The sequence below is a fragment of the Capricornis sumatraensis genome, chromosome 5, assembly GCF_032405125.1.
Source record: "Capricornis sumatraensis isolate serow.1 chromosome 5, serow.2, whole genome shotgun sequence".
Taxonomy (NCBI): domain Eukaryota; kingdom Metazoa; phylum Chordata; class Mammalia; order Artiodactyla; family Bovidae; genus Capricornis; species Capricornis sumatraensis.
In genome coordinates, this window is record NC_091073.1 from 69,657,556 (window position 1) to 69,801,734 (window position 144,179).

At 39.8% G+C, this 144,179-nt stretch overlaps 1 protein-coding gene across 1 annotated transcript; it reads right to left on the reverse strand.

Moving 5' to 3' along the window:
- Positions 1-11,480: 11,480 nt before the first annotated feature.
- On the reverse strand, positions 11,481-101,631 carry ITPRID1 (ITPR interacting domain containing 1). The gene is made up of 13 exons (XM_068972404.1): positions 101,490-101,631; positions 100,167-100,215; positions 99,801-99,844; positions 85,148-85,199; positions 82,541-82,627; positions 80,341-80,543; positions 75,984-76,558; positions 68,900-68,957; positions 20,392-20,474; positions 18,515-19,807; positions 13,339-13,466; positions 12,241-12,352; positions 11,481-11,783 (listed from the first exon to the last, which is right to left on the reverse strand). Exons 1-13 carry the CDS (start codon positions 101,629-101,631, stop codon positions 11,481-11,483), a joined length of 3,129 nt encoding a protein of 1,042 aa, XP_068828505.1.
- Between the last annotated feature and the right edge of the window lie 42,548 nt (positions 101,632-144,179).

The window sequence follows — 144,179 nt, forward strand, 5'->3', positions numbered from 1 at the left end:
AGGGTCATGCCAGGTTTTCCAGTTGAGTGACACTGAGGGATTCACTTAACTGCTGTTAAGTCTCTCCTCATCTTCAAAATGGGGATAGTGATGTTTATCATAAATATTTGTTGATTTTCCATATGTAAATCATGTACGTAAAAGGCTTAGCACAGTATTTTGCACATGGTAAGCAACTGTTAGCATTTTTTACTATAATAAGATAACATCAAAAACAATTACATTGAAAATTTTCAGTTCTGGATAACGTGGGGTAAATGCATGTACCCTCTCCCACTGATTACAACTAGAAGTCCAGGACAGAATACACAAATCAACTATCTGAGGACTCTGAAAAGTATATAATGGCAAGTTAACTAAGGAGGAGAACAAAAGCCTTAAAGAGCAACACTTATGAAGATGACTACCTGCTTCTTCTCTCTTCCCATATTTCCAGGCATAGATTCTAGGACCCCCTGAATCTTGAGACTCTACGAGTGTTAACAGATAAAGCTGCACGAAAAGTCCTCTCTCGTGGGACAGAGGGCTGGGAATGGGGACCCTGGGGAAGAAAGATCTTTTGCTTCTCCTGGCCCCACTTCAGTAATAAAGTGGCATTCCTATGACAGTGCCAATTGCAGCAACGGTGGAAGTGGCATCGTGGGCAGCAGCTGCAGCAGCAGGGGTTCTGTAAGCTCCTTTCTCTTGTTACTTTGCCCTGAGGTAGATTCAGTTTCAGGCTTTCCAGGTGACTCAGTGGTAATGTAGGAGATGCTCGTTCCAGCCCTGTGTTGGGAAGATTCCCTGGAGGAGGAAATGGCAGCCCACTCAGTATGCTTGCCTGGGAAATCCCATGGACAGAGGAGACTGGCAGGATATAGTCCATGGGGGTCACAAAGAGTGGGATATGACTTAGCAACTGAGCACACACACAAATCCAGTTTCAGTAAGTTCATTACAGTACATGAATGCTAAAACCATGGTTTTCTAGGCAAAGCCATGCAAAGGAGTCAATAGGAGTTGGAGAATGTGGGGGGATTTACAAAGAGAAGTTAGCTGGAGAAAGGAATCCTTTAAATCGGAGTATAAAGTATTGGGCTCATCATGAGTCATGCATGTGTAGAACTTGATCATAAGCAACATGGAAAAGCCTTTGAGATTGAACTACAGTGTAGACCACCATCCAGTCCTGGATGGAGTCCTGAATGATGCATGAACAGGTAGGCCAGATAGTAAAGAACAACTATGAAAACTAAATTGACAATAGAGCCACAATCTGAGGCTAGGTCAGGACTGTGGTCTGAGCCTAACTAGGTTAACCAGCTGCTAAAGAAAACACAAAACAAAAGAAATTAACACTCCTCAGAAAATTTTAACAGATCCCACAGTCAGTTTCAAAACATAATAAATTGTCCAGGATACAACCCAAAGTTACTCAACATCCAAAGAACCAGGAAGATGTAAATAACTTGCAAGGGAAAAAGTAATCAACAAATGCAAACTCTAAAATGACCTAGATGTAGGAATTGTCCAATATTTAAAAGCATATCTTATAATGATTATTCATGCATTAAGGGTGAACATTCTCAAAATGAATAAAGATAGACATTTTCAGCAGAGAAATAGAAGGAATGCCAAAGAACCAAGTGGAAACTTTTGAATTGATAGATACAATAACAGAACTAGAATGTCTACTAGAGGACCTCAAAAACCGAATGGAGGTGAGAAAAAAAAAAAAGGGCCAATGAACTTGAAGGTCAATCAATAAAAATTATCCAATCTGGAGAGCACAGAAGAAAAAAAAAGTTTGATAAAAAATGAACAGACTCTCAAAGACCTGTGGGACAATATCATAAGTTCTTATACACTATGATTATAGTCCTGGAAGAAGAGAAGAAAGAAATTTGTGCACAAACATATTTAAAGAAATCATGTCTGAAAATTTTCCAAATTTGGTAAAGGACATGTATTTGCAGATGCACGAAATTCAGCAAACTTCAAATAGAATACACTCAAAGAAAACATGCTCTTACTCATCATAATCAAAGAGTAAAAACCAAAACAAAGCAAGAAATCTTGAAAAGGCCATAGAAAACCAATACATTAAAGAAAGAATCTGTGACTCAAATGACGGCAGATATTCTCATCAGAAACCATGCAGGCGAAAAACAAAAGCAACAGGACACCAGTGGAATAACATTTTTTAAATGTTGGAAGAAAAGTACTGTCAAAGCATATTTTCACGACCAGTGGAAATAGCACTCAGGAATTTAGTTTTGAGACTAGTCTTGTATTTCAATTTTTTTTTTTCACCAAACTTCCTACTATGTTTAAGATACGGTGCTCAGTACAAGTGATATCAGGAAGATCAAGACTCAGCTCTCCCATCAAGAAACTTACTCTGAAGTTGTCACATTGGAATTAAGGATGAAGTCCATAGAAGGGACTCTGGTGACACAAAGGAGGAGGCAGTCATCTCTATTCAAGTAAAAAGAAAGAACCAGGCATACTGTTGAGAGGAGGTTATGTTTGATTTGAATATTCAAAGGTATATACCAAAGGGTTCAGAAATCTGTGCAGTCGACTACAACAGGGAGAAACATGAATACAGTGTGCAATGGTTTATTGGTATATATGGGTAATGTTTAATTTTTTAGTTATATAGTGTATATACCTCTCAACACTTATTTTTCACTCTGATAAAATTTCCAACTTCCAGTTCATAGAGAATATTGATCGATGGATCTAATTCTTCCTCTGCTGCTGCTAAGCTGCTAAGTCGCTTCAGTTGTGTCCGACTCTGTGCGACCCCATAGATGGCAGCCCACCAGGCTCCCCCATCCCTGGGATTCTCCAGGCAAGAACACTGGAGTTGGTTGCCATTTCCCTCTCCAATGCATGAAAGTGAAAAGTGAAAGTGAAGTCGCTCAGTCGTGTCCGACTCTTAGCGACCCCATGGACTGCAGCCCACCAGGCTCCTTCGCCCATGGGATTTTCCAGGCAAGAGTACTGGAGTGGGGTGCCATTGCCTTCTCCAATTCTTCCTCTATACAGAGCTATCTGATAATACTGGGGAATTAATGCTCGAGGGGCATTTTTCAACCAATGACTGATGAAAGTTGAGGGATAAATACCCCAGCGCCCATATCCCTTGAACAGGATAAGTCTGAAGCACTGAGGTCTCAGATTTCACCGGTGGAATTAAGTTCTGTTTGCCCACTCTTAGCGAACTTGCTTGACAATGCATACATTATTGATTTTCACTCACTGCCTCTCCTACTTCCCCACTTGCCTTAGTAATGTTTTTAGGGATGACTTCTCAAACAAACGATTTGAATTTGTATCCTTGTTTCAGGACCTAATTCTAAGAAAACTCAAACTAAAATGGCATCACAGATTAGGTTTCCAAGGAAGCAGGCTTTGAAATGGAGATTTAGAATTTATTAAGAGTGCTCTTGTAATTGGGTTTCCTGGTAGCACTAGTGGTAAACAACCCACCTGCCAATGCAGGAGATGTAAGAGACGCAGGTTTGATCCCTGGGTTGGGAAGATCTCCTGGAGGAGGGCATGGCAACCCACTCCAGTATTCTTTCCTGGAGAGTCCCATGGACAGAGAAGCCAGCCGGCTATGGTCCATAGAGTTGCAAAGAGTCGGACACAACTGAAGGGACTTACCACACTGTTGTAATTAACATCTGTGAGATAAGAAAGCAGGATTGGACAAAGGAAAGATTTGGGCTGTAGTTCCAACAAAAGTCTCAAGCAACTCCAAGGTGAGTTTGGAAGCCAGAGTGATTCTTGAGAGTTGTCCTAAGTTGAGGTGAGGGGTCTTGGCTTCCATTCCTTCATATCAACCAGTCATTAGATGCAGGTTGCCCTGAGAAAGGGAGCATGACTTTGAGCAGCATAGTTCTTTTTAGGAGCATGGTATAAAAAGCTTATATTTCCTTGAAGGGACCGTTGGTAGAAACATGTTAAAGGCAATTCTGGTGAGGGCTTGGGAAGAAAAGAGGAGAGCTGGAGAGAAAGCTTCTATTGTCTTAGAGAATATGCATATATATATATATATATATATATATATATGTTTCATACATATATATCTGGAGAAGGCAATGGCACCCCACTAGAGTGCTCTTGCCTGGAAAACCCCATGGACAGGGGAGCCTGGTGGGCTACAGTCCATGGGGTCGCAGAGTCAGACACGACTGAGTGACTTCACTTCACTCACTTCATACTTTATCACTGGAGAAGGAAATGGCAACCCACCTCAGTATTCTTGCCTGAAGAATCCCATGGACAGAAGAGCCTGGCGGGCCATGGTCCATGGGGTCATAGAGAGTTGGACACGACTGAAGTGACTGACCATGCATTTACATATATATACATATATATATCTCATCATCATTAGCAGACTGCTGGTAGAAGTATGAACATTAAAACAATTCTGGTGGGGTCTCAGGCCTCAGACAGAAATGAGGAGTATGCTATTAGAAACTAGAGAAAATTTAACCCTCATTATAAAATGGCAAAGAACTTGACTAAATTGAGTTCTTGTGTTTTGTGCAAAGTAGAACATCTGAGCAATGAAACTGGATATTTAGCTGAGGATTCTAAGCCAAGTATTGAAGGTACATCCTGCTTTCTCCTTACTGCTTGTAATAAAACACAAGAGGAAGGAGATAAATCAACAGGACTGTTAAGCAAAAAGGAATCAGACATAAAGATTTGGGAAAGTCTCAGTCCATCCTTATTGCAAAAACGAGAAAGCTTGCTTTGAAGAGAACGTGTACCTCAAAACTCTTCCAGCCTCTACTCACCACCCAGTTCCAATGTCACTCCCATATTTTATTTGTTACAGCAGCACCCCACTTCCTGGCACAAAAATCTGTACTAGTCTGCTTGGGCAGCCATAACAAAATACTGGGTGGCTTAAACAACAGACATTTTATTTATTTTTTTCTGAGTTCTGAAGACTAGAAGTCCAAGCTCCCAGTGTTGTCAGGGTTGGTTTCTGGTGAGGATTCTCTTCCTGACTTGTAAATGGCTTCCTTTTTCTCTGTGTTTTCACATGGCCTTGTCCATGAGCACATGGATTGGGTCTCACCCTTATGGGACCACTACATTTAACCTTAATTACCTCCTTAACAACCCCATCTCCAAATACAGTCACTTGGGGGTTAGGGCTCTAAGATGATGAATTCTGGGGGACACAATTCAGTCTACAATGTGTGTCCTTATAAAGAGAGTGTCACATGTTGTAGTGGTCTATGACTTTACATAGATACATGTATAAGTAAGTCTCACCTTGAGCATAAATGAAGAGAGATCCCTAAACCTTGTTTTACATAAAGCAAAGCAGTTCTTCTTAATTTATTTCAATAAGAATCTGTAAAGAAGTGACTATGAGCAAGACACTGTTATCAGATGTGAAAGATACAAGAGTGAGTAAGATTGGGTTAGAAGTTCTTGCTGTAATTTTAAATGACTTGAATGTTTTACAAAAGAAAGCATGAAATATTCTTGAAAGCTACAGTTTTTCAGAAAGCAGACCACTCAAACACAAGAAAGGAAAACCATTACCTTTCTAAATTTCAAAGACCATGCTTATTTTAATTAAGAGTTTTCAGAAGGCAAATGTATGATCCATCGCTCGACAGTCATTCAGATTAAACAGACAGTAGAGGGTTAAGAAAATATAAGAGCTTACACATAAAGTGACCAAGTGTCAGACAAATATCCTACGCTACCACTTGGAACTTCCAGTATGGATGGAAGAAGCGGTAAAGGGATAGCCGGAGGTTGAGACTGTAAAGAACAGATAAATGAAAAACTGGGCAAGAATGAGAGTTGAACAGGGCAGGGAACTTTCCTCTGTAATGCATCAGGGTTATGTACTCGTTAAAGCAATGGGAAGTTCATGAGATTTAACAGTTTTCAATGGCTCAAGAAAACTGTGTCAATAGATAATAAAAAAGTAAATTTTATTTTATTTATAAAAAATGCAACAGAGAAATATATTTGACAAATGCCCACCCGTCTCCATAGAAGAATATAGACAGTCCAAAAGAAACATTTACCTTTTTTTTTCTGTGGGTAAAGACTTACTATACTTATTATATTTAAAGTGTTAGAAATTATATACTTTTAAATACCCTGAAATATTTGCTTTAAAAAAGAAAAATAGAGATGTCTTGTGGCTCTGGTACATTGTCGTTAGCAAATAAGCAATTATTGAATGATAATGGGAAGGATAGTGAAGAAATTGTGGGTGTATTTAGGAAGTAAATACATTTCTTTTACTTTCATTCTCCTGTTGAATGAATAGAGAAGGACTGGCCTGAGGGCTAGAGGGTTACCAGCATAGGATAGCACTGAGCTCTTAAAGCACTCAAAAGGGAAAATACTTCAAATTGAATCTAATGATAAGAAATCATTCTTGATGTGCAAGTTTCTGTCTTTACAAAATTCGGTTGACTTAGAAAGGGAGCATCTCATACTAAACTACTGGTCTATTAACGTTGGAAAATTAGACTAGTAGAGCCTGAGTTTGGGTTAAAGAAAAATGCCACCAATATTTTGGGTTCTGTTCACCTTCTCTCATTTGCAAGACAATTTGACATCATTTCAAATAACCTATAATCTTTACAAATTGTGAGTGTTCTTTGCTGTTTGCATTAAAATCTGAAATTAGAAATGCAACACATCAATTTACAACAAAATATTTCAAAACCTCTGTCCTCCCACACAGAAAACTTTTATCCTTTAATCTCTGTACAAATATCCTATTTTATGACCTGTATTATACATCAGAATGGACTGGTTGGATCTCCTTGCAGTCCAAGAGTCTTCTCCAACACCGCAGCTCGAAAGCATTAATTCTTTGGTGCTCAGCTTTCTTCACAGTCCAACTCTCACACCCATACATGACCACTGGAAAAACCATAGCCTTGACTAGATGGACCTTATTTGGCAAAGTAATGTCTCTGCTTTTGAATATGCTATCTAGGTTGGTCATAACTTTTCTTCCAAGGAGTAAGCGTCTTTTAATTTCATGGCTGCAGTCACCATCGGCAGTGATTTGGGAGCCCAAAAAAATAAAGTCTGTCACTGTTTCCACTGTTTCCCCATCTATTTCCCATGAAGTGATGGGACCAGATGCCACGATCTTCGTTTTCTGAATGTCAAGCTTTAAGCCAACTTTTTCACTCTCCACTTTCACTTTCATCAAGAGGCTTTTTAGTTCCTCTTCACTTTCTGCCATAAGGGTGATGTCATCTGCATATGTGAGGTTATTGATATTTCTCCCAGCAACCTTGATTCCAGTTTGTGCATCTTCTTTGGAGGGAATGATGCTGAAGCTGAAACTCCAGTACTTTGGATACCTCATGCGAAGAGCTGACTCATTGGAAAAAACTCTGATGCTGGGAGGGATTGGGGGCAGGAGGAGAAGGGGATGACAGAGGATGAGATGGCTGGATGGCATCACTGACTCGACGTGAGTCTGGGTGAACTCCAGGAGTTGGTGATGGACAGGGAGGCCTGGCATGCTGCGATTCATGCGGTCACAAAGAGTTGGACACGACTGAGTGACTGAACTGAACTGACTTGACTATACATCAGAAATCATTTCTCAACAAAGAAATAGGTAGACTAGGTTTTCAAGTCATTAGAAAGCCTTCTGATTTTATTTTTTCCATTTTAGCAAAATTATTTTTGAAGATAAGGTAACTCTTGGCCTTGCAGACAAAAATGCACATATAAAAGTATATCTGTTAAGCATAATCTAATGGAATTTTGTGAGCATGCTTTTCTGTGGACTGAAAGGAAAATTTCCTTATACAAATCTCCATAGCATATGCATGTGCTGAGGTTCAGAGCAACCTTCAATGTTTTATCTTTTGTCTTCATTGTGCAACTTGGGTCTTCACTCATGCATAACAAAACAAAGGGAAATATGTGACCTGGTTTTCCAATTATTGTTTCTAACTCAGTTTTCTCTATTCAAATCTTTGGCTTCGAATATTGAAATGGAGTCTAGATGGAAGAAAATTAATACAGGAAAGGACCCCTGTCCTGCCATATAAAAGAAGTTAAATTGTTCCCTTGCCAACTTCTAAATTTGAAAATGATCAGGCAGTGTGGTTTTTATTTTTTTCTTCTTTTTCATTGAAATGGAATCATTCCAACCCTGAGCTGTGTTTCATAATTAAAAGATTTTCTGTGTTTTAACTTTGTACAAATATTTACTGCAATGATTTCTGATTTCAAATATGTGGCCTGGATTTCCCTGAATAAAGTCAACTTGGATAGATTTAACTTCATAAAAAAGAGAATGAAGGATCTTGGAACTTGAAGACAGAACAATGAGATTTCCCAGAAAATCATTCAGGGACTACCAGGAACTCTTGCCATTATTCTTGGCAATGGGACAAGTCAGAGTAAGCTAAGAGTTGCTAGGATGGTAGGTTCCCAACGAGTCTTTGTGGAGGAAGTCATCACTTTTTAAGAAAGCAACTCAGAACCTGTGTTTCGCTACAAGAGTCATATGCCATTAACATAGTGCTGTGTTTTCAAACTTTTATATAGAATGAAATTTTGTTTTTAAAGGAAAATCTCTGCTAAAGCTAAATAAATATCACAGACAGAAGCAGGGCTACTTGGTTGATGTGGATGCACCTGTAGGCTCCACACAAGCCCTATGGCTTGGTAGAGCCATTATGGTGAACCACTGGCAAAACAGGGAATCAGAGAGTCAGCTCAACACCTTACTAGTCGTCAGAACTGAGACAATTCATAGTTTTTTTGAGTATGTGTGTGCACATGTGTGTGTGTGTGTATGTGTGTATTAATTCTTGCCTCTAGGTGATAATGCATATAAAGTGCTTAGCCCAGTACTGTGCACGTAAGAAGATATTCAAAAACTGCCTCTACTCTTATTCTCATCAGCAGCAGCATAGTAATCATACTGAGCTGTACTCTGTATGGAATCATATGGGAACAATGTTGCAGGCTTGTTCTAAAGGACTAAACGTGCATTAACTCTAATAATGTACAGATGAAGGCACTAGGGGTAAGCAATTTATCCAGCATCGATAGTGGAGCTGGATTTGAGCTTCTCGATTTAAATTTACAGCTTGAACCCTTAATCCCAGTGTGCAGGTGCTTCTCATTAGTAATACAGTGCAGGACTCGGTGTGTACCTGTATAGATCATTCTCTCCATATCTTAGCCTCCTCCTCATTCACATGGGGCATGTTTCCCTTAGCACTGAGAGGCTTCAAAGAGGGGAAGTCTGTCTCATCACAGGTAAGAGACTTCTATTTCTATATGGCAACTTACAGGGTTGGTCCCTTTTATGCAATTTGATTGTATAAACTCACAACCATTAAATATCATTTCCACCTGTTTCATGTGGAAGCAACTCAGTTCAAAAACACGTCTGAGCTTTGTCAATATTCCAAACTTCCAAACAGAACTTTTTTAGCTTTGATATAGATTCTCAGAAAAAGTATTTTTCTATGTCTAATGAGCAGTTTTGCTGTGGGCTGCTTTTGAGAATAAGAGATTGTCATATAAGCTCTTGGCATGGGGTGCTGTGTTTCACACAGAAACAAAAAGATTGATACTGAGTGAGACAAGGAGACAGTTCTTCCAGATGAAACCATCTTGTAGAGAGTAGACAAAGCTGGAGAGGAATTCTGGAGGGAGCTGGGGACTGGGTCTCTAGAGTGAGTGTGTATATTGAGAAAGACGAAGTATGGAGAAAGACAAAGAAGACAATTGAGGATGGAAGGGGATGTCCACACTCTGAGGAAGTACAGTCAACAGAGGAAACTGCAGGGTGGCCAGAAGGGTAGAAGGGCTTCACTGAAGCCAAAGGGTTTTCAAAACACAAGGGGGATGAAGAATGGAAACGGGCTATGAGTTAGGGTCTGCTGCTGCTGCTGCTAAGTTGCTTCAGTCGTGTCCGACTCTGTGCGACCCCATAGACTGCAGCCTACCAGGCTCCTCCATCCATGGGATTTTCCAGGCAAGAGCACTGGAGTGGGGTGCCATTGCCTTCTCTGGAGTTAGGGTCTAGTAATAGATATTTTCCAATGAAATAACTTCTTGGAGTCCTTGCACTTGCCCATTTTACATTAATTATGAACTTCCCTCAAGGGGCTCTTTTCCGTGACGCTTTTGCTGGCGGCTCCATTCTTCGTGCATTTCCCCTCCTTGGATGGTCCGGCCGCATTAGAGACTGCCAGGGCACGCAGTCCCTCTGCTCAGCTCCCGGCCTTTCCCTGGGGTGGCGGTGGGTGGGGGCCCACCAGCCTCCCCAGCTGGACGGAAGCGACGTGACAGCTTTGCTTCTCCCCTTTGGGGGCGACACCAGCTGCCTTCTAACTGGGAGCTCTATTCTAACTGGGAACCCTGCCCAGTGGTGAGTCTCCAATGGTGCCTTCTCCACAAGGCTGTTAGCGTGAACGGGAAATGCAAGGCAGATCATATGACAATCCTTGTTAAAACCCACCGTGGCCTTCCATCACACTTGGAAAAAACTCGGGCTCTCAGACGCCAGCCTACAGTCATCCTGAAGGCCACCTCTCAGACTTCCCCTCCCTCCACGCCCCGTCACTCCTTCACTCAACAGTGAAGGCGGTTTGTGTCTCGGAGCCTTTAAACTTTCCACTCCTTCTGCTTTAAACGTTCTTTCCCCAGGATTTCACACGGCTTCCTCATCCTCACCATTCAGGCCTCGCCCATATAGCTTCCCCTTAGCCAGGCCGACCGCTCTGGTGTACAAGGCACGTTATTCATTTCACATCATCTTCTCCAATATCCTCACAGAGTCTTCGTCACGGCGCAGACCTGACACTATCTTATTTACTTGTTTGTTGCTGTGGTTGCTGCTTCTCACTCCTCCTCCAATTCTTTGTGAGTAGAAACTGTTTCTTGCTCACAGCTCTGTCTGCAGCACAAGAGGAGGCCCTGGCCCCTGGTGGGAGCCTCCTCTGTAAGTCTGGCTCGCTGACTGACTCAAGGCTTTAGGACAGTCTGGTACCTCTGAGACCTGGATCTTCAAGCAGACCCTCCTGATACGCTGAGGTTAACTCAGACTCCCTGGTACACTCTTTCACGAAACCCTGTTAATATAGTTCCTTCAAAGCACGTTCACAATTTTCAGATTCCTACCTATGTATATGTTTACATTCTGTCTCCCCCAGCATACTCTAAGTTTCAGCAGGGCAAAGACTGGACACCACATGCACCTTGAGGTATATCTAGTTTTCTTGGCTACTGCACTCTATGCCAGGCACATAGTAGGTGCTCACTTATCCTATATCAAATGAATATTAACATATTCCTCCCAGGTTTAACCGTAGAGTAGAATATTCAAAAAACAGCAGCTGATGAAGGGTTGATAGGTATTTCTCCTTAGGGAAAATTTAGATATGCTTGCTCTGGCTAGCATGTGCTTTTACATTTTGTAGGAAGGTCATCAAACCTGCTCTGACCTAGAGGAAGACATCTGTATTCTCTTCTCCAACAGGACAATTTGATGGAGGGCCTGGATCTAATTCTGCCCACGATGGAGGAGACATCCTGGTACTGCTGCCCAAGAAGGGTTGAGTAAAGGCAGCTAAATGGGTCCCTGAGCAGGGAGGCTGCTGGCCATCACCAGGAGCAAAGGCAGCGCCAGGATGCATGGCAGAGTGGATCTTAGCAGCTGGAGTCCGGCCACTCTTTTCTCCTGTCCAGTTATATTGATGTAGATTTGTGTCGTTTTCAGGTGGTTCCCCTGTGAGAAGCTCAAGCTGCTAAAAAGAAAACAAGAACAAAATGTGTGGACCACTTCCCATATTTACATGAAGTAGCTAACTCAGACTGGTGGGAAAGGCATTGACGTTTGGTGAATTCTCTAGGGTGGGTTCGGTGTGATTTCGGCAATGACTTAGCCCACATGAGGTCAAAAGCGGTTTCCTATTCTCATCTGGGAAATGGGCCACTAATACTTATATATTGCTTACAGGGCAGAAGAAAAGATTGGCATGGAGGTTAGCTGACCTGAGCTCTGGTCCTGAATCACCACCAGCCAGCTGTGTGGCCCTGAGCAAGGCAACGTGCTTCTCTGGGCTTCCATTTCTTTGTACTTAAAATCAAGGTGTTGCCATCTAATCTTAGAGTCTGGAATGGCTGCACAATCAGGTTTATCATTTGATTTACCCCTGCTACAGTGGGTGGGATCTAGTAAACCCCACACCCCTTGGCCTGTACCAATAGCATCCCTTCTCGGATTTGCTGAGCCCGGTCTCCCAGTTGAAACTCTAGCTCCTCCACCTCCTGCCGTAGGGCTTCCCGTAACGTCTGCAATTGCTCAGCCTCCTCCCTGTGGGTAAACAAGAGAAAATAACCAGATTTCACAGTCACCTCCAAGTACAGTTTTCCATCCCTCTCAAAATGTAGGTCACACCTTTGACACATCTTAAAAGAGAGAGTCACCATCTTTATTTGTCTTAGTCGCAGGCATGGGTTTATATTAGGGCAAATTTTCTTTCTTTTTTAAACAACTCTTTGCAGAATAATTAACGTACCATATATGTGTATGCTAAGTTGCTTCAGTCGTGTCTGACTCTTTGTGACCCTATGGACTGTAGCCCTCCAGGCTCCTTTGTCCATGGGATTTTCCAGGCAAAAATACTGGAGCGGGTTGCCATGCCCTCCCCCAGGGGATTTTCCAGACCAGGGACCAATTCTGCATCTCCTACGTCTCTTACATCGGCAGGTGGGTTCTTTACCGCTAGTGATGCCTGGTCTATGTACCATAAAGTTTACCTATTTTAAGAAAATAATTCAATGATTTCTAGTAAATCTGCCAAGTGTGTAACTATCACCATCATTCAATTTTAGAACACTTCCATTTCACCAGTAAGAAGCCTCATGCCCTGCTATAAATTAATCCCTATTCCTATCCCCAGCCCCCGGCAATGCCTAATCTACTTTTGGGACATATACTTTTCATCTATGTGAAAATAGTGCAGATTTTCAAAATTCTAACAACTGCCAATATTGCATTTGTGAGAGCTCCATTCATGATGATTAAAGATACCCTGCTGGCTATCGGCCTCTTCCTAGCGGCTGCCTGTTTTCTGACCTCAAGGAGCCCTGGCCTTGAAAAGTAAGTGTTGCTATCCAGTAAATGGCTCTCACAGACTCCCACTGAGAAAGTAAGACCTGGAACAGGAAAGCAAGGAAAAATTGGCCAATTTTTCATTAGCCTTGCTCCCTGCTGCACATCTGTCCTGCCCTGATTACCTTTCCTTGCTCCAGGTATGTGGGCTGGTACTTACTTTTATAGCTCTCTTAGATAATTACCTTTCCTCCTCTGTCATGTCCCTGGAAAGGAGTGCCTGTTGTCCTCTGAGGTGCTGCTCAGTTTCTTCTAAATGCTCCCGGAAACTCTGGCACACTGTCTTCATTGTTTCCATCTCATGGACTGTGCACTGCGAACAATTAGAGAGAGCTGGGAAGCGAGGGCTTTCTGAGTCACTGTAAGGTTCACCGCATGGCATCTGCCTTCCCACCTGGGCTTTCTGTTGTGCAATGCCGCCCTGCTGCTAATGTGCTGAAGAGAGAAAAGCCTATACTTCGGCTTTTTCAGGCAAATAGAGACATACGTGGCTGGGATAAGAGAGTGGTGACTATTGGGTGACCCTTGGAGACATTATGTTCCAGGGACAAAAAGTCAGTCTGGAAACCTAGGTAATATAGGGTGAAAGGATGTAGACAGGATCAGAGAGGTAGGGCCAGCATAATGCAGGCTTGCACTTAGAAAAGTTGAGTCTTGTATAATCTTGTTTTACTTTGGTGCTGAGTCCTGCCTCACTCTGAATCTCAGTGATATTGAACACATCTATTGAATGATACATGCTTCATTAGAGAGTCTGCTTAGAATAGTTTTTACTAGTCTTAGCTCTGCTTAGCCACGGGCTTTCCTAGTGGCTCATGGGTAAAGAATCTTCTTGTCAATGCAGGATATGAAGGTTTGATTCCTGGGTTGGGAACATCTCCTGGAGAAGGAAATGGCAACCCACTCTAGTATTCGCGCCTGGGAAATCCCACAGACAGAGGAGCCTGGAGGGCTACAGTCCGTGAGGTTGCAAAAAATCTGGACACAACTTAGCGACTAGATGACAGCTGCTGAACCACAGTGTCTGGTGGTTGAAATCTGCAGAATCAGCACCACCAGTTCACAAGCTCATTCACAGTGAGGCAGGCATAGACTAGGCATCCCATCCTCCATGGGCTGGAGTCTAGAATTGAACTGTCTGCCCTTCCAATTCTGTCCCTCATCGTTCCTGATGTAAATTACTGTTTAAACCTTACGCTCTATATGACAAGGCTGTTGCCTTGGTTTCCCTATTTGAATGTTCTCTTGCAGCCACCAAGCCCAGTCGATTTGTCAGCTACAGTGTAGCTGGTCACATGAAGTTATTTGTCCCTTAGGAGTGAGCCGATCAGGCAGTGAATTCTTACAAGGTGACTGAGTTCTAGAAACAGTGAGGCCAGGGCAATGGAACTATGGTGCTCAAGTAGGCTGACCATTATAAAAGAATTTTATGCTTCACCTAGATATCCAATCACCTTTGTGATTGGAAGGCATGGGAGCTGGGATTTAGGAATAATTGATGGTGTGAGTGCGCCCTGTGAAGGGAGTGATGTGGAAGATTCTGAAATGCTGCCATCTCCTGGTCATTTGGGAACACTGAAACTACATTTCCACTCTACAACAGACAAAAAATGCTAAGCTAAGTCACGTCAGTAGTGTCCGACTCTGTGCGACCCCATAGACGGCAGCCCACCAGGCTCCCCTGTCCCTGGGATTCTCCAGGCAAGAACACTGGAGTGGGTTGCCATTTCCTTCTCCAATGCAGGAAAGTGAAAATTGAAAGTGAAGTCGCTCAGTCGTGTCCAACTCCTCACGACCCCATGGACTGTAGCCTACCAGGCTCCTCCATCCATGGGATTTTCCAGGCAAGAGTACTGGAGTGGGGTGCCATTGCTTTCTCCCACAGACAAAAAATAGTTTCAGACAAAAAGGAACCCTTAGGTGGCTCAGATGGTAAAGAATTTGCCAGTCATATGGGAGTCCTGGGTTTGATCCCTGGGAAGGGAAGATCCCCTGGAGAAGAGAATGGCTATCTACTCCAATATTCTTGCCTGGGGAATTCACAGGACAGAGAGTCAGACAGAACAGAACAACCAACACTTCAACTTTTCTTTAGGCAAAAAGGGGGGGAAAAAAGGAGACTGTTTTGAACTTTTTTTATCCAACACAAAGACTAGGTTTTCCTTCAAATACAATGCAGTATCTACTCTCTGATTCCCCAAAAAGTGAAAGTGTTAGTTACGTCTGACTGCAACCCCGTGGCCATGGAATTCTTTAGGCAAGAATATTAGGGTGGCAAGAATACCAGAGTGGGTTGCCATTCCCTTCTCCAGGAAATCTTCCTGACCCAGGGATCAAACCTGAGTTTCCTGAATTATAGGCAGATTCTTTACCATCTGAGCCACCAGGGAAGCCCCAGTCTCTGACTCAAGCTGGGCCTTAAAACAAACTTTAACTTCAACAGTAAGAGCAACAATATTGACCCTTCATGTTTGATTGGCTCATTGTTTTTCAGTTGCTCAGTCATGTCCAACTCTTTTCAACCCCATGGACTGCAGCACGCCAGGCGTCCCTGTCCTTCACCATCTCCTGGAATTTGCTCAAACTCACATCCAGTGAGTCGGTGATACCATCCAACTATCTCATCCTATGTTGCTCCCTTCGCCTATTGCTCTTAATTTTTCCCAGCAACAGGGTCTTTGCCAGTGAGTCAGCTCTTTGCATTAGGTGGCCAAAGTATTGGAGCTTCTGCTTCAGCATCAGTTCTTCCAATGGCTCATATTACTTTTAAAAATTGGCTCATATGACTTTTAAAAATTCATATGACTTTTTTCTTTAAATCTAAATCATAAACATTATAGATGAATCTTCTAATATCCAAAATTATTATTCTGTATATGTCTAATTTTCTTGTCTGAAAAAAATTTATTGAATAAACAGATTATTGTGAATAATTCGCATCTTTATAAGATTTAATCATATCAACAAACCATTATCTTAGGTAACCCACAAGAGCACGTGCTATCTGTGCCTTTGTTCCAAAGTCTTAAACACAAATTTGATTTTCATGCTTTATTATTGGAAACAAAATATAAAGCCAAATATGACTTAATTTATATATTCCTGTAAAACATCTTAAAAATGTAAGTTAGAAAAAATATTTTTTCAATATAATATATGTTAGACCAACAATCTGGTTTTTACCATGGAAACTGGAGTATCTAACTGTAGGATTTAATATTTTTCCCTTATAGCATCTTAAAATATCACCTTCTCCAGCCATCTTTCATCTCTAACATTTTCCTGCATGAACTATATGGTCCAGTTCATTCCTTTAGAGCTAAGTTTTAAATTTTGACATTGTTGACATTTTAGGTCAGATGGTTCTCTGTTTTAAGGCACCAACTTATGTACTGTAGGATGCTTAGCACCATCCCTGACCTCCACCCACGAAATTCAAGTAGCACCTACCCCAGTTATGACAACCAAATATGCCTCCCATTATTGCCAATGACACCAGGGCTGGAGGCAAATTATTCCCAATTGAAAATCACTGCTATACAGCATTTACAGTCTCTCATTAACATTGATGATGACAGTGACAATGAATCCTACTATCCTTCAGAACTTGAACCTTGGTCTTTTCATTCCAAAGGACCCCAGCTACACACTAGCCTTAGTTCTTTGCTCCCACTTAGCTTCAGAATAACATTAAACCTAGAACTGATTTTGACACCTTCTTTTACTAGTTCAGCCCTCACTAATGACTCATTTTAAAATATTACAAATACCTGAGAGTTTTACAATCTGAAAAAAAATGTAGCAAATTATTTTATCTTTTATATAATCACTTTCTATGTTTATATTACATTTATACAGATTTTTCTATGTTGAAGGACCATGTAATAATTTGCTGTATCTTTCAAACAATCACTTTCTTATGTTACTATTTCACTTACATAGATGGACATATCTTGAAGTTGGACTTTGGAATGTATTGTCCAAGAATTTGGTGTCAGCTAAGTCTGAATTTGAATCTGGACTTAGTACTCAGTAGTTGGGGGAAGTTGAAAAATTACTTAAACTCTCTCAATTCTTACTTTCTCATCTGTAATAGAGAGAAGACTTGACACATACTAGGGAATCAATAAAAATTTATGGTATGGATGAAAATGAGGGTTATTTGACATGGCATAAATAAAATGCTTAGCATAGCACTCAGTAAGTATTTGTGGAATTAAAAGAATGGGAAGGTAACACAGAAGGCACCAAATAGCAGGAACTCAGTTAACTGTAGTTGCCTTCCACTCTCCTCTGAACGGCTGTAGTCCTACATTATATGTGCTATCTTTTTTCCCACCTGTGGGAAAACACTTTCATGTGTCATACTCATAATTTTTTAAATTTGTGGCTAACCTTGACAGCCAGATTATTTCTGACCTTGAGAACTGCTAAAGTCATTGGAAGGACTTGCTAAATGCTTGTTGATTTATCAGGGACTGAACGGGGCGGAGGGTCCTTCAGTTCTCAGTAATCTTAATGTCAACTTTTAAACAAACTTAGCAAAAGTAGACCAAAATTCCTATATTTGACATGAGAAGGTCTATAATTCAACACCTGAACAATAAAAAAAATAAGGGCTTTCTATGCGCCCTGCACTGAGTGTCTGACTGTGCTGAGTGCCGTACAAGTTTGCTCTCATGTAATCCTAAAACAATCCTGTGTCAGTGACATAAATAATCTCCCTCAGAGAGTTGGCATGTCTTCCTCACAATTATACAGGTAAGTGAATGTAAGAGAAGTTTCAGTTAAACTGAACTGAAGAGGAGATAGAGATGCATGACTGCCTAGAACCTTACCTATGAACATACTGTTTTATATCCCAGTGTAAAATGGGGGTTAATAATAAAATTTGCTTTCCTTCCTTCATAAGGTGATTGGAAATATCAAATAAGAAGAAATCTGTGGGAATTTCCTGGTTGTCCCATGGTTAGAGCTCCATGCTTCCACTGCAAGGGACTTGGGTTCTATCCTTGGTCGAGAACTAAAATCCCACAAGCCACATGGCCAAAAATAAATAAATAAAAATAAGTAAATAAATAAAAACTATTGACAGTGCCTGCTGCTTAAGACAATATCAAATAAATTTCTATAGGTGTTAAATCAGAGCATTTAAGAACTAAGTCAATGGCTACATTAAAAAAGAAAGACATTTGCGAGAGAATATTATAAATGATAAAGCACTCTACAGCTATCACTCATGATTTGCAATGGAAAGGTATATCCTGAGGGCTCACATTCAGAAAGGGAGGCTGAGCATCCTCTCTGAGGTATGTATTATTGCTGCGTCTGCTTCCCCACTTTGTGGAGGCAAATACTTACAGAATACAGCTCTCTCACTGTGGTGTCCTGAAGGACTTTCAAAGTCTTCATGAACTGGGCTTCCAGATGGTTTTGTAAGCATAAGCAGTGCCAACAAGTTGGAGACATGGAGGGGCTTCGCCTCTCTGTGGGGCAGTGGAGGTGGTGATGGCAGTAGATACAGCAGTGGGCGGGCGCAGCTTGGCAGATGGCCCCTGGGTAGTTCCTGGGGAAGCCTGTGTCTAAAGAGACAGATTTGGTGAGGGGCGGGGCCTTTTTACCTGGAGCTGAACAGCAGTGCCAGGGCGGAGGCTCCCATGCGTCAGTCTGAACAGAAACATCATTGAACTGTCTTGCTTCCGACCTTGGTCCTGGTTCTGCTGCAGTAACAGGGTCACACACAGTGCATTCTAAAATCGCTCCTCTAGAATCTGTTCCCAAGACCACAGCATTCTGAGCAGGTGATGCCAGTTTGGAGGACAGCTGGATTGTCACCGACATGGGGCTAGCAGCATGTAAGTTAGTATCTGGAGGAAGGTCTCCCATCTCAGATTCTTCCCTAGGTGGTATTTGACCCAAAGCTCTACACACTGGTCTCCCTCGGGGACTATCTCCAGCCACCTTATCTAGATGGAGAATGGACATTCCAGAAGTTTGAACAAGATCCCTTGTATAGGACGTGGCTGCCCTGGGCTTGGGGACATGCTGCGAGACACTGTTTTGCATCAGTAAGGCATTGTTGATGGAAGGACAGAGTTTAGTGCCTTCTGTTCCTCTTGGGGCCTCTGAGTCATCATGAGGGGACTTGTCTGGAGCACGATCAGTTCCGGGTGGTCTCACAGGCTCACAGGGGTGGTTGTGCACATATACTTCCCCAGCTCGCTCAGGCCACAGAAGCCCGTCCTTTGCACCTGCTATGTGTGTCATCCTAACACCTACAGAGCTACCATCTTGGAAGGTAACTGTGCCTGCAGTGGCCTCGTATTCAGTTTGGGGCATGGGTGGGAGTTGCCGCAGCTGGCCACCTCTCCTTGGGAGTTCTCCCCCAGGGATGCTCTTATCAAGGGCCAGATCTTGGGTCCACAGCTCTGGGGTTGACCCCATGCCCTCTGACTTCGACTCTTTCTCCACCATAGAGGCTGAGGCTTTCTCTTCCAAGACACTCCAGTCTTGACTTGAAAAAGATGTGCTCACTATACTCTTGGAATCAGACTCATCTGACTCTTGCTGACAGGACTCTAAGCTGTGGCTCTGAGCCCTTGGCGTTTCATATCCGTTCTCAGCAGGACTCGGGCTGCTTGCCAAGGGGGGCATCTGTGGGAGAAACGGGAATAAAGGCAAATGGGTCAGAAATGAGGGAGGGGTACTAGGTTTAAGAAATGCTTCATTTTACATTTTTTCCCCATTATCATTGACTTAGGAATCATGAGACAAAGATTACAAAATCAGGTTTATGTGAGTTTACTACTTTGTTGCTGTTTAATTGCTCAGTCGTGTCTGACTCTTTGCGATCCCAAGGACTGTAGCCCACCAGGCCCCTCTGTCCATGGGATTCTCCAGGCAAGAATACTGAAGTGGGTTGCCATTCCCTTCTCCAGGGGATCTTCCCGACCCAGGGATCAAATGTAATGGCAGGCTGACCGCTGGGCCACCTGGGAAGCACTTTACCTGGGACCTTTCAATGGGGCTCAGTTACTTGCTTCAGAAAAATCAAAAGAAAATAAAAAGGAAAGGAGCACTGAGCTTTCTGCACTTGCCCACGGTGACTCCACTCTCCCCTGTCCCTTGGGTGCCTGTCGCATGTCTTCTAAGCATTGGTTGCTCTTTCCAACTGTGGTAACACACTTTAATCTTATCAGTCCTTCTATCACTACTTCAACCCTCCAGGGGCCCTCTACCTGCAGGGCTGGTGGCTCCGGCGGCTCCTCCAGGAACCCGCTGCTGTCAGACTGGCAGCTGTTTGCTCTGTTCACCATGGCTCCTGCAGAAAGGGATAAAGAGACCTCCGGTGAGTGAAGGGAAAACAGACAGGCACCCAGACTGAGGTCAAATCCTCCCTGTGCCTGACACAACATACAGCCTCGAAAGATGTCCACTGTGTGAAGTATAAAGGCATGAGGGAATTTCAGGAATTTTTCCCTCAATGATCAGAGGGTCCATGTAAAACTGTGTCACTGGTTTCCTGTTACAGACTAAAGCATGAAACAAAGAAAGAGGAACTAACATCTCTTAAAACTAAATAGCAATCTGATTGTGAGATGCAAATTTACTAAGAGGAAGAAAACCCAGAAGGAAATGCAGCCTTAAATGCCATATTGACGAGACAAGAACACCCCAATTTATATATTTGTGTATATATATTGCAAAGGACTGAATGTTACATCTCCCTTCCACCATGCTATATAAACATTAGGAGACCCAAAGATATTCAACAGGATAGTTGAAACTCACTGAAGAATGGCCAAAACAGACTCTGCAACTTTTCACTTTTGCTATATTTGTTTTGGCTCAAGATTTGTGCTGCAATCTGTGAAGGACTCCTGGTACATCATTATTCTTTAAACTTTCCAGATAATGCCTAAGCAATTGCTATTCTAGAATATAAGCTCCATATAAAATGGTTGCCATTCTTCCCCTTTCTCATAACTCTTGGATGAAATGATATATTAGAGCACTAGAACAGAATTAAAGGTTAGAGCCCATCCATCTACATGCTGGTAGGTTCAAGACAATCTGGTCCAAAAGCCTGCAAACATGAAGGGTCCCTAAAGAGTAGAGACTAATTTCCTTTAAAAGGGATATATTTATATAACTATTAGGTTTAGTTAACTGTACTTGTGTAAAGCACAAACACCCATAATAAGCAAAAATAACCTCTGAAACTGATTTAAGTGAATTAGAACTTCTCTTTGATGGTGGAATTAGGCATAATTCTCGCCGATGTGTGTATTTGTTGCTCAGTCACATCCAACTCTTTTCAACCCCTTGGATCATAGCCCACCAGGCTGCTCTGTCCATGGAATTCTCCAGTTAAGAATACTGGAGTGGGCTGACATTCCCTTCTCCAGGGGATCTTCCCAGCCCAGGGATCAAACCTGCGTCTCTTGTATTGCAGGCAAATTGTTTACTCTCTGAGCCACCAGGAAAGCCCCCTCTATCTAGAGTAGAGCTTTATTTATCTTGTATTTTAGAAGTCAAATACGTGAATCTGAATCATTTTGAGCAAGTCAACAAGAAAATGTGATTCAATTTACGAACAGTTTAGTTTCTTCAGGAGACTAAAACTCTACCTGCCTATATAACCCACCCTTTTTTGACAACTTGATGATAAACATCTCAAAACTGGGTTTGTGATTTCTGAATATTCTTAGAGTGGTAGGAATTACTTGATACAGAGAATGAGAAATTGCCTAGTCCAGGATGGCTATAATGGATAATTAAGCAAACAGACAAAGACAAATGTGTATCATTTAGCACTCCCCCCCTTACACCCAGTATGTAATATGAGGGAGGGCATGACTTAGAAGACTATATATTCCATTACTCTCTGGCAAGAGTAATGGAATTAACACGTCAGCTCAACCCAGTTCCTGAAACTACTGAGGCCAAGAAAGGTGGAACTTTAGAAGCCTCATCATCTTCAGTAGGATTTTCCCTATGCACTTAATAAGCCCAGGGAGTCATAGCTCTTCCTTACTCCACTAGACTGGGGCCTTGACTTACTTATTGCTTATCCCTTACCCCTACCAGTCCTTTCCCCGTTATTATTCAAATCCTCTCCTACTGGGTGGATCCTATTTCAAACCACCACCAACCCCATAGTGGGCTTGTTGTGCCCTTAGACTGCTGATTCTCCCACTCTGCCAGTCCCATAGTGCTGGGGGTGAGGGTGGGAAGGGGCTTGAATTCTTTACAATGTACAAAGATCTAATTTGCCCCCATAACTGAGTCCTCTAGAAAACCTGGATTCAGATCGACTGTGTTAAGATTCTGAGTCTCTTACTTACTAGCAGTGTGGTCTTGGGTATGCCACTTACTCTCTCTGTTTCCTCATGGGGAAAAAAATTTGTTGATAATGTTGCTTCTGGGGTTGCAAAGAGGATACTCTCCAGTAATATATACATGAAGAATTTATGGACATGGAAAAGATGATGTAATTATATGCACAGTTTTACTGCAGGACATATCTTGATATTATATTCTCTATCACAACTCAATCATTGCTGTTGTTCAGTCACTAAGTTGCGTCTGACACTTCGACCCCATGGAGTGCAGCACACCAGCCTTCCCTGTCCTCTACTATCTCCTGGAGTTTGCTCAAATTCCTGTCCACTGAGTCGGTGATGCTATCTAATGATTTCATCCTCTGTTGCCCCCTTCTCCTTTTGCCTTCAATCTTTCCCAGCATCAGGGTCTTTTCCAATGAGTTGGCTAAATCATTACTAATGTCATTATTAAATATCATTAATGAGCTCCATTATTAATATTTATTAGAAATTATCTTTTCCAGCACAGAGCTGTCCTCACAGAAATAAGATTTTACCCTTCCAATTAGGTAGAATCTGCCCGGGCAAGATTGCTTCACCAACTCAGGAGTGTGAAACATTTCTGCCCGAGAGACTGATGCCTCAGGCACTTTGTCCAAATAATCACCAGGTGGCAGCATTACATCAACCACAGCACAGAAGAGTCAGGGTTTGACAAGAGTGTCTGAATGGCTTAAGCAGATAAGTCAACATGAGTGCTTGCTAAGTCGTACCCAACTCTTTGCAACACTATGGACTGTAGCCCTCTGGGCTTCTCTGTCCATGGGATTCTCCAGGCAAGAATACTGGAGTGGGTTGCCATGCCTTCTTCCAGGAGATCGTCCCGATCCAAGGATGGAACCTGTGTCTCTTATATCTCCTGCTCTGCTAGAGGAGTTCTTTACCACTAGTGCCACGTGGGAAGTTCAAGTCAACAAGAAGAGGCTGCTTTTCTGAGCTGAGTTAGTGATAAAAACTCTGAATCCTAGAGGCTCAGGAAGAAAGAAGCCTATGGAATTGAAACATAAATAAGGGATGGGAGAGAAAGAAGTCTTTAAGGTGGCTCAGCTAGTAAAGAATCTGCCCGCAGTACGGGGAGACCTGGGTTTGATTCCTGGGTTGGTATGATCCCCTGGAGAAGGGAAAGGCTACCCACTTCAGTATTCTGGCCTGGAGAATTCAGTCCATGGGGTCGCAAAGAGTTGGACACAACTGAGTGACTTTCACTTTCACGTTCACTTTCAAGGTATGATGTACACTTTGTTGTGCAGGGCAAAAGAAATGGTTCAACCTTAGGCTGCTTGGGGTTCCCATCTTCACGGATCTATTCTACTTTACCTATCTCTTTGTCAAGTTCTTTTCTCTTCCATTGCAAAATGGTAGAAAATCCCGTGACAGCTCCATGGTGAAGTTGCATCTCAGAGGCAAATTATCTTCAAACTGGACTGTGCCTTTCAGATGATGCAAACTCAAATGCCCGTGGAAGCTGAGCAGTTCACGAAAGTATGTGAAACAGCAAGATTCATGACAATAGCGAGCAGTGTGGATGGTTTGGACTCCAGAGTGTTTGTCTCCCAAAGGCATTTATAAAAATTCACTTGTAGAAGAAGCAAAACCTCTCTATGGGCCAGTCAGTCCCCCAGGTTGGAAGTCTTCATGGTGCCACCTACCATTCAGTGCAAGAGTCCCTTCCAGAATATTCCTTATAGATGGTCATCTAGCTGGTGCTTGCCCACTTGTGGTGACAGAGACCTACTCCTGTATAGTCAGAGTGTCTCATGCCTTATAGAAAATACCTCTTTATATTGAGCCAACTTTACTTTAGCACTTTCCATTTGTTAGTCATAGTTCACTCTGTGGAGTTATACTGAAAGTGTTTGACCCGTTTTCCTCAAGGCAGCTCTCTGGTACAGACTTTTATCCTCACCTTTAATCTCTTCAGACCCCCTTAAATCAGCCCTCAGAGGGCAGGGTCTCCAGGCCATTTGTGTTTTGTACTTCTTAACAAGCACTTACTTAAAAATATGTGCTATAAAACTGGGCACCCAGAACTAGACTCAGTGATTGAGACATGGTCTGACCAGTACAGAGCGGAGCAGGACTGCCTTTCCCTCCGCTCGATATTTCATTTCTACACACAGAGCCTAAGGTTAGTCTAGTCAGAGGCTGTGTTTGCAATGTTGAGTTGTACTGAGATTAGTCCCTATTTTGTATTCTTACAAAATTTGACCTAGCTAATCTGGGACCACGGTTCCATCCTGTCAAGGATGATTTTGACCTTCATTCTGAAAGCTCTGTGATATCTACAGGTTTGAAACACACTCTTGCTGTGGGCCAAGTCCGTGTTAACATTCTGATGAGAACAGGCCATGAGACAGGGCCTGAGGGGTGCTCAATTGCAGGCTCCATTCTTCTATTTAATGAATGTTCACTGGATCTTGCAGGATCCTACACTGCTCTAGAAACTCCAAAGACACATCAACAAAAGTACAGCTCAGATGGTAAAGAATCTTCCAGCAATACAAGAGACCCAGGTTCGATCTCTGAATTGGGAAGATCCCTTGGAGAAGGAAATGGCAACCCACTCCAGTATTCTTGACAGGAAAATCCCACTGATAGAGGAGTCTGGTGGGCTACAGTACATGGGGTCACAAAGAATTGGACATGACTGAGTGACTAACACTTTCACAGAGCTTATATTTATATTGACTGGAGTATAGAATGAACAAAGGTTGAGAATATTTGTGATTGTGGCAAATATACTTGAAGTGATTTAATTCTTCCTTCTATGCCAGAAGGCTGGAGGCAGAGGAGTTTTATCATATGAAGATTTATATTGGGTTGGCCAAAACATTTGTTAGGGATTTTGCATAAAGTATTAGGGAAAAACCCACACTTTGGCCAACCCAATACCCAAGGATTTGGTAATTTCCATTAGCACCCTGCTGATGTTTTTGTTTTAATCTCTTTCTTGCCACCTGGGAATCCTTTGTTTTCCTTTTGCCTTTTCCCCCTTCTCCGCTCCCTCTCCCTCTCTGCCCCCCCTTTTTTTTTTCTGATTTTTGTTGTTATTGTTGTTTGCTGCTCCACGTTGAGCAATTTCTCCTTTGTTCTTTACTCAGACTAACCTTCCTTTATCATTAAAAGAGCTGTCAATAAAAAGAGCTGTTTCTCTATAATCTTTTCGGATTAATACCATTATAGAAACATTATAAAAGTAACACATAATGGTAAAAAAATTTGGAAAGTGAAAAAGCATACAAAAGAAAATAAAAATTATATCTAATCTAACCATTCAGGAAAGTAATGTATATCTATTTCAATCCATTACATTTTGTTTGTGCACATGTATCAGTTCAGTTCAGTTACTCAGTCATGTCTGACTCTTTGCGATCCCATGGACTGTAGCACGACAGGCTTCCCTGTCCATCACCAACTCCTGGAACTTGCTCCAACTCATGTCCATTGATTTGGTGATGCCATCCAACCATCTCATCCTCTGTCATCCCTCTCTCCTCCAGCCTTTGATCTTTCACAGCATCAGGATCTTTTCCAATGAGTCAGTTCTTTGCATCAGGTTGCCAAAGTATTGGAGTTTCAGCTTCAGCGTCAGTCCTTCCAATGAAAATTCAGGACTGATTTCCTTTAGGATGGACTAGTTGGATCTCCTTGCAGTTGAAGGGACTCTCACGAGTCTCCTCTAACACCATAGTTCAAACGTATATATGTTTTATAAAGTAATAATCGTAACATATACAGTATATATTTTGCTTCTTTTCACATAATGTACTGTGAATTTTTCTTTATCAAAAATTCTTTATAATTTGTGTGTGTGAATGTGTTTGTTCATGTGTGTGTTCATAAGCACATGAATTTCTTTTTCAGATTTTGGTATTATAATTGTGCCACTCGTATAAAGAATAACCAGATAGGTTTCTCTTTTTTCTTTTAAAAGTGCTCAGCCATAAAACCACTAATCATGGAGCATCTTAAAAGATGAAATTCTTTGACACCTTTTAATGTCTACAATAGCTACCGACATTTTAAAATTCCTACTTCTTGAATTAATGGAAATACTTTCTTTTTCTTACTTATTTTCTAGTGTCATCAATCAAATAAATCATTTATTTTCATTCTGAAGTCTCTAAAGAAAGATTAAGTTTCTGCTTCTCGTCATAGCTTTGGCCTTATTTCATTAGTTTTAGAATACACTTTTTTCTACTTGAATTCTACTCTAATAATAATAATGTTGGAATTTTCATTTTCTTTTGGTTTGTATTAGTGTACTTTTTGGCCTATTTTTGCCCATTCATTTTTCTTTAAACTTTTCTGTGATTCTTTATTTTCAGTGTGGTTAATTTTTTAATGATCTTTCAATCTTTTCCTTCTTGGATTCATTTATTATATCTATAGCTATTTCATAAAATATGCACTTGGTCTTATTGTTTATAATTTTATGTTATCTAATTTTATAATTGTGATTGATGTAATACACACATGGTGTACTTGATACAAATCTTCTTTCTCTCTTTTATTTAAAAAGCAAGCATCACTAATATTCCATGCTGTTCTTTTCTGATGAGCTGGGATTCAGCCTCAGAGTATTTATCAGTTCAACATTATTAAAGTCTAATACTAATCAATGAGAATTGTAACATAAGTTACAATCTGTTTGCTATTCTATTGTTGTATTAATAAAGAACATAATTTCACATTTAAGCTGACCTGCTTTTGACCTGCATCATATATAGCTTTCTCAGAGACATAATTGGGGATTTAAGGAGATAATGTAAAATACTTAGCCTAGTGCCTGGCACTCAATATTTGTTAGTATCATTAATATGATTAATTTTCAATGACTATTCTTTTGCTAGTTGGACTATAATTTCTTAGACTGCTTTTTGCCTTCATGTAATTCATAAAGGTTTCCCTGGTGGTTCAGATAGTAAAGAATCTGCCTGCAATGAGTGGGGGCGGGGGCGGGGAGGGACCTGGGTTTGATTCCTGGGTAGGGAAGATCCCCTGGAGAAGGAAATGGCAACCCATTCCCATAATTCAAAGGCATATAGTGTGTTTTGGGCTTCCCTAGCTCAGATGGTAAATGCAGGAGACCCAGGTTTGATCCCTGGGCTGGAGAAGAGAATGGCTACCCACTCCAGTATTCTTGCCTGGAGAATTCCATGGCCAGAGGAGCCTGGTGGGCTATGGTCCATGGGGTCTCAAAGAGTTGGACACAATTTAGCAACTGAACAACAATCCAAATTAGGTCTAATTTTCTTACACTTATAAGGAAAAACTCTTTGTTAAAAATATAATTTTTGAAAAAGTAATAATCCAGGATGAGAAAGGAAAAAAAAAGTTTGGGTTTACCAAGCTGGAGAACTAAAATTTTCATCAAGAATCAGGGTTTCAATTTTTGTCTAACTGCATTCTAGGGGACAGATGGAAAACTTGCGGCTGTGCTGGGGACAAAGGGGAAACTCTTAGGGAATCCAGTTGTTCTGTTGGCTACCCTCCGTTTGCCCTCCCTGGCTTGTATTGTCACTACTCCAGTTTTTTGCCCTTTCTAAACTCCAGGTTGGGGCTTCCAGGGTGATTCAGTGGTTAAAGTATCTTACTGCAATGCAGGAGTTGCAGGTTTGATTCCTGGGTTGGGAAGATCCCCTGGAGCAGGGCATAGTAACCCACTCCAGTATTCTTGCCTGGAGAATCCCATGGACAGAGCAGCCTGGTGGGCTACAGTCCATGGGGTTGCAGAGAGTTGGACACAACTGAAGTTACTGAGCGCCCATGCACGCACTCCAGATTTTCACTTGTGCTAAGTGGGAGGCACCAGTAGAGACTGAAGGGCGGGAGAGAGAATACTGAGCACCTGTCTACCACCACCTCCTGCAGGGACCCATTTGAAAATAGCTGCACTGCTTTATGATGAAATCTCCAGGGAAGATGTTTTCCTTCCAAGGCTTCCACTTTTACCAGGCTCCAGCAACATGATTCTTTCCCACTGTATTTTCAGACCTAGGAGTGGTCATGGCTTTCTGCTCTTGCTAGCCTAGGGGTGCTTCCCCATATCTTACAGGTGCCCTGAATTCAGCTCACCTCAGCAAATAGTTTTTTTTTTTTTCAAAGATCTCTTCAGTTAAACTCTTTTGAATATGCTATTGCCTTTTTGTCTGAGTGTAACATCCTGTACAATCAACCAGACAACTAAAAATATCTTGCAAATCTAGTATAAAATACGTAACATTGTATCTTTTTATTTTAATCCTAATTAGTTTCCTTTTAATAGAAAGGGGATTTGTGGTTTTAGGTACCTGAACCCACCCAAGTTTGGAGAAAAGATCGACAGAGGACTGGACACTAACCTCCATATCTGTCATATTTAATCTCTCACCTCTCTGTCCTGTTCATTTTGATGTTTGTCTAAAGAATGTATTTCATATCACTTTCTTATTTTTGCACTATCAATAGTATTTTTTATTACTTCTAAGTCATTTTAAAGTCTGATAAAATTATTTTATATATTCCCATTCATTTATTTAACAACTATGTTACTAATTTGCTACCCTGTGCCAGGCACTGGTGGAATGAAGAGAGTTGAAAGACACAGTCCAGCCTGTGAGGAACTTGTTTAGTGGACAAGGCAGAGATTATGGGTAAAATAGGTGGTAAGAAAAATTACTAAAGTGTCTTTTAATTTAATAACAATAAAAATACACTAGAACATCTTTTTCAACATATGTTTTAGGAACACATAATTCACAAGGCATGCCTCCTAACCAATGAAATAAAGTAATCTTAAAGCTGATGACTAGCCACTGTCTAGGAAAAAAATAAATAGCTTGCTGTATTTATTCATTCATTCCAGAAGTATCTATTGAGTGCTTACTGTGAGGTAGGCAATGTTCTAGATTTAGGGGATACCATGTAAATAACGTTGTGTTTCTCCTCTGCAGAAGTTCCCAGTCTAATGTTCTGAGAATGAACTCTGATGATGTCAGTAGCCCTTCAGTTCAGTTCAGTTCAGTTCAGTCGCTCAGTAGTGTCCAGCTCTTTGCGACCCCATGAATTGCAGCACGCCAGGCCTCCCTGTCCATCACCAACTCCCGGAGTTCACTCAGACTCATGTCCATCAGGTCGGTGATGCCATCCAGCCATCTCATCCTCTGTCGTCCCCTTCTGCTCCTGCCCCCAATCCCTCGCAGCATCAGAGTCTTTTCCAATGAGTCAACTCTTCGCATGAGGTGGCCAAAATACTGGAGTTTCAGCTTTAGCATCATTCCTTCCAAAGAACACCCAGGACTGATCTCCTTTAGGATGGACTGGTTGGATCTCCTTGTAGTCCAAGGGACTCTCAAGAGTCTTCTCCAACACCACAGTTCAAAATCATCAGTTCTTTGGTGCTCAGCATTCTTCACAGTCCAACTCTCACATCCATACATGACTACTGGAAAAACCATAACCTTGACTAGATGGACCTTTAAGAGTAAAAATGTCCTTCTCACAAGAGTCTTTGGACACTTTTGAAACTAAGTCTCTTTATCTGGGGTTTCAGCAACACTGTCTTCTCCCTTAAAGCATAATTTCACTGACCCGAGTAAACTATTTGGATTCAAATCTAAAAACTATTCAGAAGAGAAATTGTGAATACCTATTACAAGGGGAAAAAATCAAATGAAGCTGTTGTAGGTATCTTTGTGATATTCATGATAGCAAAGGAAGGCATAATAACAAAGAAGAAAGATAATCACAGATCTGTAAATAGTAAAATGCAAACACAAGTATATTAGAAAATCTTATTTCTACCTAGTAGCACCAGCTAATTGGAATGTCATTAATCATATTGCTCAGAATAAGGTTACAGGCTTTCCTTACCCTACTACTCTCCACCCGCGTGCCCTTTCCCAATAAAATCTCTTGCTTTGTCAGCAGATGTGTCTCCTCGGACAATTCATTTCCGAGTGTTAGACAAGAGCTCAGTTTCAGGCCCTGGAAGGGGTCCGCCTTCCTACAACAAATAATGACTCTGGTGGGGACTCTTCTTTGCTGAGACTGACATCCTGACCACTCGGGGTACTCAGGGGCCAGCTTGCCTTCCAATGGACCAGATCCAGCGGCCGCAACTGGGACCCTTTGGTCCCTGGTCTCCTCCTGATGCGGACGACTGGCCAGAGTGCCCCGACCGGTAAGGAACAAGAGACTTTTTTGACCTCTCTCCCCTTCCCTCTCTCTTTCCTCTCCTTAACCCTTCCTATCCTTTCCTGTTTTTCTAGTCCCCCAGTCCTGGATGAGAAATCTGGTTGAAGGGCCCTCAGCCTAAGCTGAGGCTTGGAGACTGGTCACCTCCTCTTGGCAGAGAACTCGAATTCTGGTTCTGATTTCTGGTAGGGCCGAGTTCCAGTCCTCCCTTCTCTGGAGGCCCAGGGAAAAGTCCCATAATGCCTGGGTACCTGTAGGTGGCAGGAGACGTCTGTAAGGCCACCCCTTTCACCCCCCTCTCCCGCCTCCTCCCTCTTCTTCTTTCCACCTGGCTTCCTTTCCTCCCTTGAAATCTTTGATGTTAGTACTTGGATCTGAAGTTCTGTGTCTCTATGGGAGGTTTTGCTTCCCTTCTGCAATGTGGGAGACCTGGGTTCGATCCCTGGGTCAGGAAAATCCCCTGGAGAAGGAAATGGCAACCCACTCCAGTATTCTTGCTTGGAGAATCCCATGGACAGAGGAGCTTGGTGGGTTACAGTCCACGGGTAGCAAAGAGTCAGACACGACTGAGCGACTTCACTTTCACTTTCACCCAAACCTAAAGCATGATTGTGGTCATAAGCTGTGTGTGTGCACGCTCAGTGTCCAGCTCTTTGCAACTCCATGCAACACCATGCCAGGCTCCCCTGTCACTGCATTTTCTAGGCAAGAATACTAGAGTGGGTTACCATTTCCTCCTCCTTGGGATCTTCCCCAGCTAGGGATCGAACCCTGTATTGGCTGGCAGATTCTTTACCACTGCACCATCTGGGAAGCCTGGTCACAAGATGGCCTATTTCGAATTGACTTTTCAAAAGGAATTATACAACTGGCTTAATTTCAAGCAAGCAATTTTAATGTCTTTTGTTACACAAAGTGACTTCCATTGCTTTGTGTGATGTTATGAGTCTTTTTTTCCTGGCCTTTGTTTTCACAAAAGAAAAACCAGAAGATACATACAGCAGTAACAGATTTTGAGGCTGAATTCTATTTTTCTTGGTAGTACATGTTTTTGCCAAGTTTGCAACCCACTTGAACTTCTGTTTGTTCTTTGATTTTAGAATAAACTTGGGTTCCTTTTAACATTGGAAAAATTACAGATTTTGCTATAAAGAAGTCTTAACAAAGTTTACTCAAGATTTTTTATCGTCACCAAGTATATGTAATTAAAAACCTTCTTAATACATCCAGTGTAACTTAATCTGAAATATATGTCATGTTTGAATTTAAGGTGAAACCATTTTATTTTCAATTAAACATTTATAAAAATAACTTTATAAAGAAAATATTTAAAAAAATTCTAAGGAAAGCTTACTCAAATTTTTAACTGTTTGAAGAAGAGGTTGCTTTGTTTAAAAAACTACTTGATCATTGGTTTTCCCAGAAACATGAATGTTTGCTCTGTACTGGCACATAAGGTAAATTTTGGGGATTGAAAAGAATCAGACATTTTTCCTGCCATCAAATTCTGTTACCTGCTTAAATTTACCTTTACAGATATCATTTAAAAAAAGAATAATTGGGGAACATGCTGCACATGGTTAAACATAAAATACTCAGAATTGATTTAGAAGAGTCTTGGGTCTGGATTTGTCACTAATCATCACTGACTTCGAAATGAGTCACTAACCTTGTGGGCCTTTCTCTCCTCATATGTAAAGTATGAGGGGTGGCCTAGAAATATAGTCAGTAAGCGACAACAATTTGGTTGCCTGAAATCACTATAAACTTATACCCACCCCTAAATATCTGAGTATGCATATTGGCTCAATATGTTCCACTAAAGCCTACCAAGACATGAAGAAGATAACCTGCATGTATTTATAGACAAAGAAGAGGAGGCAGGTCTAAATCTATTTTTAAAGATATTTATGGTTAATAATATATCCATATTAAAGATAATGAGGGTATATATTTTAGAAATTATAAGAAGATGAAAGTGAACAGGGAGAAGAGTAGAGAGGATTTCCTCTCTCAGACATACTACAAGATAGTGAGTAATCAGGTCTAACAGCATGAATATTGAAATGCTTTGCATCAAACACTCCATCATGACACATGTGATAAAATATTTTATCTGCTTTGGCTTCTAATAAAATTCAATCTGCATCAGAAAAACTCATTTTGCAATAAAGTTACATCCAGTAAGTTATTTGCCACACAGAATTTGGGCAGGGCACTCCATTTGGAGTCACAGAGATCTGGGTTAGGGTTAGCCAACACTTGCCACCTGGGTGAACTTGACCAAGTTACTTGACTTTTATGAGTCTTGGTTTCCTCATTCACAGATTAGAAATAATTGTTGGCAAGTCTTTATACTCAACTTTAATTATGGAGTTCTACATTGTAACCAAATTAAGGAAGGGAAGTTCCTGAAATCTGCCTTGGCCTTTTTGACTGCATTTTACTTTCTTGGCTCAAAGCCTTTTCTGACATCATCTCTATCTTCTCCAAGGAAAAGGAAGGACTCTGCAGAGGCATTTTGTCTTGGAATTAGGCTACGGATCAACAAAGAAACTAATATTTGTGAAACCTGGGTACCAAGAGTTAGAAAAACCCACATCCCTTTAGCAGTGTTGTTTATTAAAAGCAAAGGACATGAGCAGGATCTCCCAAAGAATAATGTAAACTTGCCCTCTTTCCATTTTCCTATAGACAACCCTAATTATTTGTTATGGGATATTGTTTATGTTGGGAAGAGGGGCAAACTGGGTGGTGACTGGAGAGATACACACAAAGTTGAAAAGTTCTTAGGTTTGAGACATGGTTATACCTTTGATCTGGATTCAGACATCAAAGTCTTTGCTCTCATAACACTAATGGGTACCAAAAAGGCACGTGAATCCTAAGTATTTGTGAACCAGTTGGCTTCTGTCTTCTCTAGCCTTCCTTAGTATCCCAGGGAATGTCTGAAGAGCCTGCACAATTTCTCTAATATCAATGAATAATGACACTACTGATATTGTTTTCCCCGCCATTCCCCTGGCACATGTATGTGCTCAGTTGCTAAGCTGTATCTAACTCTTTGTGACCCCATGGGCTGCTAGGCTCCTCTGTCCATGGGGTTTTCCAGGCAAGAATACTGGAGTGGGTTGCCATTTCCTCCTCCAGGGGATCTTCCTGATCCAGAGATTGAACCCAAGTTTCTAGTGTCTCCTGCATTAGCAGGTGGATTCTTTACCACTGAGATACCTGGGAAGCCCTTCTCTTGTTATCATACAAATAAAAGAGGGAATTTATTTTCTTTTCCTACAGTGACTTGTGTTAGAAGTATGTTTAAGTGCCTTTCTTCTGAAGTCAAATATTCTCATCTGAAATTCAAATACTTAATGTTCACTTTGTCAGTCAAATTTACTGAATTTATTTTAGGTAAAGCACTGTCTCTAAAGTATTGTGAGAGCAGGAATGGGGCAAAAACATAAACCAGAAAATTACAAGAGAATATAGCGATATTTTTTCTTTAGAAACGGCACATTGAATGATGTGAAAGGTAAGGGGCTTGTCTAAAGAGTGACTTAATGGAGGAGACCAATCAGAATATGTTTCCTCTGAAATAATTTGTCTGAACTCTGTTCTTTCCATTTACAGGGCAGTGTTATTCACAAAAGTCAAGATAGTTTTGATTTTATGTTAATATAGATTTTAAGTAAATTACTAAAGATATTTGGCTATATCTCAACACTCCTCTTGTGTAACTTAGAAATGCTTAATGTTGCATTGAGGTATGATACCTTGACATCTAAAACTTAAGGCTAATTTTATTATAGGTTATCAAAAAAATACTTGATATTGAAAAACTCCATATTAATCATCCCCTCTGCACAGGCCTATCACTTTTTAATTGCTGGTGTTGTCTCCATTTTAATTAGAGCAGTGCTTCAAATCTACTGAGGTTATAGGAGTAACAATAAGACTTTCCCTTCTCTAGGCTTTTCTCCCTGAAGCAGGCCAAGGAATTTAAAAATTGAACAAGTTGATAGATAAATTATACTGGGATGAGCACAACTGCCACTGATGTGCAGCTATCTCTGGGGTAGCTCCCTCCAGCTGTTTACCATCTCAGGGTGATGCCTGGAAGCCCTTCGTTAAAAAGGAAAGAAGAATGCCACTTGGAATATAAGCAACAGGGGGTTTGAGGAAGAGAAGATATAATTATCTAGATTGGAATGTGACCAGGACAGACACACTATATATGCAAACTACCAAGATTAAAATCATTCTTTTTTATTAATGAAGTACTCAGATTTGGAAAGGCAAAAAGTAGGCAGGAAAGGTTTGAGAGTCTGACAGTTGTTTAAAAGACAAGCTAATGTTTTTACACTGCCAACATATGCATTTGAGAAACCTTTTTGGACTTGTGGTTTTTGTCTCATTCACATGTACTGATTCTCATGCTGTTTCTTGCTTTGGGCACAGAGGAAATCAGAAGAAAAAACATGAAAACTACTCTCCCAGCTATCTAGGGAATCTACTTTGTGATTTAAGGTCATAGCTCTTTTCAAAGCTAAAATAACAGATAGTGCCTGTGGAATCAGAGATGATGAAAAAATTAGATCTTTATCAGTGTGTGGAAGAGTGTGTTAAAAAGTGAATTACCTTCTCCTGTTCCCAGTCCTACTTCACATCCCTCTACTGTTTTTTCAGGGAATAAGTGAAGTGAAGTTGCTCAGTTGTGTCTGATTCTTTGTGACCCCGTGGACTGTGGCCCACCAGGCTCCTCTGTCCATGGGATTCTCTAGGCAAGAATACTGGAGTGGGTTGCCATTTCCTTCTCCAAAGAATACTTCCTAATAAATCAGTCTAACACAAACCTTTTACAAAGACTGTTCCTGGGGAACCTAATCTAAGATAAATGGTAGGAATGATTCATGAACAAATGCTAGCGCCTAATGTTAAAAATCTAATTATTGAAGGCAATAGGCCAAATTTATAAATATTCATCACTAGGATGTTAAGTTGGAGAAGGCAATGGCAACCCACTCCAGTACTCTTGCCTGGAAAATCCCATGGATGGAGGCACCTGGTAGGCTGCAGTCGATGGGGTCGTGAGGAGTCAGACACACTGAGCAACTTCACTTTCACTTTTCATTTTCATACATTGGAGAAGGAAATGGCAATTCACTCCAGTGTTCTTGCCTGGAGAATCCCAGGGACGGGGGAGCCTTGTGGGCTGCCGTCTATGGGGTCGCACAGAGTTGGACACGACTGAAGCGACTTAGCAGCAGCAGCAGCAGGATATTAAGGGCAATCATAAATAGTATAAATGAAAAAAGTAAATTGACAATAATTTACATTACAAAAATCAAGCAAGAGTCACAACTGTAAATCCTGATCAGTTCAAGATACTGTTACTATTAAAATTATATTGATAGTGTTAGTCACTCAGTTGTGTCCTACTCTTTGCAACCCCATGGACTAGCCCACCAGGCTCTTCTATCCTTGAATTCTCCAGGCAATAATGCTGAAGTAGGTTGCTATGCCCTTCTCCAGGGGATCTTTCTGACCCAGGGACTGAAACTGGGTCTATTGCTTTGCAAGCAGATTCTTTACCATCTCAACTAACATACACTGATAACAAACCATAATTTTTGAAAATTGTAAGAATTATAATAATTTCCATGTTTGTATATACAGTAGGTATCTTATAATATTGTCAAAGCACTGTGTAGCAGCTAGGCCTCTTTATAGAAAACTGAATTAGAATTCTCAGTAAACTGTAATGCACTGCTTGTATTATTCCTTAATTAGTAACTTAGCATATTACTAGTAATAATCTGGATCATATCTGAAAATGAAAGTCTATGTAATTACACATACTTTGCTTATAAAAATCAAAGGGAAGACTTCCATTTGTTTTAATCAGTTAATGTCTCACTTTGCTTAAGAGAGTGCTAAGGACTGTCTCTTGATAGTCACTTAGGATGTCTACATATCTTTGTCCATAGAAATGACAGAAGAGTATTTACAAATGACTTTCAAGCTGAATCCATAGTAATAACAGTACTAATAGCCACTATTTATTGTGTGCCACTACTGTTCATGACGGAGAAGGCAATGGCACCCCACTCCGGTACTCTTGCCTCAAAAATCCCATGGACGGAGGAGGCTGGTGGGCTGAAGTCCATGGGGTCGCTAAGAGTCGGACACAACTGAGCAACTTCACTTCCACTTTTCACTTTCCTGCACTGGAGAAGGAAATGGCAACCCACTCCAGTGTTCTTGCCTGGAGAATCCCAGGGACGGGGGAGCCTGGTGGGCTGCCGTCTGTGGGGTCGCACAGAGTCGGACACGACTGAAGCGACTCAGCAGCAACTGTTCGTGATGTTCTGCACATATTGTTTCCGACCCTTACAACTGCCCAACTTGGTTCGATCTCATCAGCCCACCAAAAAATGGAAACACTGGGGTGTGCGGACCTCAAATAACTTTCCATAGATCACGCAAACAATGTGATCTGACCTTATGTTCATGCTTTTCCTATGAAAGCACACATATTAAATCTTTGGTATTCCACCAATCAGTCTTGTACCCATGTCCAAAGAAGAAAGGAGAACATATTGGCAACATATGAATCTGTATCACTTTATTTTCTAAGAGCTAAAGTCTGGATTATGGTAATTTCTAGAGTTTTGCTAAACAATATATACTTTCTGGAAGTCACTCTAATGCTTCTTAAGGAAATTAATAAAAATTAACCTAAACTAAGGAGCACTCTCAAGCCCACAGCTTATATTTAAAAAGAAATATCTGTTTAGTGCCTTGGCTGATGGTGATACAAAACATTAGCAGTGGACCTGAAGTGAGGTCCTGGCATTCTACTTTGGGGAATAAGAAATGACATTCCAGGGTTCCTTGTGATCTGAAGGGGGCTTCCCTGGTAGTTCATCAATAAAGAATCCACCTGCAATGCAGGAGAAAGGATAAATGGAATTTCTGAGTCAAGAGTTTTCTCAGTGTTTGTTTCTGAAATAGGTTTTTTTTTTTTTTTAAAAATGAGCAATGATTGTTCTAAAATCAGATAACAAACATGTCCAATCCCCTGTCTTCAAAGAATCTTTCCTAACCACCTAATGTAATGTGCCAGAACACTCTATACTCTATTACTCCATTTTATTTTTTAATAACCTTTAAAAAATGTTTATTGAACACTCATTATGTATCAGGATCTGGGTATGTCCTAAGGATCTGGGCATACAGTATTTGACAAAACAGAAAATTGTTCTATTTATAAGATGAGATGTATACACCTATTAATTGTATGTCATCTCTTCCTTTTGTGGAGACTTTGTATTATTTATAGCTCTGGACACATAATAGGTGTTGAATAAATATTTGTTAAATTACTAGAAAAAGTATAAATCTGCAAACCTGCATGCAGGTTTTTTTTAAAAAAATAAGCTAATGAGCTAAATTTGAATCTCTTTTCTTCCACACCCTGCTCTCCATGAAAAACAAAGATTGCTAGCTCTAATCTTCCTTTATAAAGCATAATTTTATTGGAAATATTGATGAAATGACTTATCCATCTTCCTTATTTTAGGTGCTTAAGAAAATATTGGAGATTACATAGGTATTTTAAGCACTGGATGGTTTGGACTAAATAACAATCTGAAAGGCCATGATACCTGGAGTCGAGGACATTGGATGGTATAGTGAAGAGGTCTCTAAATTACAACATCAATTCACTTCAGTTCAGTCGCTCAGTCATGTCCAACTCTTTGCGACCCCGTGACTCGCAGCACGCCAGGCCTCCCTGTCCATCACCAACTCCCGGAGTTCACTCAGACTCACGCCCATCGAGTCAGTGATGCCATCCAGCCATCTCATCCTCTGTCGTCCCCTTCTCCTCCTGCCCCCAAATCCTTCCCAGCATCACAGTTTTTTCCAGTGAGTCAACTCTTCGCATGAGGTGGCCAAAGTGCTGGAGTTTCAGGTTTAGCATCACTCCTTCCAAAGAACACCCAGGGCTGATCTCCTTCAGAATGGCCTGGTTGGATCTCTTTGCAGTCCAAGGGACTCTAGATGACCTGAATTCAACTTCTAACCTTGGTGTCTACTAGTTGGTTGGTTTATAGCAAGTCACTTAAATCCTCTGAGCCAAAATAATTTAGCATCTGAAAAAATGTGTATAAGCCTGACTGCTTAAGCTATTGTACTGGTAACAGTAAGGAAAAACTTATGAACTAGACAAATCTGAAGCTCTTATCAATGGCAAGAATAACCCAAATGTAGCTTAATGTCATTATACTGCACTAAAAGCAATGAAGAGTTCAAAATGGTATCTGCATTGCTGAGAAGCTATCTCAAATTCAGGAAGGTCCAGAATGCTGTTGCAGACACAACATAAATGTAAACAGAACCATTGAATCTGGCTTTAGACTGAAACAAAACAGACTGCTGATCATATGGGGACTTAAAGGAAGGATGGCCTTAACCAAGAATATCTTTCCTTCTGGTGTGTCTTGCTACCTGATATTCAACTGGTAGAAATGTTTCGATCCACTGTCACAGAATAACTCACAAACGCAGACTCTGGACTAAAATGGTAGAAAGGGTCCATACAATTCGTTTCTTTACAAATATCTTGCGAAAACTATAGTAAAGAGACTTGTTTTATTACAAAGACATAAAGAGAAGTACTTCTGGGGTGATGGAAAAATAGCCTCTCAAACCCCATTTCTATGTAAAAGCACAAGAACACTGGCAAAATTTTTCAAAATTAACTTTTTCAGAACTCTAGAAAATATGTAACAGCTTAAGGAGCATTTATTCAAGGGGAAAAAAAACCTGGATATAACTAAGAATAATGAATTTTGTGGCATTTTCACTTACCCTAATCTCATCATTTTCCCCAGGTCTGTATTAGCCTTGAAAACCAGCAACAAAACGAGCTGTGAAAACCAGAAGCCTTAGTAGTTACTGGAGGAAGCATAAAAAGGGTGAAATTCCCAAAAAAGCCCCCTTCCTAGAGAATTGTCACTAGTTGACCTGGCTGGCAGCTCTCTGGTAGAGCCCCATTCAGTAAAGTTGTTTTTATTTGATCTTACTCACAGATCCTTAAGTGAGGAAAAGTCACATTAACAGGGTATCTGTCAAAAACAACCAACAATAATTGTTTAACATTGCAGTTACCTGAGATGGTGATGCCACTTGGGGCAAACATGAAGCTGACTAATATCCACAGAAGATGTTGAAAACCTCCAATATATTCCTATGGATCTGGAAGGTCGTACATATGGCTTAAAACTCAATATTAAAAAAACTAAGATCACAGTATCTGATCCCATCACTTCATGGCAAATAGTAGAGGAAAAAGTAGAAGCAGTGACAGATTTTATTTTTCTTGGGCTCCAAAATCACTGTGGACCATGACTGTGACAATGAAATTAAAAGACGGTTGCTCCATGGAAGGAAAGCTATGACAAACCTAAACAGCATATTAAAAAGCAGAGACATTGCTTTGCCAACAAAAGTCTGCATAGTCAAAGCTATAGTTTTTCCAGTAGTCATGTATGGATTTGAGAGCTGGACCATAAAGAAGGCTGCATGCTGAAGAACTGATATTTTTGAACTGTTGTGCTAGAGAAGACTCCTGAGAGTCCCTTAGACAGCAAGAAGATCAAATCAGTCAACCCTAAAGGAAATCAACCCTGAATATTCACTGATGCTAAAGCTGAAACCAATAATTTGGCCCCTTGATACGAAGAGTTGACTCATTGGAAAAGACCCTGATGCTGGGAAAGACTGAAGGCAGGAAGTGAAGGGGACAACAGAGGATGAGATGGTTGGATGGCATCACTGACTCAATGGACATGAGTTTGAGCAAACTCGGGAGATGATGAAGGACAGGGAAGCCTGGTGTGCTGCAGTCCACAGAGTTGCAAACAGTCAGACAGAACTGAGTGACTGAACAACAGCGTCACTAGCATACCTGCCCTATGAGAAAAACTAGTGGAGGTCCTTCAAGAGGAAGTGAAAAAAGCATAAAGAGGTGGTAACACTAAGACATCCTAAAGTGACCACTGGGCATCAGGCATTAAGGGGCGCCATCTAGTTGATTAGAAAGACACACTGAGAACAGAGCTTTGTTTTCTGATTAAACATTTTTTTATCTAATGAAGTCACTAGAGGAGGTTCTCTGAGATAAGGGGGTACCCAAAGAAAGAAATGAGCTCCAGGAAAAGGATAATCTAACCCAAAAGAGATGTAGGGGGGAAAAAAAAGTTAAAGGAAAATCCCTGAGGATGACAGTTTCATAGCAAGCTTAGAAATCATTCTATCCAGAGGAAACCAAGGACAGAAATTACCATCAGGGTAGCTGCCAAGAGTAAACTGAACTTATTAGATTTGTTAGTTTATCTGATGTAAAATTTTATTTTGTGAAAAAATATATTAAGGTATTGGAAAGTGTAGGAAGAGTTGTAATATGTACGAAGGAAAATAAACAGAAAAAGATATACTTTGTCAAAAATATTTTGGTTCATTCTTTCATTTGATATCTCCATGTAAATTTATAATGTTTCAGATGAAATCCCCAGCTGATACATTATTTGATATTAATATTTGAAAATAATAGTCTGATGGGCATAACATTTTTTTATTCTTCTAAATTCAAAGCTTATCAAGTCAAGTCAACAGAAATCCTTGGTACTGCACTGCCTTATGTTTGCAAAATTTTATTTAAGTGGCCTTGGTTTTATTTAAGCCTTTAGAGCTTGGCCATCATGAGTTTCTCTGTCTCTCATTTGCCATGTCATTGCCCTATGAAGACATTTACAAAGGGGATTGATTTTGTCTTTTCATCATAGGCAGACATACAGCCCTCTTGAGAAATCTTTGTTGTCTCACTCACCAATTAAATAAATACTTTTTGAGTTTCAAATAAGTGTCAGGTCCCCCACTAGATTACCAGGGTATGCATGTCAGGGCTTTTGGACAGCTAGGAAATCATAATTTGTTCACTTCACAGTTAGCAAAGAGCAAACGTTGGTTTTTGAAATAGTCATATTGTTCAGGAGGCAAGAATTTACACTAATAATATTATCTATTAATACAATAGGAACAGTAGTTATTGAAACAGAGTTTTGAATTTGTAGACTCTACATTTTTAAAAGAAAGTCATTTAACGAAAGTAGAATATTTATAAATTCGTAGCATGCTGTCTTTTTAAAAATAAACTTTAACTAAATCTTATCGGTTAATGCATCAGACCATAACCAAGGTTAAACTTGTGTGATTGCCATGCAGGTGGGCAAATTGCACATGCTGAAGGAAATAGACCATGTCAGATATCATCGTTGAAGTCTGTGTGGGCATCAGAGCAGACCAGAGTTGGCAGCAGAAGAAACCAATCAAATTCTCAGCTGCTCTGGCTTGGAGCCACGCTCTAACCTCTCTTCCTAGGGAGAAGAACCAGTCTCACCTCTGGCTTCAACTTTCCCAGGGAAGACTAAGAGGGGAAAATGCCAACTCTCTTTCCAAAGTGGGGTGAACACTCAAAATAAATAGTTAGCCAACGGGAATTTGCTGTATGGCTCAGGAAACTCAAACAGGGGCTCTGTATCAACCTAGAGTGGGATGGAGAGGGAGATGGGAGGGAGTTTCAAAAGGGAGGGGATATATGTATACCTATGGCTGATTCATGTTGAGGTTTGACAGAAAACAACACAATTCTGTAAAGCAATCATCCTTCAATTAAAAAAAAGATCAGATATGAGAGGAAAAACCCTAATAGTCAAAGCCTCTTCTAGCACCGGTTTCCTTCTCATTTCCTCAAACTTTTCTGGAGCTTTGTGCTTATCATACAGGCAAATGTTTGCTACACAAGACAGGAACTGGGATCTTCCTCCCAACAGATTCCTGAAAAGAAGGTGGGAAGCTATGCTCTTCCCCATGCACTCCCCCAACCCATTGATCTTCACATTGATTTCATACCACCTTGGGCTTCTGGCAAAACACAAACTCCCTTATTAATGGCCTAGTTTCCTAATGCAATATTCACCTTGTATGGTTTTATACTAGCACTTGGTCAGTGATTAAAGGGACCTTGGAAGGAGTGGGGGAAGGTGGTGAGGTTGAGCTGGGGCAAATAGGGCATGAATATGCGTGTGCCCAGTTGCTTCAGTCGCATCCATCTCTTTGCTACCCTATAGACTATAGCCTGCCAGGCTCCTGTGTCCATGGGATCCTCCAGGAAAGAATACTGGAGTGGGTTGCCATTTCCTCCTCCAGGAGATCTTCCTGACCCAGGGAATCAAACCCACATCTCTTATGTCTCCTGCATTGTAGGTGGATTCTTTACCCACTGAGTCAACTGGGAAGCCCAAGAATAGGGCATAAATCATGTGATTAAAAAAAAAACAAACTGAAATGTATCCTCTTTCTCTTCCCTTATTTTCTCTTAGCTACACCCTCCATTCCTTCCATAATCACCTTTCCAGGCTCAGAAAAAAGGCCTGTGAAAGATTGATTTTCTAATTCTCTTTCAAAACAACCTCATGCAATGGCACCCCACTCTAGTACTCTTGCCTGGGAAGTCCCATGGATGCAGGAGCCTGGTGGGCTGCAGTCCACGGTGTTGCTAAGAGTCGGACACGACTGAGCGACTTCACTTTCACTTTTCACTTTCATGCATTGGAGAAGGAAATGGCAACCCACTCCAGTGTTCTTGCCTGGAGAATCCCAGGGATGGCGGAGCCTGGTGGGCTGCCATCTATGGGGTTGCACAGAGTCGGACATGACTGAAGCGACTTAGTAGCAGCAGCAGCAGTCTAAAATAAATGATTGCTGGTTTCATATATGACACAACCTATCCTCTGAAAACACCCCAAAATGTATCATTTGTTTTGATAAACAAAAAATTAAGTTTTAAAAGGGGTATCAAAGAGCATACTCTTGTTTGTTTTCATCTAGCATAGTTCTGTGATGTTTTATATAATGATACTACTACTAATTATTATTATTATTAAGCCTGGATTTAAATAAACTCAACCCCTGGTTAATTCATAAACTTTGGTTTGCCCCCCCTTTTTTGGTGTGGATCATGTCAATCATATTAATATACTTTGATTTTAATATTTCCTTAGAAGGAGAGTGGTGCTTTCATGAATTATAAATCTAATTCTATCTACATTTTAATATTAGGGTTGTATCTTTATTCTAACATAATGTTAAAGATTTTGCTAGGGAAATAGAGGAATGTTTTGGCAGGAATAAAAGTTTTTGAATCAGATAGATCTGTGAATCCTAGTTCAGCCATTCAATAGTTAGGTTATCTTGATCCAATTACTTATCTTCTCTGAGACTCAGTTCCCTCATCTGTAAAATGGGAGTAAAATCCACTTATTCCAATAGTAGTTTTAAGGGTGAGTTAGGAATGTGAAGTGCTGTGTGTGATGTTCAGCACATAGAATACTCAATATAGGTTTATCCCCATTCCTTAAACTTATTTCCAATGCTAACCACTCCACAGATGTGATATCAAGCCCTAGTCAAGACATGGCTACAGAGATGTAGGCAAAGAATGCTTAAAATAAATAGAAGTTTAGTTAGGGACATATGTTTTGCACCAACTAATTACAATTCAAGGCAAACTATGCTCAGGCCTATGGTAAAGGCATATCAAAGTTTATGGGAGCACTACAGAAGAAGTACTCCAGGGAATATGGTTCTTGGAAGAGATGATAGAAGAGGCAATAACAGAACTAAGACCTTGAAGTGTAGATGACTTTTGCAGGTGGAAAAGAAAATTGGAAGTGGGGAATGCTAGGGGATGCAGAGAAACCCCAATATATGCAATCTGGGCTGTGGGAAAGGAGTTGAGACTGAGGCCAGAACGGGAAAGACCTTGAATTCAATCCTAAGGACATATGAATGTATGGGTAATTAGGAGAAATGAATTTTTTTTTTTAACGAACACTAGAGCATCCTTACGGAAGCATGAATGAACACTAGAGCATCCTTATGGAAGTAAAAGCTCCCAAACAAATGCAGGGTTATAGCTACAGAACTTAGCATCAAGCAACTGCCCCTTTCATATGATAGTGGATAATAACAGCTTCCATGCTATTGGAACATACTCAGTCAATTAAGAAAACTACTGATTGCCGGCTGCAAAATATCCCCATGGTGCCAAAATGTCTGTGGAGTAGGTGGGGAGGGGGAGGGAAGGTGTGATAATTAAAAGAATTGTTACTTGCGATATCACAGAAGCCAATGTGTTAACTCTGCATGCTGGGAAGCTAGAGTGCTCCCAGCTGCCACGGGGAGGGAGGATGTGGTTTGATCCCTGGCACCACTCGTTGGGACAAGATGAATCACAAATGTGTTAATAGTGAGGTTCCATGTCATAATGTGCCAGATGGAGGTGGTTACATCTCTGATTGATTGCCTCCTGGCCAAGACAGGGGTTTTCCAGAAGGCGAATGTCTCCAAATTGGCATTGGAGCTCTAGGGATCAGCAGGTCTTTATTTTGGTCAACGTGGACCTGACATTCTCGACTTTATGAAGTGTGGCTACCCCAAGACACAGGCAGCCAGAAACAGTACGTGGATGAGGAAGGATGTGATGAGGGTGTGATACATGGAAGGAAGAGTTTTGTGCTGGACTAAGCGTGGCTGCTAATGAATCTGTGTATGCACTGGGAAGAAGGCGGGTGGAGTAGGGGGTGGGAAGATGCACTAGACACCCTGCTTGTGAACGAATTAAACAGCTAGAGAGACGAAAAGAAAGAAAAAGAAGAGAAAGAGCAGGGAGGGACTGCTTCCCAGGCTCAGACCCCAAATCCCCACAACAGATGAGCCTGTATGCCAGGCCGAGGCCACCAGGCAGAACTACGGAGCAGAGTAATGCAGGGTGACCTTCCCGCCTGTTCCGTTCCTTTCCATTCACCCCGAACGTTACCACCCAGCCCTTTGTTGTTGTTGATTTTTCTCCCCATTGCAAGCTTCCGACTATAAACAGCCAACTACAAGGGCAATAACTGTGGTGTCCTACTGGGAGCTAACGCAGCCTCTCGTGCAGGCGCTGGGTCCTAATACAGGACAGTGAATAAAGCTTCATTACAGAACAATGGAGTTAGCTGCCAGAGCCTACAGATTTGAATAAACAACAAATAAGCAACATCTGCTCCAGCATATGTGTATGGTAAAAAAAAAAGTCACAAAATAAAAGAATTTGTAAATGCCAAAAGCAACACGAAGCTGGCAGTGCTACTGTAGAGTGAATTTTTAATTGCACATGCAAAGAGGCAGGCTGTGGGTATTAGTCTCACATATGTCTTGTTGCTGCCAACCTGGGAGTATAGATGAATTTAATTAAATAAGGATTATCCCTTCTCCCCAGTACAATTACTTATTTATAACAATGATAAAATTGCCTAATAAAAAAATTGTAATATTTCAAAAACAAGCCTAGAAAACACCCTGCTTTCTGTGTAAGTCATTCAGGCTGTTTGAGTTTGAGTGTGCCTCTTAAAATTAAGTCTTTGCCTACTGCCAACGAAGAAAAAAACAAACAGTAACCCTTATCATAAAGCCTGCCGCAGTTAAACAGCCAGAGACAGCATTATGGAGAAATATAAAGAAGACACAGAGCAGCATGGGAATTGGCTTTCATGGGGTGTGCAGAAAATTAAGCAATTGGACTCAAATTGAGGCCAGGCGACTGAGCCAAGGGACAGAGCCACTGAGACTTGTGCTGCACCAGTGTCCTGATCCTAATCTGTCTGGTGAACAGGCAGTCGCCAGCAATCCGTTCCCTCCATTCTGGCTATCCTCTTCCCTGTGCACTGATTCCCCCCAGCCCCACCAAAAAGATAAGACCACCTAGCCAAGCAAACAACAAAAGAGATGGGCACTCCAGCCCCTCTTCTCAGGGCCAACAGGGTTCATTTTTACCTTCAAGTTAGCAAATCACAGCACTGGGGAAGCCAATGATAATACTCCAGGTATGAAAGTATGGATGCCAAAGTTGGTTCTCATATAGCAGGTTATCATAGAAATCAATATCTTCCAAGTGTCATGATCTAAGTTTTATCTTGAGCAACGCTGTTTCAGTAGACTTTCTGAGCTAGGATTTAAGGCAAGAACTAAGAGCTTATCATCACAGGGGTTCTGTCAAAGGCAATTTAGAAGGCAACCAGAAATAAGAGACAGTCAGGGGCTCTGAGATGTGTGGCCGTGGGCAGCCACACAGTCTCTCTGTATCAGTTAACCCATCTGTGTAATGGGAATGATAATGATAGAATCCACCTCCAAGGGAGGAGTCCATGAATTAATTGATGGAAAGTCTCTGGAAGTGTGCCTAACACAGAGTCAGCCCTGAAACGTTGCCAAGAAGTTAAAATGACGCTTTATCAATGCACTCAGATCTGTGCTTGGCTGTTGCTGGGACATGAGTAGCTTTCAATTCATTTTTTGTTTTTTTGATTTTGACACTTAGCACAATTGTATTTTAATAATTAATTGGCTTCCTAAATCTTGAAAGCTCTATGAGACTAAGTTCTGTTTGGGTTCCATTTGTATCCCCAGTACCAAGAGCAGGTTCTTGTATGTATAAGTACTCACTGAATATTTGTTGAATGAATTTAGTATGGAAGGAGGAGTAGATCTGAATTTAAAAGATCCTGCCTTGACTTTTGGTCCTTCCCAAAAGCTTAGTCTAGGTACTTAATTTCTTGACATCTTATTTCTAAAGAGGAAAGAATAGGGGCTTCCCTGGTGGCTCATTGGTAAAGAATCCACCTGCCAATGCAGGAGACGCGGGTTTGATCTCTGGGCCAGGAAGATCCACATGCCTTGGGGCAACTAGTTCATGTGACACAACTATTGAGCATGTGCTCTAGACTCGGGAGCCGCAAGTACTGAAGCCCATGTGCCCTGGAGCCTGTACTCTGCACCAAGAGAAGCCGCTGCAGTGAGAAGCCCATGCAGCGCAACCAGAGAAAAGCCCGCACAGCGATAACGACCCAGGACAGCCAAATATAATAAGCAAATAAACGCTTTTTTAAAAGAGGAAAGAATAGTGTGATAATTGCAATCAGTTCAGTTCAGTTCAGTCGCTCAGTAGTGTCAGACTCTGCGACCCCATGAATCGCAGCACGCTAGGCCTCCCTGTCCATCACCAACTCCCGGAGTCCATTCAGACCCACGTCCACCGAGTCCGTGACACCATCCAGCCATCTCATCCTCTGTCATCCCCTTCCCCTCCTGCCCCCGATCCCTCCCAGCCCCAGAGTCTTTTCCAATGAGTCAACTCTTCGCATGAGGTGGCCAAAGTACTGGAGTTTCAGCTTCAGCATCATTCCTTCCAAAGAAATCCCAGGGCTGATCTCCTTCAGAATGGACTGGTTGGATCTCCTTGCAGTCCAAGGGACTCTCAAGAGTCTTCTCCAACACCATAGTTCAAAAGCGTCAATTCTTTGGTGCTCAGCCTTCTTCACAGTCCAACTCTCTCATCCATACATGACCACAGGAAAAACCATAGCCTTGACTAGACGGACTTGGTCAGCAAAGTAATGGCTCTGCTTTTGAATATACTATCTAGGTTGGTCATAACTTTTCTTCCAAGGAGTAAGCGTCTTTTAATTTCATGGCTGCAATCACCATCTGCAGTAATGTGGGAGCCCAGAAAAATAAAGTCTGACACTGTTTCCACTGTTTCCCCATCTATTTCCCATGAAGTGTTGGGACTGGATGCCATGATCTTTGTTTTCTGAATGTTGAGCTTTAGGCCAACTTTTTCACTCTCCACTTTCACTTTCATCAAGAGGCTTTTGAGTTCCTCTTCACTTTCTGCCATAAGGGTGGTGTCATCTGCATATCTGAGGTTATTGATATTTCTCCCAGCAATCTTGATTCCAGCTTGTGTTTCTTCCAGCCCAGCATTTCTCATGATGTACTCTATACATAAGTCAAATAAGCAGGGTGACAATATACAGCCTTGACGTATACCTTTTCCTATTTGGAACCAGTCTGTTGTTCCATGTCCAGTTTTAACTGCTGCTTCCTGACCTGCATACAGATTTCTCAAGAGGTAGGTCAGGTGGTCTGGTATTCCCATCTCTTTCAGAATTTTCCACAGTTGATTGTGATCCACACAGTCAAAGGCTTTGGCATAGTCAATAAGCAGAAATAGATGTTTTTCTGGAACTCTCTTGCTTTTTCCATGATCCAGCAGATGTTGGCAATTTGATCTCTGGTTCCTCTGCCTTTTCTAAAACCAGCTTGAACATCAGGAAGTTCATGGTTCACGTGTTGCTGAAGCCTGGCTTGGAGAATTTTGAGCATTACTTTACTAGCATGTGAGATGAGTGCAATTGTGCGGTAGTTTGAGCATTCTTTGGCATTGCCTTTCTTTGGAATTGGAATGTAATTAAAACTGCTTGCTAAGTCGCTTCAGTCGTATCCGACTTTGTGCGACCCCATAGACAGCATCCCACCAGGCTCCCCCGTCCCTGGGATTCTCCAGGCAAGGACACTGGAGTGGGTTGCCATTTCCTTCTCCAATGCATGAAAGTGAAAATTGAAAGTGAAGTCGTGTCTGACTCTTAGTGAACCCATGGACTGTAGCCCACCAGACTCCTCCATCCATAGGACTTTCCAGGCAAGAGTACTGGAGTGGGGTTGGGACACTGAAAATCTGTGTGTTGATGTAATTGTTAATTAACAAGGAACTGCTTCTTAATAGTAATTGCAATTAACTGGAATATAAAGTTCAGCAACTGATTCCACATATATTCAGGTAAACCAGCTCTCTGAAACATGTTGCTGCAATGTGTACAAAAGCAAATTAAATTGTCTACATTACTTAGTACTAAATGCAACTTGAAAAGATTGAAATAACAATTTATACATTTAAAAAGAATGTACAAATTGGATATATTCATATAAAATACTGAAACTCATACAAGTGAAATCATTAAAAGTACCATGTATTTCATTTTAAGATGTATTAAATTATAAGTCATTATACTCTGCCCATAATGCACTGCTGCAATATTAAGTCTCCATGAATTAGAACTGGAAACTCTTTTGGCTCAAGCAAGAGAAGCCTGGATGGTAAAGACCACTGTGGGGAGGCAACATGTATGTGTGGGATTCCACAATAGGTCAGGCACTGTGCTAGGCTTGGGAATACTGGGTAAATAGGACAAAATTCCTGTTCCTAAGAAGAACACAGTTTAGCACAAGAGAGCAAGTGGTTGCCTTTTCGTCCACATTCTTCAGTGTGGAGGTGTCATTCATCAAGGGCAATAACAACAAGGGGAAGTTGTTATTGGTAGAGGAAAAAAAAAAGAGAAAGATAGCAGGGACTGTGGAATTTGTCTGCCTAATGAAGAAAATGAGCCATTTTTTCTTATTTCTAAATTAGAATTCTAGCCTCTTAGAAATAACACAGGAAGAGGCAGAGAGAGAAAAAGGGGAAGGGAAGAGGGAGAGAAAGAGAAAAGGAAAGGAGGTGACCAGAGGGAAGGGAAAACCTGAGAGAGAATAGACAGATTCTAGTTTGGTGGTAACTGATGAGAAAGAAGACCAATCAGGATATAGGATATGAAAGTTACCTTTTCCAAATCTGCTTTGGAGCAAAAATTCTACTAGCAAAACATTAATAATTTAGTTTTCTCTAAGTCCCCCAATATATTTAAGCTGTAAACATTAACATTTAGGATTATCTTTGTTGAATAATCATTCTGCATAGTCAAATTAGAAAATATGGATGAGTAAAAGAAGAAAAAGCCACATGTAATTCTATCATCTAGAGACTGCCACTGTTGATACTGTGATCTCTCCCTCTCTGTCTCTTGATGGATCAATAGATTGATTTTTTATTGTTGTTGTTGTCAGAGGGCTAAGGGTTAGAAACTTGCTTAAAGCATTTAAATTTGTATGATATAAAAGGTAAAAAAGGTACAGAAAACAAATATCTGAAACTCATCACCATGTGATAGTCACCAAACTATCACTTGTAGTTTATCTCATATGTAATTTTTATGTGCATTTTATGGTTTAAACACATAATTTTATATAAGCAAATTGAGATACTTTACTGTTCAGTTCAGTTCAATTCAGCCACTCAGTCATGTCCAACTCTTGTGACCCCATGGACTGCAGCACATCAGGCTTCCCTGTCCATCACCAACTCCCGGAGCCTAGTCAAACTCATGTCCATTGAGTCGGTGATGCCATCTAACCATCTCATCCTCCGTTGTCCCCTTCTCCTCCCGCCTTCAATCTTTCCCAGTATCAGGGTCTTTTCCAATCAGTCGGTTCTTCGCATCAGGTGGCCAAACTATTGGCGTTTCAGCTCCAGCATCAGTCCATCCAATGAATATTCAGGACTGATCTCCTTTAGGATGGACTGGTTGGATCTCCTTGCAGTCCAAGGGACTCTCTCAAGAGTCTTCTCTAACAACACCACAGTTCAAAAGCACTGATTCTTTGGCTCTCAGCTTTCTTTATGGTCCAAATCTCACATCCGTATATGACTACTGGAAAAACCTTAGCTTTGACTAAACAGATCTTTGTCAGCAAAGTAATGTCTCTGCTTTTTAATATGCTATCTAGGTTGGTCATAGCTTTTCTTCCAAGGAGCAAGCGTCTTTTAATTTCATGGCTGCAGTCATCATCTGCAGCGATTTTGGAGATCCAAAAAATAAAGTCTGTCACCGTTTCTATTGTTTTCCCATCTATTTAGCATGAAGTGATGGGACTGGATACCATCATCTTTGTTTGCTGAATGTTGAGTTTTAAGCCAGCTTTTTCATTCTTCTCTTTCACTTTCCTGTAGGAACATGCAATCTGCCTATAATATGGGAGACCTGGGTGGGAAGATCCCCTGGTGAAGGGAATGGCTAGCCACTCCATATTCTCGTCTGGTGAATGCCATTGACAGATGGGCCTGGCGGGCTACAGTTCATGGGGTCACAAAGAATGGTACACAACTGAGTGACTACCACATTTGTTTTTGTCTCCTAACTCTAAGTCTGTAACCACTGTGGTATAAAATACCAGTTGTATTCTAATTTATCACTGCATGACACCCGGAATTATTTATTTAAACTATTTTCTATGTTGGATATCTAGACTAGTTCTATTTCTTCACATTTCTTGTTTTAGGATGACATTCTAGACGGTACACACAGCTTAGAAGGTAAACCATTTGCATTATTTCTGATATGTATTGTTTTACTGCCTTCAGAAAACAATGAGTATTCTTGCCAATATTAGATCATTATGATTTCTTATACCTCCATCAGTTTAGTAACTCATTTGTCTATTTTCAATTCAGTTCAGTCACTCAGTCATGTCCTACTCTTTGTGACCCCATGAACTGCAACACGCCAGGCCTCCCTGTCCATCACCACCTCCTGCAATTTACCCAGACTAATGTCCATTGAGTTGGTGATTCCATCCAACCATCTCATCCTCTGTCATCCCCTTCTCCTCCTGCCCTCAATTTTTCCCAGCATCAGAGTCTTTTCCAATGAGTCAGCTCTTTGCATTAGGTGGCCAAAGTATTAGAGTTTCAGCTTCAACATCAGTCCTTCCAATGAACACCCAGGACTGCTCTCCTTTAGGATGGACTGCTTGGATCTCCTTGCAGTCCAAGGGACTCTCAAGAGTCTTCTCCAACACCGCAGTTCAAAAGCATTAATTTTTCTGTGCTCAGCTTTCTCTATAGTCCAACTCTAGTGTCCATACATGTCTATTTTAGTGTAATTTAAATTTCTATTTCTTAAATCACTACTGAGGTTGAAAATGGCTTCATTTACATTATTTTGTCTAACAAAATTCCTACGGAAACCTTTAGGTTTTTTTTTTTAATTAACTAATTAATTTTTTTTTGGCTGTGCTGAGTCTTTGCTGCTTTGCTCGGGCTTTTTGTAGCTGCGGCAAGTGGGGCTACTCTTCGTGGCGATGTGTGGGCTTCTCATGGTGGTGGCTCCTCTTGCTGCAGAGCACAGGCTCTAGGCTCTTGGCCTTCAGTAGTTGCAGCACTGAGGCTCAGTACTTGTAGTGCGTGGGCTTAGTTGCTCTGTGGTATGTGGAATCTTCCCAGCCCAGGGCCTGAACCTGTGTCTCCTGATTGGCAGGCGGATTCTTGTCCACTGTGCCACCAACGAAATCCCACCTTTGGTTTTTGTTAAATTTTCTCACATTGGGAAATATTTCAAACACGAGGGTTTAAAAAAATAACAGCAAATGTCTATTCCTTGTAACCATCCTTCAGGTCTATTAAAGTGAAACATTTTGCCATAGTTATTCATAATCCAGATTTTTCTTTTAAAGGAAACACCACTGATAAAGTGGAAGCCCTGGGTTTATCTTATCCTGATTCCATCTCCTCAGCCCTTCCTTGCTTGTCAGTTAACCAAGATCCTGAATTTGGTGTTAAATTTTTCCTTGCATATTTTTATGCTTTTACTTTAAATGCACTAGTACATAATGAATGTTACTAAGGCCACTATATTTTTTATGTATTTATACACCCAATTGTGATTTGTTTGCCTCCACCTTATGTTTGTGATATTTTCGCATGTGGATAACTTATTATCGCTGCTGTGTATTATTGTACTATATGACTATATTGCTTTTAACATTCTTGTTATTGATTTGATTGCCTTCACATTGTTTTCAGTTTCTTATTATTTGTGTTGCAAAAAAAATATTCTTATACTTTCATTCTTCTGCATATATGTGAAGATCACTCTAGGGCATCTACTAAAAATGAAATGGATGAATCAGAGACTCTGTATCTTAAACTTTACTAGATTTTGCTAAACTGCTTTGAAAACTGCTTTGCAAAATGTTTGTACCAATTCATAATCTCACTAGCAGTATGTCCTCCCCTTTCTCTACAGGCTTACCAACATTTGGTAGTATCAAAATCTAAAAATTTTGCCAGTATTTTGGATCTAAAAACATATCTTATTTAAATTTATCTACTCCTGATTATAATGGGATGAAGCATTTTTTCTTTATTGGCCAACTTTTCTGTGAATATATATTTATATGCTTTGTCCATTTTTGTTTAGTCATTTGCCTTTTTCTTATTGACTTTTAGACATTATTAAATCTGGGAATGAATATTTTGTTGTATATAAGTTGCAAATATCTTCTACTTCATGACTGGTCCTTGAACTTTGGTTATGCTATCTTTGGTGGACCAATAGTAATTATAAGGAAGCAGTTATCAATATTTCTATTTATAGGGTGATATAGTATATACTTTTTGAGTGTCCTGCTGAGGAAATTGTTTCTTATTGTGAGGTCATAAATGTAACCCTCTGTATTTTCTTCTGTAAGTTCTTCTGTAAGTACCAGTTTTGTCTTTCACATTTAGACCTTTGTTCCACTTGGGATTTATCTTTGTGTATGAGGCAAGCCTGGAGTAGGCAATGGCACCCCAGTCCAGTACTTCTGCCTGGAAAATCCCATGGACGGAGGAGCCTGGTGGGCTGCAGTCCATGGGGTCGCTGAGAGTCGGACACGACTGAGCGACTTCACTTTCACTTTTCACTTTCATGCATTGGAGAAGGAAATGGTAACCCACTCCAGTGTTCTTGCCTGGAGAATCCCAGGGACGGCAGAGCCTGGTGGGCTGCCATCTATGGGGTCGCACAGAGTTGGACATGACTGAAGTGACTTAGCAGCAGCAGCAGCAGGAGGCAAGCCAAGGCAAGCCAAGGGTTTAATTTTCTATATTTTCCATATGAATGGCCAATTCAGTTCATCCTTTCTCCACTGATTTTGAAATGCTCTGTCTGACTTATTATTTCCATGTATATAGGGGTCGGATCTGTTTCTGATCTGTTTTGTTGGTCATTCATTTTATTTTAGCAATGGCACAGAGACAATTACAATTGTGAAAGTGAAAATCGTTCAGTCGTATAGGACCCTTTGTGGCCCCACGGACTATACAGTCCATGGAATTCTCCAGGCCAAAATATTGGAGTGGGTAGCCTTTCCCTTCTCCAAGGGATCTTCCCAACCCAGGGATCAAACCCAGGTCTCCAGCATTGTGGATGGATTCTTCACCAGCTGAGCCACAAGGAAAGCCCAAGAATACTGGAGTGGGTAGCCTATCCCTTCTCCAGAAGATTTCCCGACCCAGGAATCGAACCGGGGTCTCCTGCATTGCAGGCAGATTCTTTACCAACTGAGCCAGCAGGGAAGCCCTGTGTAATAAATCTATTGATTTCTAGTAGGGCAAATTCATCCTCCATGATCCCCATAATCATCTTAGCTTTTCTTCCCCCTTTACTGGTACATATGAACTTCAGGACAATTTTGCAAGTCCTACCTACAAAAACCCTATCAGAAATTTTATTGAAGCTGTGTTGCATTTCTAGATTAATTGGTAAAGAGTTAATTTATGACATTGAATTTTCCCATTCATGAACATAACTCTGTTTTTGTTTATGTCTTCATTATGAAATATGGTAATAAAGTATAATTTTTAATAAATATTCTGAGTCTTCATTTAGATATATTCCAAGGCACTTTTATAGGTTTATTGTTTTTGTCAAAATTATGAAAGAAATTCTTTTTTTTTTCCTTTAATGTTCTCCTTTGGTTATTGCTGGTGCATGGGAATAATACTGATTTTTGCATTTTTCTCTGGAATTCAATAAGCTTGATAAATCTTATTATTCTAATAATACATCTAACTATTCCCTTGAGATTTCTATATAGACAGTCATCTCGCCTGCAAATGTGAAGAGTTTTTAAGTTTATACACTACTTACTTCATAGTGTTGTCATTCTGCTTTGACTTTTAGTTCAATGTTGAATAAAAGCGATGTTAACAGATTTTGTTCCTGGTTAGTGAAATTTCTTCTAAGCTTTCTTTGTTAGGATTGATATTTGTTATCGAGATTTCACAGATAACCTTAGGTTAAGAAACTTTCCTTCCCTTGCAAAGAGTTTTTATTTCTTTGACATTTAATAATTACTTTTATATTTTGTTATTTTCTTCCCTGCATATTTTGAGATTATTATTTGCTTTTGGAACTTTTAATGGAATATGCTCTAAGTGACATTACTGATACTGATGATGGTCCATTTTTAAATTTATGGAAAGATATTACTATTATTGTTGGATGTTTGATATGTAATAATATTTATATAGTAAAAAATCACAATCTTTTTTCTTTATGATGAAAATATACTCCAAGCTTGTCATTTACCTTTTTATTCTTTATGGTTGTTTTTCACATATAGGTTTTCATTTTGGGTAGAAAAAATTATTCATTTAATTGTCCTTGTATTTTAAGTAAAACTTAAAAAATGTCTAATTAATTAATTTAAAATTTTTATTGGTATATAGTTGCTTTACATTGTTATGTTAGTTTCTGCTGTACAGAAAAATGAATTAGCTATATGTATACATATATCCACCCTTTTTTAGATTTCCTTTCCATTTAGGTCTTCACACATCAAGCAGAGTTCCCTGTGTTAAGCAATAGGTTCTCATTAGTTATCTGTTTTATACAGAGTGGTGTATATATGGGCTTCCCCTGTGACTCAGTGGTAAAGAACCCTTCTGCAACTCAGGAGATGCAAGTTCAATTATTGGGTCGGGAAAATCCGCTGAAGGAGGGCAGGGCAACCTACTCCAATATTCTTGCCTGGAAAATCCCATGGACAGAGGAGCCTGACAAGCTGCAGTCCCTGGGGTCACAAAGAGCTGGACATGACTGAAGCAACTGAACACAGTGTACATATGTTAATCCCAATACCCCATTAAGTAAAGCTTTTAAAATCATTCTCTATTTCAAATGATGTAAATATTCATCTACATTTATTTGTAACCCTTTTATTTTTTTCAAATGGATTTATATATTTATTGGCAGTGTTATGAGGCATATGGGATCTTAGTTCTCCAACCAGAGGTCAGAGTTGTGTCTCTTGCAATGGAAGCTCAGAGCCCTAACCACTGGACCACCACAGAAGTCCCTCTAGCCCTTTCATAATTTGCTTTTCTTTTTTGCATTTGATTGTCTATCTTAAATTTCATCAATCTGAAATTTATGTTGATAGAATAAACTATTTTGTAAACATACACATTTTTTTATCAAGTTGTAACATTTATTTTCATAATTTATTATAGTAGTCAATGATAAGCTATATTAGTTTTTCAATTGCTATGAAACACTACAGAAATTTCAGAATAAAAGAGAGTTGTTCAAGGATTGGTATTCTTTTATATTTTATTGAACTTAAGTCATCACTATGTTATTAAAATATTTTGCATATGTATTCACAGGTGAAATTTATCAATTTTGTGAATTATTTTAGTCATATTTTGATATCAGGTTTTTAAAACATCTGTAAGGAACTGGAAAGATTTATAAATGTTTACATTATCTGAATTGCAGAAAATCACATTTTTTTTTTATAGCATTGCAGTTCATGGCCATTCTAAGAGATACTTTTTGATAAACTTAATTTTTTTGTTTCTCTCTATGTATTGTTTATGTAGCTAGGTTATTTTGTTGATTTTATATACAAAAAGTGTAAGTGTTAATTGCTCTGTCATGTCCATCTCTTTGCGTCCGCATGGACTATAGCCCACCAGGCTCCTCTGTCCATGGAATTTTCCAGGCAAGAATACTAGAGTGGGTAGCCATTCCCTTCTCCAGGGGATCTTCCTGACCCAGAGATTGAACCTAGGTCTCCTGCATTGCAGGCAGATTCTTTACTGTCTGAACCACCAGGGAAGCCCAATTTTATATATATATATATATATATATATATATATATATATATATATATATATATATATATATATATACACACATGTATATTTGGAGAAGGCAATGGCACCCTCCAGTACTCTTGCCTGGAAAATCCCATGGACAGAGGAGCCTGGAAGGCTGAAGTCCATGGGGTCGCTAGGAGTCAGACACGACTGAGCGACTTCACTTTCACTTTTCACTTTCACTCATTGGAGACGGAAATGGCAACCCACTCCAGTGTTCTTGCCTGGAGAATCCCAGGGACGGGGGAGCCTGGTGGGCTGCCATCTTTGGGGTCACACAGAGTCGGACACGACTGAAGTGACTTAGCAGCAGCAGGAGCAGCAACACATGTATATATATATATGTATATATATGTATGCACATGTATATATATGTATGTATTCATATGTATTGGTAAATAATACTAGTATAAAATTTAATGATATAAATATATTTTTTCCTAAAATATCATCCTTGTTAATTATCTGTGGTTTTAGTCTCACTAATAGTACTTGTGTATCTTCATAATTTAGAAAAGGGTTTGCATATTACACAGTTTATTTTTTATATGAGTGATCATGTGTCTTTCCTCTAATTTTACTTTGATTATTTAATTTTGTTTGTATGCATTATTCTCCTTTATTTTTTGACAGTGTTGCTTATTTCTTTTTCCCCCCCAAAATTAAAACTAGTGCTTGGATTTCACTTATCAAATCATTTGTTCTTTGCTTCTCACATTACTCATTTCTACCTGTCCATTAATCTCTAATTATGTTTACCTTATTGCTTGTATGATTATATCTTGAGACAAATGCTTACTTTTAGTTTTTTTCTTGTTTGATTGTGAAAACAATTAGTACTATGAATTAGCCTCAGATCAGTGCTTTTGTTCCAATTCTCCAATTTTATATGAAATGTTCTCCATTATTATTAATTATGTGAATTTATAGTTTTAACGTTTCATTTTCTGTACTTTTCTTTAAGATGGAAGAGGTAGTCTCCAAGTCTTAGATCTGGAGTTTTGTTTGTTTGGAGGAGAAGAGTGTCACTTATACTTTTATTATTGAATCAGACATTATTGCATTTATGTCTATGGCAGTGGTCTATACATTATTTGTGAGTATGTGTGTATATATGATATCAATGAAATACTCTTGCCATGTGATTTATAAATGCTGGTGGTGGTTTAGTCGCTAGGTCGTGTCTGACTCCTGCGACTCCATGGACTGTAGTCTGCCAGGCTCCTCTGTTCATGGGATTCTCCAGGCAAGAATGCTGGAGTGGGTTGCCATTTCTTTCTCCAGGGGACCTTCTCGACCCAGGAATCAAACCCAGGTCTCCTGTGTTTCAGGCAGATTCTTTACCGACTGAGCTACAAGAGAAGCCCCTGTAGATATCTAACAAATACATAACTATTTCTTAGATAGCTTAATAAATATTTCAAGAACATTGCCAAAGAATATTTAATTAAATATTTTGCTATTAAGTACTTATTATAAATTATAATGTTAATATCTTTTTCATATTTTATTTCATGCTTGACCTTAAAAGATGAGAATATTAAAATCTCTCAATTAGAGTGGAAATGTTGGTCAAAATGTACAAAACTGCAGTTATGCTGGAGGAGTAAGTCTAGAGATCTAAGGTACAGTCTGATGAGTATCATCAATAATACTATATTGAATATTAGAAATTTGCTAAGAGAGATTTCAGGTTCATTTAGTACACACACACACAAAGTTAATTATGTGAAGAGATGATATGTTAATTAGCTTGACTATGGGAATTATTTCACATGTACATGTGCATCAAATTATCATGCTGTACACCTTAATATATATAATTTTTGATAAAACAAAATCTCCCATTTTTATTGTGTCAATTTCCTATAGTGTTGCAGAGTTCTTTTGCTAAGCAGTGTTATGAAAATAACATATGCACATGGTAACATAATAAAAGATGCCAATTAATTTAAAACATGTTAGTTTTCCTTCTGGTAAGGTACTGCCATTGGCAGTCCCTCACGCATTCTTCCAGAAGCATCCCGCACATGCTCTGCTCCCTCAATAGAAATAGACATGGTCTTAATGCAAAGAAGTATTTATATAGACTCCTTTGCACATATCTTCCCCCCTCCTTTAACAACTGTATATCTCAGAGACCTCTCTGTATCAACACATAAACACATGCCTCATTAAATAAAACACTATCTGCACAGATTTTAACATAAGGATGTACAATAATTATTTAATGCAAACGTATTCTCAGTATTTAGGCTGCCTCTAGTTGTTTGTTCTTATAAACAGTTTTATAGTAAAAATCCTTGTGTGTACTATTGGTAGGTCAAGCTTCAGAACTATAATAGTCACATGAAAGTTACATACATTTAAAACTGTGCAACATGAACAGATTATACTCTAAGTAACGACAACTTAACTTTCAACCAACATTGAGTGTTTGTTTTAAATTTTTACTATCATTGCTGCTGCTGCTAAGTCGCCTCAGTTGTGTCCGACTCTGTGCGACCCCATAGACGGCAGCCCATGAGGCTCCCCCGTCCCTGGGATTCTCCAGGCAAGAATACTGGAGTGGGTTGCCGTTTCCTTCTCCAATGCATGAAAGTGAAAAGTGAAAGTGAAGTCACTCAGTCGTGTCTGACTCCCAGCGACCCCCTGGACTGAGGCCCACCAGGCTCCTCTGTCCATGGGCCCTTCCAGGCAAGAGTGCTGGAGTGAGGTGCCATTACTATCATTAGGCATTGATAAATATTTGTTATTGTTTTGTTTAGTTGCTAAGTCACATCCAACTCTTTTGCAACTCTATGCACTGTAGCCCATGTCTATGGGATTCTCCAGGCAAGAATACTGGAGTGGATTGCCATTTCCTTCTCCAGGGGATCTTCCTGGCACAGGGATCGTACTCATATCTCCTGCATTGGCAGGCAGATTCGTTACAACTGAGCTATCTGGGAAACCCAACAAATCTTTAAATATTAATATTTGATAATATGATAGGTAAAAAACACATGTTATTATTATTGACTACATTTGTATTTCTTTAGTTATAGGAGACATTGATCTTACCATTTTTATGGAGCTTGTATATTTCTGCCCTGAACGTCCTATTTATTTCCTTCCCTTATTAATCTATGATTTTATTGTCGTTCTAATTTATTTGTAGGGGCTTTTCACAAATTTATAAAATCAGTCTTTATATATGTCAGTTATTTGATATGTCATGATTCATTACTGTTAAATCTTAAATGAGGTTTATCATTTTGGTTAATTTTTAAAATCCTCTTTTTAATTCTGTCTTACCTTGAAGTATACTTTATTAGATTTTAATATTATAAATCTTGATAGCATTTGTCTTTATTTCTCTTTTATCCTATTTTCAACCTTTCTCTATAGTTTGTTGTGATCAAAATAGAATTTAAGCTAAACATTATGGTAGATTTTATTTTTATCCCAAGTTACTTTGTAATTTTTGTCTTTCCAAAAATTTATCAATAATTAGCTTGGTATGTTTAGTTGGTTTTAACTTGAGTTCATTTTTTCCATACTGTATGTGAATTATTCTAGAGTATAGTATTTTGAGTAACATCTTAATCAGTTAGAACATTGTCCTAGAAGGGAAGCCCTCCTTTGAAAATGACTTTATGTTGCTCTTGCATATAGAAAACATATGAATGGGTATAAAAAATAGGTTCACATTTTTCAGCTTCTAAATTAAATGTATGTTAGTTTATTACTATCTATTCTTTAGGGTGCTAATGTCCTAGAAATTTTTTACTGTGTAAGTAATCTGTATTTTTCTGTCTGAGAATTTGTGGATAAACCCTTCCCTAGCTTCACTTTGTACTTCACACATTTCACTGTGATATTTAGGTGTTCTCATTTCATTTGTGTACTTGGCTTATTTAAATCAAAGTACGACTTACACACTGGCTTCCCTGGTAGCTCAGCTGATAAAGAATGCGCCTGTAATGCAGGAGACCCCAGTTTGATTCCTCAGTTAGGAAGAGCCCCTGGAGAAGGGATAGGCTACCCATTCCAGGATTCTTGGGCTTCCCTGGTGGCTCAGATGGTAAAGAGTCCGCCTGCAATGTGAGAGATCTGCGTTTGATCCCTGTGTTGGGAAGATCCCCTGGAGGAAGGCATGGCAACTCACTCCAGTATTCTTGCCTGGAGAATCCCCATGGACCGGAGGAACCCAGTGGGCTGCAATCCATGGGGTCACAAAGAGTCAGACACAACTGAGCACCTAAGCACGCATACATGACTTTCACATTTTAAAAAATCAGATAGTACCCAAAACCATAAAATGAAATTCCCCAAAGTTTAATTGCTTTTAACACTTTCTATGTGTGATTCTTCTCGTTATATAGTTTCTTTCTAAATAGTATACTTCATCTCTATTTTTGACTCATTTTCAATAACATATTATTGAGTGCTTAACATATTCCAGTTCCCTCACATGGATTAACTCATTTGATCTTCATGACACCTCTATAAATTATATTGCTATTAGTTTGCTTTTAAGGAAATTGAAGCACGGAGTTTGATTGACTTGCTTTAGGATAGCCATTTTAAGCAGGGAAATAGGTAGAATATGAATCCAAGTCTTTCTGATTCCACTATAAATGATAAGGTTTAGCTCCACCCCCTTTGTCCTTACATATGTATGTGTATAACTATCTATCTGCCTATCACCTATCTAAACTCTCCTTGCTCAGTCTACCAGCTTTATTCCGTATCTTGCCAGATTTCGACTTAAGGTAAAGACATTAGTGCACTGTGCTTAATGTTTTCTATTTGCTTCCCCAAGTCTAGTATCTTTTCTTTTCCACCCCACTCTGTGTGTCCCGTATGGACTGAATCAATGAGCTTCCTTGATATCTGCTGTCATCTTGAGTTTGGCCCTGGAGATGGGAGAACGGCAAAGGAAGGAGTTTGGAGTGTTTATTTTCCCTCCTGCCTCCCTCCTGGGTCACCCTTCGTTTGGTTGCCTCCCTCTAAAAAAAGCCACAGCTTTCTGTGTAACTCTTCGTCTAGGTGTTAGTCACTACTCTTTCCCCTGCCCTTGTAGTCCTGATAGTGGTCATTTCTCCCTAAAATTTCTAAACCTAGAATTTGGCACCATTCATTGCTGGTTTTAAGCTTGCTCATATGTTTATAGAAACCACTTCTCAGTCACCTAGGTTAGGTGCCATCTGTTTTCTTTTTGGAGGAAAGTCCATATTCTTTCCTTCACCTTGTCTTCAGACTTTTCATTGACCGCTTCCCAACAGATATAATTCTACCTTCAAAATGTTCAGTTTGATATTTCCAACTTGTTATGTGCCAGAATTAAGCCTCTGTGTTTGCCTATTTGTTGATTCTCAAAGCTGAAAACCCATCCACAGCGTTTATACTGCTATGGCTGTGTAAACATGATTCACTGCAGTCTGTAGTTTGGTCAGGTGGCATTTACTTTTCTCTATGCCCATTGCCACCAAATGGCATTATATACTATTAATTTTAACACTTCTATTTTTTATATACTACTGAAAAAGAAAAAGAGCCATCTGCCAATTAAATTATGACCTGCCATCAATTGTAAAATATCTTGATTTTAATGAAAAATGGTTCATCTTGAAATTAAGAAAATATTCTGGTCAACTCTTCTCTTGTCTTCTTGACTGGTTGTTGAGCAGCTTTCAGCCCCAAGTCACAATCCGTTTTACAGTCTGTTGTTATTATTCTCACGCACCAACCATGTGTCTTCCAAAGGCAGAGGAGTCATTTCAAAGTTGTATGGTACAGTATTTAAGAGTACAGACTCCGGTACTAGCTGACCTGAATTTGAAACCTGGAACCCCTTTTTACTATGGGGCTATGGAAAGATACTTAATATCTCTGTCTTACAGTTTCTTCATCTAATGATTAGAAGTAGTAATAATGCCCAACTCAGTGGTTATTTTGAGAATTAAAAGATGTAATGCACATGAAATACCCAGGACAGTACCTGTCACACTGTGACTGTCTTCCTTAAATTTAATGGAAGTGCTCTGTGAGTGGTCTCCTTCAGGGGTCTCTTGCTGCTTGGTACTCAGAGTAGCATCTCCAGTCCTCCTCCAAGTGATGGAGGGGCACAGAGCAGGACTTTACTGTTTCCCAGTGAAATATCTTCATCAGTCTTTTCTCTATCTGTGACTTGGCCCCTCTTAAAATACATGTGGGTTCACAAGCTGTGTAATTGGGTCCTACAATTTCCTTAGAAAAGTTGCATATACAAATTTGTCACATACTGACTTTGTATCTGATATCTATCTTTTTCAGAACCTAAGACGGGATGAGTCCAGTTCTAACCACCTGTTACGTCTATATAATACACTCCTTGGATCTGTCTTCCTTGACATTTTGTTTATTATATCCATTCCATTTTTCCATTTTACTCTTAAACAATTTTTCACACATGTCTCCTACTTTTTATTCAGCTATTTTTCTATAGTATTCAATCTGTCACCTACTGTCTTCATTGTATTTTTTGAATTATATTTTAATTTTTCTATTAGCATTTTGTTTTAACTATATTTTTAAATGGTTGCTTTAAAACCTCAAATTTACACAGTGTACTTAAATTTAATATCGTACCATTTCACATAAGATGTAAAAACTCTGAGCTGTATTGTTCCATTTATCAGCCTCCCCATCCTCCAAGCTAAAATTGTCATAGGTATTATGTTGGTGTTTGGTATAAACATCACAGTTCACTGTCTATCATTAGTCTGAAGGGCTTCCTTTAGCATTGTTTACAGTACAGGTATGGTGATAAGGTTAGCTTTCTTTTTTCTAAAATTTCTTTTATCTTTATTCTCCTTTCTGAAGGACATTTTTGCTGTGTACAGAATCTGGTTGACAGTTACTGCCTGCTGGTCTCCATCATTTCTAATGAAAAGTTTTCAGTCACTCAAATTTTATTCCCTTATATACACCATGTAATTTTTATGTCCCTGTTTGAATATTTTCTCATTATAATTTTGACACTAAGTATAGTTTTCTGTGTACTTTTCATATGTGGGAATTGGTGAGCTTCTTGAGTCTGTAAATGTGAATCTTTGAGTGAATTTGGGAAATTTTCCATAATTACTTCTTCAGATTTTATTCCTGCCCAGTTCTCTCCATTCTCTCCTTCTCTGACTGCAATTTCATGTATATTTGAACTTTTGATGTTGTCCCACAGGCTCCTAAGACTCAGGTAATTTTTTTCCTGTAATTTTTAATGTCTTTTTTCTCCTGTTCTTCAGTTTATTGGATACTTTCTATTGGTATCAAGTTCCCAAGTCTTTATTTTCTCATTTAAAATAAAGCTCATCAGCTGTTTAGCCCATCCAGTAAGTTTTGTATTTCAGAAATTATAGATTTTCACTTATAGGATTTCCATTTCATTTTTATTATAATTTCTATTTTGCTTTTTAGATTTTCTCTTGTTTCATTAATTGTGAGCACATTTTTTCTTTGCATCCTTCAGCATGATTAGAATAAGCTCTTTAAGATACTTTTTCTGCTGATTCCAACATCTTGGTTTTCTCATAGTTTGTCTCCATTAATTGCCTATTTCTTGAGCATAAGTTATATTTTCTTATTTTTTTCTTCTATTTTCCAGTAACTTTTAAAATTGTACCCAGAAATTGTAAATGATATGATGTTTTAGCAGTCAGGAAAACTGGCTAGAATCAAAGTCCAATTGGAAAATCATTTCAGTCTTTTAGCTTTAGCTGAGATTCTTAAAGTCTTCCTCATGCATGTTTAGTTTGACTAACGATGTGAGTAGATTTCCTAGTCGGACTCTGAAGATTGTCCTCTAGACTCTTCTTTTCTGAGATTTCTCCCCTCACTTTCCAATTTTTGTTACTGCCCTAAACTCTGTCTTCTGATTTTTCTAGCTGCTGCTGCTGCTGCTGCTGCTGCTAAGTCGCTTCAGTTGTGTCCGACTCTGTACGACCCCATAGACGGTAGTCCACCAGGCTCCCCCGTCCCTGGGATTCTCCAGGAAAGAACACTGGAGTGGGTTGCCATTTCCTTCTCCAATGCATGAAAGTGAAAAGTGAAAGGGAAGTCGCTCAGTCGTGTCCGACTCTTCGAGACCCCATGGACTGCAGCCTACCAGGCTCCTCCATCCATGGGATTTTCCAGGCAAGAGTACTGGAGTGGGGTTTTCTAGCTAGTAAGACTGATAATTTCTATAAAATTTTTAGAGTGGTGTAAATAAGCTCTTGCTTTAGGCTAAATGACTTAAAAAAAAAAAAAAAACCCAAAACAACAAAACAGGAAATTCACTCTGGCATTGTTTTATCCCAAGTGTTGAAGCCTTCTGTGCAGTCTGCCTGCTTCTGGTCACTCTCTAGTGACTTCAGGTTGCTTTGTTGAGAATTCAGAGTTACCTGTGGGAGGGTTGGCCATCGGGGGTTACTTAGTGATTACCAAAAACAGAATCAAACACTGTGTATTTTACGTGAAACGAATGGTCACTTACTAGAGGTTGTTCTCTTACATAGAAGCAGTGTCTTCATACATCTCACTGAGGATGTTCATTTCTGAGGATTCTTAACGATTCTTTGTAGTCATTCCTTCATTTGTGGGCATTTCTTGAAATAGCCTGTAATTGTGAACTACTAGATATTGTGGTAATTTTTCTGTGTTTGCTGATATTAAAAAGCGACAGGAAAGGTATACCTAGCCTAATTTGAGAGTTAACTTAGATTCTTTTGAAAATTATGACCATAACATGTACACTTAACTCTTTAAAACCTAGGTGAGCTCTTAATATAGATTTGTCTGCAACTTCAGTCACAATATATCTCAAACAAACTCTTCAAGGATTCTAGAATATGAATGATTTCGTTCTCAGTTTTCTAATTACACTGTTATTTGTTTCCTTCTTATATTTATATTCTTTGTCATTCCAGTGATAATTTTTCAGCGATAAAGGGAGGATGGTGCATTTGTGGCCTTGGGTCCTAAACTTTCATAAGAAATTTTTCTCATTTATTTAGGGAAATGCTTAAACACACTTTTTCTGCTAATGTTCAGAGCATTGTACATGGGTAGATGAAGTATAAAATGTCTTTAAGTGTTAAAGGTATTTGAAGAATTCATTACATGCCTTCATCTATTTGTGTGTATCTGTGTGGCTTAAAACTACAATTTATTGTTGCTTCCCTGTTGGCTCAGACAGTAAAGAATCTGCCTGCAATGTGGGAGTCCCAGGTTCAGTCTCTGGGTCAGGAAGACTCCCTGGAGAAGGAAATGGCAACCCGCTCCAGAATTCTTGCCTGGGGAATTCCATGGACAGAGGAGCCTGGTAAGCTACAATCCAAGGGGTCACAAAGACTTGGCCACAACTGAGGGACAAACACTTTCACTTTCACACATGTGGCTTAAAACTACAATTTATTATTACTTTCACAGTTCCATGGACTGATTCAGCTCAGCTATGCATTTGTTGCTTGGATTGTCTCAGCTGCAGTCAGATAGCATCTGGGCTGGAGCCATTTGAAAGTCTGACTGGACTGGGTAACAAGGACGGTGTATGGGGTACTCAATCAAAGTGGTCACACATGTGGCATACCTATGTGTTGCACTTTTCACACAGTATGAGGACCAGGTTCTCAGAAGAAATGTTCCAAGAGCAGGTATCTCAAGAACCAGGAGGCAATCAGATGGATTAAAGGCTATGCTTGGAAGAGGCACAGCATCACTTCTACATCCTATTGGTCAAACAGCCCATGTGCCTTCATCTTTTGTGTAAAGTAATCTTTTGAACTTTGTGTCAATACTCATTATTTCATATGTGCATATATATATATTATATGTGCATATACAATTTATGTACATATAATCCATTCAATACTTTGGATACCTCATGCGAAGAGTTGACTCATTGGAAAAGACCCTGATGCTGGGAGGGATTGGGAGCAGGAGGAGAAGGGGACGACAGAGGAGATGGCTGGATGGCATCACCGACTCGATAGACATGAGTTTGGGTAAACTCCGGGAGTTGGTGATGGACAGGGAGGTCTGGCGTGCTGCAATTCATGGGGTCTTAAAGAGTCGGACAAGACTGAGTGACTGAACTGAACTGAATCCATATCAAAGTAATAGTTTCCTCTTTCCCCATTAGTCAAGCTAGTTTTACTTATTTCTTCTCAGCCCTATTTTTCTTGGGTTAACAACATTGGTTCTGAAAGTAATAAAATCACATTTGCTTTACTAGAATTAATATTTTCTCCATTAGGTTAACTTTCACCCATCTTAATTTGCTCTCTGAATCTGAGATTATATGTAGATTAGCGCTTTTGCCTAACTTTCAGCATTTTTCAGAATGACTGAGGTGACTTACATGGTATCAGCAGACCTCTTAATTGAATGTCAAGGAAGGCAGTTCTTATCAGCAAGGGGACCTCCAGCTTCACTGAGAATCATTCAATTAGATGGAAAACAGATGCTTATTTCTGTCTTATAAACCTCAATGTAGGTTAGGTGGTAATTACTTCGAAGAGCAGGATAACAATTTATGTAATCAGCAGGACCCTATAATTACTAATGCATAATTTCTAAACAGCATTTAGCAAAATGAGGCCCATACATACACTTTGTAATGAAAAAGATGCGTTTGACACCATACTAAATTAAATTTAAAATTTGCATATTTTCTTCCAGGAAATGCACAAGCTTCATCTGTTTTATTTTGCTTCACTAAACCCTGTCTACTTTTAGTTCTGTTATAGGATCATGGAAATGCTGAATCATAGTGATGGCTGAATGGCAGCGTAAGACTCAGCAGTAGGGAAAGACTTCCTTCTCTGTTGTCTGGGATGATATAACATCAACGCAAGAGATGACTTGGAAAGTTACATCTAGGCAACTTGTTTTCATTGAGAGTGTAATATGACGGTTGTAGAATCACTTAATTTAGATTATAAGTGCCAGCAGAGAACTTAAAATTATCTACACTTCTCTCTTTATCACAGATGGAAAAACTAAGGTCCACTAAATTGGTATGACTTGTGCAACAGCAGGCAACTGTCAGTAGGAGTAAGAACGTATTCACTCAGTCCCAGTTCTGTGTGAAATCCGTTCCACTAGCCTATTCAGGTCATACAGTGTTTTTGCTAGACAGAACACAAACTATATCAGCCCCAGGAATACTGAACATTTCTGTGGTAATTATTTCAAAATGTACACGTACATATGCATTGCTAGTAAGTGTTTAATAGTAGTAGGTGCAGGTAGTGGTAATGGTACATATCACATTTCCTAAACATAATTTAAGCTCTACGTATTAAGAAAGTTGAGTACTACTTCATTACATTTTCTTTCTGAAAGCTGAAGTTGTACACCTTGATGAAGTCTTACCTATGGTTCCTGAAGTCATGTCAACAGGATTGCTGGTCTCTTCTTCAAAGCTCTGGACCTGTGACACCAAAACGTATCAACCTTATTAGAAATGCTTTCATAATAAATTCACTTAATTTGTTTAATCAACATATAATGAATATCGACTGGCTCCTACTAAGAGGATTAAACATAATATCTGACTTCAAAAAGCTAGCAGGCTGCTGCAGGCAAGTGACATGTACAAGGCACTCATATCAAAGATTCAAAGAACTAAGGGAGATAAGATGAGGGAAAGAGGGGCCTCCCAGGTGGTCCAGTGGTTAAGATGCAGCACTTCCACTATAGGAGGTGTGGGTTCCATCCCTGACCTCATGCTTGGCCAAAGGTTATCAAAGAAATAAATAATTGGAATTGGGATAAACGTTCAAATCAATTTGGGAAGCACTTGCATGTTTACAGTGTTTTCACATTGATAGCTATAGAATCCATTACTCCATTCAATCAAGTCTCTTATGTCAATAAAATTTTAAAGCTTTATTCAAAAGAAAAAAAGAGGGGGGAAAGAGAAAGATTATGTCTGGGTGGGAGGAATAGAGACCCTGCCTAAAGATGTGAAGATGTGACATTTGAGCTAAACTTACATAATATTATTACTATTAACCTGCTGCTGCTGCTAAGTTGCTTCAGTCGTGTCTGATTCTGTGCGACCCCATAGACGGCAGCCCACCAGGCTAGAAAGATTTTATTTTTTTTGCTCCTAAAGAGTATTAACTATATTTGGAGAGAGCAAGTTATTTCCCATATTTAATTTTAGCTCTCTAAGAGATTTATTTACAATTTGGTAAATTTGTAGAGAGCAATTTAGGAAATTCATAACTCAGTTGCTATGTAAATCTTAGAAAGCTAAAAGAAAATCTGATTTCCAAATTAACAAGGTTGAATTTATTTTAAAAATTCTTGTATACCTGTGGTGGATTCATGTTGATATATGGCAAAACCAATACAATATTGTAAAGTAATTAACCTCCAATTAAAATAAATAAATTTATAAAAAAAGAAATTAATGAATACTACTCTTTCATGAGAATAAATCATTGCTAAAACTAAATAATAATTATTTCTTTAAAAATAATAACAGTTCACTACTGAAACTTGATAAATATAAAAAGTCAAAGAAGGTAAAAAAATGGTTAGTGTTAATATTTTGGAGTGTGTCTTTGCAGGCTTTCTACATTTATTCTGGATAGAGTAATGTACTCAAATTTTTTCACTCAAAATTTGGAAGGACCTTTTCCCCTCATATTATAAAATTTCTTTGAAAATACCACCTTTAATGAGTACACAATAGGCTATATTTTGAGATACATTGATTTACTTCATGTTTCTCTTAATGATGGAATGTTTTCTGAATTTTGCAAACAGAAATGCTGCTGAGATGAGTATCCTTGTACCTAAATCTAATCCACCTGCTGATGCAGAGACACAAAAGCCACGGGTTCAATCCCTGGGTCTGGAAGATCCCTTGGAGAAGGAAATAGCAACACACTCCAATATTCTTGTCTGGAAAAATCCATGGATAGAGGAGACTGGCGGGCGACAGTACATGGGGTCGCAAAACAGTTCAACATGACTTAGCACCTAAAATCTATTTCTACATTTCATATTATTTATATGGGATTGATTTATGAATATCGAGGGCTGAGTCAAATGATATGAACATTTTAAACATTGTGGTACACATGGCCAAAAATTACCCATGAATAAATAGGACATGAGAAAATGGCTCAGCAATGCAAGAAGAAATATTTATTCCTTCTGTTTCAATCTTTCATATCTGAGGTTATTGATATTTCTCCCAGCAATCTTGATCCCAGCTTGTGTTTCTTCCAGTCCAGCATTTCTCGTGATGTACTCTGCTTATAAGTTAAATAAGCAGGGTTACAACATAAAGCCTTGACGTACTCCTTTTCCTATTTGGAACCAGTCTGTTGTTCCATGTCCAGTTCTAACTGCTGCTTCCTGGCCTGCATACAGATTTCTCAAGAGGCAGGTTAGGTGGTCTGGTATTCCCCATCTCTTTCAGAATTTTCCACAGCTTATTGTGATCCTCACAGTGAAAGGCTTTGGCATAGTCAATAAAGCAGAAATAGATGTTTTTCTGGAACTCTCTTGCTTTTTCCATGATCCAGCGGATGTTGGCAATTTCATCTCTGGTTCCTCTGCCTTTTCTAAAACCAGCTTGAACATCAGGAAGTTCACGGTTCACATATTGCTGAAACCTGGCTTGGAGAATTTTGAGCATTACTTTACTAGCACGTGAGATGAGTGCAATTGTGTGGTAGTTTGAGCATTCTTTGGCATTGCCTTTCTTTGGGATTGGAATGAAAACTGCCCTTTTCCAGTCCTGCGGCCACTGCTGAGTTTTCCAAATTTGCTGGCATATTGAGTGCGGCACCTTCACAGCATCCTCTTTCAGGATTTGAAATAGCTCAACTGGAATTCCATCACCTCCACTAGCTGTGTTCGTAGTGATGCTTTCTAAGGCCCACTTGACTTCACATTCCAGGATGTCTGGCTCTAGATGAATGATCACACCATCGTGATTATCCGGGTCATGAAGATCCTTTTTGTATAGTTCTTCCGTGTATTCTTGCTGCTTCTTCTTAATATCTTCTGCTTCTGTTAGGTCCATACCATTTCTGTCCTTTATCAAGCCCATCTTTGCATGAAATGTTCCCTTGGTATCTCTAATTTTCTTGAAGAGATCTCTAGTCTTTCCCATTCTGTTGTTTTCCTCTATTTCTTTGCACTGTTCGCTGAAGAAGGCTTTCTTATCTCTTCTTGCTATTCTTTGGAACTCTGCATTCAGATGCTTATAGCTTTCCTTTTCTCCTTGACTTTTCACTTCTCTTCTTTTCACAGCTATTTGTAAGGCTTCCCCAAACAGCCATTTTGCTTTTTTGCACTTCTTTTCTATCTCAGATATGCAGATGACACTACCCTTATGGCAGAAAGTGAAGAGGAACTAAAAAGCCTCTTGATGAAAGTGAAAGAGGAGAGTGAAAAAGTTGGCTTAAAGCTCAACATTCAGAAAACGAAGATCATGGCATCCGGTCCCATCACTCCATGGGAAATAGATGGAGAAACAGTGGAAACAGTGCCAGACTATTTTTTTGGGCTCCAAAATCACTGCAGATGGTGACTGCAGCCATGAAATTAAAAGATGCCTACTCCTTGGAAGAAAACTTATGAGCAACCTAGATAGCATATTCAAAAGCAGAGACATTGCTTTGCTGACTAAGGTCCGTCTAGTCAAGGCTATGGTTTTTCCTGTGGTCATGTGTGGATGTGAGAGTTGGACTGTGATGAAGGCCGAGCGCTGAAGAATTGATGCGTTTGAACTGTGGTGTTGGAGAAGACTCTTGAGAGTCCCTTGGACTGCAAGGAGATCCAACCAGTCCATTCTGAAGGAGATCAACCCTGGGATTTCTTTGGAAGGAATGATGCTAAAGCAGAAACTCCAGTACTTTGGCCACCTCATGCAAAGAGTTGACTCATTGGAAAAGACTCTGATGCTGGGAGGGATTGGGGGCAGAAGGAGAAGGAGACGACAGAGGATGAGATGGTTGGATGGCATCACTGACTCGATGGACGCGAGTCTGAGTGAACTCTGGGAGTTGGTGATAGACAGGGAGGCCTGGCGTGCTGCAATTCATGGGGTTGCAAAGAGTTGGATGCAACTGAGCAACTGAACTTAATCTTTCATATCCTTTTTTCAGAGAAGTTACTTTACACTTGTAATCGAGTAGACATATGTCTTAACACTATTTTTATTGGTTTTGTAACTCAAACCAGTGTATACCATGTACATTTTTTAGTATAATAAGAAAATGTTTTGCTGTGAGCATTACCCTGGAGAAAATCCACTTAATGCAATGTAAAAATTATCTATTCATCTATTAAATAAAAGAACAACAACAAAAAAAGTCCCAATAACTTCAAGTGGAAACCAGGTATATTCCTGGGTCATTCTACCTGGGCCAAACTTACTAATAAATTTAAAAAATAAAACAAAGAAATGATGATTGCTTTGGAAACATTTCCCATCTAAACAAGATGCTGACTGACATTATTTAATAATATGGGTAACATTGTCACATGAGTTCCAGAGAGAAGTATCCTTGTATATACGCAAGAGGGAAGGTTAAAGATGTTATATTGCAGATACAAAGAAGCACCCTAAGAGAGTCTACAATTACAGAACTTTCATAAGTATTAAATTCTCTTCATATATTTGGGAATTAAGACAGAAAGGAACAGACTTAGTTTAGGTAAAATTAAACACAAAAATATGTTGATTTTTGCATTAAAATTATCTACATACAACTTTGTTGGAATCATAATTTTGAGAAGTGAGCCAAATATTGCCATATTCAGTCTCTAGTAGTACCTTAATGAAAACATCAAAGATTGATCTGGAGGCAATTTGGCTAATCAGAGTTGAAATTCTGATAGGTAGATATTTAAGTACATTGGCTCATGTTTTAAATGCCATGAAAATCTGCCAATTTTGCACACATTTTTCATAATTAGATTTTTTAATTTGCCATTAAAAATGACTATTAAATCTGGCATTAGCTCCTGTTTAAGCTACAGTCTACTCAAGCTTCATTTAATGATATATTGGTGTTGAGTGAAACAAATATTTTTTTACCAGCCTGTGTGATGAAGATGTAGTATTTTAAATATATTTTTTAAGAAAACAAAATTCAAATAGTGAGTTTTTTAATATCATTTTGAAGGATCTCTCTACTTTACATAAACATACACCCTTTTACACAAATCTGGGTAAATATTAAAGAAATATCAAAAACAAAATTGGCTTCAAAGTTCAACAGGATATTCTGTCTTTATACAGAAGCCACTCATAGACTAAATTAATATTATCAAATACTTCTAATATTAATTTTACTCATCTACAAATGTTTACCAAGTTCCCACTATCTACCAAAAAATACGTGTGTTTTTTTTTTAATTTAGGCTTTTGTTAGTGTCCTAGTGTGTTCTCCCTTCCCATACCTGTATATACTTATATCTACTTCTCTATCTATCTATATATATCTTTTCCTTGAGTAATTGTCGTAAATGAATATTTGAAAGTATGGCATGCAGGGACTAACATTCTTTTCTTAATTTTTACGTTGACTATGATGGTATTCATTTCTGCCTGTGCTCTCACACTAGATAATATACAATGAATTTTGTTTCTTTCTAAGTCAACCTAGTCTGAAGCAGAAGAAACTTAGGAGGGGGACAGTAGAGGGTAATGGGGTTTGTCAAGAGGCTGGAGTTTGGTGAAATTTCCCGTTTAGATCCTACGAAGTAGGCAGCAGGCTGACCAACGACTTGCAGACTGTCTTGATTTCCTTTATAGTAATTTAACTATTAGCTTGGTAATTAAATAAGTTTTGAAAGATGAAATAAAACAATATACTCTTTTTTAGAGTGATCTTAGTTTATACTCAAATTAGGGTATTTTACCAAAGCTGTTTTTTTCTCCATTTATAATTTGTATTCATTTTTATGCTATGGGTTTTTTTTAAAGATGTTTTGATACAGGCCATTTTAAAAATCTTTATTGAATTTGTTACCATATTGCTTCTGTTTTATGTTTTGGTTTTGTGGCCATGAGCCATATGGGATCTTAGCTTCCCAACCAGGGATCAAACCCATATTTCCCACATTGGAAGGTGATGTCTTAACCACTGGGCCACCAGGGAAGTCTCTCTGCTACTGTTTTAAAATGAAATTAATTTTAAGGTTCTTAAAATAATTTTTGACATAAGATGTATGCATACAAAAATATAGATCAGTTATAAATGGAGGCAATTTCTATCTCTTTGTGGGATGGGGAGACTTACCAATAAGCATATTCATTCACGTAACCCAGTCTTCTTTTAAAGTTATTGTCAAGTTTCAACATCCTACAGTTTCCTTGGTTGTCTCTGCCCCATGGCTGGTTCAAACTTGTCGCTTTGGCAACAGAGCTGTCTCCACCCCCACCGTGTTGTTGGTTTCTGTGTCCATCCCTGCCTGGCACTGCGGCTGCCTTGAGGGCAGAGTCTGTGCCCCGGAGCATCATGTGCAGTGGGCTCACATGTAGAGTGTCTCACACTCAGAGGGCTTGTAGAAAGCTGGCTGACATTAGGACTGCCATATAAACATTCTACCCCACTTCCAAACAATTTACATGGAAAGGGGGGAAAGACTTGCTCTTCTCTACTTTCGTTGTAATTATTAAAGAGCAGAGAAGTGAGTGAAAAATGTGTATATATCTGTAAAAAGACTTAGAAGTACATTTGGGTAGGCCATCTAAATGATGAAAATTAGCACGTGTGAATGAATATGGGATGAAGGGGCAAAGAATATGTATGAAATGAGAGTCAAGCTATGTCAGTATTAAATCCCAAAGCAAGCAAACAAAATACTATTAAACCCAAGTCCCTACTTCTTTTGTCCAAGGCTCTGCAATAGGCATTGCAGAGGGAGTATTTTTAAGACATACTCTCTTGAGAATAAAACCTGGTCCTGAAGGAGATTTTAGTCCAACAGGGGAGATGTCATCAACACCCACACACACGCACACACACACACACACACACACACACACAGAATATTTACTGTAACAATCTCTCCCTGCCAAGGCTGTAAGAATGCAGACGAGGATTGGTGGGCAAGCTTCACTGAGTGGGAAGTAGTTGAACTGACCTTCAAAGAAGGTGAAACATGGAAAGTTAGAGAGCAGATAAAAGCATACTGAGACACATAATAAGACACTGAGGAAAAGTAAAGCCAAAAATAACCTGTGAATTCAATTGTGAGCAAGAAAAGGAAAAGAAATAGGAGAAAGCAAAGGCTGGTTTCACGCTGGTTGAGTTCTGACCGAAGCAACAAGAATGACCTTAAACATCTTAGACCAGATAGAAGTTTGGAATGATAGCATGTACTGCTAAGGGGCTGAAAGATGAAAGGGTTACATGAGAGCTGGAAGGTGAAAGAAGCCATGGAGAGAGTTACTTCACTTAGACGTGAACACACTGACCTCTTCCATTTCGAAGGAGTCTGGTGCTTTGCCTGAAAGACAGGACAAGCTCTTGAGTTTATTAGTCTGAATTGAATTCTCCTTTCGAGTTCTGTCCTTGACTGACCCCTCAGCCACACAGGAAGGAGGAACCTGCTTGGTCAGCATGGATGACTGAGGCCCCTGTTTGCTCGGAAGAGCTTGGGGAGGATGATGAGGTGTTAAGCTGTCACAGGCTCGAGGAGACCAATGCTCTGCCGAAGGAGACAAATGACTTCGGGCATATTCCTTTGTCACAGCTGATACCTGTGCTCCACGCTCCCTTGGGTCTGTAGAGGCGATAGAAAATTTGTCTATTGTCTCCAGTGACTCTGATGCTCCCGGGTTATAATCCTTTCTAATGTTCTGCTTTGAACCTTTCCTAAAAAGTTCACCTATTCTTCTTCGATGTTCTTTGGCTTCACTCACTGAGGTTCTTCGCACACCTTTCCCTTCACCTTCCTCTTCAGCTTTGCTCTGCAGGATGTTAACATTGTTCAGCAAAGACGAGAAAGCGCTGGCCACGTGATCCAGTATTTCTAGCTGTCGGAAACGGCCTGAATAATTAAAGAAACACACAAATTTTAGTTTCAGTGAAACTGCATTAATGTAGTAAAAACTGAAGAGATTGAACACACTTGATTTTCAAGATGGGAAGGAGTTTACATTTCTGAAACTCAAGTTTTCCCTTAGTATATATATCACTGGTTACTGTGGACAAGATTCCCCTATATAACAAAGTGTCACTGTGTTATAGGGAAAGTGAATACCTTTTATATTTAGTTGAATATGCATAACTATATAGATGCAAATAATACCTATGTGTTAAACTGTAAAAACTACAGACAAGGTTGAATCTTGAGATTAATCTCATGTGTTTAAGTAAATGGCAAAGAGTAAACTCATTTCCTTCGTATGAAGTAAGCGTGAAGATTCTTCTATAGCTTGAGACAGTCACTATCATCATCATTACCTCCATCATCTCGAGCTACATCGGGGGTCCCCAACTTCTGGGATCTAATGTCTGATGATCTGAGGTATTAATAATAGAAATAAAGTGCACAATAAATATAATGTGCTTGAATCATCCTGAAACCATCCCCCTCCCCTGCCTTGGTATGAGGGAAAACTATCTTCCACAAAACTGGTTCCTGGTGTCAAAAAGATTGGGGAGCACTGAATTCTACACCCTTCACCTGAGAGTGTGGAAGCATCATGACATATGGAGTCAGAAGGCCTGGATCCAAATTCCAGATCAACCAATCACTGTAAGTATGACCACAAAGTAAATGAATTAATAGATTCATGGTGTTTAGCCCTGTGCCTGGCACATATAAACAGCCAGTTTCTTATCTGGAGAATGAAGTAACAGTACCAGTCTTATGTGTCTCTCACATCTGTTGTGAAAAGCACAATGCTAAATAGATATCAGCTAAAATTACAAATGTGCTCAGCTCAGAAAGGGAATATTTGTCTTTAGTCTTCTAACAGAAGATAGTCATTAAGGTGAAAATCCATTTACCTTCCCAAGCAAGCCAGCTCCTCAACTTATAAGTTTTTCTGGATGAACTGTCCTTACTCATCCAGGCAATATGCAAGAACTGGCTTAATTAGTATGAGAGAGATATAATGTAACAAGGGCTATTTTGGGGCTCTTTAGAAAAAAATTGTAAAAAATATTTTTGTATCTCCAGATAATAAAACCACAGTAATGGAAATGGAACACTTTTTTTTTTTTTGAATTACAGAACCTTTTCTCAACACCAGTGGTACATGCAGGGTTGCATCGCTCAGCAGTGGTCAAAGGCCCCATTGGTGTAGAAACTGTTCTCTGTTCTGTTTGCACCATCATAGCAATGGTACAGACTTCTCCATTAGGAAATCATTGTGCCTATTTGTGTCCTTCACCTGAAAATGGAGACACTGACTATTCATCCTTCTAGTCCAATGTGATGGGCTTCTTATGGAGGATGATGATATTCTGTTGAGACCTAGAGAAACTCTTGGGTTCCAGATGTTTTCAGAAACATTCTGATTACACTTCCCACTTAAATTTAGTTGTAAGCTTAAGAACATAATTGAATCATCATTCCACTTTTTATGATTGTGTTAGCATCCATTCTATAGAAGATTTTAATACTTAGACAAAGCCTGTCAATTTTAATTGGTTCAGGTAATTCAGAGAACATAACAGCGTGAAGTGTCGGAGGATTTTTGGTTGTTTGTTTGTTTTGCTTTGGGGTACACTGAACAATGAACCAGTTCTCATCCCTTCAAGTTTGAACTTTTTGTACTGACTTCAAATGAGACATACTTTTCCATTCTGTCTTTGGGACAACCAACTAATTTTATTATTGCTTATTTTGCTTTTGACCATCTCAGCTTTCTTCAGTTGAAAGTGTATTAGTAAGTGCTGAGTGAGAATAGTTACCATGCACTGTTAGCACAGGGCTAAGTGGTGGAAATAAGAGGGGGCAGCAGTTACAGGATCAGGGGCCAACTTCTAGTTTCCCTATAATCCATGTGTCAATTTCATCTGTGAAATATTTACTTCATGGATCAGCTCAAACAGTCCTCAAATATCGGTAAGTGTTGCTCTTCTCCCCAAATAAAGAATAGATCAAGAATTTTGCATCTCTGTGCAGCTTGGAGAAGGAGACAACAAAGAATGATATTAATTTCTTCTAAAGGTAAAGAACCATTAGTTTGCAACACCTGCAGTTTTGCATACTCTTTTTAAAAAATGTTATTGCTGAGATTTCTGACACCCATTTCACCCATATGAAAACAGAGGAAACAGAAACAGATGAAAAATTTAAGCAAAACCTCTGTTCCACATATCTATTCGAGAGAAACACTTCATTTCTCTTGACTTTTCTTTCAGTGAATTTATTTAGAAGAGTTTATTTCATTAAGAGAAACTTGGGATGTTCCCAGTCCAGAATTCTGTGAACTATTCCATGGAGGAGATATTCTTCAAGGCTCCTCTAAGAGAGGTTCTACACGAAATGATTTTGAAAACACTGCACTGCACTCCCTCCAGGAAACTGAGAGTGCAACTCAGCATATTAAACAAATCTTGCAGTAAATAAACTTGTTTAACAGCAAGCCATCTTTCTCCCAAATTGTTTGAGCACAGTACACAAGCCCCAAGAATAACCTCAGTCGTGTCGTAGACAGTAATATTTCACTGACCACCAGTTGGAAAAAAATTGTAGCGTGCATAATAACTATAAGATTTAAGCATGCATCAGTCACTCAGTCATGTCCTACTCTTTGAGATTCCATGGACTGTAGCCCTCCAGGCTCCTCTGTCCATGAAATTCTCTAGGCAAGAATACTGGAGTGGGTAGCCATCCCTTTCTCCAGGGGATCTTCTCAGCAATGGGATTGAACCTGGGTCTCCTGAATTGCAGGCAGATTCTTTACTGTCTGAGTCACCAGGGAAGTCTAGTTAATCCACAAATCTGAAGATATGACATATTTATAACTACCAATCACAGTTCATGGTGGAATAAGAGTGTTCTAAGCCTTATAGATGAGAAAATTAAGGTTTCACTTAGTGACCCATGATAAGCTTTGCCAGATTCTGGTTTCTCTGACCTCTGGGTATGTGGCTACAGTTTGCATTAGTGCTATTTACCAGTATAGTATTATCTTCTCTGCATGTAGTAGGATTGCACAATGTCTCCCTTTGGGAGTTAAGTGTGGCCACATGATTTATTCTGGACAATGAAATCTGAACACACTTGATATGTGTAAGTACTGAGCAGGAGGCTTTAAGGCCTGGTGCCAGGTGTGCTGCAGTCGATAGGGTCGCAAAGAGTTGGATGCAACTTACCAACTGAACAACAACAAATGGTTCTCTATTTCCACCTTTTCCCTGTTATCACCAGCCAGTATGTTCCAGACAGTGGAGTCAAGTCCATGGATAAGGAAAACATCATGGAACAGATCTCTCTTCCTCCTCATGGACTGTAGCCAGCCAGGCTCGTCTGTCCATAGGATTCTCCAGGCAAGAATACTGGAGTGGGTAGCCATTTCCTTCTCCAGAGAATCTTCCTGACCCAGGGACTGAAACTGAGGCTCCCACATTGCAGGCAGATTCTTTACCATCTGAGCCATCAGGGAAGCCCATATTCCCCCTCATGTATATAGCAATCCAGTGAACACGGAGAGTTATCAAGACATAAGCCTGTTTCTGTCTGAAGCCACTGAGCTCTGGGGGTTGATTGCTACTGCACAGATCTCCTGGCCCATCCCTCCCTCTTAGTACTGTGGTTCATCTGACTTCTCATAGCCACTGCTGAGATTCTGATGCCAAGTGGTCCTCACTTACTGTACAAGTTAGGGTTCTCAGTGTCCATTCGCTGCTTTTGAGCTTCAAGAAAAACAGGGATGTTGATTCCTCTGGCTGCTGAGCCACAACCCAGGAATCTGGCTGGGATTCGAGTGCAGATGTCTGGCTCATCAGCACCAAACCCCAGATCCAAGAGAATCTCCACTGGATCTTTTTCCCAAAATTCCAGCCATTCCGGAATGCTGCAGTGAAAATATGAATATCTTTATCCAGTAACAGTTCATTTAACCAAAAGTCATTTTTTTCCTAGTCACTTCACTCACTCAGTCTTCCAGATATTAAGTAAAAGAAGAATCTGAATAGACAAAAACAGATGGTGTATTTACTAGAGCTCATATATACTTCCTCAAAGGATAGTCCATTACCCCCACTCAGGGACTGCTTGTCTGTACTTTACAATGAATTTACTTAACAGGTTTTCCATTTCACAACATGGAAATGTTAAATTAGATGGAGCAAGGAGATTGTGGGACAAAAACCAGAATCAGTGGAGTGATACCCACAAAAAATGGTAGATGATGTCAATATGAAACAGAAGGAAAAAAATCCTGAAAACAGTAGAATATTTTAAAAGAGAGATATTTTAAAAGAATATTTAATTATTAAATGTTAAAATATAATAATTAAAAAGAGTATCAGTCTGGGGCATCCTTAGTCATACAAATTTGTTGAGGATATCACTAAATGGACACTGCAAGACTGATCACAAATAATGAGTTTAAGTCCCTAGGTGGGGTTAAAATATGTTCCATATTTTTTTGGACTTGTCTGAAAAGAAGTATTTTTTCAAGTTGTTCTATTCCGTGTTGGCACTTAAAATGATACCCTTCAGTTATCTGGAAATTATATTTATATATATCACCTCACTTTCTAATCATTGAACTTTTTAGTGACTATGCAAATGATTCTTTAAAACTCATGGACTCCATGGGAACCAGAACTTTTAATCAGGTTTCCCTAGGATCATCTTTAAAAGTTTCTGTTTACCTTTACATGCAAGTCTAGGGAGCTTATTTGAGATAGCTTGGATAATTTTACTTTCATGATGCGAGCATTTAAATTGGATTAACTATAATTCATTTATTTAGCCATCCACACATTCAACAATAGCCACCTCTAGTCTCAGTTGGCAGGCCACCCAGCATCACGTTCCAACATCAAGTTCACACTTTTTTATGTGACATAGAGATCTTGTGCTTTGCCTCCTGATTCTACCAAGGACGAAAAGATAAGCCAAGAACTGCTACTGTGGGGCTTAAATGGCTCAGGCTGGATCTTTTAGTCATTGGAAAGAACTGGTGAACTGGGGGTGCAAACACTTGATATCATGATATAGAAAAAAATTTGAGGGAGAAAAAACTCCTGCAAAAAAATCTAAATTTTGAATGAAAGATTTAATTTTTTATTTATTGACTTTATATACAAATTTTTATCTTACTCACTTACACAAATATTTATTGAATGTCTGTCGTGTTCTAGGCTCTCAGCTAGGCACCCAGGGGACAAAAAAGGGCAAAAATAACATAACCTTGTTTTCTAGTGGCTCACATTCTCATGGCCAGGAATATAGGTATTGATTGGTTTGTCATTAAAAAATATTTTCTACATCATTAACTCTTTTAATGTATATTTACCCATGTAAGAAAAACATAAAATACACTCACCTTGTTATAAATTGTAATATCTTACATAAGGGTCTCTCTTCCCTTGTTTATTACCCCTACCAATCCTGACTCCCTTCCTACTGAATTTATGTGTATCCTCCTAGGCATTTTTTTAATGTAGTTACATATATGCTTTATAGTTTTCACTTGTTGGCTTTATAAACAGTAACATAGTCTATATATCTTTCTGCATCTTGATTTTTTCTTCTTAAAATATTACTTAAAGATCATTCTAAGTTAGTAAAGTTGTCTCTGTCTATTCCTTTTATCACTATATAGAATTCCATAAAATGGGTGAGCCAATAGTTTATCTGGCCATTTCCCCAATGACAGATATTTAGTCCAACTTCACTGACTTTCACATTGTTCTTGCAGGCTGGAGTTTGGAAATCCTTTATTCATTCTCTCACCGATTCATTCAACAAGTATTTCTCAAGTGCCTGTTTGTAATTTCATGAAACCCACTGTCGCACAGAACGATTTCTCTGGATAAAAAGTGCCTGGAAATCACATACCTTTGTGGTATACTGGCAGCAGAATGGCAAGAGTTGAAACTGGTCCCTCTGGAGAGAGTGGGAGTTTCTGAAAACTGATGCAGGGATCTGCAGTTGGGGGAAATACCACTGATGAGATGTGTTGATTTAGAGAGTCCCCTGGGAGATCACTGTGACTCTTTCCCTTCCAGAGCAAACACTTGCATTTCCTCTTCATTTCTCACCATCTCATAAGGGCCGCATCTTCGAAGAAGAGACTGCACGCAGTGGAGGAATTGCTCCCTCTTCAAGAGCGTTGTGGTGCAGAAGGCGTGAGAATTTAGGTGTTAGGTGCCCGCTAGTGCTCCTTACAAAGGCGACAGAATGTCTCACTTTTGACAGATGGCAAATCATTGGGGAACCTTTCAGGAACACAGCTTTGCAAGGCACTAACTTTCAGGAAGAAGTTAAGATTATGGGATGAAAGAGGTATAGTAAGCACCTCTTTCAGAGGCCTCTGAAGCATCTTCCCATGATGGGGGAGGATTTCATATTGCATAGTTAACACTCCCCAGGTGCTGTCATCCATGTGCAACACTAGCAAACTCCTTTATTCTGTGTGTGTGCTCAGTTTGCTGAGTTGTTCCTGACTCTTTTGAGACCCCATAGACTGTAGCCCTCAAGACTCCCCTATTCATGGGATTCTCCAGGCAAGAATACTGGAGTGGGTTGCCATTTCCTCCTCCAAGGGATCTTCCTGACCCAGGGATTGAACCTCTGTCTCCTTCACTGGCATGTGGCTCCTTTACCACTGAGCCACCTGGGCTTCCCTTTACTATGGTGAAAGCGAAAATGCATGTCTCTCTATCCTAATAGGCAGTACAACTCACTTGGAAGTGTTTCCAAACAGAATAGAACTGTTATAGTTCACTTTTATATAGCTTCAATACACTATAATTCATCTAGTTTCATCAAATATAATATGTTGGCAAAAATATAATTTATTGAAGAATACAATGTTGATATCAATTATCCCAAGGAGACCAAATTATCTTACATGGGCTCCTGAATTTGCCTTAGTCCTGTCCATGTTTGGTAAGAATAGCTGGGCACTACCTATCTTTGTTTAACTGCTTCTCTGCCCTAAGGCTGTGAAAGTGCACATTTCTGAAAAATAAAGATTCTGTTTTAATAGATGATTGAGCTTTCTGGGAGCCTTGGAGGGGCTTCCCTGGTGGCTCTGCTGCTGCTGCTAAGTCGCTTCAGTTGTGTCTGACTCTGTGCGACCCCATAGATGGCAGCCCACCAGGCTCCTCTGTACCTGGGATTCTCCAGGCAAGAACACTGAAGTGGGCTGCCATTTCCTTCTCCAACGCATGGGCTCAGACAGTATATAATCCCCCTGCAATGCAGGAGATGTGGTTTGATCCTTGGATGGGGAAGATCCCCTGGAGAAGGGAATGTCTTCTTACCCCAGTATTCTTGCCTGGAGAATCCCATGGACAGAGGAGCCTGATGAGCTGCAGTCCATGGGGTATAAAGAGATGGACACGACTGAGCGACTAACACTTTCACTTTTCTTGGAAGACAGGCAGAAGATACCTTTCACTTCCTGCCTCCTCTTGGTGTGCCCTAGGCCTGCTGTGATTTTTGTTTCACTCCATGTTTGAGAGTCATACCTTACTTTGTAATGTTCAGCAGAGCTCCCCAGTCACTGGCCTGGACTTGGATCCAGGGGAAGCCACATATAGTCACAGTCCTAAGGAAGCTGGAAGAGCCTGGGTGCGTCCTTGGCCTTGACTCTCATTTTCCTCTTCCACAAAAGGAGTTGCCTGAAGAATTTTTGTGGTCCCTATTTCTATATGGTTCAGTGAGTAGCAAAAACATATAATCTTCTAAGAGGGAAAAATCATGCCCAAGTAGCACTTTAGGTGTGAATTGATACGAGCTGGAAGAATACAGTATTGAATATTTGGTTTTCTACTAGTTCGAATGATCTGGAAAATGCAAGAGTGACTAGAGCGGAGGAGGCAGAGTTCCCAGTTCTCCAATGCACATGGTCTACTCCAGTGGTTCTTAAACTAGAGTGTGCTTCAGAATATTTGAAAGCCTTACAAAAAACACTGATTTCTGACCCTTAGGTCCAAATTTTCTGATGCAGTGTGCTGAAGTGACTTTGAATTCTATTAAGTTCACAGGTGATATTGCTGCTGCTGTTGGGACCATTTTGAGACCTAGTCTATCCTCATATTAGGAAACTCAAACTGCTTTCTACCTAGCACTGGAAATTATATGTAATATTGTCTAGTTAATAGCATGATAATCAATGACAATGAAAATATGAATGTAACTATTTTATGAACAAGTTCTCATGAATAGTTGAATTTTGGTAGAATACCATTTAGGAATACATTTTCATTAAATTTCCCCCTAAGGCAGCATCTACTGATTTAATCTGTTCACGCCTTTAGGACAGTTAAAGAACCTCTATTTTTCTCAGGGCTGGTGAAAATAGTCTAGGCACTCTGGCTGAGCCAGGGCCAAGATGCCAAGACCCATGGCATTACTAAGAGACCTCCTCACTTCCATTCCACTTGTGAAAGATGTGTCAGTAAAACCCTGGAGCGAAACAACCATCCCGCCACCTACCTCATGTAGTCTTTCACAGTCATTTGGGCCATTCCTTTTTCAGGAGAAGGGACTGCAGCAGAAAAGAGGAGATGAGCTTAACTTCCTTGTTTTCTCATGGAATACTTTTCTCACCCTCAGCTGAACTAACATGGGATTGATTTCCATATCCAAGATTGTTATCAACATGAGATACAAGGTACCTCTGAAACAAACAAGACAGAATCTAATTAATGGCTAAATTGTATGACAACCCCTTGAGGAAATGGGGTACTTGTTCAGGGAAGAGGGAAGTCAGTGGTGAATGAAGTCATCAGCAAAGGTTTCATGGAAGAAGAAGTACATGTCTGGGATTTTTAAGAATGGGAATAATTCGATAAATGGAAGAAGTGTTGTCATGAAAGAAGAGAGTCTATAGCAAAGCCAAACATAGTGATAGGGCTAAGCTGATTAGATCACAGGACACCTTGGGATATTCTCTCCTGGTACATAAGACTGAGGAGCAAGGACAGACAATACATGAAGGACCCAGCATACCTGGAGTATCTTCCAATAATCTGTACCACCTAATCCTTACAACAGTCTTATGATTTAGCACCTATTCTTATCTTTCACATAAGGAAATTGAGACTCACAGAAAGTTGAGTAATGAGCCCATGATCACACAGTCAAAAATAGCAGATCCAGGAATTTATCATTACCTTTATTATATATTATAGCAATAAGTGGGTGCATGCTTAGTCGTGTCTGACTCTTTTTGTGACCCCAAGGACTGCAGCCTACCAGGCTTCTCTGTCCATGGAATTTTGCAGGCAAGAATACTGGAGTGGGTTGCCACTTCCTACTCCAAGGGATAGAACCCTTGTCTCCTGCATCTCTTGCATTGGCAGGTGGATTCTTTACCACTGAGCCACCTGGGAAGCTCATTATAACAATAATAAGTTACTATTTATTTAACATTATCTTTGTGTCAAGCAATGTGCCAAGCAGGTTACATGCACAAAATTTATCCATGGAACAAGTATCATTCATGTCCACTTAACAGAGAAGCAAACTGAGGCTCAGATTAAGTGAATTTCCCATGGTCAGTAGGATACAACAATTTATTTTGTTTGTTGCTATTGTTTCAAGACACTACACTGTCAGCAGACTGTCTTGTAGCTTACCTGAAAGTCAGAAAGGAGAGTTTATATGTATGTGTCAGAACACGGAAAACCACAAAGAGTTTTTCAGCAAACAAGTACATGTAAGAAAGGTGATGCTGAAAGTCCATTTGCCTGGTTAGTGATGCTGAGGACAGATAGAAGAGCTACATATCGGATGCCAGAGAGGTCTATTCAGGGGCCGATGCAGTACTCAGAACCTGTTTCGTGAGATAACCCTGTAGCAGACGTCTGCACTTTCAAGGTGAACAACCATTATAATAATAACTATGTGACATTTTTAATGTGACTCAAACTTATGAACCAAATTAGAAATGAACATAGAATCCAAATTTGTCTTTTTTGTCTGTTATATTTATAGTTTTAAAAATATGGGTTTTAGCAGAGGTATTCTTTTACAAATTTCCAGTGATTTAATTATGTAAAAGGAGTGTTGTTCTGGACAAAGTGGATTACCATTTAGCTCCTTTCACCCTGTGAGTCACCGCCAAGATCCACAGTTTGAAAAACATCATCTGTTCACATCTCTCACTTCGGTGTGTGTGCATGCTAAGCCACTTCAGTTCTGTCTGAGTCTTTGTGATCCCATGGACTGTAGCACCCCAGGGTCCTCTGCCCATGGGATTCTGCAGGCAAGAATACTGGAGTGGGCTGCCATGCCCTCCTCCAGGAGATCTTCCAGGCCCAGGGATTAAATCCTTGTCTCTTGTGTCTCCTGGATAGGCAGGAGCGTTCTTTACCACTAGCGCCCCCTGGAAGTGAAGTGAAGTGAAAGTCATGTCCGACTCTGCGACTCTTTTCTATACAGTCCATGGAATTCTCCAGGCTGAAATATTGGAGTGGGTAGCCTTTCCCTTCTCCAAAGGATCTTCCCAACCCAGGGACTGAACCCAGGTCTCCCACATTGCAGGCGGATTCTTTACCAGCAGAGCCACAAGGGAATCCCAAGAATATTGGAATGGGTAGCGTATCCCTTCTCCAGTGGATCTTCCTGACCCAGGGATCGAACCGGGGTCTCCTGCATTGCAGGCAGATTCTTTACCAACTGAGCTATCAGGGAAGTCCTGATAGAGCCACCGGGAAGGCAGTGCTAATCCACTGCTGGACTCTTGCTTGCTGAATTCAGCCTCAGAGCTTCTCAAATCATAAAACCAATGCCAGTTGATTGAAGTTGTCACATGGAGAGAAAGCCTATTTGCCGCTTTATTAATCATGTTATAGATGCAAGCACGGTATAATTTTTGGCAGTTATGTTGTAATGACTTGATGAATTAAATAATAGTTTGTCCAAAATGAAAGGTTAAAATAAATATTTATCATTTTAAACAATTATTTTTTTTCTATTTCTCTCCCCCCTTCTCATCTATTGCTTTGCATATATCTTACAAAGTCAGGCTCCGTTTGTGCCTCGTTAGCTTATCCAGAGAATTCCGGAGTGTCTGAGCAGCATTTCTCACATAAAATATTCTAGAGTTCTAGAATATCTGGCTTCACATTCTGCCAGTGCCACCACTCTCGCCATTACATCAGTCTTGTCTGGTTGTTGGCTATTGAGCTGGATTTCCTGGAACTTGTGAATGAATGTGTACGTCCAGACCAGGGGTCTGACATTGTGGTCACGGAAAATTGCTCAAACTGTCAGAGAGGAAATGACCCGTTTTCAGGTATTGATGGAAAGAGTTAGCACAGCCTTGTTGCGTTTTCAAAAGCCGTAGCCCCGTAGAAAACCCAAGTCATCCAGAAACTACCACGTCCCTGCACCCAGGGCTTCCTCATGGGATTCTAGTGTCCACACAGATTTAGTGGTCACGTTCCGTGGATCACACACCGCAGCTCTGCTGTCCAGCTTCAGGACTGATCTGGTTGCTTGGAAACCCAGGGCAGCCCCACAGGGGATAAGGGGCCCCAGATGACGACATATTTTCTAGAGAATGTGCAAAGTGGACCTGCTAGTTCACAGTGGGGGAGTCTTATGGTTTGATGGTGTCATGAAAGCCTCACACAGTTATAGCATCAGCAGGGGAAAGGCTTTCTCTCCTTCCACTTTATGGTTCCCTTTAAGGCCCAGACACTGCTGGTGATTAGGGGCTGGGTGAGATGTTTGACTCTCCTTACCCGAACCCCACTCTCACTAATGTTCAGATACAGCTTTTACATCTTTTTTTAGACTCATCATCCTCTTTCATCTTGATCTAGTTTAAAATGACACAAACATCAATCTCTATCCAATATATTCAGAGGCGTAGACTTCTCTGCTGCCAAGCTCAGATTTAAACCCACTAGATAAGTCTGATTTTTAAAATTATAATACAATGATCAGAAATTAATTAGCTTCACCGGTTTATTTCCATGTTGCATCGGGGCTCCCAGTGTCCTAGGAGACCAAGAGGTATTTTTAGTGTTGTTACGTGTTTATTTCCTGTGGCGACTGTGGAAGCAGCAACTGGCCTTCCCAGTGTTTGGACCCAGACAGTTGAAACACACAGGATAGTGTGAGACTATTATTCTATGCCTGTTTGAGGGCTTTTCCGTTTTAGTTTTGTTTTTGTTTTCCACTTCATTGATTTATAAAGTAAATTTCCTGGAGCCTGAAGACAAGCTTGTTAGGGTCAGCCCCTTGCATTTTTGCCTGTTTTCAATAATTAGCCAGAAGCTGGTAGTCTAGTTCTCAGCAGCATTGGGATTCCTAGACTTTCATTAAGACCCAGAAGTTCCAGCAGCCCCAGTGCAGCTCTCTTCAGGGCAGCCTCTGTTAGGTGACACGCTCTGCAGTTCTCTGCAGTCTCTTCTAGTCTGCCTGGTTCGTTAGCACTCACCTGACTGGCTTCTGGAAGCACTGGAGTCTGGGACCTCTAATCAGAGCATGACACCCAGGGAATGTCATCATGGGACAAACAAACTGCTCCTGTTACAAACTGTTCCTCAAGCTTCTGCAGGTAGAAGAACAGATGGGCCTGTGTTCACCACATAAGCCTGCTGCTGCTGGTGGTTTAGTTGCTGAGTTCTGTCCGACTCTTATGATCCCATGGACTGTAGCCCGCCAGGCCCCTCTGTCCAGGGGATTCTCCAGGGAAGAATACTGGAGTGGGTTGCCATTTCCTCCTCCAGAGGAAAAGCTAAGTCCCTTCAGTTGTGTCCAATGCTTTGCAACCTTATGGACTGTAGCCCACCAGGCTTCTCTGTCCATGGGACTCTCTATGAATACTGGGGGCAAGAATACTGGAGTGGGTTGCCATGCCTTCCTCCAGAGGATCTTCCTGACCCAGGGACTGAACGTCCGTCTCTTACGTCTCCTGCATTGGCAGGCGAGTTCTTTAGCACTAGCTCCACCTGGGAAGCCCTTTTTACGGCTAGACCTCCTCAGTTCCATGCTGGCTTCTTCTCTGGGTGTTTGGTTCTGTATTTTCTCCATGTCTTTGTCCTTCCAAGATAGTACTCTTGTTAGGTTTTTAAAACCAGATTTTACTCTCTAAAGTCACGGAGGCAACAAAGAAACAATTAAGGTCCTATTTTCAAGATTCGTAAGGGCTGATCTGAGGGAAAATTAAAGTGAGAAAAAAAATTTCCCTGCTCTACTGAATACATCCCGTTGCCTGGGTTAAAATGCCAGTTCTGATTCCCTTTCAGATACTTGAGTCTCCAGCCATCCTCCCTACTGTCAGGTGGACTTCTGCCATCTGAAGCAGCAGACACTGCACTTAACCCTGCAAAATGTATTACTGGAGAAGATGTAGCAAGATATGCAGAAGGCACTAATTAGCACCTTTATTGGCTTGGAAAGCATTTTTTATTTTGGTTTTCCTAAGCATTTCTGACTGATTCATGGAAGACATTTGGTTCTTTGGAATATCGTCCAATAGACTAATCAACTTACATTTTCACAGGGCTCTAAAATAATAACATTCTGCAGCTTTCTGTGTATTTAACTCCTGCATGACCAAGATAGTAGAGGCAGTTAAAAGGATTTGTTTGCCTCAGCTGGAAATTTATTAAACTATATTCTTACAAAGAAGAGACTCTGGCATTCTCCCTGACCCTCATGCTCAGAACTTTAAAGCTAGTTGTGATGCTTTGCTTCTCTTCAACCAGATAGTTGTTTATTTTACAGGTGCTGTGGACTCTTCTTCTCTATTCCTCTGCTGACACCCAGCCCAAGCCCTCATCACCTCAAGCCTGAGGTCAGCTTCTTCCCAAAGCATGCACCCTCTTCCCATTGCCAGGATGAACACTGGAATCTGCCATTTCTCTTCCCAGAAACCGTTCATAACTCATTACAATAGAGACGGCAAATGTGAAACACCTGCTTCCGTTCCCCAATGCAACACCAGTGGAGTTACTAGTTATTACTCATGACCCTCTATTCAGGTGAACAAAGATATGGCTTCACAGTTCTACTCAACACAGACCCCCGCTGCACTACCCGTCCTTTCCCTGGAACCTGAGATGATACTTCTTTGCCATGTCTGTGCCAAGAAAGGGCGATACTCTGGATTTTAAGGCATCTATAAACTGATCACACCTTATCTGACAGAAAAGTGTCCCCCTTTGCTCCTAGCGTGGGACCTTCTCTCTAGTTGTACCATCTTCTGCATGCTCTCCTGCACACATTCAGTTTGCTTCTCATTCTGTGCCTTTGTTCAAGCTCCTATTGGTTCCAGGAAATGACATTATCATGCTTTGTCTCATTTTTTTTCAAAACTATACCCCTCTTTGACTGACGAGCTCAAGTCTCACCTTTTCTTTGGAGATTTCCCAATGTGAATGAATCATCTTTCTTATGGACCAGTTTTTACTAAGATATCTTTTTGTTGACTAGGTTTAGAGAAATCAGCTGTGTTAGAGATGATTCTTGCCTCGGTGATCTTTACAATTTTGTTAATAAGACCGATCATATCTTACTAATTTGAGGTGGTACAGACCAAGTGTCATAAGCATAGAACCCACGATGGATGTGACTGGTGTTCAGAAGGCAGTTTGAGTCTCTTAGGGCAGATGTCAGGAAGGGTCTTACAGAGGACATGGGACTTGGGTAAGATCTCAAAAGAATGAGGTAAACAGAGCAGGAAAGACTTTAAGAAAGGAAGAACTGGATGAAGAAAGAGAATGGACTAGGGATGTAATGAGAGGAGATAAGACTAGACAGTCTTGTAGAAAATTGGTATAGGTTATATTCATACTGTAATGGCCCTGAAAAGTCAGAATAACATACTTGAGAGCAGGAATCGTATATTCTACATCTTTGCACCCTTCACCTTGCACAATTCTCTGCTTTGAATGCTTTCATTTGAAAAGCATCATTTTTCGATATGTTCATCTCTAACACATTTTCTAACTATGTTTTCAAAGGAACATCTATCATGTTACACTGGATTTACTTTAACCTATTCCTATAATATAGATCACAAATTTAGAACTTGATTTAGCAAGTACTTATTATAAAAAAATTCCTCTGGAAAGGGATAGGTTTACTCTTCAGGGAGCTCTCTGAGAAACAGTGAAGAAATGTCTAAATAGTAAAAATGACAAATGAATTAAGCACCTATCGTGTAATCTACGGCACTGAGCAGAACTTTGACAGAACCTGTCTCGTGCTTTTGAAGTTGGCTCTAGATTTTTCACTTGCAGTTATGTGTGGGTGTGTTATTTAACAAGAATGTGACATATAAAACTGCATGTCAGCTCATGCTTTTGGTGTACGTGTCTGCCCTGGTAGCATCAGGATGGCGTGCTCCACAGGCAGACAGAGCTGATGCCGGATTTGTTCTCTGTGTGGCCCTGGGTTTGCCACACATCAGCTCCTCCCTCCAAGCTTTCTTATACAGTTTTACAGTGGAATCTGGGAGTAAGGGTGAGTCAGCAGCCTAAGAAAAGGACCCTTAACATCCATGACCATGATCCCCTGTAGCACTACCAGTGACCCCAAAGAGGCTCTGAATGTCCTACTGCGTCTGTGGTTAAAGGTAGGTCTGTGGATCCTTATGGAGCCCAAGCCAAGAATCTGACTTGTTTGCTTGTGAAGTTGGTGACCAAGAGGAGTTAGTCTGCACCCATTGATGGTGGTTCTTAGAAAGGAAAAAGAGAAAGAAACGGAAGGATGCCCATGAGGCTCTTTCCTGTGAGTTATCCATGTGTCCTGATCAGAGGTTCCCTGAAGATACATAAAAAGAAGACTGTGGGACCACTCCGCTAATATGCCCTAATGTTTGTCAGAAGACAGGGCAGAAAGTACAAAACCATCCCTTGCAAAGACTCGGGATGTAAGTAGTACGGGCAGATGTCCAACTTTTGGTAATTCTTAATATTCACATGGAAAGAAGGAGCAAGGGCCTTTAGGTAATTTTCAGAAAAGGAGCAGCCCAAATGATTTCTATCAGTAAGTGAACCTGGGTAAGCAGTGTTTCAATGAAAGAGACTTCAAAGCCTCAAGAGACAAGGCCCTGGAGGGAGATCCAGGCTCTGCTGATGGCTCTGGGAAGCCAGGGAAAGTGCCACAATCACCTCAGTACATCTTGGCCTCTGGATCATCCCCGTCAGCCGATGCACCTGGCTGTAACAGCTCTCATCCCCAGAAAAAGAACATCTTCTCTGTCTCCGCCTCTCGTCCAGCTATCGTTTTAGTCCCTGCTCCCTTTGGCCTCATCACTCCTCCAAATACTTTTCTGTCTCCACTTCCTCTACTCCCATTTCTCACTTGAAGGTCGTGTGACCAGCCTTTCTCCCCAACTATTCCTCTGAAATAGCTCTTTTCAAGGTCACCAGTGACCTAATCGCCAAACAATTCTCATTCCTCATCATACATACCCCGTTAGTGACAGCTGACAGTGTTGATCATTCCCTCCTTGACACCTTAACTCTATTCATCTTCCAGACACTTTTCTCTTTGTCCTCGTTTTACTTCATGACCTTCTCCTCCTCTTCCTCCCTTGCTGGTTTTTCCGTATCTCTCAGGCTTCTTCTCTGTCTTTATGCACTTGCTTGGTGAGCTTATTTGAACTTCTGGGTTATCATCATCTATATACCATCTAGACCCAAACAGTTATCTATTAATTCCTGGACTTTCCCCCTGAACTCGAGATTTGTGTTTCCAATTTGTACTAATATATCCCTATTTTGGGCTTCCCCTGTAGCTCAGTCGGTAAAGGATCTGCCTGCAGTGCAGGAGACCTGGATTCGATCCCTGGGTTGGGAAGAGCGCCTGGAGAAGGAAATCACAACCCACTCCAGTATCCTTGCCTGGAAAATCTCATGGACAGAGGAGCCTGGTGGGCTGCAGTCCATGGGGTCGCAGAGTTGGACACGACTGAGCTACTAACACTAACTAACCCCTATTTATTAGTATCTCTTTAGGTTTCTATTAGGTATTTGAATCATAGCATGCCTAAAATTGCATCTCTTACCTCAAGCCTGATTCTTCTATGTTCTTCCCATTCCAATAAATGACCATGCACCCTGCCCAAATGCTTGGGCAAAATTCACTGCGATTATCCTTGGCTTTTCTTTCTCTCTTTTATATTCTACACCCACAAGCATATCCTCTCCTACCTATATTCCAAATATATCCAGAATCTAACACTACTCTCTGCAGCATTTGCTATTGCCCTGGTCTATGCCCTCATCTTCTTTGCCATAAGTTATTTCCTTAGCCTCCTAACAGGGCTCCCTGGTTTCACCTTTTCTCCAACAGAATTTATTTTCCAAGTAGCCACTACAGCTGTCCTGCTAAAAAGAACCAAGGCTATGCCACTACTTTGTATAAAACATTATACAAATGTTTTTGTATAAAACATTTTCCCTCTGAGTAAAAGAAAGATTTTTACAGGGATATAGCCCTAAATTATGTGACTTCTGAGTAGTTCTTTAACTCATAGCTCTTTGCTGTATTCCTTGCTCACTTAGCTGCAACTATTTAGGCTTGCTATTCTTAGAATACAGAGAGACCATTCCCATCCCAGGGCCTTTGCACATTCTGTCTCATGTGCCTGGAACAGTTCATCTTACAAATAAGCAAATGCCACAACCCTTCACTTCATTCAGGTAGCTGCTGAAAGGTACTTTATCTGAGACATTTAACCTCACTGTCTGTACTCCTGGCATATTATATATTTATTTGTTAATGTGTCTATCTCCACTGCATCTTTTTTCTTCAGTATCTCCAGTCTTAATGGAGTATCCAGTTTGTAGGAGGCAGTCTATGCATATTTGTTAAATAACTGGAGAATGGAATAAAAGGGAATCTGTCAGAAGTTTTGTGTACGTATGGGCATGGAAATGGAGTTGATAGCATATTTGTTCTCTAGTCTCCAGAGTAAGTCTAAAACTCAAAGAAAGATATGGGTTGCAGGAAGAAGCTGAAAGTTGATTCCCATCACGAGTTTTGTGTGACCCAGCACATTCGTAATGCTACCTAGATCCACACATGCAGTATAATAGAAAAGAGCGTCTCCATAAATTCTCTAAGAATTGGAGCACCAGAGGAACACAAGAAGAACGGACACTCAGGAAGTGATGAGACATGAACTGTCCATTTGTTGACACCCAGGAAATTCTGTTAGAGTAGAAGCAGTGTCAGTGAAAGTCAACTCTTTCATAAAAATATGTGAGGCACCTTCTGTTGGCTGCCAGAAATACTAGTATTTACAGGAGATACTTTACAATAGACCCTGTGGACCAAGATAGAGGCAGTAATCTCTCAGAACTGGTAGACTAATTTCATTGTAATGTAATGTTTACCCACAGGCTTGGAGAAACCTGAGGCAAATTTGAGTTGTAGGAGTTATTTATAGATTAATTTCAGAATAACTTTTTATATCTTCCTCTATACTTCTTTTAGTTAATAATTTAAAAACCTTTATGCACCTCAAGTATAAATGAAATAAGGTTTTATTGCTTTATTTAGGAAGTATCCCTTTTTGCTATCCACACTTGGCTCACAGAAATAAGGAAAGTCTAGGGAGAAAATTAACGGCCATAGATTTACACTAGTATGTGGTATACTGGTTTCTGGTAAGAAGAGCAGAACTTCGAAATCAAACAGACTTGAGTTCAAATCACGTTTCCACCTCTTTGGCTTTATGTGGTTTTGGGAAAATCTCTCAACTTTACTGAGTCTCTGTTTCTTCAGTGTTTAATGCAATTAATCAATCACCTGGTTTGAGGAATACGTCATAATAGTTTTCAAATATGCAATAAGCACTTGATATATGATAATTATCACTCATAATCAGCGTTATTATAACTTTTGAGACTGAAATGTATAGAGATCAGAAACCTAGTGAGCCTCAGGAAAAAACAGAATTTTCCAACTATTAAGCATTAGTTTCTTAGTCATGTCAATTTTCTAAGAGCTTAGTTTCTTATAATTTAAAATTTCTAGAGTTAAGGTAGAATGACTTATGACTTGCCAGAAAATTCTTTGAGTCATCTTTTTTTTTTAATTTTAAGATCCAGATGTGGTCAATTTGTATTTCTACAGATACCTGATTGACATTTAAAAATTAGCATTGTCCCACTTTAAAAAATTTAAATTCAAGAGAACTGAGCTGTGGCCCTGAAAGCTGGTACAAGAGTCAGAAGAGCTGGAAGGGGAAGTGGTTGCCAGGGAGCTGACCCACTCTGCTCATGCTTTGACTTTTCCAGCAGGGATGCTGATGCAGAGCTTTCCTCCCAGGATACTCCCAGGGGCATCCATGCATAACATGGACAGTAATTTATACTATAGTCTAGAGAGGCCACGTGGCTACAGAGTCAGATAGACCCATGTTCGAATCTCAACTCACTTTCCTCCTGACTGGTTACTTTGGGCAAGTTACTTAACCTTCCTGAGCTTCATTTACCTCTTTGCAAAAGTTAATAATGATGATATCCACCTCAGAAGATGGTTCTGGTAAATGAGATAATATGCATATAGAGTACCTAGCCTGTGTGCCCTTGACATGTATTAATTTCTTTCTCCTCTGAGTTTTACTGAAGATACTAAACTGCCAAGTGTTAGGGGGCTTTACTTAGCATAACGGTGGTGAACAAGGTGGACCAACCAGATTCCAGCTGAATAAAAATTAGAATTTAGGGAACCACAGAGCATCATTCCAAAGAATCACCACAAGAAGCCAAGATCTGACCTTGGCTATCTCAAAACAGAGGAGGAAATCAGCAACAGGGCCCCTGAAACCTTATTCCACCTCTTCATTTTATCTGACGCCCACTAGAATGCTTTCCATGGGAGGTACAGGGTCATGTGAATGATGAGCAGGCACTTGGATGTTGTTGCTACTTTAATGAAGAAAGCCTCAGAATTATCACTAAGAGAAGCAAATAGAATGATTTCTACTTGTAGTTGGTTGAGTAGTATCCACCCAAATTTCACTTCAGTATTTGAAATTTCACTTCAGAATTTGAAATTTCACTTCAAAATATATCCTTTATCTGGAAACAGGGTCTCTGCAGATATAATTAGTAAAGGTGAGGTCATACTGGGTAAAGGTGAGACTTAAACCCTAAATCCAGTGACTGGTGTCCTTAAGAGAAGAGGAGAAGACTCAGTGGGGAAAGTCAGCCACGTGAAGACAGAGGCGGAGGACGCAAGGATGAAAGGGATGCCAGGGTTGATGGGAGCCACGAGAAAGAGACCAGGCAGGCCTCTTCCCTAGAGCCTTCAGAGAGAATAACCTTGCTGACACTTGATTTCAGACCTTCAGCCTTCACAACTGTGAGAGAATGAATTTCTGTTTTTAAGCCACCAGTTCAGTTCAATTCAGTTCAGTCGCTCAGTTGTGTCCGACTCTTTGCGACCCCATGAATTGCAGCACGCCAGGCCTCCCTGTCCATCACCATCTCCCGGAATTTACCCAAACTCATGTCCATCGAGTTGGTGATGCCATCCAGCCATCTTATCCTCTATTGTCCCCTTCTCCTCCTGCCCTCAATCCCTCCCAGCATCAAGGTCTTTTCCAATGAGTCAACTCTTCACATGAGGTGGTCAAAGTATTGGTTTCAGCTTCAGCATCAGTCCTTCCAATGAACACCCAGGACTGATCTCCTTTGGGATAGACTGGTTGGATTTCCTTGCAGTCCAAAGGACCCTCAAGAGTCTTGTCCAACACCACAGTTCAAAAGCATCAATTCTTCGGCACTCAGCTTTCTTCACAGTCCAATTCTCACATCCATACATGACTACTGGAAAAACCATAGCCTTGACTAGACGGACCTTTGTTGGCAAAGTAATGTCTCTGCTTTTGAATATGCTGTCTAGATTGGTCATAACTTTCCTTCCAAGGAATAAATGTCTTTTAATTTCATAGCTGCAATAACCATCTACAGTGATTTGGGAGCCCCCCAAAATAAAGTCTGACACTGTTTCCACTGTTTCCCATCTATTTCCCATGAAGTAATGGGACCGGATGCCATGATCTTAGTTTCCTGAATGTTGAGCTTTAAGCCAACTTTTTCACTCTCTTTCACTTTCATCAAGAGGCTCTTCAGTTCCTCTTCACTTTCTGCCTTAAGGGTGGTGTCATCTGCATATCTGAGGTTATTGATATTTCTCCTGGCAATCTTGATTCCAGCTTGTGCTTCTTCCAGCCCAGTATTTCTCAGGATGTACTCTGCATATAAGTTAAATAAGCAGGGTGACAGTATACAGCCTTGACGTAGCCACCAAGTCTGTGGTAATTAATTATGGCTGCCTTAAGAATGAACGCACCACTCTACATCATAGTGGGATTGGGGGAGTTTTTTTGATTTTCGCTCCAGCAGAGACTCCTTTCCTCTCTCTACTTCAGCTGCTTTTTGTTTCACCATAGTTTTCTCTCTGCAACACCCCTCATGACCTTCAGGTCCCCAGTTTCTGCTACTACTGTTGTCGTTTCCACATCTTAGTGCAGTGTTTGGCTTCAGACTTGGGATGCCTTGAGCTCATTGTGGTGAAAACACAGAGGGGCTGAGAGGATGCCTGCCTGCAGGCTCCTCTGCCCACCTCTAACCAGCTGTGAGTAAAAACTGTGGCACCTGACCACTCAGATTCTTCACCTGTGAAACATAGATGAACACCAGCCTTGCTAGGTTACTGAGCTTAAAATATGATACCTGAGGAAGGGCCTTGTAAAAGTGAAGGCTCAATTAAACTTGTAAGAAGCTATTCCATTATTATTAAAAACCTTACTAAAGATAAAGACCCTGGGAAATAGAAACCATGTGTGTCTGATCTCAGAGTCATTTTGTTTGCCTTTATTTCATTGACTCGATTCAGAGGAGGAAGGTCCATGATTTGTCTTAATTCCTGGGAAGTGAAGTTTCTAATACACTTACTGACAACCCCAGAACTGGTTGCCAGACCTCCCACTATAAACTGGGAAAGATGAAATATCGAAGGGATCTGAAATGCTGGCTATATTTCTTAACTTCTTGTCTTTTCTTGAGAATGAACTATCAATAACAAAGGTTCTTAAATTCAACTTATTGGCAAGCATCTTTAGAGATTTTGGCATCATGAAACTTTCATATTTAAAAAAAATAAGCTTGGTGAAGGAGGAAATTTTAATGATATACCTAGATTTTAAAGTAAAAATTCTTAAATTTAAACTGGCTTGTAGCAAATGGTCAATCTTAATTTAAATGGCAGTGAAGAAAGTGAAATAATTAAAACCAGCCAAGTAAGTAACAATTAGACTAATACTTTTCCCTCTAGTCATTAAATTCTTGTTTTATGTCATTTTTACATACATTATTTAGGGCATTTCATCAATTTAAAAAACACACTTTTTTTCACATTTTAACAACTATGAAATCAAGATGTGTCTGGTGGTCAGTGTGGTCTATTATAATGCCTAGTTATAATCGATATGGATGGTTGTTTTGTTTTCTTATCTGAGTGGTACTTGTGGGTGCATTTTACAATTGAGGAGTCTTACATTTTAGGAAATACCATATTTGATTTAGTGAAGATGGAAACTGTGAGACCTGTAGATAAATTTCTTTTTCTTCTTATAGTGTTCTTACCAAATCTCAATGTAACAAGTGTGCCACATTTTCTGCCTCGGAAATACATACTTGATATGTACACTGTTTGCTATAGAATTCAGTCATTCATTCTTTTTGAGAACAAATGCATCATTAGGAAGAGAAGATATAATTTTAAGACTGAAGGGTAGAAACTAGATTTAGAAATAAAAACACAATACAGTGTAAGGAAATATTAAACAGTTTCATTTCCATAATCACATCCTTGCAAAATGTCTTTACAGACGCAGTGAGTTTTCTGTTACGAGTCTGAGCTAACGACATGGGTAAGAGTTCTGGTTTCCAGTTCCCAATCTGCTGCTTGATAACACCTATCCTTTCTGAAGTTGGCTTACCTATTACACAAAGTGATTGAGCTGAATGGTTTCCAAGATCTGTTTCATTTTTAGGAACCTCTGGTAATTCTCATTTTAAAAAGATTTAGTCAAACAAACATTTTAATACATCTCCTACTCAGGTCCACAAAGCATAACTGCTTCTGGGTTCGCTTGTCTTACCAATGTGGTCGACGACTGGCTGAAAGTTTTCATTTACAGAGACACTATAAAGAAACAAAAGTATTGTGAGTCAAACAACAAAATTATGCTAAATTACTTTTTAATTAAACAGACCAGAATAAATGAAGAGCTAAGCTTTATGACAAGAGGACTTTAGGAAATCAGTGAACAGCTAGGAACTGAAATAGTATTATTCTATTTTGTACTTTTAAGTGGATATATAACTTTTGCAATAAAAGATTAGTCCTTCAAACACCCAGTTAAAATGAAAATTCCTACATGTCACACCTTGTCCCGGAAGGGTTACCCACATGTTTTCATGGATCTTTGCAAGAAGGATGTGCAAGGGAATAAAGAAACACTTACAAGAATCCAGAGTCCAGCCACTGCTGAATAATTTCTTGTTTCGAATCTTCTACAAATGAGAAACAGACCAGTCAGTCAAAATATAACTGGGTGAAGAGATATCACCCATTAGTTAGCCACTACCCAATAGGTCCATTTCCTAGTATTTAATCACATGTTTCTATAAGCAGAGTCATTTTTCCCCCAAGGCAAAACTTTCTGTTTTCCATAATTGGCTTTTCCTGAGAATAAAGTATAAACTTGCCAAAAGAGTATAACTTAAAGAGAAAGAAAATGTGGAAAGGAAAAAAGAGCAAGAGATGTTAGAATAATTTTTAAATTACCTGGTGTGATACAAAGGCTGAAAAAGCATGGGAGATTTTTGCCTTTCTCTTGTTGAATATAAATCACATGGAGCCTCTCCTTACTGAATCACATGTACCTAAGGCAGCTAGCCAGTGATGTTTATTTGCAAGGAGTTCTCTGCCAGGTTAGAAAGTAAATTTGCATTCATTCCAGGGGCAAATTGCACTCCAGTTCCAGAATTGCCAAAGGCACCCTGTGTTATAAAAGCATCAGTCTTTTAAGGTGGATCTTTGTCACTGCCTCAACCAACTAGTCAAGAGGCAAAAAGCAAAGGCTATAAAAGCAGTTTTTCCTGTAAATATTTGTTTCCTTTCCAGTTGGTTACAGGTTACTCTGGGCTTATTTTCTCTGACTTTATCCTAAGAAGCAGTAAGATACCTGAATTACTCCCTCACAAGATGTCTGGTGAACCAAAAAGGCCAAGGGGACATCGGAGATGCTTAGTCTTCAACTGAGTTACTGTGAAGGGATAGAATAAATTGGTGGTGGCAAGGAAGAAAAGCCATCAAACAGTTACATTATAAACAAGCAAATAAGAAATCATAGTGAAAGGACAAATATTTTCTTACTTATTACTCTGTAAACAATTAAAATTAGTAGCAACACCTTGTACAAGGCTCTGCAAATAAAAGCCTTTCAATAAGATGTTTGATGTCCTGCAAGAAGTCTCATATCTCTGGCATGAACGCCACAGTTTTGGGGTCCTAGGGGACTTAGAATGAGGGGACATTGGAGTGGAAAGGAAGCCAAGTTCATTCTTTAGTTGGTCTGTTTCCATTAAGAAGGTTTGTATTTTAAGTGTCTGTAGGTGAAGTCAGATGTGCCCATTTCATAAAAGTTTTTGGTTATCATACCAGCAACACTGGCATCTTAACATTCAAGTCCTTGTTCCAAAATCATTTGCCCCCAGCCGAAGCTCCCCATCCCTCACCACTCATAATTGGTTGGTTTCAAATAACCCTGATGGCCTGTTCTCACCCAGCAGGGGGTTGGTGAGACTGCGGCTCTCCTCCTCAGAGCCAGGGGGCAGCTGCTCATCCAGGGGAGCCCATGTCCGCTTGGTGGACTTCAGGATGTCTCTTCTGCTCTTTTCCCGGCCTCGGTGTGACTTCTCCTCCATCATAAGAGAGTAATTCAGCATGCTAATTAAAAACACACACACACAAACAAATGAGACACAACAAGTTCAGCTTCCAGGCTTGGTTCAGTAAGACGGAGAGGACCAGAGGGCTCACAATCCAATGAATGGATCTAGCTTCACAATTTCTGGGAGCCTGGCTCATATCCAAGCAAGTTCCCTGCCTCAGTGTGAGAACTGTTTCTTTTTGAATGGAGACACAGCTGGAGGCCAGGGACTAACCGGCCTCACCCTTTATCCGGCCACATCCACACTCTGGAAGATTGAATCTAGTGGTCTTGGTAGTGGATGAGAAGTAAAGAAACTGGACTGGAGAGTGCCCCCAAGGAGAAAATTTAAAAGCATTGATTAACATAATAAGTATCCTACAAACCTGCCCAATAGTTACATTTATAATGTTGTTTAGAGACCCAAAATGTAAAAAATGAGAAGGGCGTTGGCAATAGATCAACCTGGCTGAATCTCATCTCTGCAACTTATTGTGTGGGCTTGTACAAATTGTATAATTTCTCTGCATTTCCTTATTTTTAACTGGGGGTAAATTGTACTGAATTTTAATAACCTTTAACCTCAGCAGAATCTTTATTATGTGCTGGATACTATGCTGAATTCTATAATCTGTTATTTAATTTGTCAATGAAAGAAGTAATCTAATTGTCACAATTTTGTAGTAAATTTAAGAGCAGTGGGGTTAATTGCATACCCAAAGTTACACAACAAACAAGATTTAAACCCAGGTTCTGTACTCCAAACATGCTCCCATGACTATTAAACTGTGTATGAGGCTTCCCTGATGGCTGAAGTGGTTAAGTATCTTCCTGCAATGCAGGAGACATAGGTTCGATCCCTAGGTCATGAAGAGCCTGTGGAGGAGGACATGGCAACCCACTCCATTATTTTTGTCTGGAGAATCCCATGGACAGAGGAGCCAGGAGGGCTACAGTCCATAGGGCTGCAGAGTCAGACACAACTGAGCATGCAGATTCATGCTCATCTGCCCGAAAGGATGGTGAGACAACTGGGATATTAATAAATATATTATGCACATGATGGGAGAAGGCAATGGCACCCCACTCCAGTACTCTTGCCTGGAAAATTCCATGGACAGAGGAGCCTGGTGGGCTGCAGTCCATGGGGTCGCTAGGAGTCGGACACGACTGAGCGACTTCACTTTCACTTTTCACTTTCATACATCGGAGAAGGAAATGGCAACCTACTCCAATGTTCTTGCCTGGAGAATCCCAGGGACGGGGGAGCCTGGTGGGCTGCCGTCTATGGGGTCACACAGAGTCGGACACGACTGAAGCGACTTAGCAGCAGCAGCAGCAGCATGCACATGCCACAAGAAATATAGCCTGCCCCCATCATCTCATTTGGCCTTTATTAACATCATTGTGACCTTTACTAATATCTCCTATCGTAAGAAAGGAGACAGAAGCCTAGCGAAGTTGTGTAAATTGTTTAAAATCCCCAGACTATCAGCACATTGAGAACAAGGGCCTCCTTTACTAGCTGGTTGTCTGTATTTGAATTATCAGCAGATAGTAGGTGCTAAATAAATATGTACAAAATTAAAATAGCAAGTGCACCAATCAGAGAAGAAAAAGAAGTAAAAGGAATCCAAATTGGAAAAGAAGAAGTTAAACTGTCACTGTTTGTAGATTATAAGATATCACATATGGAAGATCCTAAAAATGCTACCAGAAAACTGCTAGAACTCATCAATGAATTTGGTAAAGTTGCAGGTTATATAATTAATACACAGAAACCTGTTGTATTTCTATATACTAACAACAAAAGATCAGAAAGTGAAATTCAAGAATAATTCCATTTACCATTACCTCAAAAAGAATAAAATACCTAAGAATAAACCTACCTAAGGTGGCAAAAGGCCTGTACTCTGAAAAATATAAGATGCAGCTAAAAGAAATCAAAGAAGACATAAACAGATGGAAAGATATACCATGTTTGTGGATTAGAAGAATCAATATTGTCAAAATGACTATCCTACCCGAGGCAATCTACAGATTCAATACAATCCCTATCAAATTACCAATGGCATTTTTCACAGAACTAGAAACAAAAAAAAAAATCTCAAAATTTGTAGAGAGACACAAAAGACCCTTAATAGCCAACACAATCTCAAGAAAGAAAAACAGAACTGGAGGAATCAGGCTCTCTGACTTCAGACTTTTCTACAAACTTACTGTCATCAAAACAGTATAGTTCTGGCACAAAAATAGAAACATAGATTAAGGGAACAAGATAGAACACCCAGAAATAAGCCCATGCACCTCTGGTCAATTAATATATGACAAAGCAGGCAAGACTACACGCTGTTGGAAAGACAGTCTCTTCCACAAATTGTGCTGGGAAAACTGGACAGCTGCATGTAAAAAACATGAAATTAGATCATTCTTTAACTCCATACACAAAAATAAGCTCAAAATGGAGTAAAGCCCTAAATGTGAGACTGGAGACTATAGAACTCTTGGATAAAAACATAGGTAGAACACTTTCTGACATAAACCACAGCCGTATCTTTTTCAATCTGTGTCCCAGAATAATGGAAATAAAAACAAAAATAAACAAATAGGACCTACTTAAACTCAAAAGGTTTTGCACAGCAAAGGAAACAATAAACAAAACAAAAACACAGCCCATAGGTTTGGAGAAAATATTTGCAAATGTGACCAATAAGGGTGCTGTGCTGTGCTGTGCTAAGTCGCTTCAGTTGTGTCTGACTTTTTGTGACTCTATGAACTGTAGCCGCCAGGCTCCTGTCCATGGGATTCTCCAGGCAAGAATACTGGAGTGGGTTGCCATTTCCTTCTCCAGGGGATCTTCCCCACCCAGGGATAGGACCCATGTTGCTTATGTCTCCTGCATTTTTGCAGGCAGGTTCTTTACCACTAGCGCTGCCTGGGAAGCCCTGACTGATAAGGGATTAGTCTCCAAAATTTACAAACAGCTCATGAGGCTGTTTGTAACAGCATCAAAACAAACAACACACTCAAAAAGTAGGCAGAGATCTAAATAGACATTTCTCCAAATAAGACATACAGATGGTAAATGGGCACATGAAAAGACGTTTGGCATTGTCAATTATTAGAGGAATGCAAATCAAAACTACAGTTGAGATATAGCCTCACACCAGCCAGAATGGCTATCATAAAAAAAAAATTCCACAAAAAATAAATGCTAGTGAGGGTGTGAAGAGAAGGGAATCCTTTTACACTTTTTGATTGGAATGTAAATTGGTACAGCCACTATGGAGAACAGTATGGAAGTTCCTTAAAAAACTAAAAATAGAACTACCGTATGACGCTGTTGGAGAAGGCAATGGCACCCCACTCCAGTGTTCTTGTCTGGAGAATCCCAGGGACAGGGGAGCCTGGTAGGCTGCCATCTATGGGGTCACACAGAGTTGGACACGACTGAAGTGACTTAGCAGCAGCAGCATGACCCTGTAATCCCGCTCCTGGGCATATTTCTGCAAAAAAACATAATCCAAAAGTATATTTGCACCCTAATATTCATTGCAGCACTGTTTACAATAGTCAAGGCATAAAAGCAGCCAAAATGTCCATTGACAGAGGAATGGATAAAGAAGATATGGTATGTGTATACAGTGGACTATTACTCAGCCCTTAAAAGGAATGAAACAATGCCATTAGCAGCAACATGAATGGACCTTCACTCCATGTCATACTGAGTGAAGAAAGTCAGACAGAGAAGGAGAAACATAGCATGACATCCCTTATATGTGGAATCAAAAAATAAATGATACAAATGAAATTCCTTACAAAACAGAAAAGGATTCATAGACTTAGAGGATGAACTCATGGTTGCTGGGGATGAGGAAGGATGGGGAAAGGGATAATTAGGGAGTTTGGGATGGTCATGTACACACTGCGCTATTTAAAATGGATAACCAACAGAGATCTCCTGTATAGCATATGGACCTCTGCTCAACGTTATGTGGCAGCCTGAAAGGAGGAGAATTTAGGGGAGAATGGATACATGCACATGTATGGCTGGGCCCCTGCACTGTCCACCTGAAATGTTCACAACATTACTAATTGGCTATGCCCTAAGACAAAACAAAATGTTAAAAAAGTTAAAGTAACAAAGCTAGAGTACAAAACCATTAAACTTGACTACATTCTTTCCAGGCATCTACCTGAAATTGTGTTAGTTTATTCTTCTAGTTTAAAGAAATAACTGAATAGTCAAATACCTACTTCAGCATCGTGTCTTAAATCCCTAAACTTCTGCACAATTACTGATAATATGACATGGAGACAATCATTCCTAATCAGTGTTTTAACAAATCAAGTTGTTCAGATTATTATAAACATTTGAATATTTTTATTTAATTACAGGTTAGCATTCTATGAGCAATTGGCAATAAGAGTCTTCTTACATGCTTTATATACTAAAATTATGTTGTTCAGTTGTATAAATATACAATTATTTAACTTATATGCAGAGTACATCATGAGAAACGCTGGACTGGAAGAAACACAAGCTGGAAACAAGATTGCTGGGAGATATATCAAGAACCTCAGATATGCAGATGACACTACCCTTATGACAGAAAGTGAAGAGGAACAAAAAAGCCTCTTGATGAAAGTGAAAGTGGAGAGTGAAGAAGTTGGTTTAAAGCTCAACATTCAGAAAATGAAGATCATGGCATCCGGTCCCATCACTTCATGGGAAATAGATGGGGAAACAGTGGAAACAGTGTCAGACTTTATTTTTTGGGACTCCAAAATCACTGCAGATGGTGACTGCAGCCATGAAATTAAAAGACGCTTACTCCTTGGAAGAAAAGTTACGAGCAACCTAGATAGCATATTCAAAAGCAGAGACATTACTTTGCCAACAAAGGTCTATTTAGTCAAGGCTGTGGTTTTTCCAGTGGTCATGTGTGGATGCGAGAGTTGGACTGTGAAGAAAGCTGAGCACCAAAAAATTGATGCTTTTGAACTGTGGTGTTGGAGAAGACTCTTGAGAGTCCCTTGGACTGCAAGGAGATCCAACCAGTCCATTCTGAAGGAGATCAGCCCTGGGATTTCTTTGGAAGGAATGATGCTAAAGCTGAAACTCCAGTACTTTGGCCACCTCGTGCAAAGAGTTGACTCATTGGAAAAGACTCTGATGCTGGGAGGGATTGGGGGCAGGAGGAGAAGGGGACGACAGAGGATGAGATGACTGGATGGCATCACTGACTCAATGGACGTGAGTCTGAGTAAACTGCAGGAGTTGATGATAGAGAGGGAGGCCTGGCGTGCTGCGATTCATGGGGTCACAAAGAGTCAGACACGACTGAGCGACTGAACTGAACTGTTGCAATAATAAATTGTTGCAAATTATTATTTGGGATGACTGCTAACTTTATGTTTAAAAGGCAGTTATTAAGAAATCTCAATTAATTAAAAATAAAGGCAAAGGTTGGACAGTTAATATCTATATTAATGGTGGGCCTTTTAGCCAGCTAATTTTGGAAGGTTAACTTTAGAAATGTCTTCTGGGAGCAAATAAATGTTTATAAAAATTTCAATGATAACATAAGACAGAAGTTATACAGAGGTGATTATATTTCTAAACTTTATAGAATTATTTCATACACTAGAACCCACAATATGACAAAATAAAGTTTAGAAACTACATTTAATTTTAGTTATTTAACTTTTGAGTAAAAGAGTTCTCTCTGGCAATTGCATTTTGTATGTGTGAATTATAATAAAAGCATCAACTTTGACACTGCAAAATCCCACAAGGAGGAAACCCCCCAAATCATGCTCAACAACATTCATGAAATAGACTCAGTAAATGATCAGGGTTTGAAGAAAAGAATAATGTATGACAAAACAGTAAGATTCCCCAAGTAATTTTGCTCCTTCATTGACCTAGCAGGAAGTCAGTTTCTGTGTAGCAAAAAGATTTTGCTTTGTAGTGGGAACAGGAGGTGGTTAGCAGCTCTGACCTCAAATTGCTGCTTCTGTCCTATAAGGTAGAATTTTCACCTATCGACTACTCTTTCAAACCTAATACTGTAAAAATCATCAAAACTTTAGATCAAGGTGCTGCTTTATACATACGTCCCCCAATTTCCTTTCTACAATGACATGTGTGACCTCAGCCACCAGCCTTGCACAGCCAGTGAGGATATGCTCCCTGCCAGCTCAATTGTACTTGGCCTTAGAGTAGGAAAAAGCTTGCCAAGGAAAGTGGGAACTCTTGCTAAAAGCAAGGGTCAGGGACTGGTTTGTAAAGAAAAATTCTTCTGTTCCCTCTGTTTTAGTGGATGCCTTCCCAGTCAGTAAACAAATCTGCTTCTGGAAATGTATTCTCTGATGCTTGAATGACCTTCCTTTGGCATCATCCGCTGGCTTGACCCCCAGGACAGTCTCTTGGAAAAGGACACAGATCAGGCATGATGTGCTTATTTGCTTCAGTCGTGTCTAGCCCTTTGCCACCCTATGGACTGTAACCTGCCAGGCTCCTCTGTCCATGGGATTTCCCAGGCCAGAATACTGGAATAGGTTGCCACTTCCTCCTCCAGGGGGTCTTCCCTACCCAAGGATGGAATCTGTGCATTCTGCATTGCAGGCAGATTCTTTACTGCTGAGCCACCCAGAAAGCCCCACAGATTAAGTTACAGGCTCAAATAGTCCAGTGGACTGACAGGGTAGAAGTTATGGCATTGGCCTCTGCTGACTCCCCTAGTTAAGCCTGTGTCCCCAGGACCACTTGGAACCTAGGTCTTTCCAATTCTGACTTACCCAAAGTGAATTCTCATTCCAAATTGTTTTGTCTTTTGTGCTTGAGAGATCCCTCTCTCTTTTCAGATCCCTTGTGTTCTGATCACTGTTGTTGTTTAGTTTCTAGGTCCTCTCACTCTTCTGTGACCCCTTGGTGGGCAACTTGCTAGGCTTCTCTCTCCATGGGATTTCCCAGGTAAGAATATTGGTTTAGTCATTAAGACATGTCCGACTCTTGTGACCCTATGGACTGTAGCCTGCCAGGCTCCTCTGTCCGTGGGATTCTCCAGGCAAGAATACTGGGGTGGGTTGCCATTTCCTTCTCCAGGGGTTCTTTCCAACCCAGGGATTGAATCCGGGTCTCCTGCATTGCAGGCAGATTCTTTACCAACTGAGCTACATGGGAAGCCCCAAGAATACTGGAGTGGGCTATTATTTCCTTCTCCAGGTCGTCTTCCTGACCCAATGATCAAACCTATGTCTCCTGCATTGGCAGGAAGATTCTTTACTGCTGAACCACAGGGAAGCTTTACATTCTGATTACTATGTCATTAATCTGTGTGTATATAACACAGGAAATTCCTAATATTATCAAATTTAACAACAACAACAAAACAACATGCAAACAAGAGGATGCTATATATGCATCAAGAAGTCTATTTTGCAAGAACAAAGCAAAATAAAACAAAACAAAACAAAAAACAAAATTGAAGAGACAAAAAAAAAGTGCTGAAATGTTATCAGGGTTTCAAAAATTTTTTAATGGTTAAAATGAGAACAAATTGGCTTTGTTACTAATACAGTTGTTTTACATCACATTTTCTTTCACTTGAGCAAATGTAACCATACAGGCTGTTTTCACTGTGAAGCCTTCAGCACACAGTGAAATAAGATAATCTGATCCTCAGAGCAGCAGTAATGATTACATTCTTGTTCTCTGAAGTTACTTAACTTGTGCACCTCTATGGAAATACCTTGCCTTGTCAAACTGGTTGTTCATACTGGGGAATAAGGACTGCGCTTTCTTTTTGTTTTATAATCTCTCTATTCCTCAGAGATCCCAGCACAGCACTTTACCCAGAGTAAATAATCTTTTAAGTATTACCTGTTGCTTGGTTATTTGGGAAAGGAACATGCACTTGGTGTTGCCAACATTCTCAGTTCACGTTCTATGTGGTTAAAAGAGCAAGTGCTTCAGGTCAGATAACTCCAGATTTTAATCAGCTCTGCTACTTTTCTGACATTTCCTTGGGGAAATTTTCAAATTCCTCTGATAATCTATTTCCTCATCTTTGTAATGAGTGTGAAATAATAACTTTATAGGGTTGTTGGGAAAATTTAATGAAGAATGTATACAGAATAATCATTTTCCATATTGGTCAGTTTTTTTTTCTTTTTTCTTCTCTTTTCTATGTTGCCTCTCATTGTTTTGGCAAGAACTGTCAAGAAGATGAATCACCAATCAATGCAGTAGTTTTTCTCATAGGATATAAATTTGACACCCTTAGTTTGTAGATAAGGCATGTCATCTTGAGACTACTTAGTTTGTATAGTTGAGAAGAAGATGTATTTGATGAGTATGAGGATAACATAATTATATGACCATGAGTATGAAGACTTCCCTGAGATTAGTTAGAGGCTCATATCAGAGTTCAGAAATTCCTTTAACTATGAATTTAATTTCAAGGTTATAATTACAGGCTGTTGCTCTAGCCTTGGCCACCACTTCTGAATAAGCCCTGCAGTCAAGAAGAAGACTTCACAATGAGAGAACAGCCGCAAGGTAGTCTGGTTCCACAAGGGATCTCATGATCTCTGTCTCTCTATGGATACTTGTTACCACAGCCTCTGTTCAAGCATTCATAGGATCTCAAGCTTGCCTTGCTCTCCTCCATTCTCCATATGTAATGCCTTCCCTAATAGCAGGATTTAAGAGAAGTCTACATAGAGCCGTGGGCTCCAGGAAGACTTGCCCCCTCTCCAGCTGTAATGCCATTCATAAGAAGTTTGAAAAGGAAGCCCCCAGAGCTCCTTATGCTCTCAAAAAGGTAATCATCATTCCTCTGTCCTTTGAAGAGCATGCTATCAGACAATACAAGAGAACATCTAGGACATTTGCCCTCATTTACTGAGATTTTAAGATGGTGTTTCAGTCATCTTCCTGGAAGATTTCATTTCAATCTAGATGACTCATCAACATCTGAACACTCAGTTCAATAATCGGCCCACTTTTTATGTCCGGAGAAAACCATAATTCAAAAAGATACATGCACCCCAATGTTCACTGCAGCACTATGTACAATAGCCAAGACATGGAAGCAACCTAAATGTTTATCAACAGATGAATGGATAAAGAAGATGTGGTGTATACATACAATGGAATACTACTCAGCCATAAAAATGAAATCATGTCATTTGCAGCAATCTGGATGGACCTAGAGATTATCATACTAAGTGAAGGAAGGCAGACAAAGACAAATAATATGGTATGATGACGCTTATATGTAAAATCTAAAAAAAGATACAAATGAATTGCTATACAAAACAGAAACAGACCCATAGATATATAAAACAAACTATTACTTTTCCGACTAAGGTCCATCTAGTCAAGGCTATGGTTTTTCCTGTGGTCATGTATGGATGTGAGAGTTGGACTGTGAAGAAGGCTGAGCGCCGAAGAATTGATGCTTTTGAACTGTGGTGTTGGAGAAGACTCTTGAGAGTCCCTTGGACTGCAAGGAGATCCAACCAGTCCATTCTGAAGGAGATCAGCCCTGGGATTTCTTTGGAAGGAATGATGCTAAAGCTGAAACTCTAGTACTCTGGCCACCTCATGCGAAGAGTTAACTCATTGGAAAAGACTCTGATGCTGGGAGGGATTGAGGGCAGGAGGAGAGGGGGATGACAGAGGATGAGATGGCTGGATGGCATCACTGACTCAATAGATGTGGGTCTGAGTGAATTCTGGGAGTTGGTGATGGACAGGGAGGCCTGGCGTGCTGCGGTTCATGGGGTCACAGAGAGTTGGACATGACTGAGCAAATGAACTGAACTGAACTGAACTGAACTGAACTGATGGTTACCAAAGAGGAAAGAAGGGGAGGGATAAATTAGGAGTTTGGGATTAAATATATACTCTACTATATATAAAATACATAACCAACAAAAACCTACTGTATAGCATAGAGAACTATACTCACTGTTTTGTAATAATTTATAATGGAAAGAAATCTGAAAATAATAGATGTATATGCATGTGTAACTGAATTACTTTTCTGTACAGCTGAAACTAACACAACATTATAAACTATACTTCAATTTTAAAAAATATGCCCACTTTCAACAATACTTTCCTCTACTTGATTCTCATACTTCATCACTATAAAAAAACATCAAAATTCCAATTTCAAGCATCCCCGCTCACCTTTATTCAACTCACATCTTTGCCTGGGCACAATTATTGGATCATCCTCTTCAGTTTACAGCAGGCTATAACGCTCCCATCTTAAAATAACTCTCCATTGACCCTTTCTCTCTTTACTCTAGTTTGCTGCTCAATCAGCTTTGTTGTTTAGCTGCTAAGAGGTGTCCAACTCTTTTGCGACCCCATGGGCTGCAGACTGCCAGGCTCCTCTGTGCATGGGATTTCCCAGGCAAGCATACTGGAGTGGGTTGCCATTTTTTACTTCATGAGATCTTCCCGACTCAGGGATCAAAACCGAGTCTTCTGCATTGGCAGGCATAGTCTTTACCATTGAGCTGTGAGGGAAAACTGGTGGTGATTCCCAAATGCAGATTTCAGGTCCATAGGTTCAGAATAAGATTCTTGAGACTCAGAATGGAGTATCCCAGTTACTTGACATCGCCACTCAAACTGCCACTCAAACTTATAGGCGTCTTTAACTTATTATGTACCGCACTGAATTCTTCACTCTATCTTTGACTCCTACACGACCCTCCCACATATCTGCCTCTATTACAGCGCTCATCTCAGTAAATAGTACCACTATTCAAGTAGTTGCTCAGGCCAAGAACTTGTGAGTCTTCCTTGATTTCTCTGTTCCTTTCACATCTCACATCAAGCCACTAAAATTAAGAAAGTCAGACAGACAGGCAAAGGAGTCCTTATATCTCAGACCTTCACAGCTATCAACCTGATGTGAAACAAAACTTGTAGTTTTGCTTGGAGTGCAGGTAATGATCCCCACTCACACCTCCCATTCTCTTTATAACGCACTCAGATCAGCTTAATAATGGTCAACTATCAGTTCTTATTCTTTTGGAATTTTCAGCAGCACTTGGTACAGTTGACCCCTTCCTCTTAACGGAAGCAATCTTTTCATTTGTTTTTTAGAACCACAATTTTCCAAATTACCTATCTCACTCAAAGCTTTTTTCAAACTCTTTCACTGGTTTTCTCCTTTCCAGCCTCTAATTTTGAGTGGGCTTTACCTCAATCCTCAGCTTCCTCTTATCCTCTCCATCTATATGCTCTCCCTATAAGAGTGTGGCCTTAATAGCTACTTGTTAATTCCATAGTGTAAATACTGTTAAAGTTTTTACATTGTTTTATAAGTTTGCTTACACATCAGTTTAACCACCTTGAGTTTTTCTTCAGGACAGAGATCTTATCTCTCAAATCAAAATTATGTGAAAAAGATACTCAGTGTATGTTTGTTGAATGAATGAATGAATGACTGCCAACAAGGCACTGACAATATCAAAGAAAATCTGGTTATGAAATCATTAAGAATGGTTTAGCAGTTAACTTATCAGAAATAGGCATACATAATCAGATAATAGTGCATTATGGATCTGAATTTTAAAAGTGATAAAGTTTTATATGTATATTCATGCACATACATATGTGCACATGCGTGCATGATCAGTCGTGTCTGACTCTTTTGTGACCCTATGGACTGTAGCCCACCAGGCTCCTCTGTCCATGGGTTGTCCAGGCAAGAAAACTGGAGTGAATTGCCATTTCCTACTTCAAAATACACATATACACACATACATACATATAACATCACCATTTTGAAGCAGAATTTTCTGTCATCACTTGATGCCCCTTTCTGCCATTTTGACCAAAATTATCTGAGTAGATCCCTTTGTTAATGTTCTCTTATGAGTCTTCCAACAGCTAACAAGCAGATCAAAGATATTAATTCGTCACCAGGAAAATAAAAATTATAATTAATCAGCAGATAGTTAATTTGTGTATGCTATTGGACATGCAGTTTCAAGTTTTCTTTCAATGTAACTTCTTCTTGCATAATATGAGAGAATTGGATGAGATGAGATAATTTCCTAAGTTGATTACTCTGTTTCTAGCCTCCGCATAGACTGATATTTGACCAATGGAGCTCACATTTTAAAAATATTTTAAAGCTATATTCATCAAAACTATAAAAGTGAGAAGAATACAACATTGTTCCTATTACTCATAAGTTTGGAAGACCACTCAAAAACTCAAACAACAAACCCAAGCCAGGAATGCCCTTCTGCTCTTCCTCCCTATCCAAGTATTAAAGTCCCACAAACACTTGTAAAGATTTCAAATGATTCAGTGAAGTAGAGGCAGAGCCTGGGGAATAGAGTGTTCTGTCAACACTCTGTTGGGAGGAACAAGCAGTCTGTGGATGACTTGTTCTGTGGGTGGTTTCCTCCCACCATGAAATATGCGAAGGGTGTTCACTCCTGCCATTTAGGAGCAAGCTGGGTTTAAAGACAAGGCAGTTGTGCCCAAGTTGGAACCCAAAGTCAGTTCTCTTGGACTTGGAGTTTTCCTCTTTTGTTGGGGAAAATAATAAAAAGATTATTATTTCAAGAATCATATACACAGCTTCCCAGAAACCTGAAATGACTTTGAGGCTGGTAAAGTTGGATCAAATCATTCACCTACAGCTAGCTCTGTCTGTGCCAATCCCTTTTCAGCTTCAAAGAGGTCTTCATTTCTCAGTGATTCCCTCTTTTTTCATCACTTCTATTCTTGTCTTCTCAACATTTGCTTTGCCTCATCCTAGGGAGGGAGAATGAAAGCAGCTAGGGCACCTATGCTCTGCCTCGGGGCTTCCATTACAACACCATTGCAATCTAGGTTCCTTCATGTGCATTATATTCTGGTTGCACAGAATTACTTGCTGTTCTCAAAGGTGCCCTTGTCTCTGGTCCCACTGGGTGCACATCCTTCTACAGTTCTGCCCCTTCTCTTTAATGGGTACCATCTCATTGAGTTCAAACAGAACTTATTGTGCAGAACTTTTTCTCATATCGCTCTCCACTCCCAACCCAGCCTGCTTCTGAAACTCACACCAACCTGTGTAACTCCTTACTGTAGCACTCTTCATACTTCTTTTAAGCAGTTTATTTACATTGCTGCCTTTCCCACTCAGATAAATGGACTTCTGGGAAATAAAGACCATGACTTACTCATTTTTGTATCCATGATATTTAGTCTAGAGCATGGATAATAGGTAATAGGTAACGAGCAATAACCACTTACTGAATGAATTAATACTTCTGACCCTGGACTCTGTCTTTGCTCAAAATCATGGGAATTGTGACTTATTCATCTTTGTAGTCTCCATCATTTCAGGCAAGGTGCTATACACTAGCAGTTGCTCATAAAGGCACATGATATAAATGAACTGTAAGTTAAATTCAATAATGACATCTACTAATTCAATTTAATACTTTGCTATCTACTGTGTACAAAGAAATTTTGAGGAACTTATACTATAAGAAATATAGTATTTATTAACTAAATATCATGAAGCAGAAAATGCACTTTAAAAGAAGTACAATACAGCTGTTCACAAAAATTAAAAGAGGAAAATGTTCATTTAGGGGCATAAGAAAAGGCTTTTTTGAAGCGAAAATATTACTTCTGGCTCTTGAAGCTGGGATAATGGGTAGGCAAGCATTGCAGACAAGTGGTTTAAAATACATGTAAACAATAATAACATAAATTTTACCAAAAGGCAATTACCTTGTGCCTTTGCAACAATTAAACAGATGTTCTTCAGTGTTAACTTACTGAAATTTTGTGTTGTCTTATCCGATGCTGTGATGATTAAGTTTATGTGTTGTCTTCACTGGGACACAAGATGCCCAAATATTCAGCTAATTATTATTTCTAGGTGTGTCTGTGAAGGTGTTTCCAAAAGAGACTATTAGCATTGGACTCAGTAGATTGAGAAATGCAGATTGTTCTCCCCACTGTGGCTGAGTATCAGTCAATCTGTGGAGGGCCTGAATAGAAAAGGCAAAGAAAAAATTCTTTCTCTCTGCCCGATTGATTGAGTTGGGACATGAGTCTACTCCTGCTTGGGAGCTGGGATTGACACCATTGGCACTCTTGCATCACAAGCTTCTGACTCTGGTTGGAACCTCACCAGCGGTTTTCCTGGCTCTCCAACTGGCAGACAACAGATCATGGCACTTCTTAGGTTCCATTATTGTGTGAGCCAATTCCTTATAACAAATGTCTTGGTAGATAGATGGATAGATGCAGACACAGATATTTCTGTCTCTACAGGTATCTGCATCTGTATCTGTCTATCTGTCTATCTCTCTGTCTGTCCATCTCTCTGTCTCTCTTCTATTTCATTTCTCTGGAGATCTCTGACCAATGCAGATGTTTATTTCTCTGAAGAGTAGTTTTAGTTGGGCTCTATCACACTTTCCTTCCATCTACCTTGTTTTCATATGTATACAATTTTATCTATTTCTGGCTGTGATGTGTCTTCAATGCTGCATGGGCTTTCTCTAGTTGTGGTGAGTGGAGGCTACTCTCTAGTGGCTGTGCACAGACTTATTGTGGTGGCTTTTCTTGTGGAGTATGGGCTCTTGGGCATGTGGGCTTCAGCAATTGCAGCGCATGAGCTCTGTAGTTGCAGGCTATTGACACAGGCTCAATAATTGTGGCACGTGGGCTTAGTTGCTCCACGGTATGTGGGATCTTCCTGGACCAGGGATTAAACCCATGTCTCCTGCATTGGCGGGCGGATGCTTAACCATGAGCCATCAGGGAAGCCCTGCCTTTCTTAATACCTTTGCAAAATGACAAGTCCCACAGTTTGCTTTAAGATCCTCAGGTGCATACATCTCAAATTTAAAAATACATTGTTATACAATAAAAGTTGCATCCTATTGCATATTTCGTATTTCATTAGAAAAGTATCATGATGGTAAAGATCTTAATTACATAAATGAGCTGGTAGTGAAGACATCAAGATTTAAGCCAGCTCCTGTGTCTAAATTCCCTTTTCTTCCAGACTATTTACTGAGGCAAATTCTAGCCGTATTCTTTACTCTTCTGATATTATAGAGATCATCATCATTCTTCCTTTCCCACCGTGATCATAACCATAGAATCTCAGGGAATGGAGCAAAGGGAGCAGATCCTATTAACTATAAATGGACTTAAGAAATGATCGTGATATTACAACTTTGTACCCATTGACTATGTTTGGAAGACAAAATCTTCCTGGATAAAATGTGCACATGCAGAAATAAGTTATGTATTCATTGTTAAAAAGATTCTGCATTAATGCAGGAAGCCTTTGTATTATTTTCTACAATTGTATGTCAATATACAATTGTTTCTAAATTAAATATTAATTAAAAAGCAATGAACAAAAGAAAAATACAGTCCTAAACAAGTCATCAAAATAAATCTCAATAGCATTAAGGATTTAATGTGAAAACTGAAATAATAAGAGTCCTAGAATAAACTATTGGTGAACATCTTCCTAATTTTAAGGTGGTAAAAGTCTAGAGAGAAATGAAACCAAAGGCAATGAAGGGAAATCATGATGGGTTTGACCAGATAAAAATCTAAAGTTTACTCTATCAAACATAGTAGACATGTCAAAATGTTTACAAAATGCAAAAATACTTGCAGTATATGTGACATTAAGAGTTTTCATAACATTAATGTATGGCATGCAATTAGAAATCAAAAGATATATACATGGAAGTAGAAGCAGTATAATAATCAGGCAGTTCAGAAACAGAAACTCTATGAATGACTAAAAATATAAAGGTAATAAATCTTACTAATATTCAAGAAAAATGAAAACTAAAAGGAGAATGAGTTACCATATTAGATTCTCAGATAGAATTCATTAGAGTGAGAATACCTGCCTCATTATGATTGTTTTTGACTGTTCCTTCTTCCTATTAAGGTTTGAATCCCAATAGTAAATCATTTTCTAACATAGTATACATAGCAAGAAAATGATAATTAGGTGATCTTTCAATGAAACTTTAGAGCAAAAGGTTTGTAGTAAGAAAAACGAATACTCTTTTCTTGTCCTTATAAGTCTTCAGTTTTCATCCCTAAATCAAATAGTCTGGCTTAGCAACTAAATATACAAGGTGTTTTGTCACATTTAAATTTCAGATTAAGAATAAATAATGTTTAGCCTAAGAATGGATCCTGCATTATTTAGGACATATTCATACCAAAACAAATTGCTATTTATTTAAAATTGAAGCATAACAGGGTGTCTGGCAAGCCTATCCCTGAATCAACTTTCTCTACTCTTGCAAAAGAAGTTTTCACTTCTATAACAGTTTCCACCCATACCAAAAAAAGGTTGCATGGCCCGAGCACAGTAGGCTCAGTTTTCATATTCACTGAATTCACTGATTAGATAAAAGCCAAAGGGTTTTGGCTTTATCCTAATGTATTAAATTTCCTTAAAAATGACAAAAGATACAAGATGCAGACAACAGATACGAAAGGAAGGAAATATAATTTCTGTATCTCATCTTATGAACATTGCTTGAAACAATATTCATGATACAGGAGAATAAGGTAACCATTTTGAGCCTAGAGCATTCCCATCCCCTGTGTTTTAGACCTTTGTGTGTTAATGGCAGCCACCCAGGAAGTCACTGGGATGCAGAAATCATCCAGGCCAGAAACCATGCCAATTAGATTGCTTACCTTATTGCTAATAGTCTTTCTTCCCAGGAATTACCCAGTCACACAGCTGCAGGTAAAAAAAAAAAAAAGTTTCAGAACATGCCACAGCTGCCCTTTAATTCCTACTGAGAGAAAATGAGAACAGAGAATATCCCCTCCCCCACAGGCTGGAAACAAATAAATTATGAAAGTTACTATACCAGAAGAAAGGAGTCTCAGCAGAGAAGTGGTCCTTGGAGTTAACTTGCTGTAGTCATTCTCAAAAAGTGTTTGGAGAGGTTTTGGATGCTTTCCTGGCTCCTTGAGCATCACAGCTTCTAACACTAACTAGTCTTTGTGACCACAGGACTGTGAGCTAGGTTTCTATTTGTGCCTCTTTAAAAATAGTCATAGAAAGCCAGGACAGTCTGCTTGCCAAGATCAATGATCAAGGTGGGGATAAAGATACATAGTGATTCTCTTTACTTCCCCTCTAAGGAAAGAAAGCAGCAAGAAAGTACTAGTGAGTAAAAGAAGTTAGTAAGATGTCCTGGACTCAAAAGAGTGTGTGGGGAATAGATACAATGGTTCCTGCTGCGTTTTTATTTCTATGACTCCTCTTGCTGTCCCTTTAATGGCCTCTGACCTGCTGGCAGTGACATCAAGTCTGAATATAGGACTGGAAAGCACTTCACTGAGGAAGTAAGGCAAACTTGTCTTCATTTGGTTACCATGGTTATGGTACTGAGTGTTAACAACCTGATGATTTGCATTGCAAACCATCATTGGAAATGAGGACAGTGGAACTTGATATTCTGGGTGGAGAGGTTCAATTCTCAAGAACTTCTACTGGAAATTTTCAGAGCAAACAGAACATAAATATACACACATCCTCCCAAACCCATAAAGAGGACCAAATTCTAAGGGCTAACAGTCCGTCTTATCCTCCATGGTATTTCAGTATCTATGAAGTACTTTAGTTGAAAGATCAGACAATTTCATTATTGAAAGGTAAATAAGCACATTACCAGCCTCATTTTAAAAAATTAAATTTCACAGTCACATTCAGCATGCGTTCTTGTGAAGGACATAATGGTGAAAGCATTCCCTAAAAATGATTCTATCCTTGAGTCATGCCTGCTAGCAAATATTCTTCATTTTGAAAAGCTGCATTAGCAGAGTTTTAAGTGATGGAAAAGACCATGTGCATTTCTAATTACATTTAATTTCAAACAAACAGGAGTCCCAATATAGTAAGGAAAGTGCTGAGGTTACCTTCAAGGGGAATAAGGTGACAGGGCCTCATCGAGTCTTCCCTGTCCCTCTATGACAGCTAGTGAGGTTCCTCCGCAGAGCTCCTAGTATCAGTGAGTAGAATCTGAACACCCCTGTAAACTGGTCTGAAACCTACCCTAGGAGGAACCCTTGTCTCTTCAGGTTCTCTCACCTCTCTACCACCGGCATCTGAGATATTTACTCTCAGAAGCTCAGGAGTCTCTAGAGACCTGAGATAATACCACAGCCTCCTTTTTCTCCTGTGGGCATCCACAACCCATTTAACCCTAAGAAGACCAGAAACATAGTCTTTGACAAAGGCTAACTTGCAAGGCATATTGTAACTGAACTATCATATCCAGAACTACACTTGGAAAATGAAGTCCATATTTTAAGTTCTCATTTTAATATAAGTGATTTTTAAATAAAAGTAGACATGTAATTGCATCCACAAAGAAGTAGTCAATTACTCGTATTTCAGTTAGCCATTAGTTATACATGGATTGTTTATGTAGATAACTTATTGGGAGGTTGAAGTACACAGTGCGTTGAAATCTGCATTAGAAATTAGGAGGCTAGGACTGGATCTTAACCAAGCTGCTACTAAAATGGTCCAGGGAAAATCAGTTCCTTTACAGAGGCACAGTTAATTCAGAAAAATTATGTGTGCATCACTGAATTTTTTAAAGCATTTTCTGCATGAATTTTGGAGCCCAAGAAAATGAAGTCTGTCACTGTTTCAAATATTTCCCCGGCTATTTGTCATGAAGGGATGGGACCAGATGCCATGATCTTAGTTTTTTGAATGTTGAGTTTTAAGCCAGCTTTTTCACTCTCTTCTTTCACTTTCATCAAGGGGCTCTTTAATTACCCTCTCTTTCTGCCATAAGGGTGGTGTCATCTGCATATCGGAGGTTATTGATATTTAAATAAGATATCATCAATTCAGTTCAGTCGCTCAGTCATGTCTGACTCTTTGTGACCCCACGATCGCAGCACGTCAGACCTCCCTGTCGACACATCACCAACTCCCGGAGTTCATTCAAACTCATGTCCATCGAGTCGGTGATGCCATCCAGCCATCTCATCCTCTGTCGTCCCCTTCTCCTCCTGCCCCAAGTCCCTTCCAGCATCAAGGTCTTTTCCAATGAGTCAACTCTTCACATGAGGTGACCAAAGTATTGGAGTTTCAGCTTTAACATCAGTCCTTCCAATGAACACCCAGGACTGATCTCCTTTAGAATGGACTGGTTGGATTTCCTTTCAGTCCAAGGGACTCTCAAGAGTCTTCTCCAACACCACAGTTCAAAAGCATTGATTCTTCGGCACTCAGCTTTCTTCACAGTCCAATTCTCTCATCCATACATGACCACAGGAAAAACCATAGCCTTGACTAGACGGACCTTTGTTGGCAAAGTAATGTCTCTGCTTTTGAATATGCTATCTAGGTTGGTCATAACTTTCCTTCCAAGGAGTAAGCGTCTTTTAATTTCATGGCTACAATCACAATCTGCAGTGATTTTGGAGCTCCCCAAAATAAAGTCTGACACTGTTTCCACTGTTTCCTCACCTATTTCCCATGAAGTGATGGAACCAGATGCCATGATCTTTGTTTTCTGAATGTTGAGCTTTAAGCCAACTTTTTCACTCTCCTCTTTCATTTTCATCAAGAGGCTTTTGATTTCCTCTTCACTTTCTGCCATAAGGGTGGTGTCATCTGCATACCTGAGGTTCTTGATATTTCTCCTGGCAATCTTGATTCCAGCTTGTGCTTCTTCCACCCAACGCTTCTCATGATGTACTCTGCATATAAGTTAAATAAGCAGGGTGACAATATACAGCCTTGATGTACTCCTTTTCCTATGTGGAACAGTCTGTTGTTCCATGTCCAGTTCTAACTGTTGCTTCCTGACCTGTATATAGGTTTCTCAAGAGGCAGGTCAGGTGGTCTGGTATTCCCATCTCTTTCAGAATTTTCCACAGTTTACTGTGATCCACACAGTGAAAGGCTTTGGCATAGTCAATAAGGCAGAAACAGATGTTTTTCTGGAACTCTCTTGCCTTTTCAATGATCCAGCAGATGTTGGCAATTTGATCTCTGGTTCCTCTGCCTTTTCTAAAACCAGCTTGAACATCTGGGAGTTCACAGTTCATGTATTGCTGAAGCCTGGCTTGGAGAATTTTGAGCATTACTTTACTAGCGTGTGAGATGAAGGCAACTATGTGGTAGTTTGAGCATTCTTTAGCATTGCCTTTCTTTGGGATTGGAATGAAAACTGACCTTTTCTAGTCCTGTGGCCACTGCTGAGTTTTCCAAATTTGCTGGCATATTGAGTGCAGCACTTTCACAGCATCCTCTTTCAGGATTTGAAATAGCTCTACTGGAATTCCATCACCTCCACTAGCTTTGTTTGTAGTGATGGTTTCTAAGGCCCTTTTGACTTCACATTCCAGGATATCTGGCTCTAGGTGAGTGATCACACCATCATGATTATCTAGGTCATGAAGCTCTTTTTTGTACAGTTCTTCTGTGTATTCTTGCCACCTCTTCTTAATATCTTCTGCTTCTGTTAGGTCCATACCAGTTCTGTCCTTTTTTGAGCCCACATTTGCATGAAAAGTTCCCATGGTATCTCTAATTTCTTGAAGAGATCTCTAGTCTTTCCCATTCTGTTGTTTTCCTCTATTTCTTTGCAATTTGGAAGTGGTCAACAGGAGATGGCAAGAGTGAACGTCGACATTCTAGGAATCAGTGAACTAAAATGGACTGGAATGGGTGAATTTAACTCAGATGACCATTATATCTACTACTGTGGGCAAGAATCCCTTAGAAGAAATGGAATAGCCATCATGGTCAACAAAAGAGTCCGAAATGCAGTACTTGGATGCAATCTCAAAAACAACAGAATGATCTCTGTTTGTTTCCAAGGCAAACCATCCAATATCATGGTAATCCAAGCCTATGCCCCAACCAGGAATGCTGAAGAAGCTGAAATTGAACAGTTCTATGAAGACCTACAAGACCTTTTAGAACTAACACCCAAAAAAGATGTCCTTTTCATTATAGGGGACTGGAATGCAAAACTAGGAAGTCAAGAAACACCTGGAGTAACAGGCAAATTTGGTCTTGGAGTACAGAATGAAGCAGGGCAAAGGCTAATAGAGTTTTGCCAAGAGAACGCACTGGTCATAGCAAACACACTCTTCCAACAACACAAGAGAAGGTATCATAGACTGTATCAAAATATGTGAAACAGTGGGAGATTGATAGCCAGTGCACTGCTACTCTAAGAACAGTTTTCCAAATAAACACTTTCCTTCCAGTTCTGTTTCCCAGCATGCAAATAATATCTTCCTTAGTAAAAAGAAGTAGTTAAAGCTGAATTAGCTTACTGTCTAAGGAAGTAGGTAATAAAGTAAATCAAAATGACAATTGAGTTACTAAGTTTAGAGGGGTAAAAGCATAGAGTTTTATGGGATCTCATAGTTAGAACCCTCAGCTCATCATTGAGGGTTTGGAAAAAACCATCCTGGAAAACATAGAGTCTAAGCTTGATTCTAGGGGAGAATACAAGTCAGTATTCACAAGAAGTGAAGCATAAAGGAAATAAGCTAAAGGGGGTGTTCCAATTAATAGGGAGATGAGAGTAGGGGAAAAAATGAGATTGACAAAGTTAATGTCATGAATTTTCTGTATTTTCAATAAATATAACATTCTCATAACTTTGATCTCTTTGGAAATCCTGTAACACAATGGCAGGGACAGGGGAAGTGAGACCCAGAAAACTATGTCATTTGACAATATCACAAAATGATTTTTTGATATATTAGACATTAGAATGAAGGTGTCAGGAATTTCTTACCTAAATTCTCCTACCATGGAGATGTCGTCCTAGGAAAATAGGCTAAAAGAAGAGATACAGGTTTAATGTCTCTCCAATTAAATGAATTCATTTATAGTCCCATTTGTCTGGAGTAGTCCTCTTAAGGGTGTCAGTAAATAAATGCAAGCCCCTATACTCTGCATGGGAAGGGGAGATGGAGGGTGATCCCCAGCGAAAGGGAACAGCATATGCAACGGTCTGGGGGCAAGAGAAAAAATAGTATCATTGAAGAACTGCAAGAGTCTCAGTATGGCTACTGCAGTCCATGGGGTCATAAAGAATTGGACATAACTTAGCGACTGAACGACAACAACAACTGAATAACATATAGAGTCAATGTCAAGTGATACAGATGAGAAAAGGAGTAACCAAATCATAAAGGATTTTGCACTCTATTAAGAGGTTTGCACTTAATTCTGAGAGTAGTGGAGAAGTGACACGATCAGATTTATGTTATAAAAAGTTCCTCTTGTTTTAATATGGAGAATGGAATGAATGGAAGGAACATGAATGAAGACATGAGGCTGGGGACCAGGTGAGAAGTATTAATGACCACAGCCGTGGCCCAGAGTTAGAGATAAAGACATGAGTTACTTTAGAACCGTGTGGGAGAAGAAAAAAAAAAATAAAAAATCAGCAGGTCTTATTAACTGTTCTACAAAGTGAGGAAAGATAGTGGTCAAAGATTTTTCTCAGATTTCCAACTTGGTCAACTGGTCAGTATCATTTCACGTAGCGAGCAGGGATTACAGGACGTTTACGTTTATAAACGGATCTAGTGTGTTTTGTTTTGCAAATGTAGAAACACCAAAGAAAAGTATCGGTATGCAGTTTGAACTACATGAGTCTAGTGTTCAGTAATGAAGTCTGGGTTCACGTGCGTCTTCAGTCACAAAAAAGCTTCTAATTGAAGCCAACGTGACAGGTGAGTTCACTACAGGAAGGAGTGCAGAGTGAGAGGAGGTCCAAACTGAGAAGAGTGTCAAAATTGGAAGTGGGCTCGTAAGCTCTGGAGAACTGAAACCTTTGATCTACGTGAGAAGCCAAACTATAATCATCAGGCTGCTTGATAAGTCTAGATTAGAGTCAGTTGTATTGCTGAAATGTCTAATGGGTTTGAACTATTGAATATTAAAGGGAGACAGGACAGATATTTGAGACTTTTGATTCAAGGGTTCTCAAACCTGAATGTGCATGGAAGTCTCTAGTGCCAGAGATTTTAGTCAGTAGGTCTGGGATGGGATGAGAAAATCTGCCCTTTTAAATTCTCCAAAGCAACTCTGATGCAGCGAGTCCGAAAGGGCAGCATTTCAGAATCATCGTTTCTGTTTAGTGCATCTTTTCTCCTGATTGGTGCTTCTTGACATTGCTCTCCTACTCACAAATACTCACCCTCTATTACTAAACATTAAAAGAGATATTGATTGTTGAACTGTACGTGGAGCTTGTGTTTTCTAGTATGTTTTCAGCTCTTTGGGAATGTTCCCACTTTTACTTTTTCCACTTATATCCTGTGAAAATGTCTCTTACAGAGAACATGTTAGTGATGATGGTGGTGATGGTTTTTAATGATCAGAGACACACCCTGGGAGAGGGAGATAGAGCTTCAGCCTCCCTAGAATCTCATCAGACCCACATTCTTTACTAGGACTAATTGAGTGTTTCTGATCCTCTAAAAAGGATTATGTCAGCACGAATTCAAAGGTATACCCATTCTCATTTCAGCTGAGTCCTTCCCATATAGGAATTCTGTACATAACCATGGTGACAAAAATAAGATGATGATAATGATAGCTCTCTTTTATCATTGACTTGTGCCAAATCCCACACTAAAAGTTGTACATTTTCTTACTTGGTGTAAGTTATTATTATTTATACTTCATAGATGAGTAAACTGATGTTCACAGATATTAAACAACTTGTCCCCAGTCACACAAGTCATAATGAATAGAGCCAGGAGTCAGGCAAAGTTATGATTAACAATATATTCTAAGCACTCAGAAAAAATTGCTCCTATATACTTTCCAAATGGTTAGTTCAGAAAAAGAGAGCATTTTTTTTTCCAGAGCTGTCAGAATCTTTCTTGGTTTTCCAATTATTTTAAATAAAAAGGAAGTAGATTTAGCCCAGTTATTCTGTGTCCAGCAATTTAAGTCAGAGAACTGGTTATCATGTGTGTTGCAAGAGTTTCTCAGCAGGACCAAGAATCCTAGCTAAACACAGATGAGAGCTAAAGGTAGGCTTTCCTTCCATTTACATTAATGCAAAGACACTCAGGCTCAATGTTTTCTGAATATTCCCAATGAGCCAGAAATGTACTAGAAAATACAAGCTCCACGTACCCTTCAATTAAATGATGATTAGGATGATTTATAGGTTAATAAGCTACAAAAATAAATGAGAGGCAATTCTTTCCTATAATCTTTAGTAGATAATATGATAAATTGAGATGCTAAATGCATATCATGAGATTAACTGACCCCAAATAGCTCCATGTTCCAAATAACTCTCAATTTCCAGTAGATGGACTTTAAGATGGCACTTTACTTACTGAGATCTCTAATTATGCTTATACTGTAATTTAACCCTCTGAGTTAGGTTTGTCACACCTTGCATGTGCACAAATATTGGTATTCATTCTTATCACAACAACCCCTGGTCAATTCAGTCTTTCTAGTAAAGATCCAAATCAAATGCTGTCTCCACCAGAAATGCGACTCCCCTATATCATTTTCATTTTACTTATGCTTGTCACGGAGCACCTATCATCATGTGCCTGCTATTAGACCTCTGATTCTCGAATGGAACTGACTTTGCCCCCAAGGGGACCTTTGACAATGTCTGAAGACATCTGTAGTTGTCACAGTGGGATGAAGGATGCTACTATTGTCTCATGGGCAGAGGCCAAGGATAGTGTTGTGCGTGTTGTAATACACAAAGCACTCCCTCCATTACAAAGAACTATTCAGTCCCAAACTTCAAGAGCATTGAGACTGAAAAAACTCTGTAGGACAAAGGAAAGACATAAATTGCTTAGGACTTAGAGTCACAGGTGCTTAGTTCAGTTCTGGCTCCGGTATTTACTACCTATGAGACACTGGGCAGGTCTTAATTTCTGAATCTGAATATTCTCATCAGTAAAATATAGATACGTATTTTACAGATGCTCCCCTTACAGAAATGTAGTAGGGTTCACAGCAATAATGCCTTAAAAATGGCCTATAAACTGAATACAATTGTCATTAGATGCACTGAGCTTGTATTTATAATGATGATTGTAATAGTAATAACTGTGCAGGCAATTTGGATACATAGGTCTAGAGCTCAATCATGAAATCTAGGCTGAATTTCAGATTGAACTAGAATCTTACTCATTTTAATTTCATCTCAATGAGTATTTATTGCACAGGATCTCTGGGCTGGCATTCTTCTAGGTACTATAGATATAAAAATGAGATATTCTCCTTGAATTAAGGGACTCTATTTTAGGATGGAAATAGAGTCATAAACAAAAATTATAATACCATGTAAAATAACCTAAGATAACAGAGGATAGGTGAATAAAGTTTTTTAGAAGCAGAGCAATTCAAGATATATTTTAAAAGTTTATGGGCTGCATTAGTACTGGCAACAAAAAACTTTCTTTACTACCTCTCTTTACTGATCCCCATGGGGGAAAATATACATTCTTACGACTTAGATTACACACTCTACAGAGTAGCTAAAAGTCAATAAGGAACTGAAATTGCTTTTTAACAATGATTACGTTAAATCTGACTATATAGAAAAGTAACAAAAAGGAGGCAGTTCTCTAATCTTTAATCCTGAAATGAGACCACTAGCCATGACTCAAAACAGTAGCATATATTGTGAACTGCTCATTGCTGTAATTGAGGTATAAAATGTTCTCAGAATGCAAATGAGTGATATTCGGGATAAGTTATCTAGGACAGTTTAGGTAGCTGGACAGTATTCCCAGTTACTTTGTTCATAGGAAATAACTGCTCAGTAAATGTCTGATAAACTGAACAGGATTCCTTGACAGTAGTAGTGGGCACTGACTTTTCCCCTTTCGGTACCACACTTCGGATTGGAAGTGTGTTCATGCAAAGTTGCTTCAGTCGTGTCCAACTCTAGGCGATCCTATGTATTGGGGTCCGCCAGGCTTCTCTGTCTGTGGGATTGTCCAGGCAAGAATACTGGAGTGGGCTGCCTTCCCCTCCTCCAGGGGATCTTCCTGACCCAGGGATCAAACCTGCATCTCTTACATCTCTTGCATTGGCAGGCGGGCTCTTTACTACTAGCACCACATGGGAAGCCCCTTGATTAGGAAACAGAATATCTAATATCCCGCGACATCTCACTGAAAACAGTGAGTGTACTCATCTTGTCTATACACTGTAGTGGGTACTTAACAATTTTGGCATTACTGAATAGTTACTATATTACTAACATGTACTTCCTAGACTGTCCATTGTCATTTCCCTTTCATGGATCTGTTAACCCAGAAACTACTCAGTATTGCCTATGCTAATGGCTCCAAGCCGTTTTAATCCAAAGGGCTCCTCAGTGGTTCAAGAAGAACCAACACAATTACAGCTACCACTTACATCAGAAAACCTCATAGAGTTAGTAAGTAAAAAGCTCTACTATTCCACACTATGAACAGAGTGAATATGGCACAATTGGGCAGCATCTAAGATCTTTCAAGAATGAAGTCCAGGAGAATCTCTCCCATTTTTGAGAGCTTTACTTTCAGGAAACCCAATAGGTCCTCAAAATGAAGATGTAAGAAAGAGAAGGAGACATAGGGCAAGAGTAATCATTGTGAAATATTAATATGACCAGATCCTTCCCCATAACCAAGAGCTGTTCTCCAAGAGAAAATGTTTTGCCAGAACCTTACCCCAGTTGTGGAAGACCATTCCTCCTATTACAGACTGCTTTAGATTTCTTGTCTCATTTAAGAAAAACATGGTCAATTGGGGTCAGTACTTCAAGGAAATAGATTGGGAATGCTTCTTCCAGGCATGACAATAGGGCAGGAGGGAAGAAGTTATATGACTGGAGAAACATTTGTGAAAGTTTCAACCCCAACCACTGAGTCTCAGCCTCAATGTTTTAGAGGCCCACTAAAACACTGAGATCTAATCAAAAGATTGCAGAATGCATTCTCTTTCCCACATTCTACTCACACACCAGCAAAGTTCTGATATAATAGTAGTGGATTACAGCTGAAAGATCTATAATCTCTTTTTCCCTCTCTTCTCTTTCTCTCTCTTTCTGAGGAGTACTTGGGGAAAACCAAAGTTAAGATGAAGATGGGAGATAAAAACCAGGACACTAGAGGAATTTGAAAGCCTCTGGCATCCATAGCCATGGCTGACATTTCATATAAACCAATCTCTGGTCAGATTAGCATAAATTCTTATAATAAAGGCCATTTGCTTTGGTTCTTATTACCTTATTCAACATGTGTGACTTTCAACAACAAAAATTTACAAAGCAAGAGAAAATACTGTATAAAGAGGTGAAACAATTATCAGATCCAAACTCAACTATGACACAGATGTTGGCATTATCAGATGAGAAATGTAACATAACTAAGATTAATGTTAAAGGTTTAATGGAAAAAGTATACATCATGCAAGAAAAGATGGGTAATATAAGCAGAGAAAGGGAAACTAAGAAAAATATAAAGAAAGTCTAGAAATAACAAATGTTACAACAAAAATGAAGAATACATTTAACTTAGATTAGTTAAAAATGAGTAGTAGAAACACTATGGAAACCACACAGTATGTTTTCAAATAAGTATGCAGGGCGTGCTAAGAGAGAAAAGAGAATAGAGTCATAGAAGTTGACAGTAAAACCAGAACAACAATAACAAAAAAAACAGAGGGGGAAAAAGAAACAAATCACAAATACAATAGAAAACAATTGCAAACACAGTAGGCATAACATGGAGACATTATTCCAGTTATATCAATAACCACTTTAAATGTAATTGCTTGAAATACAGTAATTAAAAGACAGATTGTCAGAGTGGGCTCAAAAAAAAGGTTAAAAAAACTCCAAATTTGATGTTTATTAAAAATCCTTTTTAAATACAAACACTCAAATAGATTAAAAGTAAAGGGGATGGAGAAACATACACCACAATAATCAAAAGAAAACTGGATTAGTTACATTCATTACAAACAAAGCTGACTTTAGAAAAGGAAGATTAGCAGGGATTAAATTTGGCATTATGTGATGACAAAGATATAAATTCTCCAGTTGGTTGTTGTCGGTCGTGTGTGTTCTCAGTTGTGTCCGACTCTTTGTGACCCCCATAGACTGTAGCCCACTGGACTCCTCTGTCCATGGGATTTTCCAGGCAATAATACTGGAGTGGGTTGCCTTCCTCCAGGGGATCTTCCCGACCCAGGGATTGAACCTGCATCTCCTGCATTGCAGGTGGATGCTTTACCACTGAGCCACTGGGGAAGCCAAATTCTCCAGAAGGCACAGCAATTCTAATGTGTATGTGTGACAGAAAACAAATCTGACTCCATATTGGTCTATTCCTTCAGTTCTAACCTTTGTGCTCTGTTGCCTGTGCTTAGTCATACTGGCTCTGCACCTTTATTTCATCAAACAGTAAACTAATGTTGCCTATAGCAACACTTGCTCAAAGCTCTGCCTTCCAGCCTTGACATTTAAAGGCATGTACGTGCTTAGTCCAGAGAAGGCAATGGCAGCCCACTCTAGTACTCTTGGCTGGAAAATCCTATAGACGGAGGAGCCTGGAAGGCTGCAGTCCACGGGGTCGCTGAGGGTCGGACATGACTGAGCGACTTCACTTTCACTTTTCACTTTCATGCATTGGAGAAGGAAATGGCAACCCACTCCAGTGTTCTTGCCTGGAGAATCCCAGGGACGGGGAGCCTGGTGGGCTGCCGTCTCTGGGGTCGCACAGAGTCGGACAGGACGGAAGCGACTTACCAGCAGCAGCACGTGCTTAGTCGCTCAGTCATGTAAGAATCTTTGCGACCCTATGGACTGTAGCCTGCCAGGCTCCTCTGTCCATGGGGATTCTCCAGGCAAGAATACTGGAGTGGGTTGCTATGCCCTCCTCCAGGGGATCTTCTCAACGAGGAATCGAACCCAGGTCTACTGCATTGCATAACTCTTTTCATATACATATAAAGATGATAAGTTGCAAACCAGAAAATAACACTCATCTTTTTGAAGGTTTACAGGAATGTTATGATCAGATGTATGTCGACAACTGCAAGAACAATTATCACATCTCCTCCGGAGTCTGGCGGGCACCAAGAGGTCTGAGATAACCAGCCACACCTTTAGTATAAAAGAAGCCTGACTTCTAACCCAGGTGGGATGGTTCAATAGTCTACCACCTTCTCTGCCTGCTGCTTTCTCTAGTAAAATCATTAATCCTTTGCCCCAACAACTTATCTCTTAATTTATTGGCCTTTAAGCAGTGAGGAGTACATTCTTGGACTGGGCAGCTTATACACTTAACACAAGAGTGTAGACACACTTGAGATGAACACTAATATAACTGAAAGGAGAAACAGGCATACCCACTATTGTAACTGGAGACTTCACCACCCTTCTTTCAGTAACTGATATACAAAACAGGTAGAGAATCAGTGAAGATACTTATACTATTAACCAACTATTAGCCAACTTGATCCTGTTGAAATGCATAAAAAATTTCATTCAACTATAGGAGAATAAACATTCTTCTCAAGCTCACAAAGAACATTCAACAAAGTTGATTGCATTCTGGGCCATAAAATGTACCTTAATAAGTTTATAAAACTAGAAATCACAAAGCTATGTTTTCATGTTGCAGTAGAATCAAACTAGACATCAGTAACAGAAAAATAACTATCAAATCTCAAAATATTTGGAGATTAAATAACACTTGAGTTAAATGAGAAATCTTAAGATAAGTTTAAAAATATTTTTAAAACCTATCACAATTATCAAAATTTGTAAGATGTATCAAAAGGAATGCTTAAAAGGAAATTTATAGTATTAATGCATATTTTAGAAAATAATAAAGATCTAAAACCTATAACCTATGCAATATAAGCTTAAAGCAAGCAGAAGAAAGTAAAATAATAAAAATAAGAGCAAAAAATCAATGAGACTTAAAAATAAGAAAATAGAAAAAAATCCATGAAACCAAAAAACTGGTTATTTGAAAAGATCAATAAAAGGGATGACTCCTTAGCTTGGCTAAGTGAAAATAAAAGGGAAAAGACACAAACAATGTGGGAGCCAGGTTTCTCACAGTTGGAGTGGAAATTTACAAATAAACAAGGGGAAGAGGCTAGAACAATCCAGGTGGTAATGGATTAGAGTTGAGGACATCAGTATTAACTCACGATTAGCTTAACATACATACAGATGGTTACATATGGAAATATTTATAGCTATGTTTATATGGATGAGTTAGTATACATATATATATATATATATTTCCTCTCTCTGTCAGATGAGAGGGTCTAGAAACAAAACATCCAATAGTAATAAACTTACATATGCATAGTACCCAGAACTTGGTTTCTAATATTCTTCTGTGAAAGGAACCAATGCAGCTTGAGACGGCTGGACTATAAATGATAAACTCGTAACATCTTAAAGTAAGGGAGTGCTAAATACACACACACACACACACACACACACACACAATGATGTAATATGTCAAAGAGATACAAAAGCCAGCTGGAAAAGCTCTTATTAATCAATAAAAGCACACAATAAATAAAACAATATTGAATAATAATCCCAAATCTAAAATAAATGTCCATGAATCCATACTGATACAAAAGAGTGATTACTTAAATAAATAATACTTGGAGAGTAGACAAATCTCCCATGCAGAACTCCAAATAATTTATTTAGCTACTGCACCATCTAAATTTTACTACTTGGATATGGGGTTAACATAGTGATTTTCTTCCAAATAGTAAAGTATAGTAAGGTGAGAGGGAGTAACTTTACAGAAAAGAAACCTGAAAAGCAATACATGAACCAGGTGATCAAGTCATGTCATCAAAAGGACATTAGCAGTCGTGTCATGTTGATATTAACTGCTTGCACCCTTGATGCGATGTGATGAGAATGCTACTTTAACTCTGTGACCTTCCTCCCTCACACCCATAACTCCAGCCTGGTTATAAGAAAAACAAGAGACAAATTTCAACAGAGTTGACATTCTACAAACTATTTGATAAATATTCTTCAAAAATGTCAACGTTGTCAAAAACAAGAAAGTCAGAAATCCTAACAGTTAAGAGGAGACACAGAAGATATGAAAACTAAATGTAATGTGGTATCTTGGATTGGATAATGGCACAGAGAGAGAATATTAGGTAAAACTACGGAAACAAAGGTAGGGACTGTAATTAATAATGATGAATCTATATTGATTTATTAATTGTAATAAATTACTTTATTAATGTAAGATATTAACAATAGAGCAAGGAGGATATGATGAATTCTTAGTACTATCTTTGCATTTTTCTGTGTATCTTAAATTATTTAAAAATTTATAAAAATTATTTATTTGGCAGTTGGACAAGATGGTACTCAGTATATTTATTTTAACCCTCATATTCAGTGATTTTGAAATAAGTGACAAATAGCAGAAGGATGCATATATATCCATTAAAATTATACATATATTGAGAGAGACAAACCAGAAATACGTACATATTGCATAGTTGTGTGGATATATCTATGTAGATCTAACATTACTATATATTTTAGGATGTATAAGACAATGCTAAGAGTAGTTATCTCTGCTAGCGGGGAGCTGCTGTATAACATAGGAAGCCCAGCTTGGTACTCTGTGACAACACAGAGAGGTGGAATGGCAGGGAAAGGGAGACTCAAGAGGAAGGGGACATATATATAATTATGACTGATTCGTGTTGAGGTACAGCAGAGACCTCTATAGCATTTTAAAGCAATTATTCTCCAATTAAAAAAAAATAGTTCTCTCTGGATGATATGATTATGGACAATTTTTACTTTCTTCATTTTATTGATAGTATTTTAAAAACAACCAACCAAGGACCAATTGTTTTTGTAAAATAAAAACAAGCCAATAAAAGCTTTTATTTTAAAAATCAATGAATATCCATGACGAATGATGCCTATCTGGTCTATGTGCCCTTCCTTCAACCTAGCCAGTTCTCGATGCTTATTTCTATCATTGTATTTACAAAATATTATGTGTTTATTTTAATTGTCTGTCTTCCTTCCTGGATTATACAATTCTTAAGGACAAAAAAATTTGTCACTTCTGTATTGCTAGTGTCTAGTACAAAGCCTGGTATATTGTTCATTTAGGGGCATAGGCAGAGGGCAATGCAATGGGAAATCTTGGGCAAGTAACTGAAGTAACTGATTCAGTTTTCTCATATGCAAAATGAGGAATCTGGGCTACTTCCATCTCTGGGGTTCGCTCCAGATCTAAAATTCAACATCCTCTACCCATCTCAATGAATTAGGCATAATTTCACAAAATAAGAACTCCAGGGAAATTACATTACTTGCCCAACACTTCTTTTGCGTCTTCTGGAAGATGATGGAAGATTGAGATTCAGGAAATGTCTGCTCAGTGGGAATTGGTTCAGAAAGCCTTTTCACTGTAGGTTTTAAATAATTTACTATTTGTAGTTAAATTTGTCCTTGAAAATTGACAAAGGTTTGAACAAATTAGAGTGGTTAAACTATGGAAGGATTAAATACAAGGATAATTATTTCATTAAGGCCATACTGAAATTATTCTTTAAAAAATTTCTGTAATATGCAGAAAATACTCTATGTGATGAAGCAAGGATATTGCTACATGTGTGTCATTCTGATTAAATTGTTGCTTCCTTGGACCTGAGATTAAGGAAGAATGATGAAAAAGGACAAGTCACTTGCACATCTTGAAGTCAAACCCTGAGACCCTTCCAGCATCAGTGGTTCTGCCATCTCTTACTCAGCATCATTCTCCGGTTTTCCCACTCCTGTTTCCCACTGACACAGATCCCGTGAAACATCAGGTTCATCTGGAAGAGACTGTTACCTTTTGTTTTAGTTTTCTATTGAGCTGCAACAAATCACTACAAGTTTAGTAGGTTAAGACAGTGCAAATTATAATATCTTAAAATTCTAGAGGTCAGAAATCCAAAACGGGCCTCGCTGGGCTAAATTAAAGGGTTAACAAGTCTGTGTTCCTTTCTGAGGGCTCTTGAGAAGAATCCATTTCCTGCCTTTTCCAGTTTGTAGAGGTTACCCACATTCTTCCAGTCCTGGCTCCTTCCTCCGGCTTCAGCACAGCATCTCCCAATCTCTCCCTGATACTGACATTCTAGTCATGTCATCACCTCTCCTATCCTGACTCTGACACTCCGCCCTTTCTCGGATAAGGGAGTTTACATGTTGGGCCCACCCAGATAATCCCAGATAATCTCCCCACCTCAAGATCCCTAATTTATTCATATCTACAAAGTCTCTTGATCTGTAAGATAACACATTGATAATTTTGGGATGAAAACCATTTTTCTGTCTGCCATGTATATGCTTTTCTCTCATTATCCAACAGAGTGGACACCTCTATCCAACAATCGGAGAGGGGCGCAAACAGAAGGCACATGTACATGTGTATGGGTGTGTGTATATATATATACAAGCAATTGTAGGTATATGCTGATATATAAATATATATACAATTTGGCCTTGGAATGCAGAATGAAGCAGGGCAAAGACTAATAGAGTTTTGCCAAGAGAATGCACTGGTCATAGCAAACACCCTCTTCCAACAACACAAGAGAAGACTCTACACATGGACGGTCAACACCGAAATCAGATTGATTATATTCTTTGCAGCCAAAGATGGAGAAGCTCTATACAGTTAACAAAAACAGGACCAGGAGCTGACTATGGCTTGGATCATGAACTCCTTATTACCAAATTCAGACTGAAATTGAAGTAGGGAAAACCACTAGACCATTCAGGTATGACCTAAATCAAATCTCTTATGATTATACAGTGGAAGTGAGAAATAGATTTAAGGGCCTAGATCTGATAGATAGAGTGCCTGATGGACTATGGAATGAGGTTCATGACATTGTACAGGAGACAAGGATCAAGACCATCCCCATGGAAAAGAAATGCAAAAAAGCAAAATGGCTGTCTGGGGAGGCCTTACAAATAGCTGTGAAAAGAAGAGAAGCAAAAAGCAAAGGAGAAAAGGAAAGATATAAGCATCTGAATGCAGAGTTCCAAAGAATAGGAAGGAGAAATAAGAAACCCTTCCTCAGTGATCAATGCAAAGAAATAGAGGAAAACAACAGAATGGGAAAGACTAGAGATCTCTTCAAGAAAATTAGAGATACCAAGGGAACATTTCATGCAAAGATGGGCTCGATAAAGGACAGAAATGGTACGGACCTAACAGAAGCAGAAGACATTAAGAAGAGGTGGCAAGAATACACAGAAGAACTGTACAAAAAGGAGCTTCATGACCCAGATAATCATGATGGTGTGATCATTCATCTAGAGCCAGACATCCTGGAATGTGAAGTCAAGTGGGCCTTAGAAAGCATCACTATGAACACAGCTAGTGGAGGTGATGGAATTCCAGTAGAGCTATTTCAAATCTGAAAGAGGATGCTGTGAAAGTGCTGCACTCAATTTGCCAGCAAATTTGGAAAACTCAGCAGTGGCCACAGGACTGGAAAAGGGCAGTTTTCATTCCAATCCCAAAGAAAGGCAATGCCAAAGAATGCTCAAACTACCACACAATTGCCTTCATCTCACACGCTAGTAAAGTAATGCTCAAAATTCTCCAAGCCAGGCTTCAGCAACACGTGAACATGAACTCCCAGATGTTCAAGCTGGTTTTAGAAAAGGCAGAGGAACCAGAGATCAAATTGCCAACATCCGCTGGATCATGGAAAAAGCAAGAGAGTTCCAGAAAAACATCTATTTCTGCTTTATTGATCATGCCAAAGCCTTTGACTGTGTGGATCACAATAAACTGTAGAAAATTCTGAAAGAGATGGAAATACCAGACCACCTGACCTGCCTCTTGAGAAATCTGTATGCAGGTCAGGAAGCAAGAGTCAGAACTGGACATGGAACAACAGACTGGTTTCAAATAGGAAAAGGAGTACATCAAGGCTGTATATTGTCACCCTGCTTATTTAACTTCTATGCAAAGTACATCATGAGAAATGCTGGACTGGAAGAAACACAAGCTGGGATCAAGATTGCCGGGAGAAATATGAAGAACCTCAGATATGCAGATGACACCACCCTTATGGCAGAAAGTGAAGAGGAACTAAAAAGCCTCTTGATGAAAGTGAAAGAGGAGAGTGAAAAAGTTGGCTTAAAGCTCAACATTCAGAAAACAAAGATCATGGCATCCGGTCCCATCACTTCATGGGAAATAGATGAGGAAACAGTGGAAACAGTGTCAGACTTTATTTTTTTGTGCTCCAAAATCACTGCAGACGGTGACTGCAGCCATGAAATTAAAAGACGCTTACTCCTTGGAAGGAAAGTTATGACCAACCTAGATAGCATATTCAAAAGCAGAGACATTACTTTGCCGACTAAGGTCCTTCTAGTCAAGGCTATGGTTTTTCCACTGGTCATGTATGGATGTGAGAGTTGGACTGTGAAGAAGGCTGAGTGCCGAAGAATTGATGCTTTTGAACTGTGGTGTTGGAGAAGACTCTGGAGAGTCCCTTGGACTGCAAAGAGATCCAACCAGTCCATTCTGAAAGAGATCAGCCCTGGGATTTCTTTGGAAGGACTGATGCTAAAGCTGAAACTCCAGTACTTTGGCCACCTCATGCGAAGAGTTGACTCATTGGAAAAGACTGATGCTGGGGATTGGGGGCAGGAGGAGAAGGGGACGACAGAGGATGAGATGGACACTCATCTCAGTGATGAGATGGCATCACTGACTCGATGGACATGAGTCTGAGTGAATTCCGGGAGATGGTGATGGACAGGGAGGCCTGGCGTGCTGCCATTCATGGGGTCTCAGAGTCATACACGACTGAGTGACTGAACTGAACTGACATGTAAATATGTTCTATTGTCTTATTAAAATAATTTCATTAATATTTAGTTTGTCTCATTAATTAGCAACTTAAAGTTGAGGTACTAAAATATCATTCTGATTATAGCATTCTGAATATCCTTCTGAATGACATCCTTATACAAAAATATCACCATCTGGAAATCAGAAATGGAGCATCGTACGTATAAGCAGTTCTTACCTCCTGGAGTTTCTCTCTCTTTCTCTCACTCTCTCTCCCCAACCCCCCTGCCCCGCCCCCGCCCCCCCCCCCCCCACACACACACCTTTCCTTTTCTGGAATTAGCTAGTGCTCATGACCACATTTTTTTTTGGTGAGTTCTCAGCTGCAACTCCAGATTCTCATTTTTATTTGCTTCCATCCATGGCTTGGTAAAGAATCTGCCTGCAATGCAGAAGACCCCGGTTTGATTCCTGGGTTGGGACGATCCACTGGAGAAGGGATAGGCTACCCACTCCAGTATTCTTGGGCTTAACTGGTGGCTCAGCTGGTAAGGAACCTGCCTGCAATGTGGAGTCCTGGGTTTGATCCCTGGGTTGGGAAGATTCCCTGGGGAAGGGAAAGGCTACCCACTCCAATATTCTGGCCTGGAGAATTCCATGGACTATACATACATACAAAGTCAGACACGACTGAGCAACTTTCACTTTCACTTTTTTCATAGAGAATTAATTCTCCTTTTTCTGTCTGTTCCTCAGTGAACTCTTCAACCTCCTCACCAACAATGACATTTAAAGTCATTCTATTTGTTTCTAACAACTGCAGTCCCCTCAATTTCACCTTCATTCAACTCAAGCCTGTTAGCTTAGTTTCAGTCAAAAGATTCTTACAAATAGGAAGAGAGAGAAAGCAAGCTGATTCCTGTGTCTCTCATCTCAGAGACCAGGGAGAGCATTCAGGTTGCTATGGCACAAAGGAAATATTCTGATAAACACTCTTACCTCTTCCAGTTGGAGCAGAGCTGAGGGAACAAGAAAAGTTTATCCCCTAAAGAAACCGATTGTCACAGTCCTGTCCACCAGCCCCATCTACCAGTAACAAAAGCTTGACTGTGGAACTGTCTGAAAGTTGAATAGGTGGATAGTTCCTGCAGGAAAGTCAGTAGCATTTGCCTAATCTTGCATAACATTTTCATAATCCATGCCCATTTGTCCTAAGGGTGGGTGGGGCGGGGGGGGACTTGTGTTCCTGATCTTTTATATCAGGAAGAATTTGAAACAGGGAACTTAGACAGTGAAACTCCTTCAGACAAATGAACCAGACTAGAGGAGACTTCCTGCATTCCTTGGCTGCCCAAGATTTTTGGAGACCTACTTTTGTGCCAGACCATGGGCTGGGAAAAGGAAATGTGAAGATAAATCTCTCTTCCCTCTCCAATGGAGCTTGCTACCTTTGGAGGGCCACAGCCAGTGGTTCCCATGGAGGAATACTGAGGGCAGAGAGGTAGAGGGGATGTACCATCTAACGGGGACTTGAGAAGGCTTCATTTCACCGAGGACATAGCGCCTGCCATGAGTTTTGAAGCATGATTAGGAGCTTTCCTGATGAATACAGATTGAGCTAGGCTTGGAGAATGCATAAACAAAGGCACAAAATTATTGAATTGGGTGATACATTTGGGGAACTGCAAGTTGTCTGTATGGCTGAAATGCAGAGTGTGGGGTAGCGAAGGGGCAAGATAAGGCTGAAGAAAAAGGAATTTTCACCTGGTGGGCTGACTTATGACTTAGAAAACAATTGTGAATCTGGCTACTTATAACAATTCTACACTTTAGTGTCTGAACTCAGCTTATCATTTGTAATTGTGAGAGGGGAACATTGAAGGGAAGAGTTCAACATATATTTAGTTACTCTGTATTCTCAGAAAATGAGTGGGTTTGGTTGGGTAAATGACTTAGCTTGAATTAGAGCACTGAAATACCAACTTTCAAATAATTAGAATTATTAAAGTTTGTTAAATATTAAAGCTGTCATTAGCACATGGGAATATTCCTCTGACACTTTGGAAGGATCTTCAAGGCTTTAGAAAGGGTTGGGACTATGATCAGCATGAGCACAGCTCTGTGTAAGGTACAAGGTGATTACCCACAGGATCTGTTGGGGAAGAGGTGTTTAGTTCTCCTAGCCTAGAAATCACTTGCACTTAACGTATTTTTATACTTTTGTGTCCTGAGAAACCTCCTGACAGATTGAATTTGGATCGGCATAATAAATGAAGCATTGTACTAATAATGTTAACACAAACAATCAGGATAAACCGCATTTCCCCATGTGATCTAACAAACATATGGTCTTGTGGTTGAAACTTGGCAAGTTAATTGTCATAGGAACCCTGAAAGAAAGGTGGAATGAATTGGTAATTTTATCCCTAGGTCAGACCTCAGTCCTTGATATTTCCCTGTTCCCACAGACTGGCAAACCCTTGAACTAGCAAGCACATTCTATTGTCAACATTTCTTCCTTGGTGAATTCACATTAATGATTATAATATGCTCCATTAGTGTTAGCCTTACAGATTCATTAAATGTTTTCACATACATTATTTTTACTTTGTTTCTGTAGACTTGCCCTTACCCAGGGCAGGAAAGTTATTGTTTTTTATTGCTTTTGTTTTTTGGGTTTTTTTTTCTCCTTCTACGTTTAGTCCCTTGGACTGCGAGGAAATCCAACCAGTCCATCCTAAAGGAAATCAGTCCTTAATATTCATTGGAAGGACTGATGCTGAAGCTGAAATGCCATACTTTGGCAATCTGATGCAAAGAACTGACTCATTGAAAAAGACCCTGATGCTGGGAAAGATTGAAGGCGGAAGGAGAAGGGGATGACAGAGAATGAGATGATTGGATGGTATCACCAACTCAATGGACATGAGTTTGAGTAAACTCTGGGAGTTGGTGATGGACAGGGAGGCCTGGCGTGCTGCAGTCCATGGGATCACAAAGAGTTGGACACAACTGAGCAACTGAACTGAACTGACTGACTGACCTTTAATATATAAGAAGCTAACACTCAGAAAAGTGACTTGCTTTGTCTAACGTCACATGACCTGAACCACAATGCTGGCTTCTGTCTCCAAGTCTGAGTACCCTTTTGCAGTATCATTGATTGAGGACATTTCCTTAGAAGGGAGCTGTCCACAGTTAGTAATGTGTACTGTTTGCATGGTCTCCAGGAACTCATGACCATTTTCCAGAGTTCTCAAGTGATTTTGGATGGCAGAATGTCCATGTTCCCTTAGCCACCTCCAATGTCCTGACCAGGACATGACCTCATAAAACTGGCTTGTTTCCTTCCACCTTGGCTTTGACCTCTCTTGTACTCACCTGGCTTTCCTAGGTTCTGTCTCCTGCCTCTACTTGGACTCCCTCTCTCTCTAGCATCTTAGAGTTTCATATCTCTTTTGAATGCATTTAATGCATCTTGTGTACATGATTATAATATCACTTGTCTATGTGACTTTCTTATCCAGTGAACATGAAGATGCTGTGCAATTGAGCCAATAACTTATCTTTGTTCATAGCCTTGCACTTGTTAACCCCAGAAAATGCTGCTGCTGCTAAGTCACTTCAGTCGTGTCCAACACTGTGTGATCCCACAGATGGCAGCCCACCAGGCTCCCCTGTCCCTGGGATCCTCCAGGCAAGAACCCTGGAGTAGGTTGCCATTTCCTTCTCCAGTGCATAAAAGTGAAGAGCGAAAGTGAAGTCGCTCGGTCGTGTCCGACCCTCAGTGACCCCATGGACTGCAGCCTTCCAGGATCCTCCATCCATGGGATTTTCCAGGCAAGAGTACTGGAGTGGGGTGCCATTGCCTTCTCCAACCCCAGAAAATAATCCTTTGTATTTCTGATCTTAATAAATGATATAACCATTTACTCAGAGTCCAAGTCAGAAACATGGGAGTTATTTAAGGCATATAGGCATATATCGTCGTCTTCATTCTCAAGCACAATCAGGTCTTTTCAATTCTTCCTAATTTGCTCTCAGATTTTTCCTTTCTTCTCTGTCTCCACCAATACTAACTGTTTATGCTTGAACATTTCTTTTCTGAATTTTCACAGCCACCTTGTTTGAAGTGCTCAAAAGTTTTTTCCATACATCATGCCTGTGCAGATCCTCCTTCCTCTTTTGTCATAAATTTCCCCTACTTCTTTGCCTATATAGTTCTTACTCATCATACAAGACTCAATTCAACTTATTTTGCTTATTCATTCTACCATTGATAAAACCTCAACTGAGCTCTAGTGCTCCCCAATCACCTACGATTAAATAATGTGCATTCTTGTTCACATCTTTCATGACTGCTGCTGCTGCTGCTGCTGCTGCTAAGTTGCTTCAGTCGTGTCTGACTCTGTGCGACCCCATAGACGGCAGCCCACCAGGCTCCTCTGTCCCTGGGATACTGCAAGCAAGAACACTGGAGTGGGTTGCCATTTCCTTCTCCACTTCCATGACTAGTATTGCATAACGCTGTATATGAGTTTATCAGGGCTACATACCTAGCAGTGAGATTTTAAGATCAAGGTCATCTAGTCAAAGTCCCCAAGGTTGGTCCAGAGTCAGGACTGGTGAGAATGATGACTCAGACATAGCTAAGCTTGTATTTTACTTTGCTTTTATGTAAATGATATATTTAAGATCAAGGATTTATGGTGTTTTCAATGATCATAGCTCCCAGGGGTCTCTTTTTAACTCAAGGGGACACCTCCAGAGTTTAGAGATCTTAGCTTCAAAGAGTGAAGGTCACGCCAGAGCAGAATCTTGGGCTACCTTCTTCAATGTTTTGGGTGGCAATGTAGGCTTGGTGGGAAACAGTAACATCAATGGCCCACCTTAGAATGACAAAGGGAATTTTATGCCACAGCAGAACTGAATAATCTAGTTGCTTTTTTGTTTGCTTTTTCCTTATGGCATTGCTGTACCTATTCATTTCCACAGATCAGTCAGGCCATTGCCTTGCCTACCATAGTGAGTTTATGCATTCCTAATTTTACCTAGTTCTGACACATTGCCCTTGAGAAGGGTGCTTTATTGTCTGTATTTTCACCATTGGTTCAGGAGAGAGCTCATTACCCAAGCACTTGCTAACTCTGGATGTTACCTGATTTTCACCAAGATGAGTATAAAGCAGTGTGTCTGAATTTTTAAATTTTTGCTTCTCTTACCACACTTCCACTAACAGCGTTGAGAATCTCTTCATATAATTATTATCCTTTCATGTTTTTTCCTTAAGTTGTATAGTCATAACTGTCGCCTATTTTCTATCATGTTCACTTTTTTTTCTGGTTGATTCATTAGAGTCCCTTGTATTTTCTAGATTAATCCCTTGTTGGTTTTTGAAGTTGCAAATATGTTCCCCTAATCTGCCACCCATATGTTAACATAATCTATAGAGCAGTTCACTAAAAAGAGGTCTTTAATTTTGATGTTGTCAAATCCAACATCTGCCCTATGGTTTGTGATTTGGGGTTCTTATTTAAGAAGTACTTCCAACCTAATGATTTTTAAAATTAGCATGTTTTCTCCCATTCATTCTATAGCTTTACCTTTTATATATAGGTCATTTATATATTTGGAGTTCACTTTAGATATGGTATAAAGTGTGGACCTAAACTTATTTTATGTGTATTATGAATCAGTTTTTTGAATACTATCCAGTAAACAATCCTCAGTCAATTCACTTCTCCTTACTCCTGTTTGTGGTGCCATTTATTCCGTATATCAAATCCTTCTCTGTCTCTGTCTTCATCTCTGTATGTGTGTATGTCTATCTCTGTCTCTGTATCATGTGTATGTCTTTGTATATATCTATCTGTTGAGAGATATCGCAGGTACAGTCACATATACACATGTACACACCCTGTGGGTTCTATTTCTCTGAAAAACTCTGACTGATACAAGGATAGAAGAATGATAAGTTTGTGTTTGACAGTTTTGCTGAACTCTCTTATTTGTTACTGCATTTTTAAAATTCTGTTAAGCCTTCTATGCAGATGATCACATAATTCACAGCAATACCTATGTTGCCCCCTTAATTTCTATATTCATACCTTTTCTTTCTTCTCTCTCTTGTACTTTACTATTATTATTATTATTATATTGGATAGCATATCTAACAGTATTTTAAACAATACAGAAGTAGTAAAAGAGGGCATACCCTTGTCTTATTCCCTTCATTGCTGCTGCTGCTGCTAAATCGCTTCAGTCGTGTCCAACTCTGTGCGACCCTAGTAGACAGCAGCCCACCAGGCTCCCCCATCCCTGGGATTCTCCAGGCAAGAACACTGGAGTGGGTTGCCACTTCCTTCTCCAATGCATGAAAGTGAAAGGTGAAAGCAATGTCGCTCAGTCGTGTCTGACTCCTTGCGACCCCATGGACTGCAGCCCACCAGTGTCCTCCATCCATGGGATTTTCCAGGCAAGAGTACTGGAGTGGGGTGCCGTTAAAAGGATCAATTTTATATGTTTCTGATTCAAGTGATGTTTTCTGGATATCTTTACTATGCACACTTCATCAAGGTAAGGAGACTCTCTTCTAGTCTTAGTTTTCTACTCAT

Coding starts and splice junctions, on each gene's coding strand:
- ITPRID1 (XM_068972404.1), bottom strand. CDS start 101,631: ATGGAGGAGAAGTCACACCGAGGCCGGGAAAAGAGCAGAAGAGACATC. Junction 13,467..18,514: donor CAGTGAGAGAGCTGTATTCT/GTAAGTATTTGC, acceptor AATTGTTCGCAG/TGCACAGTCCATGAGATGGA. Junction 11,784..12,240: donor TCCGAGAAGGGATGCTATTG/GTACAGGCCAAG, acceptor TTTTCTTTTTAG/CAGCTTGAGCTTCTCACAGG.